The sequence below is a fragment of the Sebastes umbrosus genome, chromosome 7, assembly GCF_015220745.1.
Source record: "Sebastes umbrosus isolate fSebUmb1 chromosome 7, fSebUmb1.pri, whole genome shotgun sequence".
Taxonomy (NCBI): Eukaryota; Metazoa; Chordata; class Actinopteri; order Perciformes; family Sebastidae; genus Sebastes; species Sebastes umbrosus.
The window spans coordinates 15,085,201-15,226,078 of NC_051275.1; the positions used below are offsets into that span (position 1 = coordinate 15,085,201).

The following is a 140,878-nucleotide window of genomic DNA, read 5'->3' on the forward strand; positions in this document are numbered from 1 at the left end:
CAATCGTAACAGTGCACACATTTAAGCTAAGAACACGTGCAGCTGGCACCAAGAAGGAGAGGAAATGCTACAATTCATAGACTTAAAAAATGATTCACCATCTTAAAAGATTTCTGGCATGTTTTTAAATATCAAAAATTTATTGACAAAGATACACGTGGCCCCAAATATCCTGTACAGGTGACTCACTTCCTTTCTTGACACACAGCTGACCACATAACAGATTTACAAAGGCATTATTAGTACAGACATCAAACACCTACGTAGTCCAGGGTTGAAATATTACACTCCACAGTCATTTCTCCAGAGTGACTAATACAGATGCAATAGAGAAATGAATGATTATCTGCCAAAAACACAGGACACAGTGCAGTATTTACTTTGAGGTATCTCATACAAACAAGTCTTCAGTACGTTGGAGTCACAAAGCAGGTGATTGAGTGTGTATGTGTGTGTGTCTGTTATTTAATAGGGCTGGGACGATACACCTATCTCCCGAGTATCACGATACTCGGGTGCGATTCGATATGTATTGCAATTTTTAAGTATTGCGATTCGAACAAGTATTTGCGATTCGATGTTATTGCGATTTTTGCTAACTTTTTTAACACTAAACCATCGGAAAAAAAGTTGAATCATACACTTCTAGGGACTTTTACTTTGTAAAAGATCCAAATTAATACAATACAAAGCACGTATGTAGTCAGAGATGTCCTGAAGTCATATCAGTCATTGTCAGGCATTATTTATTACATTTTTAAGGGGCACATAATGTTTTATACTTCTGGTGAATATAATCCAATTAATATTCTTATATACAGTTCCTTTTGTTAACACCTTATTTTGAAAACTGGACGTAGTCACACGTGTATACTTCCGCTAATTTCGCCAAGTCCGTCGCTAGCTCTTACCGTTAGCTCCATTCTCTTTATACACCCATAGTCAGCTCCATCGTGGCCGTTGGAATGCATTTAACATAAATGTCAGTATATGGGTGCGCTACAGTTGATTTGACCACGGAGATGCGAGTGACGGTTGTTTTGACCGCACGTTACCGCAATACGATAACGTTTCCTGTCCATGACAGAGTTAGTATGCAGCTTTAGCCATGATATCTAGCTCTGCTTTTCCTAGCAATGTGTGAAACCCAAAGTTTTACCATACTTATAGTGTTTACACTTTGGCTTTAACATGTGAGGGTTCAGGTCGTATCTCGTTGCAGCCGGCTGCGGTTTGTTTTGGTTGACGGATACGGATATGACGTCACGTTACTCAGACTGCAACAATAAAAGCGGTAACTTCCTTCTAACTCCGCATAGACTCAAATGAAGCAAATATATTGATTCTGGCATTAAAAAAATCTATTTCAAAATCGTAAAAAATACATAGGTGAATCGTTTTTTTTTTTCCCACCCCTATTATTCAAGAGACATTATTTATCCTCTATGTTGCATTACAATAGTTAGAACCTGGCTGCGGTTAGTCAGTGTTTCACTGATGGGATTTGATACTGGACTCATGCACCACTAAAAAGGTCTGGATTAGTGACTTGAACAAAAAACAGCACAAACTAATCTGGAACGTCACAACAACATCCTGTACAGCCCAAAAAAAACATTCATCACACACAAAAAAATACTGTTATCTTTTTTTCTGTAAGGAACAAGTTAACAAAGGGGAGAATCGTGGATCGGGGTAACAGAGCCGTCGCAGACCTCAACCTCGGAGCTGTCAAAATGAAAAACTAGTCGACCTCGTTCCTTCGCCCAGTCAGTAACAGATGGAGAAAGAAATGAGGAGTGATGGGTGAGCCCTCTGAGCAGAGAGTCCCCGGTCATAGTGCATAACAACGTCTGCACGGCACATCCATGCAGCAAATCTCAGGTTCAGTGCATTTACTTTTGCTTCTAAAAAGCCATCGCAGGTATACGCTTCCCTAACCCACGAGCTCTCACCTGCTTAATAGCTATTGATTAAGCATCAGCTCTGTGGTTAAAGGAGGTGCACTCCCTTCTCTGTTCTATTTTTTTCTAGAACAAATTGATGAACGGGGCATTAGAGCTTGTAGGGAAACCCATTTCCCCCAAGCTCGCCCGATCATAATGTTAATTTTGTCCGAAGTGTGAGCGACACCGACTACTCAGACTACATTTAGAGTACAATACGGGACGATACAGTACGATAGCTTATCGACATCGACAGGCTGCAGCGATGGTTATCACAGGGTTAAATGTATCCTACACTTCTATAAACCATTTAGTTTTACACAGTCCACACAGTGCATTTATTGATTCGATACAAAGTCCATCTAAAGCCAACAGAGATCCACCCAGTCACAGCCTCCGGTCCCCGTTCTCCACGTACTCAGCCAGGCTGTTGAGCGCCGTCTCCTCGCTCTTGGACTGGAGGGTGTTGTCCCCCTTCCTCGAGGGCTTCTTAGTGGCCCGCGACAGCTTCCTCCGGAACGTATCTCCCGCCAGGAAGTAAAGAACAGGATCCACGCAGCTGTTGAGGCTGGCGAGCCCCCGCGTCACCTGGTAGGTGGCGTAGACGCGGTTGTTAAACTCGCACATGTCGGGGCCCTGGAAGTACAGCCTGGCCCTCATGTTGAGGTTCTTCATGACGTGGAAGGGCAGGTAGGAGACGGCGAAAACCGCCAGCACTATGATGACCAGGTGGATGGATTTCTGCCGCAGCGGCGCGTTGTTCATGTCGTTGAAGAGCAACGCCTTGACGATCATGCAGTAGCAGCAAAATATGATGATGAACGGGATGCAGAAGCCGAACACGGTCAAAGTCATGCTGTAGATGAAGTAACCGGGCAGCTCGTCCTCGGTGGTGGTGTCGTAACAAGTGGTCGCGTTACGCTTCAAGCCAGTCCTGGAGTAATACAGGATGGGGGAGATGGCGATAACGACCACGACCCACACCAACGCGCTGGTAATCACCGCGTTCTTCTTCTTCAGCCTGCCCAGAGACTTGAGCGGGTGCACCACCCCGGTGTACCTGTGCACGCTGATGCAGGTCAGGAACAGGATACTCCCATAGAGGTTCACGTGGAATATGAAACGCTGCAGGCGGCACAGGATGTCGCCGAATATCCAGTCGGTTTTGTTGAAATAGTAGAAGATGAGGAAGGGCAGCGAGAGGACGTAGCAGAAGTCGGCCAGCGCCAGGTTGAACATGTAGACGGAGATGCTGCTCCACGGCCTCATGTGGCACACGAACATCCAGATGGCCAGGCTGTTGCCCACCAGCCCCGTGATGAAGACCATGATGTAGACGGTGGGCAGGTAGTAGAACTGGAAGCCCGTCTTGGTGAGGGAGCATCCTCTCGTGTGGTTGTGGAGGTCCGTGACATTCAGCAGGGTGGTCAGGTTCAGGTCCGTGGTCATGGCGTCAGGGGCAGAGGCAGGTCCTTTTTACAGATACAGATACAGATACAGATTATTTATAAGTTGATACAGATACAGATACAGATAGCTTTATTTATCCCCGAAGGGCAATTCAGTTTCTGCAGTCCACCGAGACATATACACATTCATACTGCACAATCATCAATGACAGAGGGAACACAGTACACTGCAAAAACAGCCCTTCTTGTTTTGAGCAAAGAAATCTGCCAATCGGGTAATCAAATTTTGCTTGGCTAGAATTCTTAAAACTAGACTATAAATCTAGACACTTTAAGACTGCAATGTGTCTTAAAACTAGAAAAATAGGCCAACATTTTGCTTATTACAAGCAAAGAAACTGTTTTGTAAGAAATGTTTACTTAAAATGAGTGTTGTGCTTTCTTGATTAAGCTGATTTTAAGATTTATTTTACTTAATTTAAGAATTTACACCATAATTAAGATTGTATTATCTTATTAAGAAAAAGTTAGATATATTTACTTTCTTAAAAATCCTTTTTTTTTGTAGTGTAGGTGGCATATGGGGAGGTACAAGATCAATAAATGTATAAGAATAAAAAAGATTCGCAATAAAAACAATAAATACAAGAATAAAAAACAAGACGAGATAAAAGAATAAAGGAATAAATAGAATAAAAAGTGTCAAGAGTATTGCACATTGCAAATTACATTTCCAGGAATGTACGTAATTGCAAACAACCATTATATGGTTAGTGCAAAATAACTTTACATTCAAGTAAATAAAACTTGAGAGGGATATGTCATATTTAGTATTAAAAGCACTATCTTACACACAACAGATTAAAAATATCAGTGACCTGTTGCTACATGCTGTATAGTTGTTTGGTTTCAATGCAAATGACGTTTGCATTGAAACCCAGTCGTGCACAGACTCGACGTTTATAAGCTCCAAACTTAATTTTGCGGAACGCCTACGCACAGTGCCAACAAACACACAGAGATAGAGAGAGAGGAGGACTTATAAAAGGCATTACAAACACTCACCGCTGAGATAGACTTGTATTCCACATTCCTGTAGCTCTTCACAGCTGCAAAGATCTCAGTACAACACGCAGATACGCTGCGCTGTCAGGTGTCTCCATTCAGCCTTCCGAAACTAAACTGTGCTGGGAAATTGTTTGTAAAGTTGTGATATCCTTCAGGTTTCTGCGCTGACGCACTTCACAACAAGAGGGGGGGGGATAGTCTGTTGCTGTCGGTTCGACGATTTCCAGGACGCGACGCACCAGAGAGAGACAGCTGCAGGCTCTGGCACGGAGAGAGCAGGCAGGAATTGCAAGCAGATCTTTCGTAAAGCGAGGGAGAGAGAGAGAGAGAGAGAGAGAGAGAGAGAGAGAGAGAGAGAGAGAGAGAGAGAGAGGAGGCTGTATCTGCGCTCTGGAGAGGAGAGAGGAGGAGAGAGAGGAGGCGGTGCGCACCAAACAAAAACCAACTGAGCAGCTTCTCGTCTCCAAGCGCGCTCTTTCTGTTCCTCCCTCCTCCTCAGTACAGTACAAAGCAGGATATTCGTGCAGAAATGTAGATACTTAGGTTTAAGCAAGGCGGAGTTCATTTTTGTTTTGCTCTGGTTATTGCAGTTTTTCTCGATTGTTTACACACATTTTCTGAAAGCATGCCTCATACTCTCAGAACTCTACACACAAATCAAAAAACACACACACAATGGGCAAAACCCCTCAATTCTCCTGCAAAATGAAACTTTACATTCAAAACAATGTTATTTCTTCTCAAAATGGTATTTTGTTTTCAAATGACACACACAAACCATCATATGAATAGACATTTATAAGAACCAGTTGAACACTGATGTGCTCAATGTAAAACACTATGATGAATGGAAAACACTTCTTCTCCATTCATCATAATGACTTAGGCCTTTTTTTTGTTCAGTGTTACACTTACTACAGACAGTACATACATAAGTGTGTTGTAAAATATTTTAGAATATTGTTTTTATACTCAGAACACACAAATACACGGTAACAAATATATTTTATTTTCCCCACAAAAACAATGTACACAGTGTACATCCCAACCAACACAAAGTTGCACATACAGTGGTCTACATACAAAACAACAGAGGAATTTACTGTATACAGTTACAGTAAAAAAAAACGAAAAAAAAAACTATGCTGCATCCTCTCTTCTGTTTCGGTCTGGCCACAGCACCTCATCCACATCACAAGCAATGTTTGCCCTTTTATGCTAAAGCTCTGATTGCTAATTGTAACACTGTGTGACAGGTGTTTGCCCATGTGATGAGTCAGTGTGCATAGTAGGGCAATTGACTTTAGAATTTTGAATGACAGTGTGTTCCTTGTGAAAACGAGATTTTCTTCATGAAAATTGTGCCAAATGCAGAGAATTGTGTGTAGTGTTTTGAAAAAAGTGTGTTTTAGAACTGCAATTTGAGTGTAAAGCAGGAATTGTGCTTGTAGTTTAGCAGAATTGGTTCAGGGGGTTGGTGCATGAGTTACATGTTGTGGTCATTGTGTGTCAAGTACCAGTATTTGTGTGTAAACAATTGAGAAAAACTGTAAGAATAAAGATGTACCATTACATCCCCCTTTTTTTTTTGGAAGGGGATATAGAGGTGGGGGGACAGGGTGATGTTCAGGGGTGGATACAAAAGTCAACATGTCACATAGAAGTGGTGTACATCATGTGAAAGATGGGAACCTGACCTGACGTTGAGGAGGATGCATGTGTGTGCCCATGTCAATTATATTACTATATATTTGCGCTTTTCTATTAATTTATTTGTTAATTTAATTTATTATTACTCTCGTATTTTTGTATTATTATTGGGTTTTTTTATGTGTGTGTTTTTTTTTTAACTATTTTCTTTCTTTTTGTCATTATTGTTATTGTTATTTATTTTCTTGGTTTTGTTTCGGTTTTGAATGTTGAGGTTGTTTTCTCTAGTGTACTTAATCGATTTGTCTGTAAGCTCATCTACTTAAAAGTTGGTTTATAGACTGTTGTAATTACGAACAGTGGATTGCATCTATGAAAAAAGCCTTGAAAAAAGGGAAAAAAGAAAGTATATTTGTGTGTCAAGTTTTTTCTAGTCATAAATCAGAAGAAAAATGAATGACTGAATTAGAATAAATTGTGAAAGTGTACAAGGCCTCAGAATATTGTGATATATATAATGGCCATTCCCATGTTTTATTATATCTCATAAATTGTTGCAGCAACTATTGGGTTGATACCATTTGTTACACAAATTTGGTGCTGAATGTAATCTTTTTTTTTACCACTCGAGAATTGATAAAAAAAAATGGTCAGTAATTCCTTCAAAATATCACATTAAAGGGTCAGTAGGCAAAATATTTTTGGCATCATTGAGCAAATATTGGATAATAACCTTTCAGTATATTGTAATTCAAGTGTTCTGAGAGAAAACTAGACTTCTTCACCTCCTCATGGCTCTGTTTTCAGGCTTTAAAAAATCTACCAGTGACGGGAGACTTTGGCCAATCACAGGTCAAATTCAGAGAGAGAGAGCCTTCCTATTGGCTGTTCATTCAATGGAGGCAGCTGTCAATCACTCGCGAACTTCGATCAAACGGTCAAACTAGGCAGCGCTGATCAAATATGAATCAATATTCTGTTACTGTAATGCTTTTTCTCGAATAGAATGTTTTCAGAAACATCTTGTAGTGTATTGTTCAGCTTTAAAATGAGACTGTTTGCTCCGGCTGGTGGGCAGTGCTTGGTCTAGCTTTAAAACTGAACCCGCTACAACCCTGAAAAACAGAATAGAGGCTGATCGTTTTTTTTAAGAGGTTAAAAATTCACACTCAACAGTCATATTTGGCATCCCCGTCCAACCAGGAGAACATTTGTAGGCTGTGTAGATTTGTGCCAGACAGTAATAATACCCGGCCTATAATTACCAAAAGGTTTAGTAATGACATTACCACTGTTTCAATTAGAAATGTCAAGGGAAACGAGCCACAGTGAGAATAATAATTTCAAAATATGTCGGGGAGTGATACAGCAGTAGGCAGAGAAGAAAACCATAATCATTTAAATGGGAAGTGGGCAGAGCAATAAGGGATTGCAGTGATATGTCATGGTGATGGGGTTGTCATTGTAATTCACATTTTGCGTGAAATATTCTTCCACAATGACTGTCAATCATGAATAGTCCGGAGGAGCCATTGATTGGAACAAAAATGTCCGAAGGTTAGACGGGGCAGAAGCATAAAAAACAATAAATTACTGTTTTCTACATGGAGACGGTCATTGTGTGTCTCCTAAAAGACTAAAAGACAGACAGCTGGATGTGTGTGACACAGCCAAGGACAGAGCAGACCCTGGCAGCAGACAGAGGGAGGATGGTGAAGAATAGTGAAGGGATCGGGCAGTGGAGAGAGAGAGAAATACAAAGGTTAAGTTAATTATGCTGGGATGCCAAACATCTTAAAAAGAGCCAAGACTGTAGTAATAATCTAATGGATGTTACTAATGAGCCAGAGAATAAATGTCCACCATAAACATGGTCGCTACATTATGCTCCTTTAGGTGAGGTGTAGTTTGGTGGCTTTTTAATGCCATAAAACTCCTTCACAAATTATTTATTTTATTTTGAAACAACAAAACAGCAACATATACATATATCCAAATTAAGTTACAGTGTTTAGCATGTGCTGCTATCACAGCAAAACACAAAAAACTAATGGTAACATTTTATTTTCCAGGTCCTGTAGTTTCCTAATAATAAGGAACTGATATGTAGCAATAATTTCTTAGCAAGGTTCCTGGAAAAGATGTGTCATTTGGTACCAATTATAGGGAGATGGGTACAGTATTCTAAAAGCAGACTTTCATTCATTCTGATTAATTGCAGCATAACATAGAGAGTCTTTAAGTAGTTGTTTCAAGGACATTCCTGTGGAAATCATTATACTCTACAGTACTACTACTGCAAAATGTATTGGTTCCTCCTTAAAGCTGGTATTTGTGCTGTGTCAGACCAGCGTCTCTGCTTTCCCTAGTAACAAATGACACAGTTCTTTCAAGGAACTGTCTCAGGAAATTCTCAGGAAATTCTCAGGAATTTCTCAAGAAATTGCAAGAGCTGTCAAACAAAGCATTTCCAAACAGATACTTTACCCGTCGTTCCACCAAAATATCACAACCAACAAAAAGGAGCAAAAAAAAGAAAAATAAATACAAACATTACTACAATACATTCACAGCTAAACCAAATATGATATATTCAGTAAGCTCAATAAGCATTTTGTCCCCATTAAAGATTACTGCTGGGCACTCGCTGGGAGACTATTCTCTCACAAACTCATCTAAGGTTCCTTGCAACACATTGGATAATATAGATAGATAGATTGACTTTATTGATCTCCGAAGGGAAATTGAGGTAAATATCTCGGAAAAAGTCATTCTTGATTTTAAATGATAGTATTTTTTTTTTGTGAAACTTCAAAATTCACAGATATTCAGCTATCATGTAGATTAGTATCGAGCTACGGAGGCTACCTCAACACAGAGTTGCGTAGTAACAACTGTATATATTCCCAAGTCCGTAGTAACTCAACCGTGTAACTGTACCGGTTTCATAAATGTCTCATAAAATTTCATATGAAAATATTTGAAGGAACTTAAAGGTGCAGTGTGTAGGATCTGGCAGCATCTAGCGGTGAGGTTGCAGATTGCAACCAACTGAAACTTCTCCCGTGTGCCAAGCGTGTAGGAGAACTACGGTGGCCGACACAAAAACATGAAAAACGTGAATGTCCCTAGAGCCAGTGTTTGGTTTGTCCGTTCCGGGCTACTGTAGAAACATGGTGGCCGGCTCCATGACGACGACCCGCTACCTATGTAGATATAATCGGCTCATTCTAAGGTAACGAAAACACAACGATTCTTATTTTCAGGTGATTATACACTAATGAAAACATACTTATTAATATTATATTCCATTTCTGCCAGTAGATCCCCCTAAATGCTACACACTGTTCCTTTAAGTAAAACATTTGAGCACATTTGACCTACATTACGCTTCTTTCACGCTAATTTGCACAATAGTTGTGGACGTTTAAATATTTGTAAAAGCGTGTTTGAGATTTGCTTTGTTGGAAACTTGCAGCGTGTTCACATACTGTTGGTACATAATCAGTTCAAGATATCTAACACATCTGTACATCTGCCAACACAAACACAGAGAGTGATGAAACACGCCCTTTGTGGTTTGAATGTGCGAACGCAGCAACCGTGCATCTGTTCGCACCGAGGCAAAAACTTCAATCAAGGCATTTTTGATTGCGTAAACCCATTCGTGAAACATAGCTGATGAACGAGTTAGACATACAACATTTAGAGTGCATCTGCTTACTGTTACATCCGTACCAAACTGCCCTGTGTGTTGTCATGGAAGTGAAATGAAAAGCAAGGATGTAATATTCAAAGTCTCAAGAGCCAAGTTAAGAAAAACTCACTGCAGCTGCCGTTACAATTCCTGCCAAGGACCTTTTTCTATTTGGCTCTGACCTCCAATTTGTGCCCCAGAGGCTGACGGGGACAGGGACATATTGGGCACGGCTGGACGCGCACTGTTTAATGGGTTTAATTTGAATGTGTTAAGCACCAACATTGGCGAGGTCAGTGTACCTCAACCTGTCAGAGGAGCTGCTGTGCCATTTGAATTTTTCACCACATTTTTGTAAAAACAAATTCAAGACATTTTGTTAAGTTTGTACCTCTGAGTGGAGACCCCAAAAATGTGGAATAATTATGTTTTAGAGTTGCTATGTACAATGGAGTTGATACAGACTGATAAATCAAATATAATTTAAAATTATGTTCAGGTGATTTATTTTAATTAAAACCACCAATATATGTTATCCCAGGTCTTTCTATTTCCTTTGTATGTGCTGCTTATTTCTTATTGTTTTTTTTATTGTTGTTGTAATAATTGGATATTGTTTTATGCACTCCTGGTAGACAAGTGGTTAGGAGAATAAAGGCATACAATAGAAGGCATTAAGATAACAACAGTTTGGACACGGATATTTGTTAGGCATTAAAATCACAATACAAAAAATATATACATTCTCAAGCAAAGGCTGCAAAAAGCAATACAAAGAGCAGTTAAATCACAAAAACTTGAGAAAATAACTCAAATATTTGATCAAAAAGATATATATCACATAATACGAGCAATGCATCTCAAAATCAAGAATACAATAGAAACCTTAATATTGTAATAAGTCCTGGACCATAGATATAAAATAAGCAATTGATTTATAATCTCACTTTAGGATCAATTTAGTGTCTGTTCTGGAGCTTTTGATCAAATGACATGGTATTCCTCAGCAGATGGATTTTGCCTTGTTTACGACATGGAATTGTAAAGGTTTATTGTTTGAGGACGATGTTAGCTAAAAGGTAAGTTTCAAAATCCATTCTTAAACTTGGAAACAGCAGTTGACAAAACAGTCTCACCTCGAGGTCCCTTTAGTAGCTGCTCTGGAGCATTCGATCATACCGTATTGCACAATCTTCCTCAGCCAATGAGTTTGTCCAGTTATTATGGAATAATGAAATGTAAGGTAAGTAAGTTATATTTATCTAATTGTCTGAGCTCAGTAAAGGTGAGGACTCAAAAGACAGTTATGTGCAGAATCCAGCAGGTTTAATGACAGCGGGCAAAAACACATATGTAACGGAAGTATAAGGCTAGTGGGCCTACAGGTTTGACAACACCGACTGGGGTCAAAATCCCTAAATTTTGACATGGGTTCTACACAAATAATGATACAAAAAATAATACAGACACATGAATTTTCACTCTGGATGGGTCATTTATTGAACACTATACAAAAGAATCAGGTTTAGGGCAATTCAATCATTACAACATGATAAAAGCACAAACAGCCCTTAACAAAACAGAACTGAATGTTAACGCCAACTTGCCACGGACGCTAGAGAAAAAAAGGTAAAAATCGTACAAATCTCACCATTGTGTGACTTATTGTCTCCACAAATGTAACCTGGTAGCTGATGTAATGATTCAGGGAGTTTTTAAAGAAATTTCAAATAAGTTATTTGCTAATTATTATCTATTTATCAGCCAACATGGAAATAAAACATATCAATTAACTTTGCATTCTTTTCCTGGAAATGTATTAAATAATTTACCAGCTATTGGGAAATAGCAGAATATAATTATTAAATAATGTTTATAATAAAGTAATTTTCAATAGATTTTAAAGTAAATATAATGGGGTAATCTGGCAGTAATTCCAAAGAATTTTCAAATACTTACTACTACTACTACTACTTGCTAATTATCACCTAATTACCAATTTGCAGCCCTGTAAAATGAAGTGCTATCAAACACACATTAGAGACCAAGTTGAAAGGTCACACAGTTACTGTACATCATACCATCACATGCAGTGAAGGAGGGAGGGGTGCCACCAGTACACCACCAGTACACCACCCTGTGCGTCTGGTAGGAACACTAGGGGGAAAGGGTATGAGGGCTGAGGTCAGATCACGCAATAGAGCAAAAAAACGCAAAAGCATTAGCAAACCCTAGCATATGGCACCAACATTTCTATACAGCCCATCCACCTATTATATTAGCTGGGTCTAGTACAAATCCATGTACAAAATTGAGGCACAGATAGCAGCACAGTAGCATACAGGCAAAAGAGCAGTGGCCATGACAACCCTAAAATGACAGAATATTAGAAAACCCGTTTATACATATAGTGTAAAGCTACTAAATAACTTAGTTTAGAGTGTTTACCTCAAAACAACACAGTATCTGGCAACCCAGTTCTGGCTCCACAGTCAATGCTACCTCAAGCAGCCGCAGCACATTCAAGGTATCTGCAGTACAATGTAAGTCAGGCAATATACACACACATACACACTGAATGACTAAACTACAAGGTAACTTTTACCTCAGTGGGATATCAACTCCCAATGCATTCCCTATGGTGAGCTCCATCAGCTACCTACCTAGTACGTATGTTTAGAAAATGTGTTATAATCACCTAATGCCACGCGTTATCTAGCATTAAGACACTATTCATACCTTCAAAACAGATTATCCAGCATACAGGACCCGGCCAAAAGGTTGCTTAAAGAGCCTGTACTGTAGTAAAGAGGTAAACTGATCAATAAAAAGTCTTTAAAAGTGTTCATCAAGGTTAAAACAACCTTACAGGGGACTATAGCCTGTTCACTCAGCCACATTAAACACACATCAAGAGTGCTACCTCTATATATCTGCTCTTAATGAGACAGTAATAGTCTTCAGGTGTGTGTCTGCCAGTGAGAGAGGTAAAGGGCGTCCATAGTTCATAGAGAGGACAAGCTGAGATGGTGGCATTACCGGGCCAAAAGCCTACCCATTACACATTGTAGAGCGCATTCCAAATCGCATACTTTCTTTTTACTTTTAGTACATACTGCAGCTGCTCTTACATATACATACTGTTGCATGCAGTATGCATATAGTTGGGACATACTACTTCGCCATATCATTGCACCTTGACCCTTTTGCTCATCCTGCTGTGCAGGATTGTGGGTCAGAATAGCCAGAATAGCATGCTGGCTTGCGTACTGCGACCAGATGTAGTAGTAGGACATCCTGGTATTGCATACTTAATAGTATGGTAGTATGGGTATTGGAATGTACAGAAAACAGGTTAGCGAGGAAGAGGCAAAGGTAGAATGGGGTCAGCAACAAGCAGGCCAACAGAGTCTGAAGCAAACGAACCAGAGCTGGGGCTAGACAGCAGGCTAAAAGTCCTAAAGGATAAGCAGGGGATCGAAAAACAGGCCAGCAAAACGGGCAAAGGAGGATAATAGACAATCCGATGGGGAATGAGTGGAGGTGGGCAATTATATACTGCAGGAGTAATGAGGGGGAACAGGTGTGTAAATCAGGTAATCTAGGTGATAGCGGGAAGAATAGGGGTTAGCAGACACCGTGACACTAATAAAAGTGGCGTTGGCAATAGGTGGTCACCTAGGGCGCCACCTTCTAGGGGCACTGGTCTCCCTCTAAAAAAAAAAAATGCCGGTGGGCGCCCTTCCTCATTTTCTGCATTGAGGTAATAAATGAACAAATAAATAAACTAAGATAGAAATACACTTTTCACCCCAACTCTCATTGTAGTGAAACTGACTAAACACTTTCAAGCCAACAATATCAGGGACCAATTGTTTATTTATATTATAATAAATACAGTTATTTATGAAAATAAAAATCTAAACTTTTATCTTATCGGTTTATTTATTTATTTATTTATGGTTAGTGTTCTGGGGGGTTGAACCCTAACGCTAATCCTGGAGCGGCACCGTCGGTGGCAGCGAGGTGGGGCCTCCAAATCCGAATTTCGCCTATAGGGCACCAAAAGGGCTAGAGCCGGCCCTGAAAAGGACTTGAAATAGGTAAGAGGGGAAAGAAGATCAAACAACTATAGTAGGCCTACAAGTATTCAACCTTGCCCAATTCAACACACTCATGTTTCAGCTACAACTTTACTTGTTCTGATACGACAAGTGGTGACTAATGCAGGCAAACTTTAGATAAATATCATTGAGTGAGTTTGTTGATTTTATGACTCGTTTCTTACATGTGCGTTATATTTAATCATTTACCATTTTCAATTGTCACTAGAGTGGCTTGCTCTCTTTAAACAAAAACAACTCATACAGAAAATGTAATATTTCACAATTCTACTAACATAGACAAAGATAATGAAGTCAATGAGGTATTTATTCAAATGAAAAACACTCTTGCAACACTGCTGCATGTTACACATCATTTACGGATAAATCTGGCCTGACTTCCTCTTGGCTCTGCTCACGCTGTCACACATTTTGGTGAGTCAGGTGTTCCCAGTCAGAACCAATCCACATCTGAGGCAGCAGTGCTGCCCTGCACATGCTTCCAGGTGTGAAGTTAGATAAGGACAAAGTTGAAATTGCCTTCTGCAGCTCCCATCCCCTCACTCAGCGTGGCTCACGGATCACTGCCTTCCAGTCCAAAACATCCTAACCACCGCTCCACATTTGGTCCTGAGTGTGTAAAAAAAGCAACAAAAAAAAAAAGAATGCACAGAGAAGCATGACGTTATTGCAGGCACTTTAAAACAGGCCATTACTCGAGAGTTGCAGCTGAAATGCTTTAGAACACATTCTTAACTTTAACAAGCCCATTGGGTGTTGTTGTTTCTCAGCCTGCGCCAGCAGATTTAGTCCCATTACCAAAAAGTCTCCAAACTGATTGGATGCAACAGACTTCTCTCCGTGTCCCAGAAGTAATCATAATGACAAGTGTGAAGCACAGAGGGGGAAATTCTATTTGTCTCAGGCTCTGACCTGTATTTCTTCGCATCCCGCTTCGCCGGCTGCTCTGACAGGCCGATCACCATCAGAGTCGGGGCGGCTAATAGCGTTTCTTGCTTGTGTCATTCTCATTAACTGTGGCGGAGCCGGGTCTCTGCAGCAGCAACACCGAGTGATGATTTTTCAGACCAGCATGCATCTGTCAGGAAAAATCGAATCCTACAAATTAGTGGATTTGTGAGAAAATCATGTTCCTCTTTGCTGTTAAAATCCCCATTTTTTTTGTTCCTCCATTCATCTGTATGTTTCTGTCCCTTCATTCATCGTTCTCTGTCCTGCCTTTGTGCCCAGTCTATGTATTTTTTCTATTAAATTCATTGCTTTCTTTATTTTGCTTCGTGCAAATCCAGGCTCATCACACGCCCAGAAGAAGAAGAATACCACCACCACACAACGCATGATTCTGATGAGCATCTCCGCCGGTATTGATCTCGCTTATCAGCTGTCCAACAGACCAGGCCCGGAAAATAATGAATTCTTCTTTTGCCTCCCTTTTTTCTGCATCACTCCACCATTCTGTTTCCATTTTGCAATCCCTTTTTTATGTTTCTTTTGATCTCCCCTCCATTCATCCCTCGTTTCAGATGAACATCCACCCTCCCTCCCCTACTCTCTCCCCCTGAATGAACGCCTTCAAAAGGTGAGGTGAGGTTGAATTTAGCCACATGGAAACTCTCAGAGTTGCCTGTAGTTTTCCCGTGCCTGTTCTGCGTTTTCCAGCCTAAACAACAATTACCGCTGAGGGCCTGGGAGAGCAAAATATTTAGCCACATTTCCTGTAATAGCATGTCTGATAGCCTGGCTGGCTCTGCCCCGTGGGACTCTCGCTGTAATGACACTGCACGGCTTACTTGGTAAAATAACTTGGCACCGAACACGGTGTGATCACAGCCTATCAGCTGTCAAAATGTTAATGTTGTGTTTGTGGTACAAAGAGCAACATAACCGGAATAACAGGACTTAGATCACAGCGTTGACAGTAACTTTTAATCTTCCATATTTGGTATCAAAGCATAATATCTATGATATCACATATTTTAAACTCATGCTGTTTGTAAGTAAATGTTAGCCTTACAGGGACATTTGGAAGATTGTTGAAATTACAACCGAGTTCACTTGATGAATAAACACACGATACAGGCCTATAGCAGTGGTGGCCCGTTTAATCCACATTAATGTAAACTCATTCTTCAACTCATGTCTTTTATAAGCAGATTAGTGCACACAATGATAACTATTATGATTCTTATTTGTGGGGGTGAGCGGAGTGTTTATTCTATAATAGATCAGATCTCTCATCATTAGTTTCATTGGACTGCTTTGTAATCATAGGAACAGGAACAGTTTACTTAAAGCCGCTATACTCTATAGATTTTATATCAACAATGGATCAACTTGTGTGTGAAAGGGTTGTTCATAGTGATGATACTCTCATAGAGAATTATCACTTGGCTCTGCAGTTCCTCTCTCAGCTCTACGGAGCATATTAGCATCTTTCAGCTCATTGTTTAGGTTTCACGGCCCACAAATCTACTGTTTCGGTTCACTCTCACCGCTGTCATTAGCTTTATTTCCAGTGGCAGCTGTTTTCAGTAAAAATCTTCCCTGCCCTGCACTATAGAGCAGACTGGCAAAGTTTGCAAGCTTGCAAACACAGTGGAGCATTTAGCTGCTGAAGAGACCTCCTTTACATCTGGCATTAAAATGCATCTTGTATCCAGATAGTATGATTTAACCTGATTACATTTACATCTGGTATTAAGATGTATTTGCAGTGTCCACACTGAGATCCGATTTAGATACGATCGCTCTGTCTGAAAGGACTGAGAGGAAGGCTGCATTACGCACAGGCTTGAAGCCGGGCACTGCCGGAGAGGCGGTTCAAAACACATGCGCGGACAGATCACCCTCAAAACGCTGCTGCTTAGGGGGAGAGGACCCGTAAATGTGACTTTGGATTACATCTACACTCGCACACAAAGAGGAATGAGAAGAGGAGACACTGAGCGCAGACAGAGCGGGGGCGACCGTGGTGATCTCTTTGCATGGTGGTCCAGTGACCGGAGGAGTGCTGGGAGCGCGCTACAAGCTTTGAAGCTTTGATCACTCCACAGCTCTGGAGCCCAAAAAATGGTACTCGGGACAGCCTTAGCATTATGTATTTCCGCCCATGTAGTTGTTGTATGTGGACTGAAAACGCAATTGCATTTACACTTGTGTTAAATGTGATCACAATGCGTCCCTGACCACCTCTGGAGGTGGTCTGGCCGATCGGATCACAATCCGTCCTCGATGCATTTTGGGTTCATTTACACCTGTACTCTCATGTGGTCAAGCACTATTGGATTGCAATCTGATTAAAACACATTTTAATGCCAGGTGTAAGTTAGTGGAGTTAAAAAACGGACTAAATGGAGAATGAACATTGGACGTGGCCAGAAACAAGACTCCAAATGAATGATAATGTTGCTCCGTATATGCTGAATGTGTAAATAGGCTACTGTTTGCCAACACCATATCAACGTAAAAGATGATGATGTGTCAATGCTGTGTTCACAACTTGTTTCTACTGCCCCAAGAGGGCCAAAAAGTCTGTTAATTAAAGATAGTAGTGCAGTGCCTGTTCATGGCGTGCCCGTTCGGGACGCATGCCCATTTGGAATGGGCCGACTGCTTGGCTCCCGGTAGCCTCCCGGTATTGCTGCTTGCAGTGTTGTCGAGGGCTCGTACACGTGTCGGAGCGCTTGGGTGATGGAATCGGTTGATTGCTCGGTGTCAAGGAAGTGCTGCTTGCAACAGTGTCGATAACCGCTCGGTGCTCGTTGACTCCAGGGAAGTAAAGAACAGTTCAGTTGTAACGTTAGTATATCAGCACCCAGCGGCAAAACTGAAATGCACTCAGTGAGCACTGGTCTGCCCGCTGGAGAAGCGCCGTTCGCTTGTTTATTCAAAGTGTATCAATATCAAACATGTCGCATGTCAAAATTGCACCAAATTCGACAAAGCACTTCCTTGGGTCCCCAGCAATACACTAGCCAAGTGTGAAGTAGGTCGGATGAGCGGTTCTCGAGATATGCGAAGGACACACAGACAGACAGAGATCCCCTGCTTTATAGTTAGATACTGGACAGATTATTGGGCAAGACTGTATCGTTACTTGCAAGCACTCGTCATCAGTGACCTTGAAAAGTTTGTGATGACATTTGTAACTCATCTAAAGTATCGTGCTCTCCTGCTCTCCTGATATGATTGCCAGAGAACCAACATTCGCACTAGATGGACCTTAAAAGAAAGGTCAGTTAAGTCGGGTGCACTCTTTAGTTTTCAGTAAACAGCTTGGGTGTGTTCCCACACACACACACACATAATCACACACAAAGGTCAGCTGCTCCCTAGGGATCCTCCGACTGCAACTGTGATCAACAGGCTGAACCTTATGACCAACCCCACATGCAGCCTGTGCCTCCATCTCTTCTTCTTACTTTAATCTTCCTTCTCCCATACCTTCCTTATCACTCTTTCTGCATCTCTCACATCCACTATCAGTCCATCTTAAGCAAATGGCAAGGTATCATTTACCTTCGCTGGTCCACATTGAGCTACTGACTTTTCTATAATCTGATCAATGCAGCTGAATGTCACAGAGGTTTTCTATCAAGCAGAGAGAAGGTCAGTGTGTCTGCTCTGTGTAAATACCACAGTAACGTAGCTTGCGGACCTCCATTCTGCCGACCCGGGCCTTTTACAGTGGACTGAGTCAAAGTGCGGCTGATATTTGTGCGTTTTTTTGCAAAGCAGCCGTGATGTGAATACGATCTGATGGTTTATCTACAGAAAAGAAAATAAGATGAAGTCTGATTCTTTGCAAAAAATCCTGTTAATCCCAGTTAAGTGATTTGCCTCACATTTCCCATCGCGGTTTCTTCTTAAGCTCCCAGGAGGTCACAAACAACTCCTTAGAAGACAAAATAATAATTTGTGTATACACTGTGGTGCAGTGAATCAGCTTTCCCAGTGGAGAAAGCTAATGACATCCGCTGAACTTAATTCTTAAAAGTCCCACCAAGTTTGATGGGATTTTACCCATCACAGTCTGGTTTAATGTATTTTTTTTTCTTCACTTGTTTATTTCCCTGCATCTTTCTTCTTCTTTCACAGCAGCCATATAAAGCCAAATGAGATCCATCTGGACCTCAAACAACCAAAGTTTATGTTTATGTCACCCACATTATGTCAACCCACACTCAGTAGCTACAGTGAGTCCAATGGCAGCGTAAACACACATGCTCAACAACACATGGAGTTTTATGTAATTATAAAGTACATTTATTCAAGTACTGTACTGCAAATTCTAGGTATATACTACTTGTACTTTATTTGAGTATTTCCATTTTATGCAACTTTACACTACATCTCAGAGGGAAATATAGTACTTTTTACTCCAGTATGTTTGACAGCTTTAGTTACTAGTTACTTTTCAGATTAGAATTTTTTTATTTTTTATGATAAACTGAACGATGAATTGTTCTTTTATGAGTTGAGAAAATCCTCCTGCTTTTTCTTCTAAATAAGCTATTTAAAAAAAATATTGGATCAGCTGGAAATGCATCGTTACAAAGCTGAAAACAGGGCTGTTTTTCTGACACCATGAAAAGTTGATTTTTTTAGAGATATGTGGTTCTCACAGGACACACTACAGACATGATGATCTTATAGAATATGAAGCATTGCTGTAGATTAAACTAGCCAATAAAGGAATTAAATTAATAAAATCTTAAACATCTACAGCAGTAAAATGTAACATACACATTAATGCACCAGTAATATTAATCCAGAAATATCATATATAACAAGTAAATCATTAACAGAGAACGTTTTTATGCATTATTTTGATACTTTACGCATATTTTGCTGATAATACTTTTACTTAAATAAGGTTTTGAATGCAGGACTTTTACTTGTGAAGTATTGTCACGTTGCATATTATTAGCCTTTTGCTACTGAAGTAAAGTTTATGAATGTTCCATCACTTGAAACTAAATATAGGCTACAGAATGTGAAGACCACTAACATAAACTAAAAATAAGTAAAGTGTGATGAAAATGCTCACAAAGGATCAAGACTGTCCATTTACACAGGGGTGGAAGTAACGAATTGCATTTAAAGGTCCCATATTGTAAAAAGTGAGATTGTCATGTTTTTTATATTATAAAGCAGGTTAAGTGCTTAATAAATACTGTTAAACTATCAAAACGCTCGATATACGGAGAAATACACACAGCCCGTATTCAGAAATTGTGCGTTTGAAACAAGCTGTTAGGATTTCTGTCCATTTGTGATGTCACAAATATACAATATTTAGACCGTTTCACGGTTTTAAACGTAAACATTCTAAATGTGTCCCAGTTTGTTTCCTGTTGCAGTGTATGCGAATGACATCAGCTTTTAACATTACAGCATGTAAACATGTTCTTGTAGAAACACAAAATACAAATATGATCCTGAAAATAAGAACGATATGGGACCTTTAATCTTGTTACTGTAACAAAGTATTTTTTGTGTAGGCCAACTTGTACCTTTTTAGAATTTTTTTTTAAAACGTGTAAGGAGAAAGCAGCTATAATCAGCAGCTGCAGCAATTAAGAAGCAGCACAAGTCCATTTGCGGCCGCAGGAGGGCAGAGCTCCTTATAGTCTATGGTCGATCTAGAGTGGTACACTCCGGAAATTATAAAATGTTTGCGACGTTCACGGGCACGTCGAGTTCTCGGGCCGGGGCCACTTCAACAACAATAAGGATCACTATAGGGTGCGGTTATAATTAGCATCATTGTACCTCGGCATACCTCGCGTGTTCGTGACCTGCAAGTAGCGGTATGCCGTGTCTGGCTAACATGCTACATGACTGTTAACCCCTGATGTGACGGTGACAGAGAGGCTGAGTGGACTGGTTATGCTTTGAGAATGAACGAGTAGAGAGAAGTTGAACCTGGAACAGATTATGGAGGACTTCCCGGTGCTCAAGGCTCAGCAGGGTACCTGTTCAGACAGGTGAGTACAACAACAAACACACTGCTGAACTCTGCTGATAAGAATGTCTATAACCACTTTGTTGCCTAGCAACGTTGTGTGTAAACTGTGCAGTCTCTCCTCTCCTTTGCTACATATATATATATATATATATACATATATATATATATATATATGTGTGTGTTTATGGTTGTAGAGTTTATATTGTTTACATGTCCACGGTTGTGTGCTTTGCTGATGTTTTATTCTACTGTTGATTCTAAAAGAAGCTCCAGGCACTGTGGTGTCCATAGCTCGCTTTATTTATTGTTAATGGATTTTGTTTAATTGTCTCTTAACTGTCTGGTTAATATTCTTGTGAGGCTCTACACCGAGGAAGGCAGTTGTATATTTATAATTGATAATCATTGGTGTTGTTTTTATGCACAGATTGCAGAGTGCCTGTCTGCTGGTTTTGGAGACCTGTTGTTGAATGCTGATGTTGTTCCATTTGTGTGTATGAAACTGACATTTAATGTGATCTATTGTGTAGCCTATAAAGATGTTCTTTATTTTAACAGTTTCGTATATCATCACACCACTTTTAAAAGGTAAGGCAATAACGTTTACTCAGAGTACATTTGAACTGACCTACTTTTAGTTTTTACACAAGTACTTTTACTTTTTCTTTAAAGCAGCAGTACTTTTACTCGAGTACAATATTGTAGTACTTTTCAGTTCTGCATTTAGCCTACATTATGATAAATTACTTTACCAACCCCCCACGCCATCCAGCCCATCAATAACTATCCCCGGTCTAATAGATCCCTCTTGAGAGTGATCATTGAGGATTGAGAACATCCATAAGGATGTATGTGTGCATGTAATGGTAGCAGAAGGAGCCTGTGATACACAACTTTAAGTATGAGATAAATGTATAAAGCTAAAAGATTTTTTTATTTTTAAAAGAGGATGAGAAGAAAGGGTGTCCAAATTATCTTACATTCTTGCAATCTCCCTTTTCCTGTTTCAAAACATGCATATTTAATACATGTAGTAAGGGTAGGTGGTAATTGTTGCTTCCAGGAGATGGGAGTAAGTCTAGCGGCAATTAAGGAAATGAATGCTCTAATGGAGCGTGTTGCTGGAGTGGATTTAATTAAGGCCCGAATGGGATTGGGAAGAATTATAATTTTGACACATTTTTTAAAATACATCAAAACATCAGCAGCCAGAAGAGAGAGCACACAGCTTCAATGATTTGAATTCACAACAGGAGACCAAATTGGTTCCAGAGGGGTATAAAAGCTTTTACTCTGGTCAGTGCGGACTTTGGGAAATATTAACAAAAACGAGTCCTGTGAATGAGGAAAATAGCTGTTCGCTAGGGGTGTAGCGATACGTTTTAACAACGATACGAAACGTATCCCTGCCCATGGTTCCGATATGTTTCAAGGAGGATATTTGGCTCATCTAGAGCGATACGATATGATTCAATGACTTGAAATCGATACAGTAACTTCAAAAAATTCAATCAATGTGAATGTGAAATAAATAGCTGGATACTGGACAGGGCAGGTCAGGATTCCTCAAAGTTTTTCTTGTAAGGGAATCAGGGATACATAAATTATGGATATAAACAAGTAATCACAACGATTAATGGCATACACCTTTTATTTGAAAATAAAAAAAGTGCAACTTCAGGACCAGCTGCTTCAGTTCTCAAGATACAAGGCAGTGCAATATTTAACAAAACATATAATAAACCAACTACTATTCAAGTTAAAGGAACGGTGGTTTAACCACCTGCTTCTGTTCTCATTTTCAATATAAATGGTAGAGCAATAATATTGGCATCTCAATAGGTGCGTGGGAAGATTGGTCGTGTTGCCGTTGTGTTTTTTCTGGCCTTTGCTTATTCTGCAAACAGCGAATGATTTCCCCTTTTTCAAAAACCAAAACGTTTCCACACGCTGGATCTCAAACGCAGCTTGAAAATCTCTCGCTCGTCTGGCTCTTCCTCGCCATCAGCCATGCTTCGTTTTGTTGTCAACTTTCTGAGAATGGCGCATGCCGATGATGTCATACACAGGGAGAGTGAACATTTCTTTACTATTAAAAGTGCTAAAAAATACATCCATATAACGTTTGTTGTGATTAAATGCAAGGTGCAAATTCTTAGTATCGATACAATCGATTATTTACCTTGCAAATTGATTTTAGGTGATATACGTCCCCCGTGAAGGACAACTTGCCGAGTACCTATTGATATAGTTGGATCGTAGGAAAATGAATCGATACATCAATGTAATAGATGAATCTTTACACCTCTACTGTCCACATATTTTTGTCCAAAGAAGGGTGTTATAGATAAGTGTGTACCAGTGCCTCATAGTCTACAAGATGACTAGCAGACCAGGAATATTGATACAACTGGATTTGAACGATGCTTCCTTTTTAACAGCAGGGAATGACTGACTTGACACATATTCCAATTTTAGAAGTGTGTCATTCCAATAAATGATTTGCTGTATGTTCTCAATCAAATAAATTAAATTAGGTTAGGTAAGGCCAACCAGATTGTAACGACGGCTCGCCGTTACGGGAGTAATATAGTATGTGTAACTATAATTACTATACATATGGATTATTGAATATACTTAATGAACACACGGAGGTATTAATTAATTAAAAACAGTCAATAACATGCCAAACTTACTTCTGCCAGTTTCCGTTTCCCTAGGTGCGCGGGTGAAAGAGATCCCCGGGGACTCGCGCCCTATTAATAGTTCCGGGAGGGCGAAACCAGTGGGAAGTGGGTGGAGGGGAGTTTGGTGGGACTGTTTTGTGTGTATTTGTGAAGGGGTAGTGTTTATGGATGTTTATTGAGGATAGTTGGGGGTGTATGTATTTGTTAAAAGGATTTATATGTGGGGGATGGCTTTATGTACATAAATGTGGATGTTTTTGTATATTGGTGTGGTGTTGTGTGTGGGAAAATGGTATGGGCCAATTGAGGGGAGTATAAAAACCATGAGTTTGGGTCCATTTGGGGGAATACTACGGTGGAGGCAACATGTGTGACGGGTATGAAACGAAAAATAAATGCTTCTATGCTGAAATACCATCCAGTTGTGGACTGAGCCTCATTTCCTCCAGGACCGCTCGGGGATTCTAACACAGATGCTAATGCCTTAAAAGGGAACTTTTTTATTTATCCGATCACTATCTCACTATCACTATCCGTCCGATCTGTTTACCCTGAGGATTAACACTTTCAACTTAGATGACAAAACAAGGACATTTTTAAACCGAATTTGCAACGGCGAAGCTGTAAAAACAGACTGAAAACTACGCACTTAACCTGATTTATGTGAGCAGTCAGGTCAAATGACCAAACATTTCCAAAGTGGCGGGTTTTAAGTGTCAAATGTGAGTAATGTGGAGGGTGGATGGAGAGGATTGCAGGATGGAGAGGTTGTCTAATGGAGAGGGTTCTCAATAATTTGTTGCCCCGTGGCTCGAAACGAGGATGCTGAAATGCTGAGATGCTCCGAGCAAAGTGGGGGTGATAGAGTCGGGGCTAATGGTGCACACATTAGCGTAAAGCTCTTTGTGTGTGGCCATATAGTGGGGGAAATTCTGACTCACAGAGTCTCAGGAGCTTGCTGAGACATACAGGATGTACATTACCATGCTTCCAGCAATCTATATAGCCACAGAACTAAATACAATTTTAATCAAATATTTCCTGGGTGACTTCCATTTTTACCCAACATAACTGTGCATGTGGTGGCGCTTAGTGGACAGGAGCTGTGATTGTGTTTGTGTTTCTGTGTGTGAGTGCCTTTGGTGAAATAACCCATTTTGTGTGGAAGAAGATAAACGAGTAAATGAATGGCGCCATCTGAATGTATAGTACCTTACCGCATTAACATTATTGTCCTGTCTGTGAACCCTAATCAGAATGGCTCTGATTCACTAAATCCTTAATGGAATATAGCCCGATGATAAAAGACGGAGCTGACAAATGGAAGAAAGGGGAGAAAAGAGAGGAGGAAATGACTTTGTCAAACTTTTCCCATTTGGCGACCAAGCCACCGTAAAATTGCTGAACATTCAGAATGGAAAGGGAAGGAGGTTGTGCATTTTATGCGCTGTTTGACGAGGTGAAAAGTAACGTATGTTTGGTGTGTTTGAGACAAAGGCTCAAAATGTGAGCAGGAAATCATGTCTAGTAGGGATCTACTATATGGTGTGTAAACTAAAGCACGCTAAGGAGTGTTACTGCACATTTGGCAACCATGTTATAGAGAAACAAGACTCGGTAAAAAACCCTGTATATTTCTGGACCGTGTATGGTCAGTCTGTGAATTTGTGGCTAAATTGTTACACAAATAGTCAATGGTCATGTCTGTAATGTTGAATCCAGTAATGGTACATGTCCACCAGGTCCAGCAAGGACGCTACAGGACGCACTGCTCCACTCAACTGGCCGTTCAAGCGGTGACATACGCTATCGTAGAATACACCCGATTGGTCCCTGGTTCTCTGCTTGCCGTTTCTAACAGGAAATGACATGGCGGCCTGCTCGTAAACTTTCTGTTAAGTAAGAGTGCTATGATGTTGAATGTTACAGTGACTGTGATAAATGCAACAGCAGATCCCACAAAAATTTTAAACTTTTTTTACTCAGATTTTATACATATGGTGGTGTGTTCTTTATACTATGACAGTTTTCTTAAAATGTTATTTAAAAAATCGCATTGCATACAGTATCGCAATATATTGCAATTAGGGCTGTCAATCGATTAAAATATTTAATTGCGATTAATCGCACGATTGTCCATGATTAATAACTATGAATTGCAAATTAATCACACATTTTTTATGTGTTCAAAATGTGTAAAATGTGATTTAATACTCTTATCAACATGGGAGTGGGCAAATAGGCTTGCTTTATTCAAATGTATGTATATATTTATTATAGGAAATTAATTAACAACACAAAACAATGACAAATGTTGTCCAGAAACCCTCACAGGTACTGCATTTAACATAAAATAATATGCTCAAGTCATAACATGGCAAACTGCAGCCCAACAGGCTTCACAACAGCTGTCAGTGTGTCAGTGTGCTGACTTGACTATGACTTGCCCCAAACTGCATGTGATTATCATAAAGTGGGCGTGTCTGTAAAGGGGAGACTCGTGGGTACCCATAGAACCCATTTTCATTCACATATCTGGAGGTCAGAGGTCAAGGGACCCCTTTGAAAATGGCTATGTCAGTTTTTCCTCGCCAAAATTTAGCGCTATAGTTTGGAGCGTTATTTAACCTCCTTCGTGGCAAGCTAGTATGACATGGTTGGTGGCAATGGATTCCTTAGATTTTCTAGGTTCATATGATACCAATATCTTCACTCTAACTTTAAAACTGAGCCTGCTACCTTCCAAAGATCAATTGCGTTAATGTGGTAAAGATAGTAATGGTGTTAAAACTAATTTACGTTAACACATTATTATCACGTTAACTTTGACAGCCCTAATCACAGTATATTGAATTGTAAACCCTGTATCATGATACGTATCGTATCGTCAGATTCTTGCCTATACACAGCCCTAGTGATAGGTAGAAGTGGAAATTGCATGATGCAACAAGTTTGCACGCTTTCTCGCCCATTCTCTGGCTCACACATTTATGCATGCATGCCAACAATGTAATCGAAAACACAAGAAATGCACATAACAGATTAACCACATTGCAAAGCTTTCACCCACTCACATTTTCTTGTGTTGTGATTCAGTTCCTTAATTAACATGATTGTTTTTTATTGCACACCACTGCCACGACACAGAGAAGCAGTTAATGGTTTTGGTTGCACACACAGAAACCAATGTTTAAAAGTTTAATTATACAATGACACGCTTACGTGAAGCCACAAGACGGCATGCCATTTCAGACAAGTCTTGAGTGAATGCCTGAGAAATAAAAAGAAAGCATTAGATGTTATATGGAGACTTGAGAGCTTTCAGGAGTTGAAGTTAAGGGTCTCTTCTCCTTGTCAGACGGCTGCTTATCAATATTCTGCACCATGACAGGAGAGAGGGAGAGAAATGGATGAAACACAGGAGGGAGGAAGACTTAAAAGGCAGATGAAGGGACGGCACACAGAGAGAAGTGACAACAGGATGCGTCAGTGACAGAGAGAGGGACCAAAGGGTGAATGAATAAAAGAGAAGCAGAGAGAGAAAGAGAGAGGACAAGGAAAGGAGACCCTGAATATAGAGCTGAAAACAGAGGGAGAGCAGATATGAAAAAAGAAAGGAAGCAACAGTGTGTTACATCTGGGGAGAGAGAAGGGAGCGCCAAGACCCGAAACAATCCATCCTTTCTTGTTATTGGAGGCAAAGAAAAGGACAGGAAGGCAGCAGTGCACCATGGGAGTTCTGAGGCATTTAATTGGAAGATGAAGAGAAGCAGGCTGAGAGCCAGGTTCAAACTGAGAAGCACTGAAGAAAATATTTTGTGTTGAGGGCCAACTGTCAACCATGTCTCACTCTTAAGTTCAAGTTCTCTTTCAGAAGTAAGAAAACCTCATTCATAAACACACTGACAACGCAATTGAGTAAAAATCCAGCCTTGCAATATAACTTTACTGACACACATACTTAAGGATGGTAATTGTTAGCTATGCTAGTGGCAGTCAGTCCACTTTAGTGCAGACAGAAATACTTCAACAACCTCTTGTATGGATTGTTTAATTCAGACCTCCAAGTTCCCCCTCAGGATGAATTGTAAATAGTTTGATGATCCCTCAAGTTCTCCTCTAACGCCATCATCAGATCAAAATTTGTGTTTGCCCAATTTGATTTTAGCTTAAACATTAAACTTAGATGGTGTATATGGTAAACATTATACCTGCCAAACATCAGCATGTTAGCATTGTACATTGTGAGCATGCTGGCGGAAACCTCCGGTTCTGAAAAATACCTTAAACCTCCATTCTTTCTAATGGCCAGCAGGGGGCGACTCCTCTGGTTGCAAAAATAAGTCTGATTGTATAGAAGTCTTTGAGAAAATGGCCCTACTTCTCACTTGATTTATTACCTCAGTAAACATTGTAAACATGAGTTTATGGTCTCAATCGCAAATTTCAAGTCTTCTTGAATACAGCATGATGTTCATTTAGTAAATTATGGTCCCATTTAGAGTCAAATAGACCATAAAGCAGGGGATGTTTTAGGGCGTGGCTACCTTGTGATTGACAGGTCACTACCACAGCGATGTCCACTCTGGGAGTTGTCCGTGTTTTCATCTTACAACTTTAACCCTTTTGTTTTCAGTTCATGAAAGTTAATTATAACATTTTTGGTCACCTAAAAATGTCTTATTCCGCGTTGGGTTGTACTTAGCTCCACCCTCTCGTGTCACTCCTGGTTGCAAAAAACCAAGATGGCGATAGCCAAACCAAACTAGATGCTTCAAAACGGCAGTCCTCAAACTAATGGTTGACGTCACGTTGACTATGTCCACTTATTATACAATCTGTAAACATAACTCCAAATGAGTCCGTGTCAGCTAAATGTGTCAATAAGCAACTGTTTGCTAAATCTGTTTTAATCAATTTCTGACATTTTTTAAAATGTGTGTTTTCATTTCAGAAAAGTTAATTATAATCTTTTTGGTTGCCTGGAAACTTTGATTCAATGTTTGATTTAGCTCCCTCCCGTGTCACTTCTGCTTGAAAAAAAACAAGATGGCGACGGCCAAAAACTAAGATGTTAATGGCCAAAAAGCAAAATGACAACGGCCAAAATGACAAACTCGAGGCTTCAAAACCATAGCCCACAAACTTCTTGTATGCAGTCATTGTGAGCGTGTTAGCATGCTAACATCAGTATTTAGCTCAAAGCACCAGCCTCACAGAGCTGCTAGCATGGCTGTACTCTTAGGCTTGTTTTAGAAAACAATAATCTAATGGAATTGGCATTTAATGAATCATTTCCCATAATAAGCCCAAGACCATCGAAGGTTAAACCGACATAAGTCGAGTCCATATTTTCAGACCATTCATTGAGATATTGCGCTGAGTTGCAGAGGCTAGTGGAACAGCAGCTGGCCTGAGGGTGAAGTCATAACTCTACAGTATGTGTAAGAACATATTTTAGCCTAAAAATGTCTTCAATAATTACTCTCCTGTTCTTAAACAACCTCAACTGTGTTCTGCTACTGACTGTATATTGAACTACTACTTCCTCCTCCTTCCCCACATTCTTCAGTTTTCACCCCCTCCTCCTCCTCCTACTTTCTCAGACACATTAAACCAAAGAACAGATATGCAGCTTTTTTCATCTTCATATTAGATAGCTGTATGGTCTGGTGAGCACCAGTTTCCAAGCCTAATAAGGGGACAGAAGGGATTACAAGAGGAAGTCAGCACAACTTCAAACACTTCTCCGGCTTCATCCACCGGCCTGTTATTATTGGCTAATTAATATTAGAATGGCAAATACAGATTAGTCAAAATATGATTAAATTGAAAACACTTGGTGCTACATCAATCCAACAGTGGTTCAGACAAAATAGAGCCTTCCCGAGCAGCTGTTTGTTCTTGTGTGATAAAGTGTCAGTATGAGTCACGGCGCTATTGAGAATTATTCACACACGGGTTTCATGAGAAACTGCCTGCCTCAGGTTTGGCTGCCTACATGAATACATTCAAGCTGAAGGTCACACGGAGGAGCCTGATCGTGGGTCGGGCACAGAGAAATTAGACCGAATGGCTCTAAATAAAACAGCGTTTTAGAGTCGCTCTTTCTCTTTATCGCATTTTGACCTCCAGCAGGTTTTTTTTTTAAACACATTTCAGGTGTTTGATGATGGCTTCAACCTGATAAAACCTCATTTCGAGGAAAACTAACAGAGCTGTGCGAGGCCAGTGAAGAAAAAAGAGACAAATCTCAGCAAAAGGAGCCTCATCTTCTGCACTGTGATTGCTATCTTTTATATAAATGGCTCAAACTTCCTGCTTCCTGTTAGTTCAAATGAAGAATGTAGTACAAACACCAGGAGGCATTTGTATTAACATGTGGTGCGATGGGGCTGGATGGATGAAACGATCTGTTGAAGCAATATTTAGACATTTTTCGGAAAATCATTTATTTGCTATCATACCGAGAGTTCGATGAGAAGGTTGATACCACTCTCATATCTGTCCGTTACATATAAAGGCGCTATATCTTCCGCACAGCGACGTTGATCTGTATTTTGAAGCATTCAGCAGGCCGGGAGTCTCAGCTACTGGATACATCCAATTCTAGATCGACCTGTAAGATGCGCTATAGGTTGATGTTATCCCTCGACTGTCATGTAAATAGAGCAGGTTGTAGATTAAATTAGAGGAAATGGCTAGCAATAGTGGAAACAATAGTGGTGGTGGCAACGTCTCATTGTCTGAAAGTACCTTAAAGCCTCTGAACGCCCACACAGGTTGTTTTCAGTTCTTCTGGTTGATTAGACTTCTGCTCAGGTTGAAGGTTGGCCAGAGCTTTGGTGGGATTATATTAGGTCACAAATCTTCATCTACCAAGGTGTAATTTGTAACCCCCTAACAGGTTTAACAAAGCTAAAAGGAGACTCAGGAAGACGTCCCTTGATTAGTCTACACACACCCACACACAGTCCTGAGAAGAGGTCTAATCTGCCAGATTATCTGAAAACACCTGTGTGGGTTTTCAGAGGCTTTAAGACTACAGTTAGCAGAAGGTTAGCTTAGCATAAAAACTGTAAATGAAGACAAAGAACATATATTGTTAAGAAGTGAATGTCAATTATACGTTCCATTGCAATGCTGGTGCCCAGCAGCAGACCTACGCCTCCGTCATTTTGGACTGTAATCGAGTCGACTGCCACAATGACGGCAGTAAAACGTCCACCAACAAAGTGCTGTACAAAAGTAAAACGAAATTATTTCTATTCTATTGTCATATTTTTAATGTCTCCACCAAAATGGCCTGTGTTGAACAATACAAATATTATAAATATGCATACTTTTATAACTATTTACTTACTTACTAATTTATTTATTTAACTTTTTTGCCCGGTCGCTTCCCAGAGGAGCATAAAGTGAGCGATGGACATAAATGAAAGTTAGAAAAATCCAGCACACAGATTTTGAGAGCAATCTCAATCATTTTCATGTCAAGGACCTCCAAAATGGATGTCCAATAGACCACAGACCATTGATGTATAAGAGGTTGTGCCCTGTGCTTTTGCCCTGCGTGTTAGTAAATAGCCAACAGTTACAATAAATTATCTTTATGTCCTGCCTCTGGCACTACTAGCTACTGGCCGATAGCCGGTTGTTTGGCAACAGGGACGTTAATAAATCCACCACGGTACAGGTTTACAGCCCATGGGTTTGTTATAAGATAATAAAAGGGATGAATTACAGCCAATATATCCATTATTACAGCCTCTGATTTACAGAGTCCTCTTTATACACTCATGGTGTATTTGAGTTTCAGCTCTTTGCTTCTACACTCTTTGACGGAGAGAAATGGATGTGTCCCAAAGGTAAACAATCCAGCGGCTGGCACCTAAAGCTCACTATTTCACACGTTATATTTGTGTAATCTATACTTAAACCTATATTTTTCAATCAGCTCCTGACTTCCAGCTTCATATTGAACAGGCAGACATGAGAGTGGTATCAATATTCTCATCTTATTCTCAGCAAGAAAGCTTATAAGTGTTGCCTATATGTGGAACCATTCCTTTAAGAAAACCTCATAAAAAAAAACACCGTGACCAATGACAAAGCTGATCAATTTTGGATCTTTCTTTTTTAGGAAAGGAGCCGCTACAGCCACCACTGGAAAAATTAATTTGAAAGTAATTATTATTATTATTATTATTTTATTTTATTTAAAAGGGACCATGTGACCATTTGATGCACCGTACCAGATTATAGCTTTAAGCTAATTCACATCTGTAAGTCCCTTGGCAGGTCAAAACAAAGAAACATACTACAGTCATACAAGAAAGAACATACAAAATACACAATACACAGCTACACACAATAGCACATCACAAAGTATGCTTGTCAAGTAAAAGCAAGTCATGAAGACCATGGAATAAAGATCAGTGAGTACAGAGCTGGGCAGCTTTCAACAGATGTTTTAAGTTGGTTTTGATAATGCTAATAGAGCTGGAGCTCCTCACATCGTCAGGTAACGTAATGTAAAACAGAACAAAATGCAACCACTTGAGATGAGATCTCGCACGTTGAGATAAAACATCTGAGACAAGATACTGAGAGAAGAGGAGAGCTGCATATAGATCCTATATGCCAAACTGCCTGTCTCAGCAAACACCCCTCTCACTCTTCCTAAATCTTTGAATTAATTACACTACCGGTGATTTAGATACCAACTACCACTGTGCCGCGGTGAACAGACTGCTTTATGAGCTAAACATGGATGGCAAAGATGGACGAGATAAGGAAGAGTGAGGGAGAAAAACGGAGAAGGAGCTGTTGAAGAAACTCATTAATGAGAGGGATGGATTAAGGGTGTAACACACACACGTACATGAGCGGCATACTGATTTATACCAGGTCTACCCCGAAGTAAAGATTTATATTAAAGCTTGAAATAATCTGTCTTTGGACCGAACGGGTGATCCCCATGCACCTCTCCTCCCCTCCCCATCTTCACAAGCTGGAGGCTGCGACTGTTGACTTGAATCCATGTTGGCTCCTCACTCATGTAACTGGTCACTTTCTCCTCCTAGCTGTCCACAGAGTCCTGTCACAGAGATGAAGTTTAGCCTACACCACAGCTGTTGCAACAGATTTTTTCCTTCTTTCTTCCTGTGGGCTGGTGTCACAGTGGGATCTTTCTTCAGGCTTTGTTTCTCTCTGCGCGGCTCTCGTTCTCTTGTCAAGTTCCCTTGCTGCCGCTTCATTCGTCCTCAAATAGCATCACACAGTGTAAAGACAAAACGACTGGCTAATTATCTCACAATGAAGGATGTCGCACAGTATGTTAATAGGACCTACGCCGTGCCTTCCCTGACCTCCCCTCTCTTTCCTTTATTCCCGTCTTTGTGCACTACACGTAACGCCGAGGGACATCCTGTCACCATGTGAATAGTGGCCGTTCATCTCTGGGTACAGCTGTGCCCTCAGTACGCTCTTTGTGTGACCCATATTCTGTTAGCAAAATGCCCTGCCAGTTGTTATGTACCCCCCTGACTTGTTCTTCTTCCGCTGCTATCTAAGACCGAAAATATTCAGTGAACTGCAAATTTCTGTCAGTGAAGTTTGGTAGAGGCTAGAGGTCATACCGTACGCCTGAAAACGACATGTGGCGTTTTGATTGTAGTTTAAAGGTTGCTGTTCAACTTTTCGCTGCATCATTAAATTCCCATTTCAATTACGATTACTTCGAAGTCTTCTGTAACTCTCTTGAGTCTCTTAGAAACGAACAATAACTTGCTGCTAATGCTGGACAGAAATGAAGAAAAGTGATTTTATTCATGATTTGTAACAAAATTCTGCCTGTGTTCCTGATGGAAGCGTCCCAACCTTAAATCGGTACTTTGTACTATATGGGCTTATAACAATACACAACATACACATGCCACATGCACAACTTCATACATTGCTGAATTCATGGAGACCGGAAGTCATGGACACCAATGGAGGGAGAAAACTGGCGCCCCCTGGTGGAACATTGGATAGTTGAAGGTCTATGAAGTGTTCTGCTACGATTACACAAAAGAAAGAAATTGTAAACTGTGCAGTGTTACACTTTTGCTTAAAGTTACTGTGATGAGCATTCAACTGGTTATGAAACAGCTTCAATTTAATACTGATGCCTCTATATGACTGACATAAGTAAACGAGACCATCAGCAAGAAGACTGGCTATTTCTATATTCTTAAAGGTATAATATGCAACAGTTGTCAGTTAGTGTTTGTAAGCTCGCCGCATTCAAAGTTGACCACACCTCCTCGGCTCAACTAGTCAGAGAGAGAGAGAGAGAGCAGCGATGGTTGAGCGAGCTATAGAGTGAATAGAGAGAGAGAGAGAGCAGCATCAGTGGGAGCAAAGCAGTGAATCAGATTAATAAAACGTTATTTTTTGATTGTTTCACGTCAGTTATCGTTCTAAAACATGAATAAACACACAACTAACACTGCACAGCCCCTGGGGGAAGGTGCAGAGTTGCCGGATTTTGAATGAATGCAGCCGAAAGGCAGGCTGCCCCTCTCTGCCAATAGCAGCACACAGCAGCCACTGCACACAGCAGAAGAGAGACAGAGGAACAGGGGAACTCACAGCGATGTAAAAAAAAACTGTTCTCATCTGTCAGATATGGCCGCAAAGCATCTAAAGGTGACTTGTGCCCATCAATGTATAATGCTCGTGCATTGGTATCAGAAGCCGACAGGCATGACAAAGAATGAACGAGCTGCAAACCCTGAGCGCTGTTATTGGCTGGGGGTTACACTGTGGGTGTAAAAAGGCAGCCCAAAGGCTGTTTGCAGACGCCCAGAAGCGTCCTGAGTAAATCAAAATAAGAAGAAAAGAGAAAATACAAGCAGAGGGCAGGGTCTCTGTAGATATAGACACCATCACGCACTTCTAATGGGACATAAGTGATGATTGAGAGGGATTCTTTTTTTTAAATTCAACACAAAATTAAATTTCTTGTAGTTGCTTTACACAGTGTTTAAGTGGGTTTGTTGGTTCAATCTAATGGTGTATAATAATGTGGATCTTATAAATTATATACATTTATGATCATGTCAACACTGAGGACTTAGAGGGAATATAAGAAGAACTTACGTGCTGTTTGGAGAGGATTTCCAAGGCTGATTTAACCATGACAAAAGCCACTTCAAACTTACAATAACAAATAATAAGCATCAGTTACAGTAATAGTCAGTTATGTCAAACATAACAGTCCAGTAAAACACTGGAAAGAGATAGATGTGCACTTAGATGCACGTTAGCCATGCATCAATGAACACCAATTACGGTAAACGTGCGTGTGTCGTAGGCATTTGCCTAATCTGTCAGGTCGCATTGGGCTGCCAAAGTTTGTTTTACCTACAGATTAATGCTCCTTTTGCCCCTTACATGCTTCCTACACTATGTTCCCAAGTGAGAGGCTCCCTCTTTTGAAGGACTCTAAAGGTAAAGCCTTTTTAGGACTGCTATTTAACTGCACCTTTTCTAGTCTAAGCCTCGCAGCGAGCAAAATTAATTGTGTATTCAGGCAGTCCTCTTAAAATGTTAAAGTTGACATAGTCCAAGTTTACCATCAGGGAGTTGCCCTGTCAGCAGAGGTAAATATCAATGGGATGGGTACGTTTGAGGATACAGAGTAGAGGATGTTTGCTTCCAACTTTCAAAGGCCGACACACACAGTAGCACTAAATGGAACAAGGGATTCAGTTACACGACTCCATCAAAACACAACCACATCGCAGCTTTGTTATTGGACGGTTGGTGTTAAATTCTGTGATGGACTTCAACCGGCCAGATCGATACTGCTCCCCCCTCCAGGAGGAGATGACATTAGAACCTAACCTGCTACTCCCACTCTCTTTTTCTCCATCAGTGCAGGAAAAATACACTCGCAGACACTTAACGGTAAACACAAACACACACAAACACACTTACTGTAATCAAATACACCTGGCTGCACGCACACACTCCTGCATACACCCTAGAGGAAATTGGATGTTTGAGGCTAGCTCCAAGTAGCACTCAGTGAAAGTCAAGTGGTGACTCAGCAGACATGATAACCGCGAGGGAGAGACAGCAGCAGCAGGGTTTATCCCCTTTCCATTCTGCCCTCTTCTTTTTTTGGATGGGTAAGGGATGTTTAGGGGTAGATAGATAGTCAACATCAGATGACACATAGAAGTGGTGTACATCATCTGAAGGCTGGGAACCTGAAGACTCATTTGAGATGCAGCTCAGCACTGTGTCAAATTGTTCTAGTTGTTAATAAGAAATAAAAATTAATTAATTAATCAATTAAAATAAATAGTGAAAGTGTATTAGAGCGTGGAACATGATGATATAAGTTTGTGATGGTCATTCCCATGCTCTATTATGTCTCGTAAGTTGTTGCAGCAATTTTTTAGGTTGAAACCATTTGTTACAGATTTGGCGCTAAATTTAACCATTTTTTTACCACTCGAGAATTGATAAAAATGATCAATAATCCCTCCAAAATACTTCATTAAGTAACTAAGACCTTGAGGTACACCATAGAAAAAGCCATGCTGTGATTTGGTTTCAAAATCTTTTGACATTTGGAGATTTCTGCAAGAATTGCATTTTTCGGCGATTGAATAGCGAGCACTTTTGTTCTGCAAACTTCTCAGAAAACCCCCTTATTGTCAATTATCTTAGAGGTCACCACAGGTCATTTTTATACAGTGAGGTCAAGTTTTAAAAAATGGTCGCACTCCAATGAAATGGCTACTATGGGGACTAACATCATCACATATGAATACTATTGGGGTCATTGGATCCACAATAGTCTCAACTTTACAGTGATACCCAATTTATCTTATTGTTTAGGGACCCCAGTATGCAGAAATATTCAAACACGTCAGTTTAGAATAGACGTAAATATCAAATTTTTACTGCATTCAAAAAACTGCATGTTTTTTTGCCCCAAACTGCACATGATTATCATAAAGTGGGCATGTCTGTAAAGGGGAGACTCGTGGGTACCCGTAGAACACATTTTAATGCACATATCTTGAGGTCAGAGGTCAAGGGACCCCTTTGAAAATCGCCATGCCAGTTTTTCTTCGACAAAATTTAGCGTAACTTCGTAGCGTATCTTCCACTGCTTGAAAACTCATCCCGCAACAACCTCCGAAAGACAGAATAGTGGCCGTGAGAGGGGTTTTTTAAGGGGTTAAGTCAAGGTGGGGAGGGGTGGTTGCATAGAAATAATGAAATGATTACTTTGAAGTAAAGGTGTCAGAGAGTGAAGACGATAATAAGCTGTCTAACTTTGTGATCATCAACCCTGGAATTACCTGTCTGTCTCTTTTTGTTTGCACATAAAAACCCCTCTGTGATGCTTATTTTCTCTCATCTGTTTTTTTATCTCTGATCTGAAAGGAAACACATCGTCATTATTTCTTTACGCACTCACTGCCACATCCAATACTTAGTGAATTTAAAGACTCACTTCTTCTGGCACCATCGCCTTCTCTTCGTTCTTCGTTTCGGTTCTCCGCTCTCCTTTCTTTTGCTTGGTTTCACCCTCACTTCGTCCTCCCTCCCTTGTTTCTCATTATTGCCTCCATAATGAGGTCAGTCCATTAGTCCATCAGGGGGTCAGTTAGAAAAAAAAAAAAAGGTCTAACCCCTTAATTGAACGGACATCCCTCATCACTGTTTGGTCTCTATCTATAATTCACAAATAAAAGTGTTGACATTTTTAATTGTATTCCTCAGTATTTTCCTCCCCTGAGAGGTAATTCATTAAATGACATTTATTGTGCATTAATGGGCAGTTACGGCTGAGTGTGTCCACAATTCGTTTTCCTTTTTTCCTCCCCCACATGACAACTTGGCTGAGGGTGCAATCTTTTTTATCCTCACACACCCACAAACCTGCAGACTATTCAGCCTTCTTTGTTGTTTTTTAAAAAAAAGAGCCCTAATTGAAAAACTGGGCATGTTGAGGGGGCAGTGGTAAGTGAGATTCATGACGCGTTGCGGACATAAGGTCGTACATCATACTTTGTGAGGCGGGCGACAGAAGCTGCCATTATTGGATCAGCGTTGCTTCATTAAGTCTCCACACGACACAGTCTGCCGCTAACGCCTGTGGACAGAGACACGGAGGGGAGAGGAGAGAGAACTGAGACGGAGACGTTGGGACAAAAGCTGGGAGGGAAAGAGGTAGAGAGGAAGAGACAAGGGGAGAGGGAGCTCACAATGGAGACAAAATTAGTTGTGCAAGAAAAAGACAGGGAAAGAGAGACATGAATGTGAAAAAGAAACCAAATCACAATCATTCACAATTTTTCTGCAATTCAATGTAATTTGATGATTCCTTTTTTTTCAGGCCGATAATCTGACTTAGAAATCGGCGAGTAAGGAAACAATGCATTAAGGATAATGGCCCCGCAGCTTCCTGTTTATGCTGGCTTAGTCAACATTTCCACAGCAACACAAGCAGTGTGTTGGCAAACCCTCCAGCAGCTCACTGCATCCAAGTTTCAGATAATTTCCATCCCCTCCGTCCAACTATCTGTCCATCTCATTTATGATTTCATTTGATTAGATTGTGCAATGATCGGAGGAAGATGAAGCACCAGGAACAATCATCTCGGCCTATTCAATATACTTGTATAATGAAAGAATCCAAAGATGTAATATATGCATCGCTCCAGTGACGGACTAACAGGTGATTGCAGATTCCTACATAGTGCAGTCACTGCTGGACTGTGAGCTCCCAATCCACAAAGAGATAGATGGTGCTATCTGGTGGCTGTACTGTGCATCACATCTTTGAGCCAGCAGCATGATTAGGATTATTTTGCATTAGAGAAGGACACCTTACCTGCTGTGACCGCGAACTGTGACCCCTACAAGCTGGCACAGGTGTTTTTAAATTATTTGGGCTAATTAGACTGGACTGTGTGCACAGACTGTGCTTGAGGTCAAATCAGCTGGATTAACTGAAAACATCTGCTTCTGTGAACCAGGGGGCATATTTCATACCATTTTAAATGCTAAAATGCTGACATGAACATTGTCTGTGTACATGCTATGTTTAGTAGAATTAATTGCCTCGATATTTCAAGGGTATACCTCACCCCACTGACTTTATTTGCTGCTTAAAAAATGCATCTAAATGAAGTCACATTCAGATTTTATCGGTACCTGTTTCTCAAAGGCACATTATCTCTATCTCAATTAAAATCTTTGCTGCTAATTAGAAGCTTCAGTGGGCAGGACAAACTGATGCATCATGCGGAGAGAGAGAGATATCTATAAGCTAATAGGATTTTAATGAATAACAGTATTGATTTGGAGTCACTGAGTGCAATAAAAACATTTAAATATACATCTGTAACATGTTGGACTAATGGTGGTGTTTGTAAGATCATTATGCTAACTGACTATGAGTAAGTGTAAATATAAAAGTTACTGCAAATATACAGTAATTAAATCACAGAATTATGTAACTAAAACATAGATATATTTGACAGGAGAGGGGATTTTATGGTGACTAAATCAGAACATTTTAACAGGATACAACTATAAATTGTATTTGCTTTAGCTGCTATTGGACTTGCAATCAAAAGTCTGAAATTAGTAATGTAAGACATGTTTCACCTATTTGGTGATCAATTATGTATTGATCAGAGTTCTATCCACTAATAGCCTCTTTAACTCTGTAATGTAAATGGCAAATGGCCTGTTTAAGTACTGTGATAGGCCTTTACGCAATGATACTAGAACTGCATTCAGTCACAGTGGTGCATCTGTAATTATGTTAACATGTTATTGAATTTCCTTTATAACATGTTGGTTTATTCAGAGGATTAACAACACTAATTTATGAGGTGGTTTTTCATAGCTTTTTGGCTCAGTGTTATGTGACATCACTGTTCCTGTTTTCGTGCTTATTGGTGATTGGTTATAAATTCAATTTTGGCTTGGCATTAATATAGCAACAGACAACAATTTGTTATGGAAAGAGGAGGATTGTCTACCCGAGCTTCTCCGTGCTTTGTTTACGTAGCTGGTCCGGCCGCGCGTGCATGTTATTGCATATGAGCGTGCACCACTGGTTAGCTCATGGCTGTGACTCTGCACTGCGCTTATACGGCGATTAAAGCTGATAACGCCATCCCGACCGACTGCTAGTTGCCGGCTCAGCCATCGCCATGTTGAGAGCTGTGTAGAGGCAATCATGGATATGCTCTGAATTTCGAATTTAGCACCTTTAAATTGTTTAAAATTTGGGGAAATATGCTTATTTGCTTATTCCAGGACTATCCCCCTTGGCACAACACAAAGCGCCTGGGTCAGTCGTTCATGCTGGTAGCCATCAGGCTCCACAACCAAGGCTGACCCCCATATGAGAACTATTAGGACTTTAAGAACTTTAAACATGCACTATCTGCCTTTAAATATGCATTATCTGCCTTTAAACATGCACTATCTGCCTTTAAACATGTACTATCTACCTTTAAACATGCACTATCTGCCTTTAAACATGTACTATCTACCTTTAAACATGCACTATCTGCCTTTAAACATGTACTATCTACCTTTAAACATGCACTATCTGCAACCATCTTAGACTCTAACCACTGGCGCACTTTACACTTATTTTAAACTATACATATACCACTTTATAGACTGCACATATGCACATATTACATTTATTTATTGCACATACTACATTTATTTATTGACGGACTGCACACACTATGTTCACCCATTCACTCTGTATCTTTTATATCTCTATTATTGTTTTTATAATTTTTGTATACCTTTATACCTCTCCTGTGTTTCACTCTGTTTGCTGATGTTGCTGCTTTGACACCTGAATTTCCCTCCGGAGATTAATAAAGGTTCATTTTATCTTATCTTATCTTATCTTATCTCTTGGATGGGTGAAGAGAGTTCTCAGAGTTGCCTTGCAACCTTAAAGTGACGACAAGACTCCAGGAAGTCACCGTGCCCGGCCAAGAAATAGTCCAGCACATAACCCCTCTGTAAAACCACACCTTTTAAATTTTACACCTCTGTTTTGAACAGATTAAAGTAACAAGATATAACATGATCATTAGTGAGCTTTAGAGGTGCTGGTGGGTGGATTTTGTTAGGGTTAAGGCAGAGCCAGGTTAGCTGTAGGCTGCAGCTTTATATGCACAATATGAGAGCTCTTACTTTAATTGGACAGAACAACAGCTACAATCCCCATATACCGTATATGAAATAATACGTCTTGAGCAAATTCTTCTTCAGTTCATTTGTACATTTTTATTACATTTTTTTTATTCATAACAGCAAGAATCAAATATAGCAATGCAAGCCCTGTGAAAAAATGTGTCATGAACTTTTTTCTCTTTCCCCACACGTCCATCAAAGTTGGCACAGCACACCACAGGTTATATTAGCTACATTCATGACTTCAATTATGACATGATGTTGTAGTTAATAAAACCCCAGCAAACACTTTCCTACCAGCTTCAGAAGGTACACTCCCCCACCTCTCATTTCAGTTCTGGTTTCTTTCGCACACATTTCATTCTGATGAGATTATATTTTATGGCTTTAGACTGCGACAATCAGAGGTTTTCTCTACACAGGTGCTTTTCAGAGGAGGCGGCCGCTATATGCGAACATGACACATCTTTTCAGAGGGCCCGGAGCAGTAAAAACAAGCAGAAACAAACTGCAGCAGAAGACAGAATACATCATATTAGCACTACGAGCAGAGAAAACAAACAAGAAACGAAAAAAAAAAGTTCAGTTTACATTATATCATAAATGTAAGCATGCGTGCTTGTAGGAGATGAGAGATGACGAAGATGATCAGGACACAAACGACTTAATGACCAAACCACAAAACAGTCTGAAAATGATTCTTAAATTCTGCCTGATGTTGAACTACATTCCCGTTTGGTCAGTTTCATCTACTAGAAGCACAGCTTACATAAACATAAAGAACATACTTATAGCTATGGTGTTTGTGTTGCATGTACTCTCCAAGTGGTTAAACTTTAGTGAGTATATTCTCAGGATTTTTTTTTTTTAAATAAACCACTATTCTATTTTTGTATTTTTTTTATATATATTTTATTCCATTACATTGATAGAATATTGTATACTGTAAATACATCTTTCTGTGTAACATGTTTTCTTATTCAATATTACTGGTGTGATTTTTTTATTTTTTTAAACGGTATATGTATTTCCTTTAACATGCATTCCTCTCTGAGTAAAGTAAGGAGACAGGACGTGTTGTGATTGGTTGGGCCTGGGAGGGCGTGGCCATGACTCACAGACCTGTCCATACAGGCAGGTTAAGCCAAGTTCACACTACACGACTTTCAAAGTTGTCAGATCGTTGTACTGTTCACACTACACAACTTGCTGGCTTGTTATCGGGAGTCTTTAATCGTCTTTAGTTGTCGTACTTTTCACACTACATGACTGACCGGCAACTGGGGGTCACCAGGGGTGTAAGAAAATATTGAAAATATTGAGTATCGCGATATTACGTTTTGTGTTACTTAATCGATTCTCAAAAACACTGTATCAATTTTTAATTAATAGTTCACATGCAAAAAATAACTCAGTCAATACTTTATTTCATTTGCGCCATCTCAGTGTATGTTTCCTCTCAAAGTAGTGCTATTATGTTGGATGTTACAGGGACTGTAATAAATGCAAATGCATATCCCAATGTTCTGATTGCATTAAATAAGTACTCTTTTGTACTCAGATTTTATACATATGGCGGTGTGAATATATGTATGTTCATACTTTGACAGTTTTCTTTTTAAAATTAGATTAAAAAAATTGCAATATATTGTCTTGCTTACCGTATCGCAATATATCACAGTAGATTGAATTGTAACCCCTGTATCATGATAAGTATCGTATCGCCATAGGGGTCATACAAATGTTTCACCTGGAGGAATCCCCGATGAGGTCTCCAAACTACATTTTGTCACGAAAACACACAAAAGAAATACAGGGTAAATGACGTCATACCATGCGCGAGACACATTGCTGATGTTGTTGTTGGCATGTGTTCACAAAATAGCCTGTTTCCACACTCTTTTTTTTACTATTTAATCCTCTAGAATCAACAACAACTTTGCTCCGTGTTGCAAATTCAACATATACAGTCATTTCCTTTTGTTACTGGTGACCCCTCCTCCCCCAGGTTTCCCCTTAACCGGTGTCTTGCACTCTCATTGGCTGTAGCTCGTGGCCGGAGTCCCGGACAGGTGCAGATATTTAGCATGCTAGATATCTCACACATGACGCTGGAGCACCGATGTTCGAACGGCGAGCCAACGCCGATTTGCCGCTGATCTGGGGCTTTTCTCGGTGGAGCTTCAAAAACTGTTGGCAGGCGGAACCTCAGGGCTAAAGTCGTGTAGTGTGAACTTGGCATTAGGGGACCAGACAAACCCAGTCAGGCCCTTACGCTGGAGGGTATAGTGGACGCCTCCTCCGGAAGGTTACCTGGCAAACTACAAGCTGCTGACAAAAAAGAAGAGCAACACTTGGCCTTTTCTGAAACGGGTCGGAGAGCGAGAACTCAGTGCCCTTTTTGATGCAAGCAATTTTGTTCAGCCTTTCATAAGATTTTTTTTTTTTTGTTATCCTAGCAAAATTCCTTGTCGTTATAGACATTATTTTTTTTATTCAAAATAAGATCTCAATATACATGATTCTCTCTTTTTTGACTATGTACAGAAGTGCAAAAAAGTCAACCTTTATCACCTTTATCGCCTCGAGTTTCCCCACCCCACCCTTGTTGTTTGCAGTCGGCTGAGTACGAGACGAGCGTGCAGACTCGGTTCCCTACTCGCCACGTTCACCTGACCCCGCCAGCGACGCCCCCGAAAAAGTGATCAAATATGCAGCTTGTTTTCCAACATGGCCCAATTTCCAGGGAGAGTAAAAATATTAAAACAATAGTTACTATTTGAAATGGATACAGTAGAAAATAACATCTTTACTCTAAACATCTAAGATTTTTATAATAGTCTTTTTTTTCTTATATGACTAATTACAAACCTTACAATCGTTAAAATATTACTCGGTTATCGGCGACGGTTGCCACAGTGACAACTTAGCCTCTCTGTTCTATTATTTCATCACTGTTTAGATACTCATATAAAACATCTTTTGTTCAAAGAACACAAAAAAGACTAGAGAAATTAACAATATGCATACAGCTCAACAATATGCATAACGTAGAAAATATCGAGTTCACAATCATAATCATACTAAAATTAACATCACATGGAATTTCAGGAAACTGTGCATGAGGAACACACAAACACACACTTTTTTTTTTTTACCTCATATTCATTATAAGAAAGATAAATATAATGAGCAAAAACTTAAAATCCGAACAAAATAAAACACTCCTCATCTAAAGAAAAATAACACAAGAACGTTAAGAAAACACTGACAAAAAAGTGACAATTACATAGTGCTCTGTGTGTATGTGTGTGTGTTAATAATATGGCGTGGATTAGGCAACTGGATGGTTCAAAATGGCATGTTGCATTGTGCTGACCCGATGGTACATTCTAAGGCTTTGGATGAGTAATACAATCGTTTATATTCTTGCCACTTTCCCTGTACTATCCACCGATTTAAATATGCCTGAAGAACACCCAGAACACAACGGAAACAAAGAGTTCTAGAGATCTACTCTAAACACCCGATCCTACTTTGGGCTCGCTTGTGCGGCCCACACATTTTAAAAATTTAGTCTACCCACAATATCTAGTAACAGTGACACAAAAAGACTTTGGCTGACTATCTGAAAACAGCTCTCAGGTAGACGTATTAAACAAATATTCTTAAATATGTCAGACTATATATACACACTACACTCAATCTACTTTGACAATCTGCCTTCAAATGTGCATAAAACGAAAAACAAATCAGGTCATACGAATCCGTCACCAGTTGCACCCTCGATTTTGACTTCTGTCTCACAGCAGTTTGGATACCAACTGATCGCCCTGTTGTTTCAAAGCTATTCATCGTAACATCTTCATCATTAGGAGAGTCTTTGGTCTCTCGCGCAGGCAGGCCAAGACCCCACATACAACTCATCTGATTTTTAGAGTCAATAGACTTAATGATCATGGAGAGATCTGTGTCAGCATAGATCCAGTCATTTCCTGTCTAAATAACAAAGTCTGAGAAGAAAATAAAAAAAGCGATTCATTCAGTAGAAGATTTGAGTAAAGCAGACAATCTGGGGAAGTTAAAGGGATAGTTTGCGTGTTTTAAAGTGGGGTTGTATGAGGTACTTATCCATAGACAGTATATTATCTACAGCAGGTGATGGTCGGTGCGTCCCCAGTTTGGAGCAGCAGACAGGAGTTACCGCATGGAAGCAAAGCAATGTGCTGCTGTGGACGAGGCCGGCAGCAAAACGTATTTTAGCCACCTAAAAGAAAGGCTCATCTAAAAAAATAAATATCCGGTTCAGTGTACGCTATATTTAAGATATTTTCGCATATTTACCTTGCCGTCAGACGAAACCGCTGTATCCATCTATGCTCTTGCCAAAGCCACCAGACTCCATTGAAAAAAACTGTAATTTCCCCTCGCAGAACACGGGGGTTGCTGGTCTACCGCTGCCTCGATCGGTTAGTTTGTTTGTGCTATTGTGTGACACATAATACATATGTCATATAATAATACAAACAAACTAACCAATCGGGGCAGCGGTAGACCAGAATATCCTGTGTTCTGCAAGGTAAAATTACTCTTTTTTTCAAAGGAGTCTGGTTGTTTTGGCGACAACAAAAATAAAGGCAGTTCCCTGATGGAAACATAGACTGTATAGCTGTCTCATGGCAAGGTAAGCTCACAAAAACATTCTAAATATAGCGAACACTTAAACTGATATTTGATTTTTTTTAGGTGGGCCTTTCTTTTAGGTGGCTAAAATATGTTTTGCTGCCGGCCCTGTCTGCAGCAGTAACATTACATTGCTTTGCTCTCATGAGGTAACTGCTGTCTGCTTCTCCAAACTAGGGGCGTGCCAACCGTCATCTAATGTACCTCATACAACCCCACTTCAAAACACCCAAACTATCCCTTTTAATCTAATCAGCAGTGGTGCAATTGGGAATCACAGGTAATGACAGGTCACAACGTTGGACACTACATGCTGTCCGAGAGAGAAAATAGATGCATTAAAGGGAATTGTTGAGTTTAACGCTTTGTAGAACTGCTTCAAAACCATTCATGAGATGTATGGCACTTTACAGGGATGCCTGCAAGGTTAGAGACATGTGCTTAAGAGATAGAAAGGTAGGCTACAAAGGTTTGAAAGACACCGCACAGACATTCAGTTGCTATTTTGCCTCTGAGTGCACTCATGTGATTTTCCCTTATCACCGGTTTAACAAAATAAAATCATAAACAATGCATGCATACGTGATTCAGTCAGATCATTCGTTTCTTTTACCTCAAATGAAATACAAGGTGCACATTCTGTGTAAACAAATGAACACATTTAGGTGAAAGACCACCAACCAATAAACAAACAAACAACATAGGTCATGATTCTTGGTCAATGGACGTACCAATCAAGTCAATGACAACTGCTCCACTCGTTTACCTCATGTTAACATTCAAAGTGTGTCCGGTGAATAAAGGTTAAGTTGCCTCCACAGAGCGAAAGGCAGTCTTTAATGCAAATGATGTTCTTTTTCTGTTGTTGTTGTTGTATAATAGTGTGTGCATGAAGTTCACATGAAAACGATCCTAACAAACTGTGCCTCCTATGTTAACATGCAGATTTATCCCAAACCCATTTGGATTTGGTTCTCCGTCTTGCTCTCGATGTTACAGGCATGAGGGGTGATCGCTAATCTTGGACTCGACACCAACGAGCTCCAGCTTCCATCTGGAAAGAAGTTCACAAAGCACAAAAAAACAGATGTGAAGGAAGAGGACGAGCTGTAACAAAGCTTAGTTTAAACGTTTCTTATAGTTTTGAAATTGGACCCAATATTTTTACAAAACCTTGAATTACGTGTAAAAATTTGTTTACATCAAATGCAAAACATTTTTTAAATTCTTGCTTTCTACAATGTTTGGTTCCAATGCATAACTCCTGTAATCCACAAATCCATAATTAGTGAGCTTTAGAGGTGTTGGTAGGCGGATTTTGTTACCTTTAGGCAGAGCCATGCTATCCCTCCCCCCCGTTTCCAGTCTTTATGCTAAGCTAAGCTAACTGGCAGCTGCCTGTAGCTTCATATTTAGCATTTGAGAGTGCTATCAATCTTTACATCTAACTCTATAACAAATCGTATTTCCCAAAATTTCAAATGATTCCTTTAAAGGAACAGTGTGTAACATTTCGGCGGACCTATTAGCAGAAATGGAATATAATATTAATAACTATGTTTTCATTAGTGTATAATCACCTGAAACTAAGAATCATTGTGTTACCATTAGCTTAGAATGAGCCCTTCGTAACTAAATAGGGTGCTGAGTCACGGGGTCCACCATGTTGCTCTGGGGCGCCATGTTTCTACAGTAGCCCAGAACGGACAAACCAAACACTGGCTCTAGAGAGAGCCTTTCGTGTTTTTACATTACCCGAAGGCCACCGTAGTTCTCTGACATGCTTGTGAAAATGCGGTAACGTGATTCGCAGAGTGCAAAACCGTGTTACCGCCAGCTGCCGTCTGACTTCCGTTGCAACTAAAGTAGTGTTACTATGGTAAGGATGGCTTCTTAGGGAGGCGAACGGCGTTACCACGGTTTTGTACTCGGTGGCTCACATTACCGGAGGGGTACTCAGATGGTTGCAATCTGCAACCACACCACTAGATGTCGCCAAATCCCACACACTGTCCCTTTAAGTTTTACAGAACTTGAATAGAGATTTTGCTATGTATAAATAATAACAAAACAACGATAACAGCCTGGACTAAAAACTTTGTCAGCTGCAAAAAAAAATGCAGTTGTGGCAAACACTTCACGTAACAGTTATGTAGCTGTTTGGGTACAAAGTAGCAGACAGTACTGGTCCCAATGCAGTGTGTGTGATGTTAGAAAGAGGTGCAGTACATACTGTTCTGATTAAGACTCCTACATCTGGGTCACATACTTGTGACTCGTCAGATGGTCTGCAGATATCATTGGAATCTGATTGAGAGGGCGAAAGAGAGAAAGAGAGGGGGGTGAAAGAAATATACAGAAGGCTGTAAAGAAGGAGGGAGACGGAGACACCAGTTGAAATGAGGACAAACAGCACTTCAACTTAAGTTGATAATAAAGATAAGCATTGTAACTATCTAAATAATCACAGTATCAGATGCTCTGAAAAGCGAGCAAAGAGCAGAGATGAGCCTTGTGCACCATTTATGCATTTTGCAGTAAGAGGCACATGGGAAACATCAGATATAAAAAGATACGGAAAAGTCTGAGCTGATACCAGAAGTGAAAAAGAGAGAGGAGGCAGGAGAGGAGCAAACCTGATTGGCTGTTGCGGTTGCAAAGGGAACACTTGTGGCAGATGTGTTGGCTGCAGACACAGCGGCCGGATTAGCACCGTGCATCATGGGTACTTGGAGGGAAAGATCACACAGGCATTTGATTTTAAAAAAATGTTATGTTAATACTTCATGTGTATGTCCGTCTATTGTCTGTAGGATGCTGATAAACATGAGAAAATCTGTTGATAGTTTTAAATATCTTTAAATCATATCTATTTATTCCCTAATAGGAAATTTACAGTTAATTATGACTACAATGCAAAAATGTATCTTAGAACAGCAACTACTACATCTACCACTACTTCCACCACCAATAATAACTCTTCATGTTTATATGGCATGTATAACCAGACAGTATAATGAGGTTAGAGAGCTTGGGATGGAAGTATAATGAAGCAAGGGTCGGGGGGATTTGAACCGCAACAGGCATTAGGTGACAGACAGACGTGTGGCAGAGCAAAAAGGGGTTCATTCCGCACCACAAAGATGTATTGCAGAGCATAATAAAACACATAACTTCCAATTTAAATGACACAATCAAAATGTACAATTCATGTTTTATCAGCCACACTGTTGGCTGCATTGGAAAGAGATTACATAATGCAATTTTAGGCTACTGTCAAAGTGAAAATGTGAGACTGTGCTCACACATTATGTGGTGAGATGAATGACACGTGAGTGACTGCAATGGGCTCAAAGATAATCAATAAGGAAAGCTGGCACCTACCAACACTTGTTGCAGGTGCCATGCAAAATATCGAGCCTGCCCATCATGCATTGCAATGGGGAGTGGAGTGAATAGGGGGGAGAAGAAATCAAGAAAACCCATTACAAGTGTTATACAGTCAGACACATTGGATTTAACATGAATGTGAACAAACTGTGAATGTGTTATACAGCTGATTGGTTATTAATAATTACACAGAAGAATCATTCCTTTGCATACATCACAGTTGCTGCAACTGCACATACTGCACAGCATAGGAAGCATATGCATGAGATATATAAAGGTCTGGCTCTCAACGCTCACTGCTCCATTAACTGGAAGGGGAAATTAAACACTACCACAGGTCCCATTTTCCTGTCGGCAGCGTTAACAGCTGTTTGCTCAGTGGTGGTTTTGAATGACCTGCTTTCAGAGTCCTTAAAGTTTGTTGCAGTGACCTGACTGTCTAATAGTGTGGTGGGACATATGAGACAAATGAGGTGGAACAGATTAGTATGGGACACAGTGTTAGATGACTGTGCAGTGACCAGAGAGAAGCCGTGTGTGCAAACTATATATGCACACATACTGTACATTAAGGGTGTAATTTAAAGGATACAATTTAAGACATTAATAATACTGACATTAACAGGATATGGTATCTGTGTTTTTTCTCAAATGTGTACTTCAAACAGTGGGCAACCTCCAGGTCTGAAAAGTGAAGCCAATGCAGAAGTGACTTAAACTTGCATTATTTCTAACAGCCAGCAGGGCAGCGACTCCTCTGGTTGCAAAAAGAAGTCAGATTGTATAGAAGTCAATGAGAAAATGACCCTACTTCTCTCTTGATTTATTACCTCAGTAAACATTGTAAACATGAGTTTATGGTCTCAATCGCTAGTTTCAAATCTTCTTCAATACAGCATGATGTTTATTTAGTAAATTATGATCCCATTTAGAGTCAAATAAGCCATAAAGCAGGGGATGCTTAGGGCGTGGCTTCCTTGTGATTGACGTGTCCGGTCTGGGTGTTGTCTGTGTAACCCTTTCACAGTGTGATTTCAGTTCATGAAAGTTAATTGCAACATTTTGGTCGCCTAAAAATGTCCTATTCAGCGTTTGGGTGTAGCTCCTCTCTCTTGTGTCACTTCTGGTTGCAAAAAAACAAGATGTAAAGAAAGTGAGACCGAGAGAGCTGCAAGCCACAAACAGCTGTTTCTACTGGCCTCCCCCTGCAGAGAATCGTTCATAGGTTCAAAAAATATTTAACGCTTTGCTTGTGCTATGTTCTTATGCAAGTGCTCTGATTAATGTATTCTTTGACTTTGAAACAGTAGCCTTATGTTACTGTTGTTATTTAGCATTTCTGAGTCAATTGCATGGTTAAATCACTGAATTTTACTTTATGGAAAAAATTGCTGGCTCGCAATTTTTAACAGCCGCCTCAGTCACTTCATCCTGGCGCCTGGCCTGGCTGTCTAAAAAGTTTTCTTTAATACTCAGTAATATAGGCTTATGTCTGTTTCAATGCATATGCCCCCCTTGTTCAGATGCGCTCCGTGGTCCATGCCACCATTATTATAGCAGAGAGGAAAACCAATTTTAACACAATTTGAACTTGCTAATTTGATACACTAAACACATATACATGCAGAAAATAACAGTCATAATATCTTTAACAAAACAAACAACCCTGACACAACACACCCATGCTTTACATACATGTGCAAGTCCATGCAAGTTTTTCCACCTTGTCGCCAACAATGAAATCACACAATCATTCAGTCATTCACTGCTGATGCCAAAAACATAATCCGATGTGAGAAACCACATAGCCAATAGCAATGGCCACAAACATGGGGTTAGAGAAGGCTCAGTAGGCCTTACCTGATGGTATGAAGGCAGCCTGCTGCTGAAACTGCATGTTGGCCAGGGCCTGTTGGTATTGGAACATGCCAGCATTGAACATAGTGGTGGCACCGTTGGCTTTTTCAAGTGCAGGTCTCTTTGGTAAAGGAGGCAAGACGGGAGAGAGCCCCTGAAGAGGGGACAGCACCAAAATAAAGGGATGGGAGTGAGGGAAACCAAAGGATGGTAGCAGTGACATTCAGAACAGAGAGAAGAAAGAGTTTCATTAGAAGATAAAGTTGCTCTTCCAAAACAGCTACTACAAACACTGGCAAGCAAGCAGTGGACTGCACTACCTCTGTCAGAGCGAGACAGGACAGTGGTGCTAGCTGACAAACTGTGATGTCTAGCTTGCTAATGACAATAAAAAAAACTGTCCTCAGCTCACAAACCGTATATGATTTTCAATAAAACAGTACATAAAGGTAAGGTATAACTAGATCTTTCTGTAACGATAACTATAATGATATGATTGTATTGATTGTTGGACCAGCAACAACAGGAATGATGTAGTTAGGGAAAGCTGCACTGCCAGCTCCATGATAATAGTACACTATAAGCCGTGTTAAGACACCTCTTCAACAGTTACACATGCAATATGGGAAGTGACAGAATCATGCAAAGACTACCATACCTTAATAGAAATTTTTTACATTGTCATGCCACTAATTATTTCCTTTTGAGATGCACTTAAGGTGATGAACTGACCATTGGCGGTGAAAAATGATTCTATTTAAGGCCTTTTTTTGGTCCCTGATGTTTTAATCAAGATTCAAATGGGCATTTTATCAAAAGAAAATTGAATGTATGCTACAAAACTAATGGCTGCAATCAGTTCATCACCCCTCAGTGTTTCCTCATTACATATCTACGTAGTTATATCTACTACATCACAGCTACATGCCAAGCTAAAAGGTGAAAGGTCATAGTACCAGGTCAAAAGTTGCGTCGAAGGGTCGCTTCAGCGATTTGACAGCCGACTGAGTCTTAATTAGCAGGCAGCGAGCACATGACGGCAATGGGCCAATGGGGTTCAAGCGCATTAACATAAACCAGCAAGCCAAGGTGCATCATGGGGGCAGCAGTGCAGTGTGGGTTGGTGAGAAAAAAACAACAAACAAAAAACAAACAAAGAAATAAAATCAAATCATTGGAATGCAATATACAACAATAACAAGACTAGGACATGCACATTAATGGCTGTAGGGTTACTGAAAAGAGTTATGGCCCTGGACGTAGTTTATTGTCAGAGAAAATTCATGAACTATAGCGTTGAGTGTGATGGTGGTCTGCTCCAGCCAATTCACCTTGGTTTATTGTACAGATATACACTATGAATATGTATCATGTAATATAATCTTGGCTCATAAAAAAAGCCCCTGCTCCAGATACTGGCTTTACTCACAGTCTGTGGGCAACTGTTGCCCTTAAACTAAACCACTATAATGGTAGGTTAACTTGATTCTGACCCCTGGTCCCAGACCAGTTTGGAACCTTTTCAACTCTCAAAAACTGGCTGCAACTGCCATTACCCTCATCTGAACACAATGAAGCACTGTTTTTACCAAAGCTCTGCCTCGGTACCCCTTAATGTCATTATACAATGGCCATAAATCAAAATTATGAATAACCTTTGTTAGATATAATCTACAGTTAACCAGGTAAAAGTTACGATTTTTCAAAGCACTGGAGTGTGTGCTTTTAAATATATCAGAAAACACTTTTGTCTTGCCTTATTTATTGCTTCAAGAATACATTTTTAAAAAATCTATTAATCACTTATAAGATATGTTTTAACCTACTTACCCAAAGTCTAGATTTGCTACCAAGGGTGATGGTGCATTTACTGTCATGGCACCTAAACTGTGGACACACACTACCATAAATCCACACTGTTCATCAACTAAAAACACACCTTTTTACACTGTATGACTGCATAACTTGTATTTTATATCTCTATTTTATTCTATTTACTCTATCTCACTTTTCACTGTACACTTGTATTGCTGTTTCTCATATCCTTTGTTTAAACACATTGTAACTATATTTTAAAAATGGTTAAAAGAGGCAGGTAACCAATCGGTACAGCATTTAAACACAAGCCTGATCATGTTAGCTTTGATTTAGACCAAAGCACTTTAGTGTGTGCTTTTAAATACACTAGACAAAAAAAAATTACATTTATTCCCTTATTTACTGTATGTATGTTCATAAAATTAGAATGTAAAATTAAGATAATTTAGTCCAAGTCTGTGGCCACATTGTAAAATTTGCATTATCACAACAGTCATTTCAAATGCCACACAAGCTAAATTAAAGGAATTAAACTGCTAATGAGATTTAACATTTTTAAGGGAAGAGAGGCTAAAAAGGGCAAATATTACTGACACTATTGTTCAAAATATGGAGGCAAAGGTGTGATCATATTATGCCTAATTTGGCTTTAACGTGAAAGGTTAACTGATATCAAGCTTACCCTCCTTTCTGGAATACCTTCTGCAAATATACAGTAGCTCATTGTGTCCCTTTATAGAAAGCTATCACTGCATTGCAGAAACGAGGTTGGAAATAACAGCAGTCTCCACAGTTGTCTTTTCAGCAAAAATGACTGCGAACAACAGCAAAATATACAACTACCAAAGCAGCAAAACAAGGAGGAGCAGGAGGAGGAGGAGGAGAAGGAGGAGGAGGAGGAAGAGCAGGAGGCCCGGTCACGTACTAGCACGATCACTACAGCCTGCTGCTAATAAAGCACACATGGACTCTGTGTCTTCTTAGTGCGTATTGGGTCAGAGCTGAAGACAGCAGGAACAGAGGAGACTGGGATGTGTGCTGGGAGGTTGAGTAAAAGCACAGGGTAGAAGGTGTTGACTCAAACTACTACATCCTTGACTCAAGGCCCAAATAAGAGTGTTTGTAGTATACACATGTGTCTCACGTGAATGAGCCCACATCAACATTAGAACAGCTTAATGATTTGTTTTAGGTCATCACATGAGAAATTAAAGTCTGGCTTGGTATTTACATTAACTACATTTCCTTTGTTTTAATAATTCCTCTGGCTGCACATGAAGCTACGATACAATAAATACTCTTTAGCTTGAGTCCTTATTGGTGTTGCGATCTGTGGACAGATACCTACCATGGCTGCAGCAGCCGCAGCCTGGTTGACTTGGTGTTGCGCGGCCTTGATCTTGGCCTGCAGGTGAGCCGGAGGGTGAAAGTACTTGCACTTCTCCCTCGAGCAGCGGCCCTTAATGTAGTCCATACACACAGTGACCGTGTTGTCGTTGGTGTCGATCATAGTGCTATCCGAAGGGTGGGCGAAGCGGCAGTCGTTCTCCCCACGCGTGCAGTTTCCCCGTTGGTATTCCCGACACACCTGGTTGCACAAAAACACGTTTTTTTCCTTTTATTCTGTTTACATGCTGATAAAAATCACAAGCCTCAAACACCTCCCCACACACATTATGAAGAGTACTGTTCACCTTACTTCACATTTGATGAAGCAATCAATCTGTTCAGTCATTTTCAGAACGTGACAATCACTTTACCAGACAGAGCTAACCAATCTTAGTGACAGGCCGGGCCATTAGTGTTGATTGATAAGCAGAACACATCGTAACCAGCGTTTACAGACTCATCAATCACACACCATTTATCCATTATTCAAATGTTGTTGTTCTTCCTCGTGGCGACAGAAGGGGGCAGCATCTGCGTGAACAGTTGGGGAAACTGATTGCCTCAGCCTGAATGCAGGAGCTCAATGAGGCTCATGGGAAATATGAGGCTGGTTACCCTCGAGGGAGGCTGCCGCTGACGTAATCACCAGCCCACGCGTAATAACACACACGCACACACAAGGTGGGTGCACATATAAATTATGAGGCAGCATTTTTTTTTTTCTTCCTAGAATTCAATTTTGACACTTAAATAGCTGTGCAATAACTTAAGATCTCTGTTTGAGCACTGGCAGCCACCGCTGTGTGTGTGAATTGCATTCAGAAATCCCATCCTGCTCCAAATGAAATGTAATTTCATGGTACGTTGTATCGACCTATCAGTTATTGTAATAGAACAAACCATTTCACCAAAATGTCTGTTTACCAGGCTCACTGTCTGCATGCATAAAGGATTTGATTCGCGGTGGAACGGCTGTCAGACAAAAGGCCACCAGCGGCGTAATCCACAAACTAACCCTGCTCTGTCTCCTGTCATGACAGCTCATCATCCGCAATCACCGATCTGTGTGAGCGACGGGGCAGGATTCTCTCGCTTTTCTCTTTATGTCTGTCTCTTCTTTTTCTCTTATGTACCTCTCTCACGTCACATATAAATGTGCACCTCATTCCCCACCACTGCTGCCACAATCACCACCGCTGCTACTGGTCTTATTTAAAAAGAGACTGCCTTGTTGTCAGGCAGATGTGGGAGAGGCGTGCGAGGGAGGGAGGGAGGGAGGGATGGAGGGAGGAAACAAGGCAGAGAGAGGAGTTGATGAATAAAGAGTACAGGACAGACAGATGGGGATCAAGGAGACAGAGCGAGAGTCGTCGGGATCGAGTGAGTGTGGCTGACGTGGAAAAAAAAAAATTAGAAACGAAAGAGAAGACTAAGTGAAAGCAATTTAATGTTCTCTGCAGCACCAGGTGTGGACCAGTGTGTTTTTCTTAACAGTGGTTAATCGTGCATCAGAGAGAGCTAAGTGCTTAGTTGGACAAACAAATAAAAGGCCCTGTTAATCATATTTCTGTCCCCATGGTAACTGTCCCTCTAGGCCGTTTACATCACCATGGTTTCAGGTAAGCAACATTATGGTTTTATGCATGCTGAAAGGCTGCAGTAGTATAGCTCCATAGAAGACAGAGACAGAGAGAGAGAGTGCCGGAAAAATATTTCTTCAGGAAAGAACAGTCTGGAGGATTGTTTTCTAAAATAGGAATTTCTCTCGGCCTGAAGGAAACAGCCTGTAACATATCTACTCACTGGTATGTGTTGGTCCACAGAATGTTTATTTTGAACGACACACACTAGAAGCTAAAATATGCCTGGCCTTTTTCTCTAAGATATTTTTAGCGAACCTAGTTCCTGACAAATTGGGTTAGGGGAGGAATTCTCCCGATCAGAAAAAGCTTCACCAGCTACAGGCGGTGTTGACCAGTAGGCCGTAATATCCTGAAGGGTAAACGGTGAAAATGAGCTGATTCTCCCTCTACTGACAATTATTGCATTTGGCTGATAAATATGACATATCTGCTTGTCTGCTTAAGGCTGACCCACACCAAAAGATTTTTTCAAATCTTAACAGATTTTGAAAATGTGAGAGACCCCACACATAATGGCATGTTATGATAAATTTAACAGTTTTGTTTCTATAGTGTGTTTGGTGAGCAACGGTTTGGCCAAAATGGCACACACTAACAGATTCCATTCATGAACAAGAGTCCTGACTAAAAAAACGGAAATCTCGCAAAATATCTCACGATCAAACCAAGCCCCCGTGCTTTGATTCAAATTTTTGTAGTGGCCAAACGGTGGTACTACAACTTCCGTGTCCGTCACATGATGCTATTGGGCCCAAAAATACTTTTTCCCATAGACTTATATTGGGAAAGAGACGTCTGTAACTCAGCAGATACTATTTTTTGAGGTGAATCAACTTCCCAGTATGAACACTTGAATAGCCCATATTTAAATCATCAGGTCTTAAAAGTTGTAAAATGAACTCATAGCTGAATCCAGAGATATTTCCCTTCCTCCGTTCATGTGAAGGCCGGACCGAGGGCTGGGAGGCAGAGTTAAAGGAAACGCTACCGCGCCCGTTCTATGGGCTCAATGGATGCGGAAGATCGCCGGATGATCCGGGTAATTTATTTGGAAAATCGCCAGATGATTCGAGTAGTTCATGTGGAAGATCGCCGGCTTCATGCGCCACTGAGCAACTCTCATAGGAATGAACGGGAGCCCGCCTCCAATGCTGCGTCCAGTTCTCTTTATACATCCATGGATCAAACGTGACATTAAGCTGAACAAACATGACGAATGACGGGCAGGAAGAATTAGTGATATTAGTGTTTGCACTGCTTTGTACAGAAAAATTCACAAAGGATGGACGGATTAAGTCATGGAGACATGTTAAATAAGCACTTGCGTTGTTGCCACAAATTAAGAAGTTGGAACCATAAAAAAATCAGGGCTTTGCTGACGATTGTCAGGAGTGGGCCCAAAATCAGCTTGATTCTCATGTGGTGTGTACCCGGCATTACTGGACTTTGGTGCAGAATGCTTTCAACAGTTGTTTCAATCGCCGTCTGAATTGAGACATTTTGTTTTCTTTTCCTCAACCACTATAACATCTTCTCACCAGTCACGACTCCTCTATGAAATCCAATCATAACTCCCTCCTTTTGTTTCTGTTATCTTTGTCTCTGCTTGCCCCAACCGCTCCCCTGATGACCACAACAGGTCTACAGATTGATTTCCCATCCACCCCTCCATCTCTTTTTCCTGTCATTGACCCAATCCCTCTCTCTGCATGTCGTCCACTCGTTCCTCGAGGCTGGAGACGTCCTCGGCCTCGCCCCCATTAATTACCTAACGTTACATTTTAAATGTAACCTTCCTAACGCTCTTGCACGCCTCCTGCCTGCCTCCAACGATTTCCCCATTATTCCGCTGCGAGTGGTTCCCGGGCGGGGCTGCATAATGGATGAGATTGACTTACTGTCCAATTAACGATTATCTGAACACAGCTAGAGGAGTGGCGCTCATCAGGTATCAAATGACTGATTGCCTTCATAGCAGAATTAAAGATTTTCCTGAACTGATACAGTATAAGTTGAGCTCGAGCCAAACAATGCTGTCTCCTGCTCCTGTTGATGGGATGCAGCATCGACATCGGTGGCGTTTGTCGGGAGATACTCTCATTAACGTCTCCCTCTCTTTGCTTAAGTCTGGGTAATGACTGTATTATGGTAATAGGATGTAGTTACTGTGACATAAACTGTGTACCAGATACATAATTAAAGTCTACAAACAGAAACTGTTGAGGCAAGACTTTCGAACCCATGCCTTTAATATTCAAATAGGCACAGCCCACATTTCAAAGCCCAATCTGTTTGCATAGCTGGGAAAAAGACCCTCACCGGGTGCAGTGTTTACTAGAGTTTTGTTAATCTATCTTTTAATCTGTCACTGATATGAAAGTGGAAAAAATAATTATGCAAATCCCCTCATCTGTGTGGTCTGTGTGTGCTTGTGCGTAGCCATATTTATCCTATTTTATACCAGCGTGTGAACGTGTGTGTTGCTCACCTCCAGTCTGTCCGTCCTCATGAGTTTCTGTGCAGCGGCAGCAGCAGCAGCTGGTACGGGGACATTGGGGTTGCTGGTGACCAGTACGGAGCCACTGGGCAGCATGTCCGCAGGCATCAGGCCGGGCGACACGGGGCCAAGGTAGGGGTTAAACGCAGCGGCTGCTACCGCAGCAGCATTGACATTGGTTGCAAGGCTGGGTGTGACTGAAAACATGGGCTGTGGACACATGCAGAAGGACAGAGTTGGTCAGAATTGAGCAAATAAAACGAGCAAAACTTTCCTACTCAGATTTGTGACAGTCTATATATAAAAATGTTGAATATGTAAAGGTATTATTGACAACATTCAGCCACTAGATTTCACACTCTCCCAACCCCCGTTCCATTGCTTTCACTTCACAACAAGTGGTTGCCAGTTTGTTGCACAACCTGCGTATTTTATGGTAGAGTGGAATGACTCAGACAGACAGTCATGTCAAGTGATGAATCTTTTTCGTGGTAGAATAAAAGTCGTTTTGCAACATGTAGCTAAAGGCCGACATAGAGTGCTGCAGGAATGAGTCCTAAAACCCAGAGATGAGTTAGAATTTTAGCACTTCCGGGTTCCCTCGTCCCGAAGTCAATGGGATTTTTGAATGGGTTTTTTAGTAGGGCTGTGCCGAATACCATTTTTGGGGCTTCGAAAATTCGGTGAGACGTATTCAAAAGGTGTGGCAGGCTGACATGTTCTTCGGTCTGTTTATCTCCATCTCCCCCGTTTCAGTGCGCGGGACAGTGCCAAACAGTGTTATCCGTCTGAGAATAACTAATAATAATTCAGGTTTAATATGAATAATGAATAATGGTGTGGGATTATTCCTTTTTTCATGAGCTATTTGGGGATTTATACATTATTATTACGTACTTATATATATATATATATATATATATGTATATATATATATATTAAAAACGAAAAAAATAAATAAAAAACAAAGCATTCGAATAGTGATTTGGAGGTTGAACGTCATGGCAACAGTCGAAGCTTCAAAGCTTCAAAGCTTCAAAGCATTCAGTCAGCCCTAGTTTTTAATAAGGTCTGTGGCCAAACTTTTATTCAACACCTTTCTAAAAGCTCTGTGGATGTATTTCATTTGTTTTTATTATTCATCTACATAAAACTGTTATGAATATGATCTTTAATTACATCTACCAATAAGTAAAATTCCATCCTTCCTCACTCCTACTCAAATCTCCCATTGAAACCATATGAAATTAGGTGTGAAATAAGAGATGTACGCAATGATCAACAGCCAAGCAGAGGGTAGGAACTGTGGTTGGGGATGTGGAGGCAAAGAAGTTGTCAAATATAGACACTTAATGGGCCGACATCTGAGGAAAAACCTTCTTTAATGGCTGCTTGTCTTTCATTTGAGATAACACATAACCGGGGCCTAGCCTCTGTATATGGTGTCACTTACTCCTTACATGGATCAGATGGAACCAAACGCTTCACACACCAGAGATCACACACAAATAGGAGTAATAAGGCTGATGGATAGACGTCAAGCTGTGTGTTGCATGGGAGGGGTGAGATGGGCTGTGCAAACATGTGCTTTACTGGAGTTTCAAAGACACATGCTGTGACTGGGATGCTAAGGAGTATGCTAGCTGACATAGCACAGTGCATGTTTTTTCCCTGCACGTTCCTGACCTCAGCCCCAGTCTGAGGATTGTCTCTTGAGTCCCTGCCAACATGACACAGTGAGTAATAGAGCAGCGGCAGCCAAGGCTGGACAGCTACATTCCTCTCAAAACCTCCTCGCTGCTCTGGGATGACTCAGAAAATCAGGAATAATGGCGTGGACTCTCTAATTCTCTCAGTGCTTCCCTCTGGAACGTCTGAAGAATTACGTCCTATCACAAGGTACTCTGGAAAAGTCGATGTGTCTCTCTCAAGGTGCTCGGATATCAATTTGGGATATTCGCAGCTGTGATGATCGGTGGAGAGACTCACAGTCATGAGGCTGTAGCAATGCAGTGATGTCATCCTGCAAAAAGGTTGTGACCTGAATGTGTCTTCACTTAGCATTGAATTGTTTCCAACAATGATAGGACATTGCAGATTCTTGCTATAAATCACAATGGCAACAGATTGAAAACACTTATGTCTCAGACAATCTCTTAGTTACAAAGATTTCCATAAGCAATGTGATCAGCTAGAGCTGAGTTTCAATGTCATGCTCAGTGGGGAACTCCAGGGGTCTGAGAAGTGAAGCCAATGTGGAAGTACCTTAAAGTTGCATTCTTTCTAATAGCCAGCAGGGGGCGACTCCTCTGGTTGCAAAAAGAAGTCTGATTGTATAGAAGTCTATGAGAAAATGAGCCTACTTCTCACTTGAGTTTACGGTCTTACTAGTTTGAAGTCTAATTTAATACAGCATGATGTTCCTTTAGTAAATTATGGTCCCATTTAGAGTCAAATAGAACATAAAGCAGGGTATGATTTAAGACATGGCTACCTTGTGATTGACATGTCACTACCACGGCGTTGTACTTAGCTCCACCCTCTCGTGTCACTTCTGGTTGCAATAAACCAAGATGGCGATAGCCAAAATGCCGAACTCAAGACTTCAAACAAACCAATGGGTGACGTCACGGTGACTACGTCCACTTCTTGTATACAGTCTATGGTCATGCTATGCCAAGTAATGTTACGTTTTTTTTTTTTACAGTGTAATTTGAATTTGAACATGCAGTCAACATTTAGCTTGATGAAATGTTTAACCATTGAGCCAATACATGGCACTATCTTTAAAGTTGTACAATAATCCTATTTTGACACTCAATTGCATACTGCAGCACCAAGCTTAAGCAAAACATTATTCATACGCTATTCAGGAGAAATTTTGTAAAATGAGCATAATGTGCAAAAATATTTAATTATAATAGCCTATAATAAAAAAAACTTTATCTGCACAGCACCTTTAAAAACAAAGTTACAAGATGCTTTATGTGGATTAAATTTAAAATAACAATGAGAAAAGGAAAATATGGCTATAAAAGTAAAAAAAAAAACTTTTGTTGAACAGTGTCCACTGTGGCCACAAGTGACAATTACAGGATAATGGTCAATGTAATGTAACAGTAGTAAGTCATGAGTTTACAATGCAATAACGTTATTGCACATATTGCACATGCTTCATGTATCTAAAGTTTGCCAGCATTAGCTAACATATAAGTTAGTGGTCATACCAGACTATGGCAGCAGCAAAAGTATTGAATGTGTTGAGTAGAGCAACGGTGTGTTTTATTGATTATAAACTGAACTTTTCAACGTATCTACATCACAGTTTGTATGATTTGTTATGAAAAATTATTCCAGATTTTCTTCCTATGAACGTCCTGCAGCGTGTCAATTTCCGCTTGTTACATGCATACAGTCTTTTCAAAATAAACTTCCGTCTTCACAGGGAATAACTTGGTTAGGTTTAGGAAAAGATCGTGGTTTGGGTTAAAATAACTACAGAAGTGGGGTAACTAAAGTACGAGAGTTATGTGACAAATAAATCAACGTTGAGTTCTTGTTTCACACAGTGTATGAACATCGTCCTCCTGGGCGAAAGTCCGGTGTTTTTTGACCCACCAATCCATCACCTTTATCGCTCTTTATACTTCCTGGTTCACGATTACGTGGATTAAATACAAATTGATTTTGTGGAATATATATTCAAATTACAGTGCAATACTTTACACAGGTTATAATGTGTATGAGAACTTTCTGAACTATTTGTTTTTTAAGAGGGAGACCGTATTATTTCATCTTTGATAAATTACATAGTGTCGCTTAATATTTGGATTTAAAATATGTTACTGATTCTGAATGTCTATACCAGACAAGTGCACTCTGGGCTTTGGTGCAAACATTTTTAAACACTAGCCTAATTAATACATCTAATTACAGATGCAAGACACCACCGGAATGCCTCTCCCCTGTGGCTTTTATGGTTTTATTTCACTTTCTACACACTGTCTGCACCAAACAAGTACACCAACGGTGAGTGAATGAATGAGTGAGTGAGTGAGTGTGTGAGGCAGTACTGTAGAGAAGATATAATTGTAATGTGGGCTGTCCGCTGACGTTGACTCTGTAATAAAAAGCATCACGAGCACCATCACTCACAGACAGCTGTAATGGACCCTAATTACTTCACCCTCTGCACAGTTCCATGCGTGAAATGAAAGCACTCTCCTACGCACATGGAGGGAGGGTGGACAGCTAAAGACAAAAAAAAAAAAAGTGGGAGAACAGCAGATATAATTGGGTAGAGATACCGGGGATGGATGGGGGGCAGGAAGCTGAGCTAAGGACACAAGGGAGGGATGGAGGAAGAACGTCTGATTCCTGGAAAGGCTAGCACCCGGTCTTAGCCTTTGTTCCCTTTGCACACGACACGGCTCTGTTTTCTTGACTTTTTCTTTGTAGTGCAGGTCTAAAGCCATCTCTCCTCGCTGCTGTCGTCCTATCTCCTTCACTTTACCTGCCTGTCTTTACTCTGTTCATTTATCTCCTCCCTTTCTTCTTCTGCTGTGTCCTTCTCTGTCAGCCTATCTTCCTCCTCCTCCTCCTCCTCCTCCTTACTTTCTCTCTCCCCATGACATAAACAGAAAAGGAAGGCCTTGCAGTCCCAGGGAGATCTATTGCTTCTTTAAACTCTTTCATAGCTTCCTCTGTTCATCTCAATGGGCCTCTCGACTCAGCCTCTCTTCCCAAGATAAGGGTGATAAGCATGAGACGCGCGTGTGTGTGTGTGTGTGCGTGTCCAAGCGTGCAGCATCTGAAGCGCTTTTGAATAGTCTGAGACAAATTCACTCCACTGCTCTCACTTACACATAAAGGGACGGAGGAGAAGACAGAGGAATTACTTGAAGCCTGACTGACAGGTCTCATTGACTCCGTAAGGTCTCGTGGAGCAGGCAGGGAAGGATTCATTTGAACTGGCTGACTGGAGCTCCGGCCATCACCTTGAAGATCCTTGGAGCATGCAGCACAGTCACACTGCCACTTCTGGTGTCTTTTACTGCATGTGTTTGTGTGTGTGTGTGTGTGTGTGTGGGGGGGGGGGTGGATGCATGATGATAAGAATATAATACTTTATTGATCGCTGTATAAAAATACTCCCACAGTGATGGTAAGAATTCAGTGTCTGATGCCTGGGCCCCGATGTTCAAACATTGCTTGATTAATCCAGGCTAACATGATATTAATGATGTTAGTGCTGAAATGATTAGTCAATTAAATGATTAGTCAATCGACAGAAAATACATCGCCAAACTATTTTGATGTCATTTTTCAAGCAAAAATACCAAATATTCTCTGGTTCCACCTTCTCAAATCTGTGTATATTTAATATATTTGGGTTTTGGACTGTTGGTCGGGCAAAACAAAATGTTTGAAGATATCACCTGAGGCTCTGAGATGACAGTTTGTTCACAATTTTTGACTCAAGGTCCACTTTCTTTTCTGAAGCTCTTCAGCCATGCCTCAAGGTCGTGAGCTCGTACGAGGATTTTAAGTTTTTGGTGTCATTTTGGTCAATACTAAACTTTTTACGTTCCAATTAAACAACAGCCCTGTTAATTATTATCCAGCAAATGTGCTCCTCTTGTCATGGGGAGAGGAGCAGCACAAATGCGATGGAGAGATCTCATTGCAGCCTTATTACCCGTAGGGGATGAAGAGGAGTAAGCAAGTAAATAAGTGGCTAACAATAGTAATATTAGTAGTTTCGACTCCTGACAGTTAAAATAACATTATCATCAGCTCAGTCACTGACGCTGAATGCAAACATCGGCTACTGACTCATTAGCAAGCGTTAACTATATTGTTAAGGTTAACATCAAACAGTCTAACGTTAGCAAACTGGTAACGTTAATACTAAAAAGCTTAGCTCATTAGATCATACACAGTAAACCTGAACTGAATGGACTGTAATGCTGTGCAATACGCTGCCTTCCACTAGTGTGTAATTGTCTGAAATATATTAATTATTTATTTTTTTCAATATTTTTGAGAGTTACAAGTTCTTTTAACATGGTCATGGAGCATATTTACTGTATATTTGTATTCTGGGGGTATCGTTCCTATGCAGAGGGTAGTTTAGTTTATTTATTGACTACACTGAGGGCGTTTTATATTTTAATAATTTATTTATTTATTGTGTTGAGTTGAATGTGCTACTTATTTTGTACTGAATTACCTTGTGCCTTTTCTACCTTTTTTCTTTTCTTAAAGCTGACTCGATGTAAAATGCTCAGAATTCCAATGTACTTATAGGTACAAATGGCAAATAAAACTCTTGAAACTCTATCATGAGGTCAGAGGCCGGCAGTATTTGCTGTGTGTGTGTGTGTGTGTGTGTGTGTTTGTGCGGGATGGATCAGGGCACACTGATAGTGTGTGTGTGTGTGTGTGTGTGTGTGTGTGTGTGTTTGTGCGGGATGGATCAGGGGACACTGACAGTGTGTGTGTGTGTGCGCTACACATCATCTACATTCATCATCGTTCATTCTAATGTAACAGAAATTTTTCTTTCAACTCTCGTCCCTAAAAATGAATTGTCATCTTCCCCGGTCATATTGTTTTCGGCCTCCCGGTACAACGGGATGTCGAGCCCTGCGTTAATATCCAGTAAAAATTCAAACATCTCAAAGAGGCATAAATCATCTTTGTGCCATTCATGTATAAGGGTAAAATGAATTCATTCCATTTAGAGTTCTTGCTCTGTCAATAACTTCAGATAGGTTTTAAGAAGAGTGAAGAGTTTATGAAGAGTTTGTACATTACGTGTGTAGAAACTTAGTGTAATGTGTATTTTCATGTGTTCTCTCACCACTGGCTGTAGCTGTGTGCCGGGCATCATGGCGTTGGCGAGGTGCATCTGTTGAGCCAGCATGGCCATGTTTTTCTGCTGGATGAGGTTGTTCCTCCCATTGATCTCCAGCTGGGTCTTTAGGTGGGGGGGAGGATGCAGGTACTTACAGTTCTCCCTGGAACAGCGGCCCTGATGGGGCGAGAGAGGAGGAGGAGGAGGAGGAGGAGGAGGAGGAGGCGAGGAGGAAGGGATGAGGAGGATAGAGACATGGAAGGAGGAGAATTAGAATAGTGTTTTCTTTAACGGTTGCCTAATGTAAAGAAGTAATGAGCCTTGACTCAAGTTGCTGCCCTCCGATTTAGCAGGCGCTGACCTAACATCCCTGACATCTGGGCCTGCCACAGGCTCTGTCGTAAAGAAGACCGATCAGTTCTGCTTTCTCTTCCCCCTTCGCCACCTTAAGCTGTGCACTCGCTACCTTCCCCTACTTTCTCTAGGTTCCATCGAGAGACAAATTAACTTCAAGAGCAGAGATAAAGAGGATTAGCTGTCTATCTGCTTCAGCTAACAGATTGTAATACACAGAGCGACAGAATAAGAGACGGAGAGAATAATGCTCTGTCCCAATGATGATATGCATACTTTTCATTATCCGTTAATCTGGCAATGTTTTATTCTTGATTAATCTATTATCATTTGGTCTATTAAATGTCAGAATATTATATAATCGCAACTTCTAACACAGCAATGTGACATCTTTAAATCGCTCATTTTGTCCGACCACCAGTCCAAAACCCAAAGATATTCATTTTACTGTCACATAAGACATTGAGATGCAGCAAATTATCAGAATTACGAATCTGGAACTAATGAATGTGTGACATTTTTGCTTGAAAACTGATTAATTATTATAAAAATAGATTAATTTTCCATTCAACAAATAATCACTCAGTCGACAAATCATTTTCAGCTCTAGTGTTCAACGTGTGCGGTAAACTGTTTCATTCAAAAGGTCTTTTTTTCTTTTCTTATGACAAATTATGTTCCAAGGAAAAGAGGCTCAAGTTCAAAAAGGTCAAGAACACATCTCTTTGAATTACTGTTGTAAAGTAAAAATTGAAAAGAAAGACAAAGAGCTTTCTACTACGGCTGTCAAAGTTAATGCGATAATTACGCAAATTGGTTTTAATGCCACTAATTTCTTTAACGCAATTTGCGATTTTTAGGTTGTGGTGGTTTTTAAAGCTAGAGTGAAGATACAGGCATCATATGAACCTAAGGAATCCATTGGTACCAACCAATGCTCCAAATTTCCGCTAAATTTTGGCGAGGAAAAACTGTCATAGCCATTTTCAAAGGGGTCCCTTGACCTCTGACCTCAAGATATGTGAATGAAAACGGGTTCTATGGATACCAACGAGTCTCCCCTTTACAGACATGCCCACTTTATGATAATCACATGCAGTTTGGGGCAAGTCATAGTCAAGTCAGCACACTGGCACACTGACAGCTGTTGTTGCCTGTTGGGCTGCAGTTTGCCATGTTATGATTTGAGCATATTGTTTTATGCTAAATGCAGTACCTGTGAGGGTTTCTTGACAATGTTTGTATTTTTTTTTATTGTTAATTGATTTCCAATAATAAATATATACATATATTTGCATAAAGCAGCATATTTGCCCACTCCCATGTTGATAAGTGTGTTAAATACTTGACAAATCTCCCTTTAAGGTACATTTTGAACAGATAAAAAATGTAATTTGCGATTAATCGCGATTAACTATGGATAATCATGCGAATAGCAATTTTGATTAGCAAAGCCACGCGCTCTCCTCCGTCCTGCCACCTTAGACGCTGTCCCACTTGATGCCGGATGTTTTACATGGCCCCAGTGAATCACTATTGATCTCCTCCCAATTGAAATAAATGACTTATGTGTCAATACTTTACATCATTTCAGAAAAGAACAGGCTGGAGAACAGATCGATGCATGATTGGAGACTTCTGCGACAATAAACATAAACACATCATGGCGCTTTATCTAATATTCTGCCAGTGTCTATAGGCAGCGCAGTGTGTGTGTGTGTGTGTGTGTGTGCGTGTGCGTGTGTGCGTGTGTGTGTGTGTGTGTGTCTGGCCGATTATATTCATCCAGCAGCCGGCAGCCCAAGGGGAGAAGGAGGGAATGTAATTTACGCTCTCATAATGCCTGCTCCACTGAACACTCCCCCGGATAGGTGTAATATTTTAGATATCTCCTCCTCTTTTTTTTTTTTTACTCCCCCTTTCTCCTTCATTCCCTCCTGCCTCCATCCCCCTATACATCCAAAGCCCCACGCTGATATTTGTTCTCCTCAGCATGAATACAGAACAGTCGAGGCGCTGCTGGGATCATGTGTATGCGAACATGCTCGTCTGTGTGCATAATGCGCGAAGCAGAAGTACTACCCTCTCTCTGCCTTTTGTCGCTTTCGCTCTTTCTTCTTCTCTCGCCTCAATCTTCCCCCATCAAGATGCATCCCTATCTCCCCATTACGCCTTTATATAAATCTATTTCTAGGGGATGGGAAGAACAACCTGGCGACAACTCCACAGCACCACCTCCCATGGGGAATTAAAGGTTGGCTGTCATGCTACTGCTTATCTCAGTGGGATTACCTGCTGCCCATTGCAGCCCACTATGACACCTGCTTTCACAACACATGCACACTCTCCCTCTATTCCTCCCTCCTCGTCTCTTTCCTCTCCTCTTTTATTTCCTCGTGCAGCCTGTTCTGCCTAGCTACAGCGGGAGAGGTACTTTGCATTGGAGAGCAGCAGGATGTCAAGAGTTCTTCCAGCATTTTCATTGGCTGAGAGCTGAGAGTAATAGCGCTCCCAGCCTGCCGATTGGCCCGGAGGCACGCATTAACAACGCTCCTAGTCTGGCTCATCCCTGGGTGGCTGCGACTATTGATCAGCGCTAATTGGTTAATGTCTTTTGATTTTCAAGGCACATTCCCCGCGGGTGACTGGACTCTAGCATTTCAACTCCAGCCGTGAGTGTGTGTGTGTGTGTGTGTGTGTGTGTGATTAACTGTGACAATGCCAAGCTTATATAAAATCCCCCAAGCACTCTTTGAAGGCGATGTCTTCATTGGCTTGCAACTTTAATGCGGCTTTACTCCATATTTTCTATGTATATATAATAGATGAAATGACGGCAGTGTGTGTAATTTGAAAGGTGTCTCTCATAGAGACGAGCCCACAGAGAATTATCACCAACTCTGCAGCTCTGTGAACCTTTTTGGCATCTTTTAGCTCTGTGTTTTTTTACTTTTCACGGCCTGCAACTTCTGGTTCACGTTCACCGCTTTCATAATGTATTTTTCCGCCACAGCAGGCAACAAAAAAAATCTCTAAAAGCCCAATGTAACACTGACTGCTCAGCACCAAACAGCACACAGACAAGCTGGAGAACACAGTGGAGCATTTTGCAGTCAGATATTTTTTAAAGAAGCATGTGGAGAGCAAAATACAGGCAAGAGGAGTGAATACTGAATTAACATTCATCAGGTGCACTAGAAAATGACCCTACTTGATTTATCACTTCAGTAAACATTGTAAACATGAGTTTATGGTCTCAATCGTTAGTTTCAAGTCTTCTTCAATACAGCATGATGTTCATTTTGTAAATTATGGTCCCATTTAGAGTCAAATAGACCATAAAGCAGGGTATGTTTTAGGGCGTGGCTACCTTGTGATTGACAGGTCGCTACCATGGCGTTGTCCACTCTGGGAGTTGTCTGTGTTTTCATCTTACAACTTTAACCCTTTTACAGTGTGTTTTCAGTTCATAAAAGTTAATTATACAATTTTTTGTCACCTAAAAATGTCTTATTCAGCGTTGGGTTTTACTTAGCTCCACCCTCTCGTGTCACTTCTGGTTGCAAAAAAACAAGATGGCGATGGCCAAACCAAACTCGATGCTTCAAAACGGCAGTCCTCAAACTAATGGGTGATGTCACGGTGACTTTGTCCATTTGTCCATACAGTCTGTGAACATAACTCCAAATGAGTCCGTGTCAGATGAATGTGTCAATAAGCAACTGTTTGCCAAATCTGTTTAAATCCCTTTCTGACATGTTTAAAAATGTCTTCTTCTGTTCAACTTTTAAGTTTTATGCAATGGCATTTTTAAAATAAAACGCAGTTTGAATGATTGCTAGACAAATTAAAGGAAGTTTCATCATGAATCCATCATTTGAATAAACCTTCGATCTTCTCTTACGAAACCACGATTGGCGTCAAACTAAAGTGATTAATGAATGTTGAATCAGCAGACTGAACACATGAACTTCTTTTACCCTGAAATCTAATTTCAGCAAAGCTGGAGGGACATTAAAGAAGAACTTGAAGGAACATAAACACAACATTATGATGGATTGAAAACGCTTTTGTTAGAGGGATGTTTTTCTTTTGATGGTTTTAGCCCTCTTATTTTCTTAATTGCGAGGTCCGTGGCTTTCATGTGGTTACATCTGCTCGATCAGCTGTAGTTGCGGAATAACACAGTGGGGTGGAATCTGATGTGTAGCATCATTAATATGTTTTTGAAAGAAGCACGGTTTTGTTCCTTGGAGATAGACACCGCTGTGAACACATTAAAGTACTATCATTAGGATGAAGGTGAAATCATAATTATTATGCTTGTAGTAATGAGGATTTACCTCTCTGCATTCTATCGGCTGCATTCAGAAAGGTCAGCACCTCGTCCTACCCCTCTGTTCTCGCCAATAGCCCCATTATCTATTCCCGTGTTGATGTTGTTTGAACAATTCAATCCTGCGTGAGCGTGAAGTCCCCACCGATCACTGACTGCGTTGCTAATGCGCCGGCTCCTCTCCTAACCCCCTTTTCTCTGCTGTTTCCCTCCACTGTCGAAACAGTGTCACTATAGGTTAATGGTGAGCCTGTCTGATCCAAAGCAGCGCTCCCTCTGGTTACGAGCATATGACTACCAGACTCTGTTCTGCCTTCACCTGTCTGCCTGTCCTCCGCTCAGACACTAATATGCTAACAGACTACAAGCGTCTGTCTCTGTGCTCCATCTTCCTCCTTGTCTCCTCTCTGTCTACCTCCCTCCCATACCTTTCAGGTGATTGTCTAGACTGGTCTGTTCTCCCAGCAACCCCTTTTGCACTACATTTATTCTATCATTTCCTCATTCAAAGCAACCAAACTTCTGTCAGGGCAAGGTTTTGGTAAACAGCCTCCACATACGGTCGTCTCATCATCACAAATATAGATTCTGAAACTTGAACCAATTTGCTTTTTGCCAGGCTTTGGCTTTGGCTGTGGCAAAGCAAAGTTTCACTTGCTTTTAATTGGCAAGCCATTTAAAGAGAAAGTGAAGCAGCTGTCACAGTCCTGCTCTTAAGTGTATGTGTTTGCATGTGCACGCTGGGGAATGGAGCATTCTGCACTTATAAATCACCTTGGCCTCATTACACCAGATAGCTTTCAGCCATATATCAGCTCCTGGACATGCACATGCGCGCACACACACATTCACTATTATGTCTTTTTAGGATAATATAGCAGAATGCTTATATTGATGCTTATTCATCAGTACGATGGGGAACAATACAGCAAATTGAATTCCCAGGTGCCTATATGGAATACGCACACATTATGTGTCCTAACCTTGACTAACAATTACCACTGCGGCATTTTCACTGCAGCTTCAGGTATCAAACGTGTGGCTGCTCCTGACCTCGGCAACAACGTGGTTTTAATCAGCATCACATAATCCTCTATGACGACGAGGTTACCTCAACGAGGCCGTCCACAACAGCAACAGGAAGTAAGGACAGTGGACAGGACATATTTTCAAAGCTGCTCTAATCAGTATTTTAATATCAGCAAGTGATCAAACGACTGTGTAATGTGAACCGAGTATATCATAGTGATAAAGCCACTGAGCATTTTAGTGTCTTTCGGGTCATTATTTTGGTTTTATGGACTGCAGCTTTACTGTTTTGGTTCAGTCTCAAGACTCTCATCAACCTTTTTTCAAACTAAGCTCCACACACCCGAGACATCAGAGAACTACGAAGGCCGCCTATATTATGTCACCTTACTTCGCCTTTGTCTTGGCCAAAAAGTTGCACTCGAACACACCGCAAAGACTACCACCAACGGCCGACTACCACATATGTTCTGCGCCTGTGTGAGATGAAATAACTCTCCTTACCAGCAGGTAGTGGTAGTCTGTATTTGTCATTCAAAAAGGGAAACCGGAAGACCGAGGACATGATACGTACATGAAACAAAGCAGTGTTTGACGACCTTTTTCACACCACTCTCACTCGCCACTTAGCTTCATTAAATGGCCATATCGTTGTGAAAATATCTGTTTATTGGAATGATCAGATGAGATGAAGATGAAAAATGAGAAGAGCCTTCTTTGTGCCCTCTTGACTTTACTTGTTTGCTTGCTTTCCTCACTTCTCTTCTCGTGCACTGATTTGTTTAAGCTGAACAGCCAATCAGAGTGATTTCTCTCAACGACGGGCTCCACCACCGATACAACATGAGTCGGCCAAAAAAAAAACAATACAGGCAGACTAGAGCCGACGGTGCGCGGCACACCGCAAAAACTAGGCCGACGGACGCTCACCGACAGTCCCAAACTGGCTGACGGCTGACCGTCGGCTCGGTGTATCAGGGCCTTTAAGTGAAATAGCTCTGACAAACCCACAGTCCTCTACCTTCCCAACATCAAACAGCAGACAGACAAGTGATTTGCGGTTAGCTGGTGAATATGGTGAAGCTTTTACAAGCTGAAGAGCATTTTCCTCAAGGGTTTGTGTAGACTAGAACAGAACTAAAAGCAGCCCAAATATTAGACATTACTTGGCCGGAAACACGACTCTAAATGAATGCTAATGATGCTGTCTATCTTTTAATGTATAAATAGGCAATTGTTTGCTAACGTCTTCTTCAGCAAAAAAGATAAGGTGATAATATGTCAGTGCTGTGGCTACAGTTTGTTTCTGCTGCCACCAAGTGGTCAACAAATGTATTATCGCAGGTATAAAGTTTCAGTTGTAAACTTTGCCATGCAGACACTGTATTTTCACTAAACGGCATTGGCAATGTAAATGACCATAATGGTCAAAAAGACAATAGTCTAACATTCACCACATGTGATTTATTACATCTATTGTTTTTAAATTTCAACATCTAAAGTTCTACACAGGGATAGTGTGCTAGCAGAACAGTGTGTGGTAAGAAGGATTAGAGGGATCAGGGGAATCTGCAATTACACATAATGCCTTACAAGAAACCGACCACAGTTTTGGCCAAGAGATAATTATATCCTTCTGGGTTATGCTACATTAGATAAGTAGATGTAGATGAGCAGATACTGCAAACAAAAGAAGATTGATCTTCATGCTGAAAATATAGTAAAGGAAAATCCCAAACACATTTCTTACTTAGAGGCTAAAATGCAGGTCATCATCGTCATTTCTTTTAATCCATTCATCAATCTATTCTTAAAGTAAAAAAAATAAATAATATAAAATAATTTCTAACCACACCATTTTCCAGTTTTTATTTCTGGTTTTGTACAGTCATGATCTAGCAGCATTACTTTATTGCAGTAAACACAGATATATCTTCTGGTGCTGCTGCTCATGTCACTCATGTTCTTTATGACGTCAGTTATTTTTTTATTCTTCCCTAACTTCTCATCATGTTCTTTTCTCACAAAGCTAATCTGTTTGATCCAAGTCGTTGAAATGAGCAGTTACAATTAAAGAATAGTGAAATGAATATTTAGGAAGTTAATAATCATCCAAAGTATGAGACACTCATACCAAAGATGCTCTAAAACAAAGATGACACATTACAAGCTGCGCCAATGGTATGAAATGATATACACTTCTTATCTTCTGAGCATCCCCCCCACCTCGTTTGGAAATGTTGTGAACATAGTGTGGATGGATTAAAGCAGATTGGGTTATATTTGCATTACATATTTATATTGTATTTTGCAATATTTAACAGCTATATTTAGCAAAACAAAAATTAGTTAGCTATAGGGCATTCGCAAACGTTGGTTGCCAGATATCACGAGAGTGTGTTGCTGAGACAGAGACAAGTTTCTCCTGATTTGTCTGTCTGAAAAATGGAATTCTAGTGTCAGAATGTTCAAAAGATGTGGCATGTGAAAAATGGGTCCAATATTTACTTTGGTGACTGTGTTGCGACAGAATTGGAGTTAATGTTCAGTCCCATTGGAGTGAATAGACCTGCAGCTAGTCTCCCTAAAGGGGTGGGACATTGGTGAAATCCACGTGATACAAATACAGGAAATTGACTCTCCTTTCTGAACCGTCTCTGCTCACTGAGTGCTCCAGGGATGACGTCTTTTTTGGACAACCAGGAAGTTGGCATCGCCCTGGTTCCCTCAACAAAAAGCCAATGGGATTTTTCCATTGGGTTTTGGATTACTGCAGAAAATAAGTCCTGTGTCAAACAAACGTTTATGATATTACATGTTTTGTTCAGCAAGATAATCTTCACAAATGAGCACCACTTCAATGATTTTTGAAGCATGAATGCAATCGGCAGAAGTAAAAAGCTAAAGTTGGGCTATAAACGAACTACACCACGGTCGCATGAACGTGCGTATACACAACGAGGCTGTAAAGGCAGACGAGTCGGCATGATGACGTTTAGCCACTCGTTAGCAACCACCGTTTTTAAGACTTATAAATGCTTCAAAATTCACAAGTGGGGTATTTATTGATGTATTTTATGTCATAGAAGAAAACGTTAAAATCTCTTAATCTTGTGTTAGTCACAGACCTTATTTCAGGCATCTAACTAAAATCCCATTAAAAAAAAAAAACCCATTGACTTCCAGACGAGGAAACCAGAAGTAGAAAAATGCTAAGTCATTTCCGGGTTTTAGGACTTATTCCTGTTGCACTCTGTAACCGTATCTGCCAAACTAAGGTTCAAGGTCACATGTTTATGAAGTCAACGATTTACAATTTTTTGGTGCTTTTATGCTGTGGGATTATACGATCAAAACCTAAAAACCGTCACTCTTATTTGTTGGCTGTGGTGGTTTGGCAGCTTTCTGCAGAATGTGTGTCTGTGGAATCCCAGAGAATAAAATCTGTGGCAGAATTCCACTCACGGACTGGCAACAGAGACAAAAACAAGAACAGAAGAAGAGAAAGGTAGACAGTCAGAGAGAGGTACGAAAAACAGAAAGAGGGAGATTAATATTAATCAAAGCGGTCTGTCTGACTGACTTCAGCAGCGTCTTTTACTGGCAGATAACTACATCCTCCAAGGGTTGGATGGCGCATTGCTTTCCACTACCAGACCCAGTAATCGCCCAATCGATTCTAAATGATCTTATAATATACCCGTCCAGAATGACTCATTCCAATTTAACCACATATAATCCAAAACGCCTCTGATCTGTTCCGCATTCTCTCTCTTTTTCTCTTTCTGCACACGCTGTGTCTGATCTCCCCTCAGACTACCGAACACCGTGACCAGTGTGACAACTGTAGTCTGGACACCGTCCCAAACCCCTGTGCATTAATAATTCTCTCCCGATGGCATCGCCTCTCCTTCCTGCTCCCAAAGACAACCATCAATCAAGAAAAAGCTGTCTGGATGAGGGCTTGGATGAGAATACACAAACACACACACACACACACACACACACATGCGCTTTCTTGACCAAAGGTTCCTTTCGGCAAGCGAATACGTCAGACAAATTATGACATCAGATGCAGCACAAAGAACGGCCTGTCTGAGGACTGAGAGTGCTGCCAGACTGGCCAATGACACACACACTCACTCTCTCACACACACACACACATTAATACTGCACATTTATTAGGCAACACACACCAGCTGCAAACCACTGGCCCATTATACCAAATGTTAGGAACCTGACGATAAACATGTTTTTTTTCTTTGAAGCCAACAGAGGAAAAAAACATCCTGTGTTCTTTGTCTTCTCTCTCTCTCTCACGTCTCACCGTGTGCCACTGCGAATACAAGATGTCTATATAAGTCTCATTATCTCTTTCCAATCATTTATCAAATCTGGAACACCCCTGGTGCATTAGTATAATAGCCTGGATCAGTTAATGACCTTAAAACCTCATTTAACTGGGCAGAGGGATAAGCCTTTGAGACAACGACGTAGATAGATATATGGGCAGAAGAATCACAGACAATGATGGACGGAGGCGATACAACGTAGCTTATAGAAACTATAACTGGAATAAAACAGCTGGTGAGCTCGCAGAGAAACACTGCCGCTCAGACGGCGAAGCTCCTTTACGTCACAGATGACGCCAAGTCCGCGGAAAGCTTTTAACCGCAGTGCTCAATTAGCCAAAACACCATTTACGGCGTGAAAAAAAAGCACTACTTAGCCTGGCAGTGTTTTTAGCATGTTTTGGGTGGGTGCAGTACAAAATCGTTATCACAGGGAGCTAATGATGGGGCCAAATCATTAGCCGTTATGGCTAATGACAGCACTCCGGCACAGTCAGCTGGGCTGTTTGTTATCCACTGTTACACATGGCTCAAGTGGTACATGTTGAACTAATATGTAACTGTTTGATTCATGTTTTACTAGTGGTTTTCATGATCAGTGATGTGATGGAAAATAAACAAATGGGTTATTTATGGCCTGTGACATTTATTCACATCTATTTCAGGCCATTTTAGTTTGAAAATCTGCTTCAGTTCATGTTAAGAGGCTGCATGCTCCCACACTGTTGACAATCTTTTATTAAAAAAAAATCAGTAACAGCTGCCCAAGACATTTTTTGAATATTCTTTTATGTGTCATTGAATAGTTTTATAGCAACATGAAGCTTATGGCTGACACAGCTGCTCGCTGGTTAGAATAGCTGCCTCCCATTGATTGATTAATATTTCAATTGATTCATCTTTCCATTAGTTTTTCAATAAATTGATGAATCATGTAAGTGCCAGGAAATAGAGAAGAAATGCCTGTGAGGAGCCCAAAAATGTGAATTCTGTCGATTGATTAATTGATATATTGTTTCAGCTCTTCTCCTTATCAAGATGTCTGGCTTCTAACTCCAGCCAACATGTGAGGGCTAGGTATTTCCTACATTTCTTGAGGTTGTAAATGTGTTTGTGAGTCATTATATATTGTGATAGACTTGCACCCTCTCCAGGGCCCAACTTTTTTCTCATCTTGCTTTTTGCCTCAGCCTCCCTGCCATCCTGAAAAGCATACACTGGTATTGAAAACAGATGGTTTCGATGTGCAAACAAAGCACTCCAATCTATCTGTTCAAAATGTATCTTCAAGGGAGATTTGTCAAGTATTTAGAACTTGTATTAACACAGGAGTGGACAAATATGCTTGCCCATTTTCATTCACATATCTTGAGGAAACCCTTTGAAAATGGCCATGACAGTTTTTCCTTGCCAAAATTTAGCGTAAGTTTGGAGCGCTATTTAAACGCGACAAGCTCCAACCTATTTCTTATGTTTTCTAGTTTCATATGATGCCTGTATCTTAACTCTACCTTTAAAAGCCAGCTACAACCTAAAAATCGCAAGTTACAAATTTGCATTAATACGTTATTATCGCGTTCATTTTGACAGCCCTAGAAATAATATAACCTGGACAGAGAAATTTCTGTGCACAGTAACGTTAGGATCAAATCCCATATGTAGTTTGATGAACTGGAGTGTTTGCTCTTCTCTTCCTGATTGTCAGCAAAACAGCGCTGTTGTACCAAATCAACATATTTGGAAGTTGCCTTGCTATCATAAGGCAAACAAGTTTAGGTTACACAGAGTGACATGTGTGTTTATACTACCAGAAAAAATATTTTAAGCAACTCCCTCCATGTTCTGTGTATGATTTTTGTTTTGTTTTACTTTTCCCCGTTGCTGTTTTAATATCACAACAATATGAATTATGGGTTAATCCCTTAAGCAAAGTCTGCAGAATACCAGATTTCCAAAGGTGTGCATGCAAGCCTTAAAAATTCCAGTCTCCAGTACTTGCATATTTCACAGTGGGGCGGACTATTGCTGACTGCTTTGAAAGTGAAAATCCCCCTTGGTCAGAAAAGTCAGCAGGAATGTTACGACCCAGCTCTCTAGGGGAGAGGGAAGAAACATAAAACCAGATGGATTTGGTAAAAGTTATTTATTGCATTGAAGTTATTTATAGGATCGCCCGGTAACTTTAGATTTACAAATAACAAACAAAGGAGGCAAACTACAAAGGAAAAGGGACCCCGCGGGTGCTGCTTAAATCAAATAGATAAATGCAACCAAAAAAAGACTCCTAACTCAGAGTTTGACTAAATAAAATAAACAAGAAATAAAACCTGCCAATCTAACCTGCCTCACACTTCGCTGTCCAAAAGGACACGATGGACACCAGGAAGTGAGATGGGCGACATGTCGGCATCTGGGCCAATCTCACACAGGCCCTGTTCAGACCTGGCATTAACATGCGTCCTCAGTGACCGGATCACAAGAGGACAGCTTTAAGTACGTCTGTTCACACCTGGCATTAGAATGCGTCTCCACATGCATCTTGAGTGACCACTCATAATCCAATCTCACTTCCCCGCTCTATACGCAAATAAACACGTAGTAAACACATGACTAATACAGCAGACGTTGTGACGTAATATTACGTGAATGTCAGTAGTAATATCCTACATATTCGTGAATTCATGTACATTTTACTAACATTAAAATATAAGGTTATTGTAACAGCGGTCCGCCGGCACCATTGCCTTTGCCAGGCAACAGCGGGGTACAGAGCTTCAGAGAGCCGGGGATGACGGAGAGAGACCAGGCGGGCGAAATAGCGAGCGAGCCAGCGGGTATCAGCTCCATGCAAAAGCACCAGAACCAAAACACAGACCCATCTCTGACAGTATGATAATAATGCACTTCCTGTGCCTATAGTCTCATAGTCTGTAGATTATGTAGACAAGCGCTCGCGTCTGCCTGTCTATTCACCTGAGGAGCGCAGTGAGACCCGGCAGATCCCAGCGGGACGTCAGTTGAGTACGATACGATAATATGATAATACGATAATACTTTATTGTCAGACAGGTCTGAAATTTGTTTTGCATCACAGCAGCTCCATTTGCAACATCACAGAAAGGACAAAGACAAGAAACAAGGATACATACATTTAAACATTACAATCACAGAGGACGATATTCAGGGAACTTCAACGTACATTTGATCTGGGATTAGGCTCCATATTTAGTTTTAGGATTGACTGGTGTACAAAAGAGTGCTTCAGTCTAGCCTTATTAAATCGTAGAACCCTGTATCTCCGATTTGATGGTATCAATAAGGCAGTCCTTCAATGTGGCCCAGGACACATTTGCGTACACACTGCTAAAAGAATGTGGCCATATGTGGCTCAGACCACCTGAATGCGGTCTGAGCGATCGGATCTCAATGCGTCGTCAATGCGTCTTGAGTACATCCACACCTGTACTTAGAGCTGTCCAATTGTGATGCAGTCACTCAGGAAGCATGTCAATACCAGGTCTGAACAGGGCCACAGTGTATACCACACATGCTACTCTACATACATGCAACACACCAAAAGGGGTCGGTCACATGGGGCGTAGGGCTGGCTCCATCCGAGGGCGTCACAATTAGCATTTAAAAGAAATAAAGTTGGCGGTAAAGGGATTAGATGTCAAAGTCACCGAGTCAGCAGCAGAGGCTCCTTTTCATCTTTGCTCACTGTGCTCCTTTCACTGATCCGGCTGCTGTCACATAGCCTGACTTGTTCATTTTTTGGTTTGCTTTGTAAAAACCAGCTTGAAACGGAGGATTAAAATAGTGAAAATTACAAAGTTTGCACAGTGTGTGTCTCTCTCTCTGGAGGGTGCCGTATAGGTGGCAAGTGTTGTCCCGGCTCCTGTGGGAACACCATCGTCGAACTGTGCAAGGCAAAGTCTCTAATTAGCTTTGTTCTTATTAGGTCCACGACACTATCTATCTCCCCTCAAACACACACATTCACCAGCACACACTCTCACACAGATAGTGATGTAGAGAGAGAGAGAGCCTCAGCCCTTGAGATCTGGCCCTTCTTCTCTATTTCTCTTTCAATTAACCCTCTTCCTCCATCCTCTATCTGTTCATCTTTTTTTTTCTTTTCTGCCTCCATCTCTCCTTCATTCTCTGCCTAAGCGTTCTCTATTTACAATCTCTAAAGTTTAGTTTAATTCAGTGTTATCTCCCACTCACTGTGCCAAGGAGGCAGGCAGAGAGCAGACCCATTAAAACAGTCTTAATGGAAGACTGGTGAACGGGCACACAGGATTCAACAGCTTTTAGGCCTAATTATTTTCTGCCCATCTTTGTAACGCTCATTCTGCAGATATATGGGCCTCACTGGCGGCTGGGAATAGACCTCTTTCTTCTTCTTTTTTTTTTTTTTTTTTTACATCAAACCTCCCCCCGTTTTTCATATCTCGATCTTCCCCTATTTTCCAGCTCTCCTTAGATTGCTTCACAGCCATTGTCATTAAGTGTTCATCATGAGATGGGCGAAATGAAAAAAGGGAGAAGATGAAGCTGTGAATGAACAAAAGATGCTCGCTGACAGAGACTGGCAGCTGCCTCTGGTTTGTGCTGTGATCTTTAGCAGCTCCGCTAAGTGACTCCAATGTGAAAACAAAAAAGACGCCGGTTGGCAGCGGGCACGGCGTGTGAAAACTGCACGAGTGGACGCGAACAACGAGACGCAGCTGCATGAGTGCGCAGACATTTTTTAATGTGCCCGCTTTGAACAGTATAGTGATCTCAGGAGGGATTTAGTATCAAATAACACTATTGTTTTTTTTTTCTCCTGATGAAACGAGTCAGAGGGCTGGAATGTTCTGTTCTATTCTACTTCTGATGAGTCATGGGGGGACGTGGCGGGTAATCACAAGACCACGCCCTGAAGCTCTCGGCTCGCAGAGTAAGAGAGAAGGTTGTCAGATGGCGGGTAGAGACATCTTTTCTTGCGTCTTGCACTCGCACACACACTCCAACGAAGGGTGTCACTGTACTGGCATCAGCAGCTCGTGTCATTGCCGCGAGGTTAAAGCAGATAAGAGAGGATTAGCATTCATTACTCCATAAAGTGATGATACCCCCCCGCAAGCACACACTCACACACACACTGCACAGACATGCTCAAGTCACACACACACACACGAGGCGAATGGCCAGAATTTTTCTCCATAGCCACTGCACAGCTTCTCTTTTAAAAGACAGACCGTCAAAACTGAGAACAAAGGGATATAACACTAATACAGAGCTACAGCATGTAATCCTTTGTACCACCAACAACTGCAGAGCTGTAAAAATCCTCAAATTGAAGCCTGACTCCAAAATTGAAAAAGCAAAGACAACAATAGAAAAAGAAAACTAGATGAAAAAGATTTCAGAATTTGATGTAAGATCTCTTAATTAATTGATGTTGTCATGCTGAAGTTACACATTTTCCATCCAAGAATACAGTTAAATAACACATTTCCCCCCCCCCGAGGACCTTGGCTTCACCACTGCAGAGGACCACTCAGCAGGCACCATGCCATAAAGATGCACAAATTGAGAGACAAAGACACAGAATGGACTGAGACAGACTCGTTTATAGGTTAAGGATATGTTTTGTTGGCGAGATACATCATGTAGAACAGCATGACACAGTGTGTCTTAATTCCCTCCCACACACACACACACACACACACGCTCGCCGTGACAGAGCAGAGGGCCATCACCACGTAGCGCCTTCCGGCTGCACACTCATCCACATCGATCCACATTGATCAAAGTCGGCTTGTACCACTTCAGCACGGAGCAGGGCTGATCGCCACCTTCCCTAAGCCTCTCTCTCACAATGGGCTCATCCGCTGCCACGCACTGTATCACTAAAATAGTGTATCCGGAGGCAAAATCGAATTAAAAAGAGGTAAAGGTCAGATAAAAAAGATTAAAAAATGTAATTGAAGCTTCGATATTTGTTATTGCATGGAAACTAAGGATGTGACTGTAATCTAGGTGTCATTCAGATCACATATTTGCGATAAGTGTTCCAGTCTAGACTTCAAATATGAGCTGCAGTGAGAGACAGCACGGTGACAGACAGTGCTGTCAGCAGACCCAACACAGCACAGCTGCTGTATCTCTCTCTGATGGCTGAGCCTGATACCGCTGTAATCCAGTTAAAGCCTTTTTGAAGAATCACAATGTCCAACAGCAAGCCCTGCAACATGCACTATAACAATAAAGGGATATTACAGACATTCTTCAACCTTGCGCGCGTCGAAACAGACGACCGACACGACTGCCGTTCGCTTCCACGCTCTCCTCCTCTGTCATTACTTTACCCCCCCTCGCCCATTCGTCCATCTATCTGCTGTTCCTTCCTCTCCATCTGTCCATCACTGTCCATGTTACACCAGTTGATGTCTTTGCACCCATCCATCACTCTTTCACTCCCTTTCACTCCATTTCATTGCTGCAACAGTCCCCTTACTCTGACACCAGCCTCCTGTCTGTCTGTCTCTGCAGACACATTCTTCGCCTCATATTTAATGTCATGATGATGCAATTACAGACGCAGGCATTTCCGCAACCAAATTGGCTACTTGGGTCATTTATATCGCAGCTATTTTTGCTTCTGCTGCAGACTCGAATGTTTCAGGGCGAAAACAAAGCAAGTGGATTTTACAGGTCGCTGTACGACGGTGATACACAGTTGATGTATTAACTTTTTGTAGAAAGAAAGAGGGAACGAGCGCGCTGAAAGCAGCAAAAAAACATCCGCTCCATAATGGTCATGAAGGATCAATATTGCATGGAGACAAAGTGCTGCTAAACAGTGTGGTTTCTGTTAATTAGCACTTCTCTAATGATCTCTCTCTCCTTTTTCCCCCCTCCTTTCTCCCACTCCCTCGCTTTCTGTACTTCCCTCCCGCTCTCGCATTTTATTGCTCCCTTCCATTAAAACCCTTTATTTCTTTGGCTTCACCAGTTGTCCGTTGCTCCGTCAAAGTCCGTTGATTCAGTCCTCCTAACCAACGTCGTGTCTCGGCATAGGAAGCGAGAGGAGGTATCTGAGTTCCTTTCATAAGCGTGATAAATATCCCACTCCTGTGTTTGCGGCTGATGGCTCTCAAGGATGAGATTTAATGAACCTCTCATCCAACTCTGATTATTTTCTAATTAAAGGAGTGAGTGATGGGGGCAATGAGTAAATTCATGAATGCATGTTTATAACTGCGGGGGGAAAAAGTAAAACAACAAACATGGTAATGACAGACGCAGAGACAGGAATCGTTCTCTGTCGAGCCTTGTTTACCGCACTCCCTCGGGAACGGAGGTCGTTTGGCACAGAGAAATGTTTGCAGAAATTACAGATTACAAATCTGAAATTAAATTATGTTTATAATGTAAAATATGAATGTGTCTGGTATAAATATTAAAATGTTTTATTTTGCCTTAGTTGCATTAATCAAAGCTGGACTTGCCTGCTAAATTGTATATCTGCAAGCATATTTGCATTATGCTGAGCAGTAGGAGAAGAAGTCAGAGATTCTTTATGGAAGTTTGTGGTTTTAGTTACATGGTAATAAAGTAAACATGTTCTAACAACATGTTCTAACATGTGTCTAACACTTCAAGTCACTTTTGACTTTTTCAATATTTCAACCCCAATCGTTCCCTAATCCTAACCAAGTGCAAGTCCCTGAACATAACCACACACAAGTCTTGGTTCCCTCTAGCAATTTTGCCTTCATTTATCTGTCTCTACACTGTCAAATAAGGACATTTTGTTGTTATTTGACAGTGTAGAGACAGACACTGGAAATGGTGGGAGAGAGAGGTATACCCGGGACGTTGCGGTAATGTGGCATGCGCTGTAACAACAGTTAAGGGATCACCTAAGGTACTAAAATTTCATGACAATCCATCCAGTTGCATCAACCTCGTGGTGGCACTTGATTATAAATCCGGGGATCACAAAAGTCAGGAGGATTCATCCTCTTGGACCGGGGATCTTTGTGTAAAATATCATGGCAATCCATCTGTCTATTTTCTTTTATCCAACAGTTATTTCAGTCCGGACCAATATTTTGAATTTTTTGACAGGCCGACTTTGTCATCCCTAGAGCTATGCTGCGAGTCTCCCACAAGGTTAAAATATATAGACCAGAGGGCAAAAGGGAAGCCAATGCTGAAGTGCCTTAAACTTGCATTATTTCTAATAGCCAGCAGGGGGCGACTCCTCTGCAGGGTATGCTTTAGGGTGTGGCTACCTTGTGATTGACAGGTCGCTACCACGGAGTTTTCCGGTCTGGGAGTTGTCCACGTTTTTTGTCTTTGAACTTTTCACAGTGTGCTTTCAGTTCATGAAAGTTAATTATAACCTTTTTGGTCACCTACAAATGTCATATTTAGCGTTCGGTTGTACTTAGCTTCACCCTCTTGTTTCACTTCTGGTTGCAAAAAGCCAACATGGCGATGGCCAAAATGCCGAACTCAAGGCTTCAAAATGGCAGTCCACAAACTAATGGGTGACATCACGGTGACAACTTCCACATACAGTCTATGACATAGACATACAACAATTCACACTCGCAATCAAACCTAAAGGTCGTTAATTGACCTAACCTGCGTGTCTCCTGACTGTAGGAGGAAACATGTAAACGTCACACAGCCGTGCAGTTGGTTCTGGATTCGAACACTGTAAAGACACAGTGCTAACCACTGCACCACCATGCTGGCCCATACAGTATGTATAATCCAAAATAGCAGCACGTCTGCCCTTTGGATTCACTTTGATCACCTAAGCTCTCTCCTGTCCCATTTTAATTATTTTCTCTATTCCATTACGTCATGATTTGAGAGCTATCGTGCAATGGCTTCCATAATGGCACACGCGCACGTAATCAATTCAAAATGCCCAATAACACATCGGTGAGCGACTTGCACAGCCTCCAAATTCCTGTCTGTTGCAGCCTGCAATACCATTAACCAGGCACCAAAGCCACTCCAACGTGATTACCTACCTGAGTTGAATGCTCATGATTTCAGGACTCTCTCTGCTTTACTGAGATCAGTGTATGTCACTGTGTGAGTGTGACTGCAGTAGAGAGTAACAGTTTGTTTGCTGTTTGTGTCGATGTGTGTATTTATGTGTTCAGGGTTGAAAGTGAAGGATTACACTTTCGGAACTGCACCTGAACTCTTGAGATCAGATGAAGAGCAGAGGGTCAGTGACAGATAGAGGGGAAAGAAGAGGAGGAGACGGAGGGAAAGCAAGACAGGGTAGACAGACTTACGGCGCTGCCAAATGACAACAGCGGGAGAACAAGTTGGCAGACGACTCGCTGTCCCGGAGTGAATTAATGCTCGGTTGCTCCCACTCTCCATCTACTTCTCCCTCCACCCCCTCACACCTTACTTGTCTGCAGTCTAATTTAAATGTTTGTTTTACCGCATCACTCATAAAGAATTACAAATGGTGTGCTTTAAAAGCAGTCGGAAGAGGTAGAAAAACAAGTGTGTGTGTGTGGGAGAAGGGGAGGTGAACGGCGTACTTGGAGAAAAACGGGGGGTCAGATGGGTGAGATAGAAAGGGAGGGCGAGACAGACTTAACAGGAATGGATCAGGCCATAACTGATTAGATATTCTGTTCACAACAGCAGTAGCAGCAGGAGCAGCAATAGCAGTGGGACATCACGACTCAGCACGCATAGATGCTGATATTACCTTCAGACTGCCTAAACGTCCAGGGCCCCTCAAGCCTCGTACGAAATCACATGCGTAATGTGAGAAAACTAACTCAGTCCTATTTGGAGAGAAATTTGCATGTGGTTTGGTAAGTGGAGGATTTAAAGTGAAAGAATGACGGGTGCCAAAAGGTGAAAGCGAGACGATGTGGCGAGAGGCTATTCCTGAATGCCCTTGTATGTATTTTGGCTCTGATGCTGTTGTGTCATGTCTCCATGCTGATGCAGCGCGTTTAAAGATGGATGTGCGTGTGTTTGTGTGTCTGTGCTGAGGCAGCGTATCCACAGATGGATGTAGAAATGGTGGCCTCTCTGAGGACAGAGAGACATTTAGAGGAGACGTTTCAAGGGAGGACTCGCTCATGAATAGAGCCAGACAAAGTTAATGGCTGCTGGCTGTGTGTTCACTTCTCACTTCATGGCACTACTGTAAAAAAACCTCCTTTCATAATGACCCGTCTTGGCCAAGCTGTTTGAGAAATCAGATATGGTATATCTTATTTAGTTAGGCCCAAAATACATATTCTATAAATGGATCTGCAGAGAGATAGATGATAACAGTTGGAAGGAGTACACCCACTTGCTAACACTAATGGTTTTGAGCATCTCTTACACCAATAACATCACTTTACAAAAACAGCTCAGAGGATACTCATATACACACACAGGCACTTTAAAGGCACAATTCAAAAGAAATAAACGTTTTGCCCAAACATAATGTAGAGTATGTAATTGATATTTGATTTTAATTATTTTTTTCTGCAGTGAAAGTGACCCTCTGCAGTATGTAAGTGTTCTCCAGAGTGCGTAAAATCTAGTGGGCATCAGTGCTAACCTTAGCAAGATGGATAATGAGCTTCCATTTTGCGGATTAACAGTAAGCAACAACAATAAAATCTGATGTTGTTAAAGTTCTGTTTACATCAGTGATGTTTGCAAACACTGAGGTAAACCTTGACCATATTATACAATAGTATATGTTGAGAAACATCCCGATTGTCTTTTTATACCTCAAATGTTTCATATATATATTTGTATATACCATAGACTGTATATAAAGATGGACGATATGACAGCGCCCCAAAAACGAAGCCAAAACATCTTGATTGCCCCCTGGTGGATGGCTGCAGTGTAGGTCATAAATCCCGCCCCCTCCATGTTAGCGGATGGGACATGAACCAAACTAAAAAGTCAAAGTACACGTCACATACATTTTTTAGGTTCTTCTTATCCCGCTGATGTATGTTCAAAGTGTTTATTTTTCTGATAAGTTTGATTTTAATTAGTTATTTAATGCTATAAAAAGGGTGTGAGATGTCATGATTGCCAGCTGTGATTCTCTCTCGTTAACAAGCTGAGGCCATGCTTGGCTCGTGATTGGTTCAGACGGGTGTGTGGGCGGGACCTCGATACCGCAGCTCCACCGCCCGGTAAATACTGTGGCTCCAAATGACGTCAAAATCTCAAGATGGCAGCTCCTGGGATATTTTGGCTTCACTTTTGTAGAGTGGGAGGAAGTGGAGACACGTCGTCCATATTTATATACAGTCTAAGATATATACCTCTAATATATATGGTAAACCTACTGATTGGATCTTCAAGACCATGCACTGATGTTATTAAGTGACATGAACAATCCACCTTAAAACTGTTTCTAAATCAGTGTCATAAAGTTATGTTTTCGCCACAGTTACATTCATATACAGATTTTTTAGATTTGGGGGAAAGAGAGCACTGCTATATGATTGGTAATTGTGGGAGATACCTTAAGTGAATCAATATCAGAGGAGAAAATGTTGGATCTGTTCATTTAAGGTCACATTCTCACTAGGCTGACGTAATCTGAAAACACATGTTTTGTCTCTGTTTGCACCTTCTGTCCACCCTTGGCCAGCATTGTTCACACGCAAAAGCAAACTTTTAGTAAACGGTCCCCGAAGTGGATACATCTGAACACGGTCCCCACATGGATGTCTGGACAGGAAAAACTGAGGTTTTGGAGAACAATGAAGTTACAACTTCTTAGACACAACAACCTAAATCATATGTGTGGAGACACATTGTAATTAAAAAAGATAAAGTATTTTTATATTTGTTCAAAATCCCCCAAAGTGCCTAAATAATTCATGTAAGATTCAACTTTTAGTAAACGGGCCCCAAAGGGGGTAAATTTGAACACTGTCCTCACATGGGTGTCTGGACAGAAAAAAGAGTTTTGGAGAGCAATGAAGTTAAGACCGTTTAGACACAACTACCTAAACCCTAAGTGTGGTCATTTTCACGTTTTCATATCTAGCCATCCCTGTGTAGAAACACAGACGCCCTCAGTGACCCCTGCAGACTAAAGTCTGATGACGCACAGCGAAGACAAGTAAGCAGTGTCCATCGTGGAAGTATGATTCATCTCTTCCTGATGGTTGACCCCAGTAAAAAAAAAAAAGCCAGAGACAAACAAATGTCTCGTCAAAATATGATGGAAAGCGATAAAGAAAAAAAGATAAAAATCACTGTGTGTGAAATGGAAATGAAAGTGTCTGGGATGCCTGGGAGAGAAAAAAAGAAGTGGAGAGAGGAGGGGGAGGTGTAGGACGGGTTGAGTAGAGACAGATTAACAGAGGTAATGAGAGGATAGGATGAGAGCGGAGAGCATGACAGTAGAATACAGATACAGAGCAGATTAACACTGTCGGAGTACGTTTCCCTTTCAAAGAGTTCTTATCCAATATACTGCATCCCTCTGTGCACTGCGCACTCACACACACACACACACACACACACACCCACCCACACACACACACACACACCGCTACCTCTGTTTTCTACTTGGCTCTCATCTTAATACATATTGCCTTACCTGCTCTCCTGTTATCTGTTCTCTTTGCTTTTCTCTCTCTCTCTCTCTCTCTCTCTTGCACTCACCCTCTCCATGTGTTGTGTCTTTTCAAGGACTCGCGCGTTGCTTAGCTCGTGTTTGAGTGGCTATGTCTGTGCAATATGAAAATGTATGTCTGGTTGTGGATGTGTGTATGTGAGTTGTACTGTCTAAAATACAGCCTATATAATTATGGATCACTCCGACAGGAAAAAAAGACTCTACTCATCATAACTCACATACAGTGACAAACATATTTCTGAACATACTGCATTGAGTGAAACGCTGGGGTTTTACGACACATACCATACATTAAAGTACTTAAATGTTATTGCTTCAGAGGGTACATTATGATGTTGACAAAAGCTGCAGGGTTGTTTTTTTTTTCATTTTAATAATTTGAATCTTACATTCATTATTTGGGGGCTTTGGGGGATTTTGAACAAATATAAAAAGACCTTTCCTTTTTTAATTATAATGTGCTTCTCTAATAATGTCCCAAATGGTAGGTATGTCTGAGTCTTGTTTTTAATTTGTGTATGTGTTTGATGAGTCAAGGGACTCAGTGGAGACCAAAGGCACACCCCAGCCACACTGATAACTACCTTTGGAAATGTTGAAACAGGTTTCTATCCTAAGCCTTTTTTTGGCATCTACTTTTGGGAAATTGTGTTTCTCACATATGCAACTTAAAGAAAACATTTCCACTCCGCTTTATAACAACCATAACACCCTCGAACAGGCCGTTTAAAGTGATTACGGGGACGTAATACACTGCAGCTTCACCATAATGACACTAAGGAATGCCCTGTGTTATTGCAATAACAAGTTCACCCATACTCAAGGACATGTGGCATCACCAGCACAATCTTCACCTCCAGGATAATGTCATGCATAATGACACCCAATAGAGTGTTGGTAAGTTTAATATACATACATAGCACCAGGTTTTAATTAGGCTCAGGCAATAACAGCACCTTTATAGGCCTTTCGGTTAAGGATATGGCTGTGAAGTGTCTCACGATGCCCAATAAACTGGAGCTGACCAGCATCTTTGACGTCTCAGTGACTAAGTGTTTTGCTAAACGGCCAAGAAGCCTGAAACAGCTTACGTCTGGTCAACTGTGCACTGTTCAATTCACTGATTCAGTTTTCATTTGACACCTTTAAGCTACTGCAGGTGGACTGGGTGTGAAATGAATCCCCCCGGGGAACCAAATATAAGGCAAGTTTGTCTTCATTTAATAACAGTCAGGCGCCACACTGGCCAGAAAACTTTTGAGAACAACATTTATGTAAAAAAGTGTGTATAAAAGTGTTCCTCTGTCTTTGTTTCTTTGTCCTTGTTGGATGCTTTTGTTCTGACAACACACAACACTTTCTCTGACAATGAGCCAATCAAATTAAATCAAACCAATGGCTCTCTATCAAACACATTCTTTATGGGCTGTTTGTTTCACTGGCGCTATACAAAGAGGTAAAATCTAAACTTTCTGTCTTATTGGGTAGTTAGCATAAATCAACAGTTTATCACCAACAATATGTGTTAAATTAAAAGAAACATAAGGCAATATTTAATTATCGACAGATTGTGAATGTGACATATTGTATTTACCGCAGTTGTTAATGTCTAAACACTGAATGCTACGAGCCAAAATACTTGTATTTCAGTGTAAACCCGTCATCAGTGGTAGACAGATTGCTTTATTGACCCTTATGTGTGTAATTACATTTACTCAACTGTCCTTCAATGATGTGCCACTTTAATAAAAATATACTGAATATCTCAGGCTTCCATTGCACAAGAAAGAGAGACCGAAAAGAATGAGAGGAGTGTGAGATTGGTATGATAAAGCAAATGCTGTTAAAAAGCGTTTCATACCTAAAACTGCTATCTGGTTCACTTCTTCAAATGTTCAATAATTGAGTGAGGGCACACACCTTTCACATTTGTTGATATACAACAGGGAATGCAGAGGTTGCAGATTCAAGACGGTATAGTTCAGCTTCTGTATAGTTCATTCAATGAAATTGAGGCAATTGAATATGCAGTTTCAGCTTTTTATCTCTTCCTCCTTTTTTTTTCAATTCAATAAAATACACGTGTTATTAACATTTTCTGCGATGGTGAATTCCAACTTAAAAGCATTATGGGATTTTGTATTATCATACATCAGATGAGCAGATGGAGTCCAGACTCTAACAAACTCATAAATTCATTGGAACATACACAATACAGTGATGGAGTGAGATTGTGGGAATATTACATTATTCCACTGTGAAAAACACCACAAATTCAATTACAGTATCAAGAACTACAAGATAAATTATTTCAAAGTTCCAGGCAATGATACTAAAAAGAATTAAAGTTAGAGTAAAGCATTGGTAAATAGTAAATTAGAAAATGCACCCCAACCACAATACAATATTGTTTCTACAACACCTTGTAATAATTTTGTGGTAGGAACTTTTTTTAATCACTTTGTATTTGAATTTTAAAACATTTTGGTAATTTAATCTTTTTTTTTTTTGCAAAACATGGTCTTGACGGGCTGGAGGACCCTGAGGTTGAATACTGGTAATTGCCATCCCTATCATTTCTTGTGAAAATCCAAATAGTCAAAACCAAGTCCATGCAACATATATTTTCCTTTGAAACCTTCGAACTTTAACAGACAAAATCAAAATGCATCTACAGTATATATAGCTTTTAATCGTCACTTGTCCCTACAGAACGCAAAGTAATCACTACTAATTTATATCCATGACCACTTTGAAGTTTTTCAAGTAGTGTTGTTTTCTTTGAAGCAAGTAAATAAGTAAATTGGTAATTCCTGAGTGGGCTTGTTAGACTGCATGTTAACACTGAGTAACAATCTTTATTTAGGGCTAAAATATAATCAGCACAAAAAGAGAAATCTTTGTAGATAGGAAAACAGCAATTACAGCAACCACACCCCAAAACTAAAACCATATTATTCCTATGTATTCCTGATATAATGTATTCCCAATAGTAATAATTAAGCTAGTATATGTAAATTTAACAATGTACCATTTTGGTAGCTTAGAGGGGTTCCAGGGATTTTTACCAATAGTCCACCTAATATCTTAGTATTAATGACTGCTATTTGTTCTTGCCATAGAGAACAGCGGCTTCTGACAGTTACAGTACAGCGGATTCTAATAATGGTGATATGATTTTCCAGCAGAGACGAAATATTCAAATGTCAATAGAAATGATGAAAATCTTAATGATAAGAAATTACGTGCAAATTCAACCCACTGAGAGAATTTCAGCATTGGTCATCAGTAGCCAGTCCATCATACTGTATTGGAGCTGCCATGGCTCTTTGGCTCACTCTCACCTGTTTCCCATCACAGCCTAATGGTGAGTTTATTGTATTTCATCAGCTTAAATACCCCCAGATTTGCTTTTTATTCACTTACAATGAAACCAGCTTTGTCTCCAGCTGCTAATAGCAACACACTGCTGAATTTCTGTGGCAGGAGCCAAAAAGACAAGAAAATACCAAGCTTTTTAAATTGTTTCTCTAATCATAGACAGTTGTCTGAAAAGTCCAAAATTGGTCTGTGTCTTCAAAAACTGGCTGGCTGTTCAGTCATAGTGTTTTCTGATCCAGCACCTCTCTGGCTAAGGTTACGCAAATAAAAATCAGTAGTTTTCAGTAAGTCAAATTAGTAAGTTTTGTGTGAGCACACATGTACTGCCAGGAAGACATAAATAGGTAGTATTAAGCATTTGAACAAACAAGCAATGCTGACGTTTTTCTGGTGAGGATAGTTACTCGGCCTGTGCCCAGGTTGATGATTAAAACACAACAAACATTTTTATGCTATAAGACCATAGACTATATGTAAGAAGTGGACGCAGTCACCGTGACATTACCCATTGGTTTGTGGACTACGGTTTTGAAGCCTGAAGTTTGGCATTTTGGCCGTCGCCATATTGGTATTTGGCCATTGCCATGTTGTTTCACGTTGTTCCACAAGATGGTGGAGCTAATCACAACTGTACGCTGAATAAGACATTTTTAGTTGACTAAAAAAGTTATAATTAACTTTCATGAACATAAAACAGACTGTGAAAGGGTTAAAGTTGTAAGATGAAACCACAGACAACTTACTAAATGAACATCATGCAGTATTGAAGAAGACTTGAAACTAGCGATTGAGACCATGAACTCATGTTTACAATGTTTACTGAGGTAATAAATCAAGTGAGAAGTAGGGTCATTATCTCATAGACATCTATACAATCAGACTTCTTTTTGCAACCAGAGGAGTCGCCCCCTGCTGGCTATTAGAAAGAATGAAAGTTTAAGCTACTTCCACATTGGTTTCACTTCTTAGACCCGGAGGAAGCCCACTCTATAAGACCGGTGAAGTAGTTGTTATAATACTGCTGTCCTAATGCAAATTTAACCCATTCATTACATACAACTAAAATAACCCAGATGTTTTACCTATATTACTGCCAATACTACTGTAAAGGAGTAAATATACACTATGTGAAATAATTTAGAAGTTTCCTCACGTCTTTGTCAGGTTACTTTTCTTTGTTACTGTTGGGATTCCAGACTGAGAGGGTCAGTCTCTCTGTAATATCAGCCAATCCCACAGAGTCTCTGCCTCTGACTCATTTCCTGTTCGCCTCTATCACTTCATCCTCTGTTACGCCACCAATCAAATGAAACTTTCCACTACATTCACCACTGACAAACACCTTTTTTTGAGTGACTGAATGAAGTTTATGAAATAAAGACATCAGACCAACTGACAAGCCTTGCAACTGGCAAGAAACAGTGTTTTAAGAATAAAAAAAAGATACAGAACAACGTTCTTAAATCTGAGAAAGTGAGACTATTTGACTACAAAGAGACAGACAAAAAAAGCAAAGCTATCCATATGCCTTTCTATTCCTCCAGCCACAGGCCCTCCCCTTCCTTTGCCGGCCTGAATTTCAACAGGAATGAAGGGCGGGTGGTGTGCCAAATTGTCCAGAAGTGCGAAGCCACGTGTACCATCATCCATCCCCTTTACTCCCTTTTTGCCTCTCCACATCCTCCTGCCTGTCCTTCCCTATCCCCTTGCCCCTCTCTCCATGCCCAGCTATGTATTATAAATTCATCTGCAGATAAAGCAGATCTATCATTCTGTCATGGAGGCAGGGAGGGGAGGTAGACTGTGGAATGCCCTGGCACTGAGAGCAAGGGAAGGGCGCTGAGCATAGTGCTACGCTTCCTCGCACATTGCCTGCTGCGCCTACTCTCACCCTCTCCGGCTCAGTCTGCATGTCTGTTTTCATGATCCATACGATGCCCCTGCAACCCCCTACCCCCCCCTTCTCCATTCCTGTCTTACCTGTACCAACAAAACCCACCCAAGTCATCGGAGGTCCAACCAAGCAGCACAGAACTGCAATAACACAGTGCCTGGCTTAACAAGAAATCCTCCCCTGGTTATAAACCAACGTAAGCTGTGGCCTGGACTGACTTGACTGACTTCCAGCTCTGGTCTCCAGTTGCACTGAATAACACCCTGCTTGCCAATCAGATAGGAGACAAATTACAGGACATGTGCACAACATGGTAGACAGAACTCTAGGATCCTGAATCAGCATGCTCACTTGAGAGCCAAAATACCCAGATTGGCTTATGTGATATCAGTGTATCCAACACATTTCCAACATCTGGAATAATGAGGCAGCAGGCTGAAACGCTGCAGTGTGATTGACAGTCTGTGTGTGTGCATATGCTGTGTTTGTGACACATACACATGTACTTGTCTTCATATATAATATACTATATTACGGAAGGCCAATGCTAATGTTTGGCTCTCGGCCATGACACCTGCTGCCACAGCTGACCCTTTACACACACTCCTACTGTTGTGGTAAATTAAGTGTGACCAGATGTGTATTCACAGTGTATGGGCATCCATATCTGTGAACTGTGTATTGTACATTTATGACTGAAGGGAACATATTGCATTATCTTTTCTTCTTCTGACAGAGTTTTAGTTAGAAGTGAGTTGACACCTGACTTTGTCTCTGAAAAATTGTGTTTATACAATAGCAAACACATTTTGAGAGGAACTATGAGGTTATCAAATGGTTAATACTTAACATGAACATTCACTGGCAACAAATTTGTTTATCGCCAACGGTAATTAAAACATGATTAGTGGCTTTATTGTTATGGGGAAAGGGTATTGGTTACAGTTTACATTGAAAAACTCAATACTGACTTGAAGCATATGTTGTTTAGCCACGCTAGCAGAATGGTTCTAGGGATGGCAATGTTGGTCGATCAATTCACCATTTTGGTCCAGTGAAATATCTTAACCATTGAATGGATTGCCAGCAAACTTTGAGCAGACATTCATTGTCTCCAGAGGATGAATCCTACTGATTTGATGAATCCTTGACCAGGAGGTTGACATTTATGGTTTTGAGTGAAATTGCTCAAAAACTGTTGGATTGACTACCATGAAATTTGGCATATACTTCCAAGCCCCCCTCAGGATGAATTATAACAACTTTGGGGATCCCCTGACTTTCCATTCAGCACCATCCTCAGGTCAAATTTTTACTTTGTCCAATGCTTTGGTTTCTGACCAAATACCTCACCATTCTCATGAGCCTCAGCTGTACTTAGTTTTTACTTTTCAAATGTTTGCATGCTACCGCAAAAACCCAAGATGGTGACAATGGTGAACATTAAACTTGACATCACAAACTGCTAGCATGGCTGTAGAATCTTAGTCGTGTTAAAAATGTAACTAAATTCAACTAAAACTACAATCCTCCCTAACTTAGTGATCTTGTTGCTTAAAATTAACCACCCATCAAATTCCTGCCATAGTCCGTTTGGCTAGTCCGAATCAGAGTGGAATTGATACTTTTGGTTCTTTTTCTATTTAGTCTAGTTCGGTTTCACAGTGCACAAATTACAGCAGACTTAATAAAAAAAAACATATTTGGGGCGTGTACGACGGAGCGAATTCATCTTTTTCGTCTCAAAAGCTGCCACTTCATTGCAGGGAACCGTGAACTTTAAAATATTGCTGTTTAAGTGTTTTCACTTTGGCCTGTCACTCATCTACCGTGCGTACAAAACCCTTCTCCTTTATTTGGCATATTCTGTATGTTCTCTTCAGCAGATGTCAAGCACATCAGACTTCTGCAGAAGTCCAGGTCAGTCCTCTCCAACTCATGTTAACCAGTTATTTACCTGTGTCCATCTCAACAAATGCAAAGACCACCTCTTGCCAGCAATCTTGGTGCACTTTTTGGTCCGCACCAGAGTTTGATTACTGCATTCACAACTGCCCAAACGATTCACACCAGAGTTTGATTAAAACGGAAAAAAATGTTGGTTTGTGAAAATGTCCTTAGGCGTTCATCATCTTCTTCTTCATCATCGTTTGCTCAATGCATTTTGAAGGAAACATTACTGCCAAAATTATGATCACTGGCAATGTTGTGTCCAGTCCAGAAAGTGCCTACATTCTTGTACAGTTGCTCATAAACTGAATTTGTAAGAGACAGGGTTGGTTGACACATCCTGTGATAACAGATGCCAAAAAAATCCAACTCACTCATTATTGCAGTTTTTACCTAAACTAAACTCAAGCCCTTTCATTGCGGTCTGTTGACACTAAAGACATTCTAATCAGCTGTGCTTTTGAGCATCAGGGAAACATTTCTCGCCAGAGTGAATACGCAGCGTTCTGTAATGAATCCCTCAATATACTGTATATATTTGTCTTTTCTTTCACAACTTATCGACCCGGTCAATTCTATTTTCCTCCCTCTTTCCATCTTCTCCCCTGTTTGATTTTTCTTCCCACCCCCCCACCTGTCTCTCTGAGAGAGAGAGAGAGAGAGAGAGAGAGAGAGAGAGAGAGAGAAAGAGAGAGAGAGGAGAGCTGCATAGTGGGAGTGTGTTGTCCCAGTGCCAGGGCAAAAATAGACAGTAAATTACAGAGCCTTCTGAGAACACCCCACTGTGCTGCATGACCTCAAAATAACACACACAGACATATACTCACAGACTCACATGCAAACATGAAATACACAGTATGCTGCCCTACTTCTATATTTCCCATTCAGCCTGTTGATGTGACGATCACACAGAAACTTTTGCAATGTGGCAACCGGCAGTCCTGCGCTAAAGTTATGTGCCAGTGAAGGAAACTCTGAGTCTGATTCACAGATGTTAATGCGATTACGGCCTCATCTCAGCTTACCAAGACACACACGCACACTCTTAAAAAAGTATTAATACACGTATGTATTTACCCTCTTGCCATGGCTTAACCTTGTGGCTAAAGAAACAATATCCTTACAGCCCACTACAGCCTGTTCTCCCCTGCATCAAGCCCTAAATCACCACCTTCTCTTTAGGTCTGAACAAGTTCTGGCATCCCCAAAAACCCAGACGTAGAACTTAAAGCTTCCTGAAGACAATGCTCGTTATCGCTGCACGCTAGGAAAGAGAGAAGACAGGGCAGTGATGAATGAATATTGCAGGCGTTTGTCATACTCACCTTGAGTGAGTCAAAACAAGCAATGACTCTGCCGTTTTCCACTTGACAGCTCTTGGCAGGGTGGGCGAACTTGCACTCGCTGTCCGGCCGCGAACACGTTCCTCTCTGGAACTCCCGACAAACCTCCAATGTCAGCCACTTTGTGTCCCGGATCTGTGACATATTCACCGCCATTTGGAACCAGGCAGGAGGGGTCGAATAAAAGGAATTGGTATCCAGCGAATGCAGTTATATATGCGTCTTTGTGTTTCTAATGACACTGGGGCAAATAATGAGAAAGAATAGGTAAAGGACATGGGAAAAAGAGTAGTTTTAAGAGGTTTTGTCCCCAGGGTTTTGGTTCTGAGGTGAAGCCTGTGAGGCCTGGGACTCGCCTACCACCTGCGGCCCATCCTAAGAGTCTGTTTGTGGCTGTTATAGGAATCCTTCACCACCTGTCACCCAGGGCCTGGGCTGGTGACGGCCACAGGGGTTTGCTTTGTAATCTCTCTCTCTCTCTCGTTCTCTCTCTCTCTCTCAAACACACACACCAGTTCTGGCTATCGCCTCGCTCCTCGGCTGAACTGTCAGATGAGATGAATGGCAAAACACATTATCGATCGAGCTGGCCCATGATGAAAAGATGCAGGGCTGGAGGAGAGGATGAAGGAGGAGAAGGAGGAGCAGGAGGAGGAGAAGGCTGTAGTGGACAGGACGGCCAAGAGACAATCTCCTTCCGCTCACAGGAGAACGATAAAAGCTGTCTGTCTTCAGTATCTGGCTCTGTCTGCAGAGGAGGGGGGTGACTTCCACAGAGGAGGACTGAGTGGCATGGATGGATGGATGGATGGATGGATGGAGCGAGGTCTGGCTGGCAGACAGAGCAGGTGATGGAGGGAAGGAGGGAGGTGTCAGTGGCGTGGAGAGAGGCTCAGCGGACGGTGTTGGCAGTCCTGGCAGTCCTGGGGCTCCTGGTGTGGCTGGCAACTCCGGCACACATGGACAGGCACAGAGGCAGAGGCGGCTTCAGTGGAGCCAAACAGCCACAGGGGTCACCGAAAGAAGGCACTTCTCTCTGTGGAGGAGGAGGGAAGAGTGTCAGTGGAGCACGGCTTAACGCACTCGTACACACGCACACACCGACGCACACGGCGAGGTTAATACACTCAGCCACACATTTGGATTCATGCACACAGCTTCATTCGAACACGTTTCCAAGTCATTCTTTTGCATATCCTCTCTCACTGTAGCCCCTCGCAGACAGAGACTGCCAGGCTCTCGGCTGGAAAATCAAATCAAACACCATATCGCTAACAGTAAAGCTCACACATTCAGGCGCAGACAATTTATTTCAAAGGACGACAGCGAAGAAGAGAGAGATCAAGAGACAGAGAAGAAAGAAAGTGAGAAGAATTCTGTGTTTTGTGTCCAAAAACATGACCCATAGAGATGGATGATACTAGATACCACGCAGTATTTTATGAAACAGTATTGATAATAAATGCTCATTCTGACTGTAGTTTATGAGAATCAGATTTTTTTTTAAGTATAAATACTTTTGTAATTACGTTTAAATGATTATTGTAATTTGCATAGATGATCCTTTAAAAACACTAGTGCAGTGCCCATTCGGAGCGCGTGCCCATTCGGAGCGCGTGCCCATCCGGAACGGACCAATTGCTTGGTCCCCAGAAGTTCCTCTTGCAGCTTTGAAAACCGCGATATGGCGGCTCGCACCCGCCGAGTGTGAAGTTGATTGGATGAATGGTTCTCGAGATATGCGAAGTGCAGTCCTACATGCATACACAGACAGACAGACGGAGATTCCTTCCTTAATAGTTAGATGATGCTGCTACAGCACCATCGATCGGCCAAATAGCACTAAATTTGCCATAGTGATTCAGACATCATATCGCCACATGTTCACCAAATGTGGTCCCAATAGCACAAAGCGTTCACGAGATATGACATTTTTGGTAATATAAGCCCTACCCACAGCATTTGAGCTAATTTTGATGGCCAGCTATCGCAAACTGTATGTAACAGCAACAATCCAAAAGATTAACTGTTTCCAGCTTGATCCAGAGATGTTCTCTACCAAATTTGGTGATGATTGCTCAAAATTTGTGGAAGGAGCAGCAGAAAATGCAAATTTTGAATTTTGTTTCTGAGACCTTTCAAAGGTTACACGCCAAAACGTATAGTTCATTGTTATAGCGCCACCATCTGGTGAAATTGCACCAGATCCAACACTGCACTCCCTTGAATCCGGAATAACGCACCCACCAAATGTGAAGTATCGAATGAGTGATTCTTGAGATATATGAATAACACACAGAAGGACAGATAGAGATTATTTGCTTTATGGTTCGATTATACAAACAAATGAAAATAAAACTATTTCAGTCTTTTACACTTTCATGGGAAATTCCTAATACATGTTTAAAATGAGACATATTTTCACAGAGCAACTGAAACTGATCCTTTCCTAAAAAAAACAAAACAAGAGAGCCTGTGCTGTTGTGTAAGAAAACAATGTACCTTTTTTTTATAGGCATCAATAACAAATGAGCAAGCGTTTGAGTATAAAAGTATTGATTTGTGAGTTATCAATCTGCCCATCCCTGGTGAGATTGGAAACGGCCAATCAGCTGGCTGTGTGGTTCCTGCATCACTGTTGGCAGGTGGCCAGGTGAGACAAGAGAGATAAGCACTAATTGAGGTCATTATGAGAGAGAGAAACGAAAGAAAAAATGTGACACATTTCTGCTTTTTTTTTTGCCACACACATTCCTGCATGCTCCTTAAATTGACTCATCCAAACACTCGCTTAACTCTGCTCACATCCGGATGTAGAAAGAACAGACTGCCCCCCAAAACTCCTACAGCTGCTACGCTGCAGTAAGAGCCCTTAACCCTACATCCCACATGTGGTTACATCACTTCGAAGTGCCCCACACTCAGGTGTAATGCTTTTATGCTGATGTGCACTGCACTGATATGACTTCTGTATAAAGCAACCATCCAGACAGACGTTTTTTGTGGGCATGATGTAAATAAAAATACTTTATTTAGAGTAACCCCTCTGTTATTCAAGTATCCCTGTTATTCATACAGTAGCCCTGTCCCTAAATATGCTTTGATATGGTTTGAGTCAACAACAGAACACCCTGCTCTGTCTGCTGGGCTGACGCGGCCTGTTGAGTTTTTTCTGTGTTCATGTGCTGATGGGGAAACACCAAGAAGAAACAATAAGAAAGACACGCACATCCAGTGTCCGATGGATGCTGGATCAAAGAAATATCTAGCAGAATCAAAACAGATAGATCCGCTCACCAAACAGCTCCCTTAAGACTCTACAGTCAGCTGTCAAACACTTTTACAAGCTATGTTTGTTGGAAAATTAAACCACAAAGACAAACCGCAACAAAGATGAATGGTGTGAAAAAACTGTAGCTTGCACTTTGTGGTTGCATTGGATGACAGAGTTTCCCAAAACGACACTTACAAAAAAAAAATGAATGTATCATTTGGTCAAAAACATCCAGCATGCATGTTTGCTACCCACGTGATGAAACAAATTCAGGCATTTTACTGCCAGAACTGTCACAAGGCATTCTGGGAACTGAAATAAATGATAAACTAAAACACAAAAGTGATTTACAGCTATTTATCTGAAAATAATACTAAACACAGATTGATGTCAAATGATTCATTGAATTTTTTTATATATCTCAAATCACTAATACTGCCAAAAAAAGTGGTGGTTTTGAAGAAAAATGAGCACAAAAAAAGATGAAAGCGAGAGACGAAGGAAGGAAAAGAATATAGTCAAAATACTCCCTCGGTCAAACATTGATTGCTTATGTGTCATGCTCTCTCTCTTTTCCTATTTGATCCAGTCACATCTGTGGTGAACTACTTTTTCAGCTCAAAGCTGATATTTTGGGCAGTGTGTGTGTGTGTGTGTGTGTGTGTGGACAAGGAAAGAGGCCAGGGCAGCCCACTGTATCTGGCAGGAAGACTGTGGTAAGGAGAGAGAATACAGAGAGGGCTACTATTACCAGTGGCAAAATGTGTCTTCTGCATCGCCTATTCTTACTCACTTCCTGACCTCTCCTATAACTCTCTGTATGGCACTGCTACATCCCAGATGTTAGGATTGTAGGTGACTTTTTTAGTGCAAATAAAAGCAGGAAGACCTACATATAAAATGCAAATGACCTCAAGAATGTTTATTTATTTAAAGGGAAATCTTATTTTCATGTTTGTGGCCATTCTGATTTTGGGTCATACTAAAGGCTTGTCACTATACACAGGACGAGTTTCTGCCGCGTTGTTTCAGTCATCCGTCTCATTTGAGTTTGACAGAACAGATATGCTTCTATTCTAATTAGAGATCTACCAATCAAATGTGCCAGATCAGTATCGGGGCCAACAGTGACGTTATTAAACCAAATCTGACCTATCCACAATTAAATACAGTTTCTTTGTCATAGTCATTATAAAATCCACTATTTCTGCTATCAGGGACATTCATTAAGTCACAGCAGGCTGCAGACACACTGCTCTGCTAACATGCTGCTTTCACCGTGTAACTTTCACTACAGTGACACTTTGCTCTCGCCATCTCTGTTGTATATTCGGGAAGCACAACTCTGGCGAAACAACCATTGGGACACCTCCGGGTCTGAAAAATGAAGCCAATGCACAAACCTTTTAAACTAGCATTATTTCTAATAGCCAGCAGGGGGCGACTCCTCTGGTTGCAAAAAGAAGTCTGATTGTATAGAAGTCTATGAGAAAATGAGCCTACTTCTCACTTGATTTATTCCCTCAGTAAACATTGTAAACATGAGTTTATGTTCTCAATCGCTAGTTTGAAGTCTTCTTCAATACAGCATGAAGTTCATTTAGTAAATTATGGTCCCATTTAGAGTCAAATAGACCATAAAATAGGGTATACGTTAGGGCATGGCTACCTTTTGATTGACAGGTCCGCTCTGGGTGTTGTCCGTGTTTTCGTCATACAACTTTAACCCTTTCTCAGTGTGTTTTCAGTTCATGAAAGTTAGTTGTGATATTTTGGTCAGCTAAAAATGTCTTATTCAGCGTTCGGTTGTACTTGTAGCTCCACCCTCTTGTGTCACTTTTGGTTGCAAAAAACAATATGGCGACGGCCAAAATGCCAAACTCGAGACTTCAAAAAGACATTCTACAAACCAATGGGTGAAGAAACGGTGACTACATCTACTTCTTATATACAGTCTATGGAAACAACGTATTTTGGGGATGCAGCGTGAGCCTCCTAAAGGTTCCCACATAAACCTTGAAATTATAAAAATAAAAATAATTTGAATTAAACACTGATATTAGATTCTGTAGCTAACTGCACGAGGAACTACTTTTGGTGAAACGGTATTCGTGTACTGTATCTATATATTTCTAACGCCAACAGATCATGAATGCATTTGAGAAATGGGATCGACTCTACCTTACTGTATGCTACATATATTAAGTCAACTCAACACATAACCCACCACTAAACAGCATAATAGGGCCTGTATTTTCAATGTGTGTGTATTTGAGGTAGAGGGAGATGGAAAGTTTTACAACTGATTCTCAATAAGAAAAAAAACAACATACAATTGCAAACCTAAATTACCATTTTGGGCCAGAAACATGGCTCACCACAGTCCTGTCATTGTTATTTCAGAGAGGCTACTGGTCTAAGCAGAGCGGAAACCCACTAAAAATCCAGTAGCATTGAACTCTAGCATCCACCGACATAAAAGACAATATGCCCCATTTGCAATGGCTGCATGAATGAAAAAGAAGCAAATAGCTGGAGAATGTAAACAAATTAGATTAGACAAACTTTCCCTAGAGTCCTGAGGCAATGTCATGCCAGTTTTCTCAAAGGAGTTATGTTTTGTGTGGATTTTCACACAGCACTTGTGTGAGATACCCCGGTGGAAACAGCTATGACAAAATGAGCAGCCGTGAGCTTTGACATCGAATGAAGTCGATTTAATAAATGGGGCTCCACCTAACGTGTATTATTAGCCCACAGTTCCACACGGATGTATCCCGTGCCAAAAAGCTTGAACTAAATTCCCATCAAACAACCCATTTGAAAACCCGAAAGTGAGTGAAGCTCATTAGACGAGGCTCACGTCAAAACAGAGGATTAAAAGTAAAAAAAAAAAATGTGAGAAATTACTCTGGCGTTGAGGGAATATATAAATAAAGGAGTCATCAATAAGCATCTTAGCATGTGTGAATAATGCATGTGGCCATTTCCCGTAGCCAGAGGCAGGAGATATTATTACACCATCAGATCAACTAGCCAAGGTAATAAGTTGGAGACGAGAGGGAGGTAGAGGAGGCTGGGGATATTACAGTACGCAACCCCCAACCTCCTAACGCCCCGACTCACACTAAAGACACACACTTCATTAAAAGTTTAGAGAGAAAAATCTTAGCTATACATTTTTGTCTCACAGCTAAACTTCAGCTGTTGACACGCGGTCTGGACAAAGCAGAGTGTAATGCCGAGAGTGTCACCGGGGTTCATGTCTCCATCTCCTCGTCTAAAGGGAGCCCTGATCCTGTGCTAATCCGTCTGCTAAAATGGTGCCACTCGTTTGGCCGAACTCCGGATTATTTCATGGCTGTGACAACTGTCCAGGAAAAACACACAGTTTTAGCCCCCAGTGACCCCGCTGCTGCTGAATAACTGACTGTTAAGACCCAATTACATACACAGTTAATGTGTTTTAATAGGCTACATGTATGGGAATATTAACAAATGGTGGTGTTCACAGCAAAAACTGGATTCTGTTTATTAGTCCCTACATACTTTTGGCTTCATCTACCTGAGCCAGTCTTATTTTCGTTGGAAACGTAAATCTTTTTCATTACTGCTGTTGAAATTAACACCGAGCTGTAGAACTGCAACAATTAATCAATTAATCGATTAGTTGTCAACTATCAAGTTAATTGCCAACTGTTTTGATAATAGATGAATCGGTTTGAGTGATTGAGTGAGTGTGAATTCTCCGATTCCAGCTTCTTGAATGTGAATATTTTCTGGTTTCTAGGGTGAAGAAAACATAAGGAATCCATTGGCATCAACCATGTCATACCAGCTTGTCATGAAAGAGGCTCCAAACTTGCGCTAAATTTTGCAGAGGAAAAAACTGTCATGGCCATTTTCAAAGGGGTCCGTTGACCTCTGACATCAGGATATGTGAATGAAAATGGGTTCTATGAGTACCCACGAGTCTCCCTTTTACAGACACTTTATGATAATCACATGCAGTTTGGGGCAAGTCATAGTCAAGTCAGCACACTGACACACTGACAGCTGTTGTTGCCTGTTGGGCTGCAGTTTGCCATGTTATGATTTGAGCATATTTTTATGCTAAATGCAGTAGCTGTGAGGGTTTCTGGATAATATTTGTCATTGTTTTGTGTTGTTAATGTATTTACAATAATAGATATATACATACATTTGCATAAAGCAAGCATATTTGCCCACTCCCATGTTGATAAGAGTATTAAATACTTGACAAATCTCCTTTAAAGGTACATTTTGAACAGATAAAAAATTTGATTAATTTGCAATTAATCGCAATTAATCATGTGCTATCGTGATTCATTTTGATTAAATATTTTAATCGATTGACAGCCCTACAATTAACCAATCGATTAATCGAGAAAATAATCAAAGGATTAATCAACAATGAAAATTATTGTTAGCCGCAGCCCTATCTGAGCTGCACATCTTGATATATTAATGTTTCGTGCTTGGTGCAAGCCACATGGAATTGCACTTTCTTTTTATGGCAGGGCCTCTCGCACTGTTAACACAAGCCACATTCGGCCCTGCATCTGAGAGCAATACAGAGGGAGAGAGAGAGAGAGAGAAATGGAGTGAACAGGGGCCAGAGACGGGAGCCATTTATTCACCTTGAATGACTTCCAGAAAAGAAAAAAAGTGAGGGAAGATGAAGAAAAGAAAGCAGGAGAGCATTGAGCATGATTTCCTATGTCTGACCTTTTAAACACAACAGAGGGAGACACAAAAAGTGCAGTGGTCAAAACTTGAACTATAAAGTAAGAGGAAAACAATTTCAAAACAAACTCCCCAAGAGAGTCGCAGTGTAAACTCTGATCTGTAAAAGGGCCCTTGGACTTGTTGTCTAGCAACCAAAAGGTCTTGTTTGTTTAGGCGGCTAGATGACGGTTCAGACATTCCTTAAGTGTTACAGGCTCAGAATCAGATTTTCGTGCTCTTTCTCATAGGATGCTGGGAAATATGGCTGATTAGTGGTTTGCACCTTCTGGAAAGCAAAAGAGAGAAAAGGAAGGAGGGAGGGAGGGAGGGGGAATTCAGTAATGCGAGAGGTTAAAGGGCGCTGACTGCAGCAGCAAAAAGCAGATGCTGGACGTTTCGTATTACACCGCATCGCCGGCTGACCAGGATATCATCTATATACGACCTGAGCTGCCCTTTATTCTGATAGGGGCGCTGGGAAGGAGAGAGGCCGTGGGAGAGGCTGTGCGAGACAAACAGAGTAAAGGAGACCAGAGGTGGTGACAGGGGAAGGATGGAGGCTAGAGGGAGAGTGATGGGAGGCAAACAGCAGCAATTAGTACAAGTTGGTGAGAGACAGAGGTTGGTGTCTGGTAGTGAGAGGACAAAAAACAAGGGGAGTACTTGGCAGGTATAAAAGAGGATGAATCAGAGGGAGGGGAAAAAGCAGAGTTTTGTTCCATTTCAAAGCCCTGCTGGCGCTCTGCTGCGATACCATCTTGACATTTCTCATCTCTCTTCATTTATCTTTCTCTGATCCCCACCTGTTCTCCTTTTTCTATTTCTCTTCACGCGTACGCTCCAGTGTTTTTTCCACTTTTTTTTCTCTCCCCAAATCTTTTTCTCCTTCTTAGAAATCTGCTCGCCTTCTGCTAAACTTGCACCATCATGTGACATAAACAATGAAAGCGGCTCGTCTTTTAATAGTAGCCGACCGTCCTCGTTTTTATTTCGCCCACCGTCTCGCCCCCCCCCCGTGTCTCTCCCTTTCGTTTCCTTGTTCACACAACACCTTATGCTGCAGTGCCACGGTAATGTGCTGCAAGGTCATCATCGCCACGGCAACTAGGGAAACCATGTTTAAAAGCAAGGACAAAGTGGTTAATGGTGTCAGGTCTGGCTTGATATCACAGCAGTGTGGTGGAAATCATATGAAAGACAGGAACTTTTCAGATGAGCTCTGTGACATCTGAACAGTATCGCCCACCAGACGCCCACGCTGTCCATAATTTGAGCTAATGGTCACGCTTCTTGGAAGGAAAAAAAGTCACAGATTTATGGACTAAATTAATTTGCAATCCCACTGAACCAGACAGCAAAAAAAAAAAAGCTGAGACAAACCACAAAAACACTCCATGCTGACAATTATAAAAAAGTTACTTATAATGAAACATTACGAAGGGCTGTATATGTGACTGTAACGTTAACACTGCTTTATTGTCGTGTTCAAAGGAATGAGTGCAGGACTGATATAGAGACGACCAAAATAAAATGAAAATACCAAAGTCATGCACACAACTGTCACAGTAGAAGAGAAAATGTCTGGTAGAAATCACGACTCTCAGTTTACCACAGCTTGATCCGACCCTGAAGCCTCAAGACAGATAAAGTCCCACGGTATTTCTTTCTCTTTCTTAAAATTACATGGTGCTGAAATATTTCCATCCGGACTATATATTTCCCCATTTGCTGTAGCTTAGAATATGGACAGACACTGTATGAAGAAGCTACTGTAGAAGAATAGTGGCTACTGTAGCTAGCAGAGATTTCATTCCCTAGAAAAACACAGCAAATGACAGTATTTGCTGCTTATATGAAAACACAGAACTGTGTATTTGATGGCTTTATTGGACTGTTTTTCACAGTTTATTTATGAGCCGGCGTTACAGAAAAGGAAACTGCTGACCATCAGCTGCCTGATCACTTGATATAGGCCAGGAGGTGAGCTGGAGCCTCAGGCATTGCCAGTTTAGGATTTCAAACTTTTGTGAACCCTGATGACACAATTTACCAACAGGAATACAAAGCAGCTGACTATTGGTCACAACACTGGACTTGGTCATGACTAACAATTTAGTACTATACTACTTTCTGTGTTGTTTTATCTAATTAACAGCAGCTATTTAGCCAAGCTACTATGATGTTCATTGACGGACCGCTTCAAGGGTTCTTTAAGGGATGTCAACGGTTAACCACCGAGAATATTTTTGACCGGTTACGCATGTCCATCTTTCGGTTAATTTACGGTCTATACAGTCTATTAATTTGCTGGGCGCCCCAGACAGGACGCTCCACGGCACTGGAGCCCAGTGTGTGCAAAACAGCTGTAAACACACATCTGTGTCGCTCTGAGAACGGATTACAGAGCAGGTGAGAAAGCAGGCAAATGAGTAACAGTATCATCATCGATCGATGCATCATCTGATTGGCTCTTCTGATCGGCCTTTATAGAGCCCACCTATCAAACTATTTCAAACAAGTATGAGCTGATCGGAGGCCGATTCATTGGAACACCCTTAAATGCAGCAATGAACTTAAGCAAAGCCAACAAAAAATACAATAAAAGGCAAGACATTTACAAAACGAATGTCCAATGTCAACACCTCTAAATGGATACAACATTTCGAAATGCAGCGCCAAAGCTCATTGCGTAAATGGAGTGCCAGAGTAAAAGGAAAGTACCGTTTGTATTCCAGCCCTGTTTCCTTAAAAAATACTTTCCCATACAACTAAACTGCATTCTCAATTACGTTTTGGAAGGAAAAGCATTTTGTCGTGGATTACGTTTGTCTTTGATCAATCACAAATCCTGGGAACGTAATTTTGTGGGAGACAGGGTTGTGTATTTCACATAATTTTGCATTTTTTCCTAAAAAATTAACCAGTTAGTTACTGGTAAATGGATGTCGGGCTATCAAATGCAAAATTGACAGAAACGGACACCCCTAGTTGGAATGTATTGTAGCTGAACATCCAATATTACGTTTATTCATTTTACACAAACAGAAGTACGGACACAACTCCAACACTAGAAAAGTGCACTCAGTAGAGTGCAGATCTCCACCAGGTGTGCATCTCCTTCTCATCTCCCAAACAAAGAAGAGTCGAATCTCACTCAATTGTCCTTCCCGGTTCCATTACAGTCAAGGTGGCGGCAAAGATAACAAAAAAAGGTATTTATTCATCTCATATTGAGCCTAACTTTAGTGGATCATAACATATCGGGTATAAAATTAATCTGCAGATCCTCCGGTTCAAAGTGAGACCAAACTTTTCTATGGATGTCAGTTGTTGAGCTATGACAAAGGCCAAAATGTGGCCTGCAATAGACTAGGTTAAGCTTGTTTTTAGCCTAACCGATTGCCGGAAATGCCTTTTGCTACTGAAGCAGTTGTTGATCACTTGTGGTTAAGAGGAGTGAGGAGTCAGCAGTCAATGACGGTATAAAACAGTCAATAAAGTAGGTTTCTCAAACATTCTGAATCATCGCAACCACAAGAGGTCCTTCAGCATATACAGTCAAGAATGAGCACAAAAAACAGTAGGCAGATGGGTCCAGTAGTTTGCAAGATCAGCCGCGGACAGACAGACAGATGCACACACACACATGACCGAACGCATGAAATAAATGTTGAGTTAACGCATCAAAGTAAAAAAGTAAAAGTAATATTCAAGATTTACATAATATCCTTATTAATGATGGAGACATGGCTCATTAAGAAAACAAATGACAGACATGACAGTTAATATTGGATGCTGGATACATTTCCACTTTTACTTTTGCCAAAGATATTGCGCTTGATCCCCATAAATATTCTGTACATCTCAGTCACAATAAAAACCTTTCTTTTCTCTTTTTTTTTAAAACTGCCTGAGGAACACTCGAGCGATGGACATCTCGGTGACATTAGTGAGCAGAAATACCTTGCCGAGGGGACAAGCGTATTAGTAATGCTCACACGTGAACCCTGTCCGACAAACGCTCGGTCCCACCCCGTGCGAGCTTGAGATCTGATCCGACAGTCTTTCGGTTCTGAGTGCTGGTCATTCTGAAACGATACTCCATTACGATGATGTTTCCACAGATTGTACCATCAGGGTAATCTTAGACTTCATTCCATTTCTAGCTTTTGACACACACACACACATTAGTATTGACCACAAACCATGAGACAGCAGATCTGCATCATCTTACGGAGGATACGCAACTACAGAGATGGATGGAAGGTCAGTCGGTGCATTGATATTCAGCACACAGCTATATGAGTAATATGTATGCATATGCACAACATCAACTATCTCCCTTGGTGCGCGCTCTCTATCTCGCACACACACACACACACACATTAACACACGATCTATGACTCCCTCCTTCAGCTGTAAGACAAACAGAGGGGAGGGGAGACGACGAGGGCAGTCAAGTGGCACGTGTGCAAGCTGTCGTCTGCACTGTGATATCAGCGCAAGTGTTTAAACAGCCTGACGTGCACATAGAGACACGGGGGTAAGGCAGTTTGAGCACACATGAATAGGGATGTGGGATAATATAGTATACATGGTTACCTATTCGTTTGTGTGTGTGTCAGGGAGGGGACAGTTACATGGATTGTGCATGTTCATCCATACAACTTTTTATTTCCCCTGCAGTGTGGCTACCTGGTGCCAGTGTGGTGTAATGCAGCGGCAGGGTGTCATCGAGTTCACAAACATAAACCACCCCACTGCCAGACCAGTGTACTCCTCTCAGGAATAGCAATGGAGGAGGTGTGTGTGTGTGTGTGGGTGGGAGGGTAGATTGGAAAACGGCAAGAATGAGAGGAAGACAGACAGACGAGGTAAGGGACAGACAGTGAGTGATAGAATGGAGACTTCCAGGGGATATAGATGTAATAGGTGGAAGGGAGGCAGTGAAATAGTAGTCTGCCAACTTTGGTAAAAAAGCTCCCTTGTGTAAATTTACCACCTCAGCATGTGGCGTTTCAAGCACGGGGGCCTTTATCAGACATAAAAGAAAAGGCAAACACACACAGTCTCTCCTTTTTTTTACTTTCACTGTGTCTCTTGCTCTCAGACACATGCCAGACTAGACAGACACTGAGACATGTAAGTAAGAGAATGATAAAAATGAACAAAACACAGACAGACAAGTAGACAGAGGGGAGGAACAGGTGACATAGACATGGGTGGATATTCAGTAGGGGTGGGAAAATAAATTGATTCACCTATGTATCGCAATTTTTTTTTTTACGATTTTGAAATTGATTTTTTAATGCCAAAATCGGTATATTTGCTTCATTTGAGTCTATGCAGAGGAAGAAGGAAGTTACCGCTTTTATTGTTGTAGTCTGAGTAACGTGACGTTGTGGCAGCTGCCAATTCTCTGGTGTTTGCTGTTGTTTCCCTTTTCCCTGGTGTTTTTTTTGGTTGAGTTTCTGAGTGATTAGAGGGTTATTCAGTTCACCTGTTGCGCAGGGTGTGGGGACTGGCTCTTAAATGATAGTTGAGAGCAGCTTGGTGCATTCCCCTCTTGGCCAATCAGGGTGTAACGACGCCCTTTCTGTAGGGCTTAAAAGAGGAGGGAAACTGCACACCCAGTGTCATTCTGATCTCTCCTTCACTCAATGCAACATGTGTTATCAGCTTTACCAGAAACTCTGGTCTGTTTTGGGCCCTTTTGGGATTCTGTGATCTTTGTGTTTTGTTTGTTGAGAGTGTTGACTCTCCTAGTTGGGGAAACAAGTTAAGTGCCAACCAATTGGGTTACCTGCACTGGGACGTTTAGGTACTATTTGTGCAACGATCTGGCTTGCCTTACAATAGCCTAATGCCTGCAGGCTGTATTTTTGTATTCTATTCATTTGTTGATTTTCAATGAAACCCTTTATACCCATTTCTTTTAGTGTATTTTATTTGGGAAAACTTTAAAGGAGGGTAAAAGGAAAAGCAAAACCAATATTTCAGTTTCCTTAATTGTTTGTTATTATAGAGGCATTTGTTCATTATTGAAGAGGCATTTGTTCATTATTATTATTAAGAAGGCATTTTATTTTATATTATTATGTGGATGGGAACTGTTTTTCAGTCTTAAAGTCTGGGGAACTCAGTACCGCCACAACGTCATATCCGTTCCGTGTCCGTCAACCAAAACACACCACGGTCGGCTGCAGTGAACCGAAGCGAGAATGCAAACGGCTGAGGGTCTGCATGGATACGACCTGCAACCTCACATATTAAATCCAAAGTGGTAAACACAACGCATACAGTAAAGTATGGAAACACTTTGGGTTTCACATATTGCAGGAAAAGCAGAGCTAGACATCATGGCTAAAGCTGCATGCTAACTCTGTCATGGACAGGAAACGTTGTCGTATTGTAACATGCAGTCAAGTCAGCTGTCGCTCGCATCTCTGTGGTCAAATTGATCGACGCTATAACTGTAAAGCATGGATGTACCATGGATGTATAAAGAGAACGGAGCTGACGGGAGAGAACGGAGCTGACGGGAGAGCTCGCGATGGAGCTCGCGATGGACTTGGCGAAGTTAGCGGAAGTATACAGTTGTGATTACATCCGTTTTTCAAAATAAGGTGTTAACAAACTGTATATGCAAAATACATATATGGAAATAAGAAGTATAAAACACTACATGTCCCTTTTAAATCAAAAAGAAAAAAAAGTACTTTGTGGGGGAAATGTCTATATTCTTTGATTTTTGGGTTGCTGGAAAAAATGTAACAAATAATTCCTGACTGATATATTTGACTTCAGGACATTTTTGACTACATGCATGCAGAAAATCAAACATTTTTACTGTATTGATTTAGATTTTTCAATAGTTTTTCAAAACTTTGAAAAGAAATTCCAAAGTGTATGATTCAACTTTTTCCCATGGTCTAGTGTTAAAACAGTTAACAAAAATCGTAATAAATCATAATATCAAATCACAATACTTGTAGAATCACAATACATATTGAACCAGCACACAAGTATCGTGATAGTATTGAATCGGGAGAAAGGTGTATCGTCCCAGCCCTTGTATTCACAGCATGTAATGAGATGGGAGCAGAGTGAGAGACAGAGAGGATTCAGACACAGACAGATACAATAAGTACAGCAAGATAAGAATAATTTATGATGGTGGAAAATCCTTGACAGGAGACGGTTCAGTAACTGATTAGAGGCTGAATGGCTGCAAAGCTTAATAGCGGAATTGTTGTAAAGATTACAGAGCTCAATTGATGGAGATGATTAACGCTGATGATTTGGCCTTCTGTGAATCTTTCACATTCTGTGATCAAATCAGGAAATACCAAAGGAGTGGATGCTCCCCCAGAAAAAAAATCAGTTTTTCCTAATCGCAGCCACACACACACACACACACACACACACACACTCACACACACACAAAGTGCAGACTTGTCATCAGAGTAGCATTTGGCCAAACGGGGGATAATCTGTACTCTTCAGCTGTCTATGACCAGTGATTCAGTTTGACACCTTAATCTGTGGAAATCACAGAGGGCTCCACCGTGGAGCCAACTGTATTTACTATAGATTACATCTTCCACTCGTGTGCATTAGTCCGGTGACAGCTTTGCAGACGGCAGGGAAAACAGCAATCATACGTTACTGACTGACTCACTGTGATTTTAGCCACTTGCCAAATGGACTCCCCCGACCATTTGTCTGGACTGACCGAGTGTCTATGTTGCCAGTAATGTGCTCTGTGTTGAATTTCTGAGGGACTCAAAGTCATCTCTCCTGCTGTCACCTTGATCACAGCATCCGTCCCACTTTCTTTTTTTTTCTCGATAATTGAATAATGTAAATCAGGGCGCTCATGTCATTGCACACATATACACACTAATTTCCTCTCACGCACAGACAAACACACGACTCATCTGCATTCGACAGGCTGCCCCCGTGCCTGCTGAGGACAGCAGGGAGATGACATCACTTCTAAAGGACAGATTAGTTGGAACGAGAAGGTGGGGGAGGAAAAGAAAAGAGGGCAAATTCGTGGAAAAAGCTCATTTTTCAACAGTCAAACGCAGGTAACCATGCATCCTCTCCTCACTCTTTCCTCCGTTAGAGTCTCTTTCTTCTCCCGCACACAGCTGTTTAGCCGGAGTCGTGTGCGCTGTGAAATTCAGTATGTATCTGAGTGCCTCTGCGCTCTCTCGCTGTTCTATACTCTAATGACCTTGTAGATCTGCCTGCTCTGATCTGCCAAGAAGCTTTTTTTTTTCAAACCCACCGAGAGTCAGACGCCGAAAGAGAAATACAAAGTGAGGCATGGAATAAAAAAAAGAAGCAGAACGATGGAGATGGAGAGGGGTGAGGAAGTGAAACTGTGAAAGAGAGACAGAGGTGTTGAGATCAGGGGGTGAGAAGAGGGTGTGTACTCAAAACAACAGGGGATAGATAGATAGATAGACGCTGTGTCTGTTGCAGCATCACTTAGGTAAATAATAAAAGTTTAAATGAAGGGAATCAATTTTATTACAGAAAATAAATGGGTAAATAAAATGTACATAGAGTGTTTCCTCTACTATACATAATAGTCAGTAGGCCACCTGCAAATTCCCATTAACATTAAGGCAACAGGACGTCTTCTATTCCAAAATTACTTTAATTTCACTGCTTTCTTATTTTTTGAGGCGCTTTGAGATGGAGCTCCAACCTCCAAAATGTTATCAAAGTAAGGGAACACCTTTCACCATAACTTCCTGCATGCGGTGTGGGAAACTGGCACCATAAGCAGTGGTGGAATAAGAACTCACTGTGTAAAAATACTCTTGTCCTGCATTCAAAATCTTACTTAAGTAAAAGGAAAAGTACTTAAAGTACCAAAAGTTAAAGTATTCATCATACAGATACATTTCAGAATCATATATATATTAAAGTACTGGATTATAATTAGTGATGCATTAAATGTGTACATCACTTTAAATGGTAAAGGTCAGGCAGACTTTAAGTACTTTAAATACCACTGGGAACCTTAATCCATAATATTACATCATCATTTATTTGTTGATTATGTTTTGTATTGATAACTTGAATCTGCAAAGTAAATAAAGCTGTCAAACAATTGTAGTGTAGTAAAAAGTAAAATATTTTCCTCCAAAATGTAGCAGTATAGAAGTAGTATGAAATGGAAATACTTAAGTAAAGTACAAAGCACCTGCAAATTGTACTTAAACCTGCAGTAGGCAGAAAGTTTTTGGCATCATTGGGCAATGATCGTTCAGCATATTGTAATTCAAATGCTCTGAGAGTAAACTAAACTTCTGCACCTCCTCATGGCTCTGTTTTCAGGCTTTAAAAAATCGAACCCGTGACAGGAGACTTTGGTCAATCACAGGTCATTTCAGAGAGAGAGCGTTCCTATTGGCTGTTCATTCAACAGAGGCAGCTGTCAATCACTTGCAAACTCCAACCAAACAGTCAAACTAGGCAGCGCTGATCAAATATGAATCAGTATTCTGTTACTGCAATGCCTATTTCTCCCCTCAAATGTTTTCAGAAACATCTTGTAGTGTACTGTTTAGCTGTAAAATGAGAAAGTTTGCTCCAGCTGGTGGGTGTTGCTTGGTATTTCCTCAACTGATCTCAACATGGCTGCCGGGTCACAAAGTTTCTAATTTTACAGCTAAGCAGTACACTACAAGATGTTTCTGAAAACATTTGATGTGAGAAATAGGCATTACAGTAACAGAATATTGATTCATATTTGATCAGCGCTGCCTAGTTTGACCGTTTGATGTACAGTAGTTTGTGAGTGATTGACAGCTGCTCAGAGACGGCAGACTCCAGCCCGGCTCTGATTGGTTGTTTTCCTCCGGTCTGTGAAATCTTGCAGATGCCATTAGGAGCACCGGAGGACACAGAGGCACATGATTTTTTTTTTTCAGATTACCTGTCTCATGCACTACTGTCAGGATATAGTGACCGTTTTATAAAAAAATAACTTTTTTTAAAACATATTTGTTCCAATTCTACCCACTGCTGCTTTAAGTACAATAATTGAGTAAATGTACTTAATTTACATTTCACCAATAATCATAAGCTCTGATCACAGCAGGTGTCCATGGAAAAATGGCAAATGAGTTGTGCATGCTGTGAAGTGAGAAGTGTTCAGACCCCCAAAGCTAATGCATCTCATACACTTTGAACCTATTTCACTAATTAAGCTTTTAATACAAAACAAACATTCTAAAATCCTGCTTATACTGAAAATTAAAAATACAGAGAGTCCTCTGTAGTGCTCTGTTTATTCCATTATTTTTCTTCATGAAAACGGCGTACACGTATTAGGCCTAAGCGTAGCCCCTTTATAAATCCATAATTGGCCCCCATCCAATCAACAGCCAATATGACTCACATTCAGAAATGTGTTTACAGAAATATAACTGCATCTATATACACTGTTTATTAATTCATCTGTTTACTTCCTGCAAACTTTTTTTTAAAGAATATCAAGCAATAATATCTAAATTATGTTTAACTTTTTTGGCCTTTCTGCAACATGCACATTTCTAGTGATGACTTTGTATGTGCACATGCATGTTTGTTAATGTGTTTGTGTGTCAGACTGGTACAGACGGGCCTGGGTAAAGCGGGAGTTTAATCATTTCCTGAGGGCAGCTGTAATGTAAACACCAGTAGTGCAGTCATTATACAGTACAGGAGGAGCGCAGGGCTGCTCACATGTGTGACATTGAGTCGGTGTGTGTTTTCATTCATTCATCCATAAACGTGAGCGTGTCTAGTGTTAACAGTAGGAGTCACACAACAGGGATTTCCGTTGTATAGTCAAAAGAGAGAGTTTAGTCTGCCATAGAGGAGGGGATGTGTCAGTGTGTGTGTGTCTCTGTGCATATAAGTGTGTGCTAACTAACTACCCCGCGGAACATTAAACACTAACGTTACCCATTCTTTTGTCCCGCTCAGCTCTTTTCCACATTAAAACTGTCCTGGCCTCAAACTACCACGCATTAGCAGTGAAGCACGGTTGGCCATCTGCATATGTACACACACGCTCAAACACACACATATAACTCACTCACATCACACTCAACATCCAGATGGTGAATAAAAAAAGATTCCAAAAGGCAGAAATGGTAGAAACTGTAAGCAGGGACAACTTATAGTCTTGTGTCTAAAAACAAACATAAAGTAAGTAACACACACACACACACACACACACACACACAGAGAGGAAACAGCAAAGACTTACTGTATCTCTGCAAGGACTCATCTGACTGCTGCTGAGGGGAGAATGGAAAGTGAAAACCTCATGCTTGCTTCGGCGGCACTCCTCTCTCTTTCACTCCCTCCGTCACTGCCTCCTCCTCCTCCTCCTCTCTCCTTTTTTCCTTTCTCCCTACCCTGCCTCTTTTCCTTCCTTCCTTCCTTCCTCCTCCTCCTCCTTGCCCTTCACTTCCTCACTCCCTTCTTCTTCTTCTTCTCTCTGCCTCCTTCCCTCTTGGCAGAGCCCTACTGTATTCAGACACGCCAGTCTCCATATAAGGCAGCACAGCTAAACATGTCACACATAATTTATCCACAGCAGGCTGTGAGTTCACCTTTCACAGCTCACGCTTGGATCGTATGCAAAAGAGGGAGGAGAGGAGGAGGAGGAGGAGGGCGACGCAGGAGGGAACTTAACTCAGACAAACTTCTACTGTCAACAGCCACGTTCCCACAATTTCACACCGCATGAGACAGTGTGTGTGCGCGTCTCTGCGTGCATGCGTGTATGTTAACAAATGCTGACAATCAGACCGTGAAAATGCTACCCGAGACCCAAAATGCAATTCACCTGCACTGTTCCAACAACCCCCCTTCCTTTTTTTTTCTTCCTCGCAGTCTCTCCACCATCTGTATCTGCAGGCAGTAAATCTCATACAGATGCTGTTTGTGAGACCCGTCCACCTGCCTGCCTGCCTACCTCCCTCTGCTCTCCTTATCTGTGCTGCTACCTTTATAAAACATGACTGACAGGAACAGAGAGGGGGGAGAAAAAACAAACTGCAAGGCCAACAAAAAAAAAGAACACATTTTAAAAAAGGGTTAAACAGAGGCAGAGAAAGCGAGACAGAGGAGTTAAATCATTTTGTGATTGAAAAAACAGGGTGATGCAGCGAGAGAGAGCAGAGAGGAGGGCGAGATAAAAATAATATGTCAACAAATAAGACGCCATCCGGAGTGCTGTCTGGTTGCGGCTGTGAGAAACAGTACGGTTCCGTCTGATGATGTGTCAGGTTTTTGCTTTAAAAATACATGCCTGCTGACCTCTCTTCTGCCTCTTCTGCTTCTTCCCCTGGTTCAGTTTTTTTTCAACTTACATCCTTTATATTGCACTTGGGGGGGGGGGGGGAAACAAGAGAATGCTTCATGTAGATGAAGAGAGAGAGAAAAAAGCAGAGAATAGAAAGAAAGAAAGAGAGATTGGGAATAATAATAGCTGCACTTGAGTGTAGCAGTGTAGCTACTAGCTGGTAGCTTTCTCCTCCCTCCTCCACAGCTTCAGTCCACTCACAGGACAGCAAGAGTCACAGCTCTGTTGCCATGGCGTCTAACTCCATCAAACACTACGTCAGGTGCATGTGTGTCTATGCGAGCATGTGTGAGTGAGTGCGTGGTGTTGTGTGTGTGTGTTTGCGGAGGAGTGTGTGTGTGTGTGTGTGTGTGTGTATGGTGGGTGTTACCAAGTGACTCAGAGCCACATCACTGACTTGTGGCTGCAATATATCAGGTTGTTTGGAATTTATCACTGTATTGGCTTGTGTGTGTGTGTTTGTATGTGTGTGTGTAAGAGTGCAAGGGAAAGGTGTTGATTGAACGGCAGCCTGCAGCCTGCCCTCAAAAGCACCTATGATGGATCTCTGTGCTGCTCTAAGTGTTAATGTTTAGCTCCAGCTTCTATAAATATTTATCAATTCGTTCATAGAGTCAAAGCGACGCACTACAGACGGCGGTAATATGGAATTTCGATTTTAGAGATGACGAGTTACAGACGTGTGCCCAAAAAAGGCTTTGCAGCCGTCTTCCAGGATGGGATGTCTCCAAGTGTGTACATGTTGTGTTGTGATTGTCCGGATTATACAAGTAGACTCTAGAACTGCTGGACACGATAGTACTTTTCTCTGGAAAAGCTCTGTCTGTAAAGTGTCTGAGTTGTGCTCTGTAAGGAAATACTTATTTTCACTTCAGAGCACAGCTGTCAGCTACAGATTTAGTGTCTTGCTCATGGACACTTCAGTAGGTCAGCTGCATTCAAACCGTAGACTGTATATAAGAAGTGGACGTCTTCACCCATTGGTTTGTGGACTGTCGTTTTAAAGCCTCAAGCTCGGCATTTTGGCCGTCGTCATCTTGGTTTTTTGCAACCAGAAGTGACACGACAGGGTGGAGCTAAGTACAACCGAACGCTGAAGAAGACATTTCTAGGCAACCGAAAAGGTTATAATGAACTGAAAACACACTGTGAAAGGGTTAAAGTTGTAAGACAAAAACACAGACAATAATGTGGTAGAGACCTGTCAATCACAAGGTAGCCACACCCTAAAGCATCCCCTGCTTTATGGTCTATTTGACTCTAAATGGGACCATAATTTACTAAATGAACATCATACTGTATTGAAGAAGACTTCAAACTAGCGATTGAGACTCTAAACTCATGTTTACAATGTTTACTGAGGTAATAAATCAAGTGAGAAGTAGGGTCATTTTCTCATAGACTTCTATACAATCAGACTTCTTTTTGCAACCAGAGGAGTCGCCCCCTGCTGGCTATTATGAAGAATGCAAGTTTAAGGCACTTCCACATTAGCTTCACTTTTCAGGCCCAGTGGTTGCCGCCTGATTCAAACATTTGCTACATGTCATCTTTTACCACTGCAAAAAACAGCAGTAGAAGATCCTTTACTTATATGTAAAAGTAGCAGGACCACAATGAAAAAATACTCCATTTCAAGCTAAAGTCTTGCATTCAAAATTTAACTTAAGTGAAAAAGCGGTTTAAGCATGTCAGTGTTCCAGTGTATTTTTTTATATTTTATTATTGGAGTATTATTATTTGTGCATTAACATGTAAGCATCATCCCAATATTGTAGGGCCAAAATGATGCTAATTTAAACTGGTTTATATGCCGTTATTGTAGTTTGATTACTGTGCATTATATTTTAAATTCTCAATATAGGGTTTAAAATATGAAACCGCAAAGCACCTGTTCCCCGGAGACACAGTGAAGTAGAAGTGCAGAGTAGTATAAAATGGAAATACTCAAGTAAATAACAAGTAGGCCTACTTCAGAATCATACACTTGAGTAAGTGTACTTTCCACTGGCGGGCTTCTAGTCTAAAGGGAGAGACACTGTGATGAAGAAACAAGGCACACTGAAAGGTTTTGGACTTGCAGATAATTGCTGCAATTGCAGGTAATTTAATGCACACTCAGGTTCCTGCTCGCTGCTCTGCTGATGTCTGTGTACGGAGGAGAGAGCGAAAAAAGGACTTTTGAGGCACTGCTTTTTTTAACGGTGTCTCTCACGTCGTCGCTCATTCTGATCAAAAACGAGGCCACGGATCCATGAGCATGTGTCCCCTGTGTTCCAGATCATTAAAGACAGGAAGATAGGAAAGAACAAAAAGAACAAAGACAGGAGGAGTTAAAGTTGGACAAGGAGATCTGGATCCATATATCACCTTTGATCCAAGCCGCTAAGCAAAGCCAGAGCTGGACGGAGAGTAAAAGAATATCTAGCGGAGAACCTGGAGAAGGATCTTACAGAATGGAAAATCCAGCAGGGGCGACCTGGTGTGAGTTTGAGAGGATTTCAACATGCATAGCAGACCTCTGCTACCCTATTGTTGAAGGTCCAATCATCAAACAGATGTTATCCGAACAACAGTAGCATCAGTAGTAGTATTTCAGCCTGTTAAAGCTGCATGTGCCATACGTCTTTCTTCTTAGAACAGCTCTGTGTTCTGGTACCAATTCTGGGGCCCCGAGATGTGACCTCAGTGGAAAATGTGGGAATCTGTCAACACTGAGCTCTATAACAGACCAGTAGTGGAATATATGAATGACCATTGTTCAGAAAGCTCCTAAACTCACCACAAATAGCTCTGGTATGACCACTGATATTTTTCAACAAGACATCCTTCTGCTTTTCTTTTTTCTGACTCATTGTCTCTTCCCTCGCCTTCATCCTGCACTAACTTTAAAGGAGACCTTATATACCCAGCTGACTATAGAAACATATATGGTATGTACATACTTTTATCAGGCAGCTTTCAGTCTCCCGAACACCAACGCTGAATTATTACAAAGCGGAGGCAGAGATATGGATGCTACTGTCATATAGGTGTCTGGTGGATAATTCTATCAGGCCGCAACACAGACAGTGAAGGGGGGCTCTTAATGAAAGGAGCCATAATGAAAAAGAGGAGCCTCTCCATTTTGAGTTTTTGACAGGTGGATTTCTGCAGTGGAAGTGCAGATTGAAGCCGAGCTCTCTCTCACAGAGCTAAATGGAGACAAACTGAATATTCAAAAGATTTTTTTTTGTCTGATCTGCATTATGGCTTTTTTGCATTTCCCAAAGCCGCAAAAGCTCTTTGCATAGTCCGTTACAGCACAAAACAGTTTCCCACATCCACATAATACACACTGTCAAAAGGTGCGAGACACACAAGTAGAACAGTCTCAAAGCTCCTTTTGTGTGATAAAGGGTAATGAGCTGGATTTTATTTAAAAGCTGGATTTTTGAGACAATACAACTTCAAATCATTAGGTTTTATTTCAAAGCTATTTATCACTCTGAAGCCCTCATTTGGATCTTCCAGTTGTGTCTCCATGTGACAGTTTTGAGACATGATTTCACGATGGTGGTCCCATGGGTGGGGGATTGAAATTTCCCATTTGAGTACTGGGGTAATAAAGTTTAAGAGTCCCTGCCCTAAGCTGCTGCAATCGCACTTTCCAGCCTGTCTGTGTCTCTGGCGCAACAGATACAGTCGCAAGCCTCAGTGGGCCGTTAAACCACAAACTGACCCGTAATGGAGAAGCCATACGCTTTTAACCGCCAGTCAGTTTACATTAGCTATATATATACCTCAAAAAGAGGTGTGTGTGAACAACTACTGTATATTTAGTTTTAATTACAAACAGCTTTGGAAACCAAAAATGCCTCATCAATGATCGTCATAATGAAAATGTAACATATAATGCATCATTAGGTTAAGCTGTTCTTCACGTGATTTACATTTTAAATAACATAATTTGTCTTCCTTTAGTGTTACATGAAGCATATCGGACAAAATCACGCAACATTAACTTCATATTTTGCGATTAAACCTTTAAGGACAAACTTTCTCCATTACTGTTTAACTCCTATTGCTTTTGTTGAATACATTTTGAAGATTTTAAATTCACTATTCTATAACGTGAATATGCCGGACTGTATCCAATGTACATGAAAAGGTAAACATCAGTTGACAAAATGACAAAGTACACAGTGTGCAATTGCATGAGACAAGTTATCCTTTCCTAAAAGTTACACCGTGTTCACCAGCTCTCCCATACATACAGTATATGCAAAACCTTCCCAGCATATTCAAATCAGCTAACACTATCTGCAAACTGGAAGAACAAAACTATGCAAAAAACAAAACCAGTGACAGACAAAAACTAATATTCCATATGCATGTCAGATATTTCAAATTTCTCTAAAGATATATCCTCGCTTTTGGAAAATCCCAAACTCAGACGTTTCCGAGTGAGAAAAAAAAATACAGCAGCAATCACTAGCAACAGGCAGGGAAGTTGTCGGAATCATAACATGTCAAATATTAATGACACCCTGTCATCTCCACAGAGCAACTCTCCCATCTCCTCCTCTCAGGAGGCAGTAACGGACACTCGCACGGATCATCTTGTAAAGCCAGTGGCTGTCCGTCCGCACGGTCAGAGAAAAAAGCTGTCTTACCTGCCTGGTTGTCTTGTGTGTTTCACTCGTGCTCCGTCTGGGGTGTACGGGTGTGTGTGCATTCACACACAATCCCTCTGAACAGGAACTGATGAATCTGCACGACTTCAGCCCTGCAGCGTGCAGTGCATTATGGGGTTTCAGTCTCTCTCTCTCTCTCTCCTGTGTGCGTGTCTCTCTCTCTCTCTTCCTCTCTCTGTTGGCACAGTGTTAGAGGGGGATGTCCTCGCCTCCTGTCTGGAGAGAGGAGGGTGAACTCACACGAGCTGTGTCCACACACACACACAATGCAGAAGAAGCCTCGTGATGACGAGCGCCGCGACTCTGGTTGCCGTAGCAACAGCCTCCCCCTCCCCAAGCCCTTTCGCTCCTGTAGCTCTTACAGTTTCTCTGTGGATTCTGTTTAAATAGTGAAAAAGTGAACGAACTGCACACATTCTACTCTATTTTTTCTTTTATATTTCCTTATATTCTTTATTTAGCATTTACTTTGCTACTCAGCTAACGCAGAAATGAGAAGAGACTCTTGCGGTCATGTGATCACTAACTGTTGCTTCTGCCTTCTGAGATAAAGCGAGGGTGGTGTGTAGTCAGAGGGAATAGAGACAAACAGAGTGTTTGTGTGTATGCACATGCATCTCTGGGCTTGTGCGTGTGTGTTTGAGTGTGTGGGTTGATGGTGGTTCCTGGAAGCAGGCTATATAGTTCCTGTTTGTGGTTTCTTTCCTTCTCTCCATTGCTACTGCCAGTGCACTGAGGCCTGCAACCCTTTGATAACACACATCACCAACAAGGGAAGAACAGCTGGACTGACCAATGAAATGAATGGGTCGTGTGCACGCACGCACGCACGCACGCAGACAGACACACAGACACACAGACAGACTGACTGTGGTGTAATTATTTCAATTTTCATCATTATTCACCTTCCTGGAGGTTGGTTTTAACTGTTATTTAGTGGCTGATTCAGAATGATAATAGGAGCTCAGTGGGTTATCGAGAAAGGTGGAGGGGAGGGGGGTTGACAGGCAGAAAAAAGAACAGAGAGACAGAAGGAGGGAGAGAGAGATAGAGGGATAACGTACTGTAAAGGAGAGAGAATGACAGTGAGGAAGAAAAGGAAACGAGACCTCCTCTCCGCCGTCTCCCATGGCGACAGAGTGGGTGGAAGGCCGTGGCTGTCCTTCAGGCCCTGTAAATCAGCAGCTCACAGCTGAGTCCTGCAGCGCAACCATCGCACTGGTAACCCCCAACGCTCAATCTTTCAATATCTAGCCTTCCTGTTTGTTGTCTCGCAGCTGTCATCGCTGTCTGTGATCCTACAAGAATCCTCTCTGTCACCGAAACGTGTATATTCCACGTTCATATTTACATCGAGATGAGTGGTACCACCATGTAGGGCTGCACGATTATAGGGCCAAAGTGATGATCACTATTTTTATTGTGATTTCACATTTTAAAAAAAACAAAGCGCTGCTTTCACTTTCATGTTTTGCTACATTCCAACTGTCAAAAATTCAAATTGTTATCCTTTTACTTTGTTATTTGGTGCCTTTAAATCCATTTTCACGAGAAGAGTCCATATGAACGCCCCCCCTCTTGTGGTATTCCCGTCACAACCTCATCAGTGGGACGTTTCTAAAAGTTCACAAGTTGTGAGGTGTTTGTTGACGTTGTCAGAAATGGTGGAGGCCTTGGAAGTAAAGTTTTCGGTGCATAATAAGTTCATATATTGTGATTTAAGTAGTATATTGTTGTTCTTCATTTTATAGTACGTCTGAGGAAAATGTTGATATTCCCCACGTCCTCATCCTTGTCCTCTGTCATTATGTCTTTGCATTTCCTGCATTATGTTACCCACTTGCAAGCTTGCTAAATTTTTAGCCTCTGTGGCCTCTAGACGCCGACAGTAAGGTTAATATTGCCGTTGCATAGCAGCAGTATTCTAACGACTTAACCACTTGAACGCCAAGCATATCGTGTACACGACTTACCATGTTGTAAACACCAGCTCACAAGTTTTATTTGAAGGCACCAATCCTCATCTATAGTGGGTATTTACAATTCAAAACAATTAAAAGTAGTTCTAGTTAGTATAAGTAGTTCTAGTAGTGTCAGGAAGTTAAACAGGTCATAATTCCTTATTTATTGCTGTGAAAACGTCTCCTTCAAACAACTGGATTTATTAAAGTGTCTTGCCAAAAACAACATTTTACAAGATTACATTTGAATGCATCATGATAGCGTTATAATTTACCAACGCCTAATACTCATTTTTACTGAGTAGAGCTTGAACAAACCATAATGTGCTCCGTGCTGTCGGCAGACGAGCCGGTCACTGTGATTACTCTGAGCTGCATCATGGGAATGAATTACAACATAATAAGTTTCTGTTCCTTCACAGCTTATTTTATGACTTACAGTTGTGACAAATTACAGCTTTATGTCTTCTCCACTCAACTGAAGAACTTCCACACCGACGACATATGTGTGTGTGTGTGTGTGTGACGTTACTGCCTGTGCTGCTGTGTGCTGACATAAAACCATCATGTAGGGGCTGCACATGTGTGTGTTTTCAGCAAATAATCAGACGTACGAGACTGCTGAAATCGTGCCGGCTTCGATCGGCTGCTGGTTGACGGTTCATCTCTAGCTGTTAGTTTAGGAAGCGCTTGATTTATGCAGCAGAGATTTCTGTGAGCGGAGCATGCATTTTAAACGTCAATAACGCAGTCGATCATGTTCATTTAATTGCGAGAAGCCGTAATCGTGATTGCGATTAAAATTAGATTAATCGTGCAGCCCTACCACCATGTCACCAGAGCCGGAAAAAAAACGAAGTAGTCAGACCAGTTAAGAAGAAACTACATCTCCCATAGTTCTGTTCTCTGTCTTTCCCAGTAGCCATGGGAACCGGTATAGGAACTGGGATTCACTGAACATTGATTTTTTTACCAGGATGACTTAATCAGTGAGCTTGGCAAAGGAAGGGAACGAGAGCAGAGTAAGGTATAGACAAGGTGGGAGGCAACAGATGGTTGCTTGTTTGTCCGTGCAGGTTGCCAATTCACACTTGCTGCTCTACTTGATTCTGTAGGTCTGTGGAGAATGTGCCACTAAGTTAAAGCTACTCCTCCAGGCGCCCAGCGCTCTGTGGGAGAGAGAAAACTGCATTGAATCAATAAAAGGGACTTTTCCGTGCCTCTGGAAGAACTTGCATGTATCTGAACGAGCTGCCATTACCACTGAAGCCTCACGCGCTCCTCCGTGTAATGAAGGGTCCTTGAGTTTGAGGGACACTGAATAACCTGCTCAGATTTGAAAGCCACGGTGATTAGTCTGCTCTTTGGGACTCACGGCAACAGCAGGTGTCCACAGGCTACGTGTGCCACATCTATTCATTACAGGCATTAACACTAACCGCTCGCACACATACACACACACACAGAGCTCACTGCTCATTGGAGCTATTCATTAACAACATCGCGGCTCCCCTTAAGCGCAATGACCATTGATTAGGCTTATGCATAATGATGGTGGCGCAACTGCTGGTGTAATTATTACTACCCTCAGACTTTTGTTCACCTGAGGTCGGATTTGGATTATTTATAGCACACCTGCACTGTAGGCATTGTGCCTCTTTCTGATACTATATATCCTACATACAGTATTAATGTGTGTATGCTGCATTACTGGAGCGAAGTCTTGAGCCATAAAAAAGTCTCTTGCTGTTCTCAGTGGGAGTCTGTGGGAACTAACTTACTGGCAAATATGAATTTGCAAACACTTAGCATTAGTTTTTAGCTTATTTGCAAATTTTAAGTGGGTGTCATTTCCAAATATCCACATGCCACAGTATGAACATAGCTAACAGTAGTTATTTCACTACAGAGACCTTTAGGTTATTTCACCCAGTAAATATTTTTTGTTTGGGCTCAATATGATATTGATTTGTTATTCAATAGATACTTTCAGGACCACTCTTTAATATTGTATCCTCCATTTTTTATTCCCAGCACAACCAGTAGCCTTCTATGGAGCACCTCTGGGGTCACATGGTAGAAGAAAAACCTTGATGTGTAAATCCGTGCCAACGGATTTGTAATAATTAAAACTAATTTTAGTAGTTCAAAAAGAAGCCCAGTCTCACCAAATGCATGGCGTATGAATGACACAGCAATTTGCAAGTCATTTTGTGTGCAATCATAACAGCGTTTTTGTGTTTTATGTAGCCTGTACTGACTGTAATGTAAATGCATCTGTGTGAATATGCTAAACTCACGCGGTAGGGAAGGTGGATGGGTCCAACAAACATAGGAATTTCAACCAGGAAACCAGTGTTTGAGACAGGTGTTTGTGTCCCAAAGTCTTGTTGAGTTATTTTGAAGTTATGTTTATGAAGTGTTTTCCGTACTTATGTTACGTTATGTACGTATTTTACTAACCAAGTGGTTTTGTTGCCTAAACCTAACCGCGACCGTTTCACGGTAACGACATGGTGTTAAACAACATGCGAAAAGCTATGTCACAATGTTAACCCTGTGGCGTGAAATGGCACGCAAAAAGCCTAAAATGCATAGTCATGACGCGTGTAATGCCCTTAAAATGTCGTGCTATTTAAACACTTTCCCATGATCCACAACCACTGTAAGACTTGATTTATCACCTGCTGCCAGTTTTATATCAGAACGCAATGATGTTGCCCATGAAGTAGCATTTTATAAACTACAACCAAGATATCAACAGAGTTAGTATTCTTTATCATTATGATTTATGGCCGTTACTTACCATAGAAAAAGGTTGAAATGAAAATTCTGTAAAATCATATTAATACATGTGAAGGCTCAAAACACCTCTTCAGCATGTTACTACATGTTTCTATTTTACCTGATGTGAGATAGGCTATTAGGGTGCTGAAAGTATCGTTGTTTTAGAGCTCATAGTAAACAACCAAATCATAGTTTTGGCAAGGTAATGGGACAGGTTCCACTCCAAGAGATCCATTTATCTTTCTAACGATACCAAAACATGCATATTTGACTTTAACAGAGATCCCCAAATCGCTGGATAAAATTGGTTTAGACGTCGGCGCCTATTATTATAAGTATGGCAGTGTTTTTTATGGACAAATGTCCGCGACGAATCTGTCTGCAGGGATTGTGAATCCGAGGGCCCGGTTTACAAATCCGTTCGCACAGATTTACACTTCGAGTTTTGTTTTTCTACCATGTGACTGCAGAGGGGCTTCGTAGCCTTCAGCTATTAGCTCTCCCTTTAAAGGTACGAGCAGCTTGGGGTCAAAGTTCAACACATTTGGGCACAGTTTGTATCCAAAAAAACATGACTATTCCCAGAAAAACAAAAACACTACATCCAATATTATGAAGGAGGCCCACACAAAAATGGACTTACGGGATAATGTGAACGCGGCTTTCAAATATTTACTCAAAATCTTTTTTCCCCTTTTTCATCTATCCAAGGATACAGAGACTGTAGTGGCAGTTGAAATATTTGAGTTGTCGTTTGCGGTATCGGATACAAAGAAAACATTTTTGAATGATTGTTGGCACTCACTGTGCATTACTTGTGGTGGTTGTTGAAGGATAAATACGGTATGGCACAAATACGATATTTAATTTACTATAAAGGGAAAGCCAAAACAGAGGGAATGTTCTGCTGCAGTGGATATCATTAGTTTTCTGTTCATGATCATATGCAGATAAGCATTGTGAGAAGTCTGTAGTTGAATTATTGCCTATTTTCTCATTTAGCTCGAAGACAAAATATTTCTAAAGGCTCGGTTTGTTGATGTGGGCACAGTACCACATCACAAATATTTCACATTGAGCATCTAAACAGCGTGACATTTCAAACATCTATTTAAAGAGTGGGATCCTGCGTCTGATCTGTAAAACAACAGAACTACATTATTATAGTAAAGGCTTCCAGTTGCTGGTGTGAGGTTGAACAGGCTTTTCAAATGGTGCATCTGACAGCAAGATAATATTTACCCATTTATTTTTAAACACATCTTCCCTCGTCTCTATCTGAGAGACAGAGTGGGGATGGGTGAGGGGTTCGATGTCTGAGTCTGTTATAATCAGTCTGTTCCCGCAGAGAGAGGGACGCACACCAAACAGAATGGGGAAGCATCACAGTATTGAATTCTTGTTAATATTCCTTCATATGCAAACTAGCAGCCATCCTCTCTGTATCGACAATATAGGCTGTTAGTAGAGTAGAGAAGCATGCTTTTAACAAGGTCACATCACGGCAAGTAGAAAAACATTATCACAACTTATATTTTTGCTTAATCTGCGCAACAAAAAAACTAAAATTACCGCTTCACGGTTGTATGCCTCTGCAAAGTTGCAGTTTACATACATGTCTGTCCAAAATGTCATAATTTTATCCTATTAAACATTTCTGTGAAATTGTCTTAATTAACATTTTAATTCTTGAGTTATGGCCAAAAAACATGCTTTGTAAGGTCACAGTGACTTTGACCTTTGACCACCAAAATCTAATCGGTTCATTTAGTCCAAGTGGACATTTTTGCCAAATTTGAAGAAATTCCCTCCAGGTGTTTGTGAGACATAGCGTTCGCGAGAATGGTCTAGACGTACGTACAACCCGAAAACACAATGCCTCCGGCCACGGCTGTCGCCAGCACGGAGGAATAAAAAAAACAACTGCTTTAACCTTTTGAAGAGAAGCCCACACAAACAGTATCCAGCAATCTGTTTCCTGCTAAGGCTAGAAGCTCAACAGAATGCCAAAATGTTGTCATCACCCTTAAATTAAAAGTTATTGGTGTTTGCAGCTTAGAAAGTTCCACCACAAGACACCAATAAAATGGCAATGAAATGCAGCTTCTGTAAGTCATGGAAGCAAACAGCAACAACTGACCTATAAATGGTAAACCAGTAGCCCCTCCCAAATAAACAATACATAAAAGAAAGCCAGGAGTAAGCTAACACACTTAATCACTAAAAGAAATATTCAAATGTTAAACTGACGCATCAGATGGTTTGTTGCACAGAACCATCTGAGAATCCATCATTGGAAACTGTTTGGAAAAGAGCAGGCACTCTTAAAAAAATACTTGTTAGGTGATTGGACGACCCATCTGTCAATCAAACTCTTGCCAAAGCCAGTCTGGAGAAGAGCGAAAACATCACCTTCAGTGCCGTTCTTTGCTCTTCTTTCAATGAAGAAATACTCTCTAGGTCTGATATAAATGATTCTATTGCAGCATCTACGCTAACCCCTTCAGGTGCCGCCACTCTGTGTCACCTCACACACCTAAGCCACGCCCGTAGCTGAGAGTAGCTCCTCACAGGAAGCTGATTGGCTGGACACAAACGCATTACTTGAAGCATGCCAAGATGGATGTTTGAATTAGGGATGCACCAATCCAACTTTTTCATTCCCGAGATAGCGATACCTGGGCTTTGAGCATCGGCCAAGTACCGATCCGATACCAGTGTTTAATTAATAAGCTGTTTGTCTCGCTGTGTGGAAGTGACTGGGATCATTCTGTTATGTATATGGCAACATTAGGCTTCACTTAAACATTGCTTTCCTAACTTTGTAAAACAAATTGTAGCAAATAAATACATGGATATAAATTTATTGAATTGTTATGTATTATTAAAATATTAAATCATACACCAGAAAATTGGTGAAAAAAAAGAAGCTAAATTAACAGGAAATACAAGTCAAGTGTAAACTTTTTGATGCAACAGCAATTTAACAACTTAAACAGGAATTAAAATTACAGTGTATAATGTATATAGTATATAAACATAGAATTGAATTGAATAGATTGCCGCCATTGTCAACGATAACCGTTCCAGCTATTTGAGTCAGTATCGGCCTGATATCCGATCCGGTATCGATCCCTAGTTTTAATAAAAATGTCACTTTTAACTTTGAAATTTCAACGCCAAACGTTACATTACATTTGGTTAGAGCTTACAATAAATGTAATAAAACTCTGTAGAAACAACAGCTGGATATCATCAAAAATTAGAAGTGCACCCTCCACCCAAACTAAACATCTTCAATGCTACAATACTAATGCTTTGAGATGTTTTTTTCTATAATAATTGAGACGTGCTACAGCAGCATGGTGTGTCGAGGTGTAGTTTGAAAATGTAGGTTTTCAGTCTGCGGTGGAAGATGGACAGTGACTGTGCTGCGCTGCCTTCAGTGGGGAAGTGGGGAGTTCGTTCCACTACTGTGGGGCCAGGAAAGAGCCTTGACCCATATAAGTGAACATGCAGGCCACCAAACAGCACTGGAACTAAAAGGCTTCGGTAATGTATGATAAGAGTTTATGCAACCAGAAAGCTAACAATCATTTGTTTCAGTTAAAAGACAGTCAAATACGCTTACCGTCCTTACCGGCTGTCAGCTCGACAACCAGTTCAGCGCTGCTGCTCCTGACTGCGTTCCCCAGATGAATGACACTCCATTGTTGGGACAATAATGTGAATTGTTGAAAAGTGTTGGAAAAGAAGAAAATTCCTTGTTAACGCCACTCAGACAGAATGGTGCAATGTTGCTGCAACCTTGTCTGTTTTGTAGCAGTGTCTGGCTGGGTGTGTACTGTACGCTCACAGCTAAACCACAGTGCAATGTACAGGCTGTTGTGTGGGTACAGTCAGTAACCCAACAATGGAAATGAGGAACTCCACTTTCAAAAAGCCATGAAAATGAATACTAATATTAATCTACAGCAGATCGGGCTCTGTACGTGGGAGAGATGTTGACATCCCTGATATAGGTTTGATCCAAATCCCTGACCCTGCCTAGAGGAGAGTACTGAGAAATAATACACACACACACACACTCATATCCAGTCAGAAGCCCACAGGCATATGCATGCATACACATGAAACTGGGTGGGAGTGAACTAAACTCAGCAGATTGCCCTCGGTAACTTACTGTTGGTAAATATTCATAAGGAAAAATCGAGCAGAGAGATGTGTGATAAGGGGAGATAATGATTATTGGAGAGTGTGTTGGAGAAAGAGAACAGATGCTACGACAGAGAGACAGAGGGTGAAGGATAACAGTGGAAACATGCACATACTTTTTGGAACTACTGTAATTGGCAATTATGGCAGCTTACTAATGCATAAACACAGCTAAACTGCACTTTGTTTTTGTGGAGATGAATAGCCGATTAGAGATGCATAAACAAAAACTATCAGGGAGCATTATGCAACATAACTGGATCGCAGACTTTCTGACCTGATAGGGTTGATAATAATGTGTTGAAACAGATTCTAAGTTTACACAACCCGTGTCTACAGTTTGTACTTCTTCAAAACTTGACTGGTAATATCAAACTGTTACTTTTGTTGCGGTGAGAAAACCTCAAAAACATCACCTGCAGCAGCCCCCGGGCAATATGAAATCGAGATTTTCTGTTTGATTGGACAAACAAATGCCTCCTGAAATAACATCGCCCGTGGTGGATGCAAGTCCTCGACGCACACCGTACATATTCATAAGGCCGTGTTTTTCGCCAGATGATGCGCTTTGTATTTAATGATTTAGAACACTTATTATTTTTTTTTTTCATATACGTATATAATTCAATGTCAGACTGTCTTTCCCTGAGGACGCACGCTCTTATTCAGCAGCTGCTAATGGATGCACAATCCACAACCCAGAAGGAAAGCTATGGGGAAATCCTAGTGCATGGTAAGAAGAGCAGATCATGTCCAGTCAGTGCACTGCACATATACTGTAATCCTCTGCTTGTCTTCCACACCTTATCTTTACAGGGGTGATATATATAAAGATACCTTCAGCTCACAAAATAACAAGACGTTGACCTTCTGAAACTCTGTCCTCCTGTCAGGGTTGGATATTCTGAGTGTTGGATAGTGAGGATGATTCTCATTTTCCTATTGATCTCAAGCAATGTACACGCTGTACAGTATGCCTACTGCTACCCAATACAAAGATCTCCTCTGAGCTCAGTAATATCACTTACATGGACATGGACCAAAGGAGGACTAAGGGGCTGCACATCACGTGTTTTTTTGTGCCCTAAAATCCAGTGTCATCAATGTGGACATGCAGCAGGTGCGCTCAAGCGCGAGAGCGACATTGTCGCAGCGCACAAGGCTTTCCCAAGCACCTATTTTTCAGAGTGTGACGGCTGCACCCCGAGATAAAAACAGTTCAGCTTTTGGAACGTTGCAGCCTGCACTGCATGTCCTGTGATGAGGAACAACCAATCACAGCTGGCAGATATCTTTTCTTTCTTCCATAATTATCAGTCTATGGTAAATATATGGAGGAGAAGTTAATGATTTTCGTGCAGGGCTACCCAGAGCTTTATGATCCGTCTAAAGGACTATTTTACTTGCTTCACCCTTTCCATCCAAGAACGTCACAACATCCGGTTGGAAGGTCAGCCAAACTGACAGATATATCGAGCAGTAAAGTTACTGTGAGGGATTGATGGTGCTGAAAATCCTTTTTATCTTTGTTTTGACTTTGTTCTGAGTCAGTGAGGCTTCCTGCTAAAATTACCGCAACTTCGTCATCGTCATCGCAGCACGCAGGTTTTGGTTGCTTAGTAACGGCATGCGCGACAGGAGCACAACCTCCGAAGCACCTTGGATAAAAGGATAAAAGCGACACGGCTGGCGTTTTCCACATGTTTGTAGAAGCGACATTTGAATGGCCCCTAAGTTGTTGCACAGGTGGAAATGTAAAGAATTGGAGTATGCCATATGTGTTCCGAAAGCAATGTTCTCAGCAGTGCTGGGTATTTACTGCAAATTGAGACTTTACTGTAACTTTTTTGCTTTAAATTAAAGGTGCTAAACGCGAGATTGGGAGCATTTCTATTGCCTCCGCACGGCTCTCAACATGGTGACGGCTGAGCCGGAAGCCCTTAACTGGTGCTAACAGAACTAACAGTGAAAAGAACGGTGAAAGTGCTAACATAACAGTGTTAACATGAGGTGGAACCTGAGGGGGGGTGCTATGCTTACGCAACGATGGCTGTAACCGCCATATGAGAGCAGTGCACAGCGGCGGTCGTGATCTAGCCAGTGAAGAACGCTCACATACACGAACATGCACTAAAAGCATGTCCATGAACAGGCGATGTCGGGAAACTCTGATTACAACACACCGAGGGAGAGAGAGACTTCATTCTCTGCTCAGGTAGACATTACTCCTCTATATCTTTACATAGCAAATAGTTGTTTGCTGCTATATTAATGCTCTGGATATCAAATTCAGCACCTTTAAATTTTGCTTCGTCGACATGTCACACAATACTTTAACAGGCTTTTCTGACTCAAGGCAGTCCTAACGGACCAAACCTCTGCTTCTGTATCACATTTCAACTTTGGCCTTCTTGAAAAAAAAATACTAATCACTACATCTGTCTTTCCTTTAGCTAAAAATAAGTCTGCTTCTAAGAGGTGCTGGCCATCTTAATAGACTAATTAACTCAAATCCCAGGAGTACTGTAACAGCCAAACGAAATTAAAAAACAGCTCACACAACACTTTGCATTAGAGCCAGTGACTTAGTGTTTTTGTTAGTGTGCAATCGTCTGCATGAATATCCCTTTTTTAATCTCTCTTTTTCTCTCAAATACATGTACAAACATGCAAATCTCTGTCACACTCATACTCCCCACCCCAACGCGATAGTTTTTCACTTTTCACGCCCTTTCCCCCTTTCCTTTAGAGACAGTAATCCCCAGCTGCAGCACTAATAGCATTAGCAGAGCATATCCAATCCCCTTAGTACCCCGACAGGGAGCACAGAGCTCAGACCTACACTGAGACATACACTCTGGGGGACTACACTACCCATACTGCCTTAGGAAATCCATGCACGCTGCTCAGCTCATTATTGATTAAAGTAAACTAAAACAAAGATGAAATAAAGAGTAGAAATCCGTGCAGTGTATTATCACAGAGAAGAAACAGTTACTGAAGAGTGTTTTTTGTGGGGAGTACTATGACAAAAACTGTGCATAAATGTGTGACAAGACTTGCAGAGATATAAAAGATCATCAAAACTGGAACTGAAAACATTCAGTAGGGGTGGGAATCACCAGAGGCCCCACGATACGATTTTATCACGATACAATATTATCACGATACTTAAGTCACTATACAATATTATTCCGATACATTATTATCATGATACGATATTTTTCCGATACTTAAGTCACGATATGATATTATTGCGACACAATATTATTATGATACTTAAGTAACGAAACGATCTTACTGAGATTTTAAAAATTTTGCAATATGCTGAGTATTGTGATAAGATATATTGTAATTTATTACCTTTTTCAACTGCAAATTAAGTCAACAGCTGTTTGTCAAGTTGCAGTTTTCACTCTGTTAATCGAGTTTTCATACACATATCTTGAGGTCAGAGATCAAGGGACCCCTTTGAATATGGCCATGCCAGTTTTTCCTTGCCAAAATGTAGCGCAACTTTGAAGTTTTATTTAGCGTTCTTCCCAATAGCTAATTTCCTTAGGTTTTCTAGTTTCATACAATTATCTTCACTCTATAGCTTTAAGACTGAGCCCACTACAACCTCTGAAAGACAGAATAGCGGCTGGGTTAAAATAAAAGATCAAAACTTGACATCAGTGTATCGATACGATATTGCCACGCAAACTATTGTGACACTATGCTGTATGGATTTTTTCCCTCACCCCTAGAAAACATCAGCGAAAGCTGCCTCGGTGGAGGCATGGGGTTCGCTTGTGATCAATGCATTGATTTCTTATTGATAGGCCATACAGTATTCTACCTAAGCTAATTAGTTCTGCAAAATTGCTCATTTAGTGTGAATTGTACCAGTGTTAATATAGAAATATAATGTACATTCCAATTACATAAGAACTTCTTTATTTCACCAATGCATTTCAGCACATATTTTGCTAAGTTGTAACTGACAGTGAATATAAGAAACTTGATATATTTCTGCCAGTCACTGTGTCCTGCATGTGTGCATCCGTATGCATGACTCACACGAATTATGAAAAAACACATTCAGGAACATGCTAAACATGTTTATGTGTTTTGGATGAGTAAACATTGTGAGAAGATGTCAACAGTAACATGATTATTTCAGATTGGAATTCACTACAGCATCGTGGTGTGTTTGGAATCTGCTGCATTGTTCCTGAATTATTCATTTACGCACAGAGCTGACAAGCATTTGCATGTAAATGTGTTTGTGTGTGCTGCCTACATGCATGTTGTATGCCTCTGCAAAGCTAAAGAGATAGATAGATAGATAGATATACAGATAGATAGGTAGATAAATAGATAGATAGATAGATAGATAGATAGATAGATATTTGTGCAGTCATCTCTGAATGGTCCATTAGCCCCACATTGCAAACAAACTTGTGTTCCCAAACACTGCCTTCTAAGGCAGAGCAACACCAAGCCAACCAGCAGAGGACTTGTCCTCCTCCCTTCCAGCCTCAGCCTGCCAACCACTCCGCTTCTTGACTCCATCTCCATCTCTCAGCCATTACCCATTGCTCACAGTGAGCCATTGACTTGAAAACAGGCTGCCGTCTGCCACAGCATCAGCTTAAAAGTAATCACTCTGCTATACAGAGTCAATATTGTTTTTTGTTTTTCTCTTTTTCTGTGTGTGCGCGCGAGAGAGAGAGAGAGACGGAGAAAACGATGTAGACACAAGGAAGGAAAGAGGAAGCTACAAAGGAATGAAGAGGGAAAAGAAGAAGGAGAAACAGGAGCAGTCGTGTGTCAGGCCTAAAGAATGAGCTGTAACCTAATGAGTCTCGATGAAAGCTGACTGTCTGAGCTAACTCAATTCTTTGCTCTGCTAGTCACAGTTCTTAGCTTAATGATGTTTGCTCCAGACTACCGCGGCCAACGCTGGATTGCCTTTTTTGGGTCATATGTTTTCCTGTACGCGACGACCCTCTTTCGCTGCTCGCATGTGTAGAATGTTGAACTTGGCCCAGGCCGCGCACCGAATGACATCACCCACACTGTGCGGCAGACATCCGTTTAAGACGTGTTTACAGTGCTTAAACCGCCGGCATGCCTACAGCCCCGCTCGTATAAACACAGAATGCGGCCGACCATGTGCGCGCTCGTGTTTGTACGCGGTGTTTACACAGAACAGATAGAGAGAAATATAACCAGAGCAGGAGGTAAAGGCTGCAATCTGTGAGGCTGTGTAGTTAAATAAAGAAGCAGCACAACACGAGGACGAGGATGTTCCAGGGAGGTCTTTGTAAAGGGTATCAGAGCTTTTCAGGGGCAAGGTGTAGTGTGTACACAGAGGTGAGGAGGCGGCATGATTCTTGCTCAGGAATGTTGTAAAGCTGTGTGTAGAGTCAGCAGGCCAATGAAAAGGCTTAGGTGTTGGAGCTCTGCCAAAGCAGTGATGGGAAAAAAAAAAAAGAATAAAAAGAGAGAAAAACGGGCGAATGGGAATAAAAGAAAAGAATGGGATCCATAAAGAGAAATCTCAGGCGCGTTGTCCATTGAGGAGAGTTTTACACTCTCCATAAGAATGCAGTCTCAGGTTTAATGAAATCCGCGAAACTCTCTTTGGAATTGAATCAAAGCCCTTCCTGCCCTACTGCACCATTTCTACCATTTCCATCTCCACTGCAGAGTGCATTCATCATCATCATCCTCTTCATCCTCTTTGTTTCATGCTGCCTATCAGCAGCACATCTGTTTCACACATCTCTGTGGCTCCTGAGCACATTTGTTATACCCACCTATCCGAGCCAGGTGTGTGTGTGTGTGTGTGTGTGTGTGTGTGTCCCTATAGAAGAAAGAATATATACATTATATAAATCCCCCCTCCCAGTCAGAGGGAGTGAAATAAAAAAAGGCCAATAAAACTGTGATAATAAGACCGCATCCAAACACACTCCAATATACCACATTATACACACCAATAGAACAAAAGGGTCTAATAAGAATAATTTCTCAGCTTCTCATTATCAAAACAAATAAAGATCAATTCATAGAGACTCAGTTGATATTCAAAGGTTTCAAGTTTTAGATAGAAACATGTGTCAGGGCTGTTCCCTACACAGGTATATTTGGGAATAGATGTCATAGAGGTTAATTCAGGGATCAGAAAGGATGTGTAATATAACCATGATAGTGGCGGCAGGATTTTCATAGAAAACAACTAATTTGACAAAAGAATAAAGGTCTGCAGCGACGCTAAAAGCTTTGTGAGGCTGTATTTAGGCACAGCTTTGAGCGAAATGCTAACATTGCCACAATGAATAAAGCTAACATGTTGATGTTAAGCAGGTATAATGCTCACCACGTCAACTATCTTAGTTTAGCATGCTAATATTTGCCAATTAGCACTAAACAGAAAGTATAGCTGAGGCTGATGGGAATGTTATTAGTTTTACAGGTAATACACATCAACCAAAGTGCTGGACAATTCATATGTTGACTTCATGGTGGCACTAGATGAAAAGTTAAGGAATCACCATAGACTGGATATAAGAAGTGGGCGTAGCCATTGTGATGTCACCCACTGGTTTGTGGACTGGTGTTTTCAAGCCTCGAGTTCGGCATTTTGGCAGTGGCTATTTAGTTTTTTTTTCAACCAGAAGTGACACGAGAGGATGGAGCAGTACAACCGAACGCCGAATAAGACATTTTTTAGGTGACTAAAAAGGTTATAATTAACTTTCATGAACTGAAGACACACTGTGAAAGGGTTTAAGTTCTAAGACGAAGACACAGACAACTCCCTGACCGGACAACGGCAATTTTCGTAGCGACCTGTCAATCACAAGGTTAACTCTAAATGGCACCATAATTTACTAAATGAACATCATGCTGTATTGAAGAAGACTTGAAACTAGCGATTTAGACCATAAACTCATGTTTACAATGTTTACTGAGGTAATAAATCAAGTGAGAAGTAGGGTCATTTTCTCATAGACTTCTATACAATCTTAGACTTATTTTTGCAACCAGAGTAGTCGCCCCCTGCTGGCTGTTAGAAAGAATGCACGTTTAAAGCACTTCCGCGTTGGCTTCACTTTTCAGACCTGGAGGTTGCCCACTGGGGATCACCGAAGTTATAACAATTCCTCATGACCACATGCCATGGTAGCACTAGAGGAAAAGTCAGAGGGTCACAAAGTGATTATGATTCATCCTCTGGGGACCATGAATCTATGTACCAATTTTCATGGCAATTCATAAACTAGTTGTTGTGATATTTAACTAAAGGCCAAAAATTGTAACTTGCTGGTTCCGCTTAAGGGAAAAGTCAGAGGGCATCCAACATCGTGAAAAATTTGATGGCAATCCATCCTGTAGTTGTTGAGATAGTCTGGACTAGAGTGGTGGATTGACTAACATTTCCATCCCCAGCTAAAAATGTGTGAATATGACAATTTAAAGCACATGGCCTCTATGAAAATACAAGGCAGCACTTTGAATTACAAAGCAAATGAGGAACTGCGGCAAGAGAGGAGAGAGCAGAGAGTCTACGCAGGTTCATTTCAGATTTATCTCCATCTGAGCAAAAATCCAATTTAGATCCACCGCCCCCCCTTGACCACATACCCATGCAGCCTCCCCTTCACAGCATAACACAATCCAAGGACAGTGAGTCAGCCAACCAATATCCGACAGTGGCACTGAAACCTGAGCCGCCATGAGACAAGCAGAGAGCTGTGATGTCACAGTGCGAGACCTCCACCCCGTCTACCTGCTGAGAGGGGTGATGAGTGGAAACAAGAGGATGGAAGACAGGAGAAACTGCTTCCCTCTTTCTAACACTGATGTTGTTTGTGTTGTTTTTTTTTCCTTGCCTGTGTGCAGCGGAGCACGAAGTCGAGACATTAGTATCATGCCACTCATAATCACCACCTGGGGAGGAGTGAGTGAGGAGAGGATGGCAGAGCGACTGACCAATGAGGAAGAAAAGGAGAAAGCAGAGACATGAGAATGAGGAAACACTGGATCAGGTGCGTGGACCACTACATGCACAAACACAGGCCAACAAAAACACATAAGCATGCATGCATACATTATAAACTGTATCTCTCAGTATTTATGCTACAGATCTCCCCATGTGAGAAAACAACAGGATAACCACAACCACAGAACAAACATTTAAACTCAAGCACCTCCAAACACAACCTCTTTATTTCCTCTCTTTATTTTCTTAAAACCAACCAGACTGAGACAAATTCCTGTGGGTGTGTTATTTAAAAGAGCTGTTGACAATTTTCGACAATGGCTGGCAAAGTGAGTCCTGTCGTTTGATGCCAACACATACGAGCCAGGAAGTCAAACACCCCACTAGGGAAAAATGCATTCTCCATCTCTGACACTGAGACATACATATATAGAGAGTAGGGCTGTCAAAAGTTAATGCAAATTGTGCAAATAGCACAAATAGCGCAAAACGCCACTAATTTCTTTAACGCATTAACACAACTTGCGATTTTTAGTAGCGGGCTCAGTTTTAAAGCTAGAGGGAAGATACTGGCATCATATGAAACTAGAGAATCTAAGGAATCCATTTGTACTAACCATGTCATACTAGCTTGTCGCAAAGGAGGTTAAATAACGCTCCAAACTTGCTCTCAATTTTTGCGAGGAAAAACTGTAATTGGCCACTTTCAAAAGGGGTCCCTTGACCTCTAACCTCACATGTCTCCCCTTTACAGACATGCCCACTTTATGATAATCACATGCAGTTTGGGGCAAGTCATAATCAAGTCAGCACACTGACACACTGACAGCTGTTGTTGCCTGTTGGGCTTGAGTTTGTCATGTTATGATTTTGGCATGTTGTTTTATGCTAAATGCAGTACCTGTGATGGTTTCTGGACACTATTTGTCATTTGTTTGTGTTATTAATTAATTTCCTGTTATAAATACATACATTTGCATAAAGCAAGCATATTTGCCAACTCTCATGTTGATAAGAGTATTAAATACTTGACAAATCTCCCTTTAAGGTACATTTTGAACAGATAAAAATAGTGTGATTAATTTGCAATTAATCGCGATTAACTAAGGACAACCATGCGATTAATCGTGACTAAATATTTTAACCGATAATAGAGAGATATTTAGAATTTGTCAGGAGTTATTTAGTCAACTCAGCTAACTCTACTTTTGTGTCAAATCATCCTACTTTATATCTCGCCAAATTGACAGTGAAAAACACCCAAATTATGTCACTGCTGCTTAATGCATTGTTTTCCTCCAGACGCCTATTGCAAACTCTCTTTTCTCGAGCACCGAGACGGATCTCAGTGACGTCCTCTGCGGCGCTACGAGACTTCCCAGTCCCCTGACACCTTGTGACACCAATTAGGCGGCTGCGGATATGACAAGCCATTGGTCCAAACGCTGTAACTGACAAAAAAACCTTTCAAGCTGTGTTTCTTTGTGTCTGATATTATAGGGGAGATGGGAGGGAGCAAAACGGAGACAAGTCAAGAGAATTACAACGATGAGGAGGGGCGGTGGGAGGGAGGAAAAAAACCCTCACAGGAAGTTAAAAGGGAGAAAAGGGGGGAGGAAAATGGCTGATGTCAGTGTTGCAAAGGGAAGTTTTCTGTCGTCAGCCCACGCTTGACTGTCAACTGACAGAGCTGCCGATTCAGGCCTCGCAGAAGAGGAGTGACAAGAGAGCTGATGTGCTGCTAAGAGTGCTTGGAAATCTGAGATGTAAAGTGTACTTTCCCCCCCGTGCTGTTTAGAGCAATGTACAGTATTTTACAATCCCCACAGAGGTTTACAAGGCGCTCACTGTCCCTACTAACCTTACTAAACCATTACAATGTGTTTTACATAATACGGCCTGTTTTACGGCTCCCAGGTTCCCCCACAGCAGCGCTATGATGTCATCAAGTCAAGACACAGAACAGGAGGGCCATTATTTTCTTTGCGGTGTGGCAATGTTCACATCTGTAAAACCTGGTAATGCTGGTAATGAAACAAGGGAAGACTTTGAAAAAGGCCCCGAAGTGTGTGTGTTGCATGTGCTTGGATGGAAAACAACTCCTGCAAAAGAGAAACGCACAACCGCCACCTGCCGAAATGAATGGTAGCGATTCACGTGAACTCCGACAAGGACGCAAACTGGCAAATCACACCCAGATGTTGCAGTTGGGAGCGTGCAACCCTGCGTGTCACACAGCTGCCAGTTTAATGCGGGAAACAAGTTTCATAGCTTGTGAAAAAGAAATCCACAAAGACTCACTCAAGCTACCGTTTAGGAAAATTAAAAGCAGGCAGCTGCTTGCTGACTGTTAGTTTCACTATATGGAAAAGTATCCACCATGCATTATTCAGAGCAGCGTTGATGCCGAGATTTTGTACAAGCTTCACACACAAATGTAAAGCCGCAGCATGATATTAGTTGTGCTCGACTGACCCTGAGAGCTGACTATCAGAGGCTGAAGTGAAAACATGGCAGGGTTAGATATTAGACCCCGTCGAGGCCAGGAAGTCTTAGCTCTGCAACGTGTCCAGTGACTAGCGTAGCGATTAGCTG

The 140,878-nt window shown here is 41.1% G+C and overlaps 2 protein-coding genes across 17 annotated transcripts; both read right to left on the reverse strand.

Moving 5' to 3' along the window:
• Nucleotides 1–110: 110 nt before the first annotated feature.
• Nucleotides 111–4,753, reverse strand: p2ry1 (purinergic receptor P2Y1). The gene is made up of 2 exons (XM_037776166.1): nucleotides 4,421–4,753; nucleotides 111–3,418 (listed from the first exon to the last, which is right to left on the reverse strand). Exon 2 carries the CDS (start codon nucleotides 3,393–3,395, stop codon nucleotides 2,334–2,336), a length of 1,062 nt encoding a protein of 353 aa, XP_037632094.1. The 5' UTR covers nucleotides 3,396–3,418; nucleotides 4,421–4,753; the 3' UTR covers nucleotides 111–2,333.
• Nucleotides 4,754–46,073: 41,320 nt separating this feature from the next.
• Nucleotides 46,074–121,512, reverse strand: LOC119491208 (muscleblind-like protein 1). Of its 16 annotated transcripts, none has more exons than XM_037774949.1 (11): nucleotides 121,304–121,512; nucleotides 96,226–97,279; nucleotides 64,947–65,117; nucleotides 58,073–58,291; nucleotides 53,901–54,140; nucleotides 51,691–51,744; nucleotides 50,738–50,888; nucleotides 48,872–48,907; nucleotides 48,124–48,215; nucleotides 47,721–47,794; nucleotides 46,074–46,541 (listed from the first exon to the last, which is right to left on the reverse strand). In XM_037774949.1, exons 2-10 carry the CDS (start codon nucleotides 96,397–96,399, stop codon nucleotides 47,738–47,740), a joined length of 1,194 nt encoding a protein of 397 aa, XP_037630877.1. In that variant the 5' UTR covers nucleotides 96,400–97,279; nucleotides 121,304–121,512; the 3' UTR covers nucleotides 46,074–46,541; nucleotides 47,721–47,737. The 16 variants fall into 16 exon arrangements, with proteins under 16 accessions (XP_037630877.1, XP_037630876.1, XP_037630893.1 ...); XM_037774948.1 differs by lacking the exon at nucleotides 121,304–121,512 and adding an exon at nucleotides 115,545–115,691; XM_037774965.1 differs by lacking the exon at nucleotides 96,226–97,279 and having other exon boundaries at nucleotides 121,304–121,504.
• Nucleotides 121,513–140,878: the final 19,366 nt, after the last annotated feature.

What these genes read in the sequence shown, in the direction of transcription:
- p2ry1 (XM_037776166.1), bottom strand. Translation starts at nt 3,395, where the DNA reads ATGACCACGGACCTGAACCTGACCACCCTGCTGAATGTCACGGACCTC.
- LOC119491208 (XM_037774949.1), bottom strand. Translation starts at nt 96,399, where the DNA reads ATGGCGGTGAATATGTCACAGATCCGGGACACAAAGTGGCTGACATTG. An exon ending in GCACACAGCTACAGCCAGTG is followed by an intron (nt 58,292 to 64,946) that starts GTGAGAGAACAC and finishes ATGTGTCCACAG; the next exon opens with CCCATGTTTTCAGTCACACC. An exon ending in TCGACGCAACTTTTGACCTG is followed by an intron (nt 50,889 to 51,690) that starts GTACTATGACCT and finishes TCCCCTCTTCAG; the next exon opens with GGGCTCTCTCCCGTCTTGCC.